The sequence below is a fragment of the Rosa rugosa genome, chromosome 3 (genome assembly GCF_958449725.1).
Source record: "Rosa rugosa chromosome 3, drRosRugo1.1, whole genome shotgun sequence".
Classification (NCBI taxonomy): domain Eukaryota; kingdom Viridiplantae; phylum Streptophyta; class Magnoliopsida; order Rosales; family Rosaceae; genus Rosa; species Rosa rugosa.
The window spans coordinates 30,041,705-30,183,934 of NC_084822.1; the positions used below are offsets into that span (position 1 = coordinate 30,041,705).

At 38.6% G+C, this 142,230-nt stretch overlaps 10 protein-coding genes, 3 long non-coding RNA genes and 2 pseudogenes across 30 annotated transcripts; 5 read left to right on the plus strand and 10 right to left on the minus strand.

Moving 5' to 3' along the window:
* Positions 1-13,928: 13,928 nt before the first annotated feature.
* Positions 13,929-15,272, minus strand: LOC133736029 (uncharacterized). Its single transcript, XM_062163467.1, has 3 exons — positions 14,819-15,272; positions 14,260-14,550; positions 13,929-14,115 (listed from the first exon to the last, which is right to left on the minus strand). The coding sequence occupies exons 2-3, from the start codon at positions 14,538-14,540 to the stop codon at positions 13,929-13,931; spliced, it is 468 nt and encodes a 155-aa protein (XP_062019451.1). The 5' UTR covers positions 14,541-14,550; positions 14,819-15,272.
* Positions 15,273-16,359: 1,087 nt separating this feature from the next.
* LOC133739335 (uncharacterized) lies at positions 16,360-21,755 on the plus strand. The gene is made up of 10 exons (XM_062167089.1): positions 16,360-16,400; positions 16,653-17,733; positions 17,839-17,901; positions 18,551-18,640; positions 18,876-18,942; positions 19,404-19,568; positions 19,975-20,221; positions 20,513-20,631; positions 20,722-20,784; positions 20,987-21,755. The coding sequence occupies exons 2-8, from the start codon at positions 16,679-16,681 to the stop codon at positions 20,611-20,613; spliced, it is 1,788 nt and encodes a 595-aa protein (XP_062023073.1). The 5' UTR covers positions 16,360-16,400; positions 16,653-16,678; the 3' UTR covers positions 20,614-20,631; positions 20,722-20,784; positions 20,987-21,755.
* A 377-nt stretch (positions 21,756-22,132) lies between these two features.
* Positions 22,133-24,749, minus strand: LOC133739397 (probable copper-transporting ATPase HMA5). 3 transcript variants are annotated; one of them, XM_062167177.1, is made up of 6 exons: positions 24,102-24,115; positions 23,817-23,932; positions 23,573-23,581; positions 23,228-23,350; positions 22,620-23,102; positions 22,133-22,506 (listed from the first exon to the last, which is right to left on the minus strand). In XM_062167177.1, the coding sequence occupies exons 4-6, from the start codon at positions 23,276-23,278 to the stop codon at positions 22,441-22,443; spliced, it is 600 nt and encodes a 199-aa protein (XP_062023161.1). In that variant the 5' UTR covers positions 23,279-23,350; positions 23,573-23,581; positions 23,817-23,932; positions 24,102-24,115; the 3' UTR covers positions 22,133-22,440. The 3 variants fall into 3 exon arrangements, 1 of the variants encoding a protein (XP_062023161.1); XR_009860600.1 differs by lacking the exons at positions 22,133-22,506; positions 23,228-23,350 and adding exons at positions 24,289-24,409; positions 24,689-24,749 and having other exon boundaries at positions 22,651-22,789; positions 23,573-23,629; positions 24,102-24,200; XR_009860599.1 differs by lacking the exons at positions 22,133-22,506; positions 23,228-23,350 and adding exons at positions 24,289-24,409; positions 24,689-24,740 and having other exon boundaries at positions 22,651-22,789; positions 23,573-23,932; positions 24,102-24,200.
* A 1,012-nt stretch (positions 24,750-25,761) lies between these two features.
* Positions 25,762-28,788, minus strand: LOC133739356 (uncharacterized). Of its 3 annotated transcripts, none has more exons than XM_062167121.1 (5): positions 28,130-28,636; positions 27,806-28,024; positions 26,661-26,780; positions 26,366-26,485; positions 25,762-26,281 (listed from the first exon to the last, which is right to left on the minus strand). In XM_062167121.1, exons 1-5 carry the CDS (start codon positions 28,262-28,264, stop codon positions 26,216-26,218), a joined length of 660 nt encoding a protein of 219 aa, XP_062023105.1. In that variant the 5' UTR covers positions 28,265-28,636; the 3' UTR covers positions 25,762-26,215. The 3 variants fall into 3 exon arrangements, with proteins under 3 accessions (XP_062023105.1, XP_062023106.1, XP_062023107.1); XM_062167122.1 differs by having other exon boundaries at positions 27,977-28,024; positions 28,130-28,633; XM_062167123.1 differs by lacking the exons at positions 25,762-26,281; positions 26,366-26,485; positions 26,661-26,780 and adding an exon at positions 27,382-27,602 and having other exon boundaries at positions 28,130-28,788.
* A 6,225-nt stretch (positions 28,789-35,013) lies between these two features.
* LOC133741236 (uncharacterized) lies at positions 35,014-37,687 on the plus strand. Its single transcript, XR_009861738.1, has 4 exons — positions 35,014-35,277; positions 35,365-35,416; positions 35,883-35,943; positions 37,044-37,687. It is a non-coding gene; the product is annotated as an uncharacterized LOC133741236 (long non-coding RNA).
* Positions 37,688-37,918: 231 nt separating this feature from the next.
* On the minus strand, positions 37,919-39,868 carry LOC133735466 (uncharacterized). 2 transcript variants are annotated; one of them, XR_009859043.1, is made up of 4 exons: positions 39,665-39,868; positions 38,994-39,080; positions 38,723-38,822; positions 37,919-38,215 (listed from the first exon to the last, which is right to left on the minus strand). It is a non-coding gene; the product is annotated as an uncharacterized LOC133735466 (long non-coding RNA). The 2 variants fall into 2 exon arrangements; XR_009859044.1 differs by having other exon boundaries at positions 38,907-39,080.
* A 3,827-nt stretch (positions 39,869-43,695) lies between these two features.
* LOC133736990 (uncharacterized) lies at positions 43,696-53,034 on the plus strand. The gene is made up of 7 exons (XM_062164621.1): positions 43,696-44,362; positions 46,406-46,484; positions 49,434-49,582; positions 50,133-50,253; positions 50,391-50,576; positions 51,556-51,627; positions 51,752-53,034. The coding sequence occupies exons 1-7, from the start codon at positions 43,944-43,946 to the stop codon at positions 52,568-52,570; spliced, it is 1,845 nt and encodes a 614-aa protein (XP_062020605.1). The 5' UTR covers positions 43,696-43,943; the 3' UTR covers positions 52,571-53,034.
* A 1,484-nt stretch (positions 53,035-54,518) lies between these two features.
* Positions 54,519-62,700, plus strand: LOC133740676 (protein WHAT'S THIS FACTOR 1 homolog, chloroplastic). 13 transcript variants are annotated; one of them, XM_062168620.1, is made up of 3 exons: positions 54,519-54,634; positions 54,844-56,101; positions 56,745-57,236. In XM_062168620.1, the coding sequence occupies exon 2, from the start codon at positions 54,848-54,850 to the stop codon at positions 56,075-56,077; it is 1,230 nt and encodes a 409-aa protein (XP_062024604.1). In that variant the 5' UTR covers positions 54,519-54,634; positions 54,844-54,847; the 3' UTR covers positions 56,078-56,101; positions 56,745-57,236. The 13 variants fall into 13 exon arrangements, 12 of the variants coding, with proteins under 12 accessions (XP_062024604.1, XP_062024605.1, XP_062024609.1 ...); XR_009861368.1 differs by lacking the exons at positions 54,519-54,634; positions 54,844-56,101 and adding exons at positions 61,744-62,171; positions 62,316-62,700 and having other exon boundaries at positions 56,745-61,141; XM_062168621.1 differs by lacking the exon at positions 56,745-57,236 and adding an exon at positions 61,739-61,881 and having other exon boundaries at positions 54,525-56,101.
* Positions 62,701-62,828: 128 nt separating this feature from the next.
* Positions 62,829-67,853, minus strand: LOC133740677 (ATP-dependent Clp protease proteolytic subunit 6, chloroplastic). The gene is made up of 9 exons (XM_062168626.1): positions 67,692-67,853; positions 67,536-67,594; positions 67,366-67,426; positions 66,958-67,159; positions 66,759-66,824; positions 66,044-66,184; positions 64,514-64,567; positions 63,267-63,359; positions 62,829-63,117 (listed from the first exon to the last, which is right to left on the minus strand). Exons 1-9 carry the CDS (start codon positions 67,757-67,759, stop codon positions 63,070-63,072), a joined length of 792 nt encoding a protein of 263 aa, XP_062024610.1. The 5' UTR covers positions 67,760-67,853; the 3' UTR covers positions 62,829-63,069.
* A 6,239-nt stretch (positions 67,854-74,092) lies between these two features.
* On the minus strand, positions 74,093-76,910 carry LOC133737538 (uncharacterized; annotated as a pseudogene).
* Positions 76,911-88,183: 11,273 nt separating this feature from the next.
* LOC133737540 (uncharacterized) lies at positions 88,184-88,786 on the minus strand. Its single transcript, XM_062165072.1, has one exon. It carries the CDS (start codon positions 88,784-88,786, stop codon positions 88,184-88,186), a length of 603 nt encoding a protein of 200 aa, XP_062021056.1.
* A 1,002-nt stretch (positions 88,787-89,788) lies between these two features.
* LOC133738701 (eukaryotic translation initiation factor 5B) lies at positions 89,789-97,218 on the plus strand. Its single transcript, XM_062166285.1, has 12 exons — positions 89,789-89,949; positions 90,135-92,927; positions 93,005-93,112; positions 93,221-93,321; positions 93,409-93,499; positions 93,588-93,698; positions 93,868-93,933; positions 94,918-94,977; positions 95,088-95,645; positions 96,284-96,403; positions 96,585-96,704; positions 96,783-97,218. The coding sequence occupies exons 2-12, from the start codon at positions 90,180-90,182 to the stop codon at positions 96,846-96,848; spliced, it is 4,149 nt and encodes a 1,382-aa protein (XP_062022269.1). The 5' UTR covers positions 89,789-89,949; positions 90,135-90,179; the 3' UTR covers positions 96,849-97,218.
* On the minus strand, positions 96,846-97,869 carry LOC133738702 (uncharacterized). Its single transcript, XR_009860242.1, has 2 exons — positions 97,612-97,869; positions 96,846-97,375 (listed from the first exon to the last, which is right to left on the minus strand). It is a non-coding gene; the product is annotated as an uncharacterized LOC133738702 (long non-coding RNA).
* Positions 97,870-103,496: 5,627 nt separating this feature from the next.
* Positions 103,497-105,044, minus strand: LOC133737541 (2-alkenal reductase (NADP(+)-dependent)-like; annotated as a pseudogene).
* An 8,442-nt stretch (positions 105,045-113,486) lies between these two features.
* On the minus strand, positions 113,487-114,989 carry LOC133739287 (F-box/kelch-repeat protein At3g23880-like). The gene has a single exon (XM_062167031.1). It carries the CDS (start codon positions 114,953-114,955, stop codon positions 113,684-113,686), a length of 1,272 nt encoding a protein of 423 aa, XP_062023015.1. The 5' UTR covers positions 114,956-114,989; the 3' UTR covers positions 113,487-113,683.
* Positions 114,990-142,230: the final 27,241 nt, after the last annotated feature.

Consider the following 142,230-nt stretch of genomic DNA (forward strand, 5'->3'; position numbering starts at 1 on the left):
CGACCTCTTTGGGGACCTCCGGCAAGGTTTTCAGAGAAGTTCGGTGGGCGGCCGCCGGTGACCGGAATCTGTCTGGCGGTGACCAGAGTCCTGTGACCGGTGATGGGACTCCGGCGAAGTCTCCTATGGCCTCTCTCTCTCTCTCTCTCTCTCTCTCTGTAACAAAGGGGTGAGGCTAAAATAGTCTCAAAAATAAACAAAAAACAAAAAAACTTAATTGGGTATTAGGGAAGACCTTATTGGAGTCTTTATGGGTAAGGGAGAATTAAAAAAACTTAATGGGGTAAGTGAGATAAATGACCCTAGAATTAGGGTAAATGGAAAAAAACCTACAAAATATATAAATGGTTCGCTATAGTCCAAAATTGCAGTGATTTAATTTTAGATTATCGATTGGTTGATTCTAGAAGACGGATGCCCACTGAATTGCAAGTACAAGGACAAGGGCGAAATTTGTCTTTAGTCCATTGCATTTTAAAAAGCGGCAAAGAATTAGATAAATTATTAACAACATATGTTGCATACTCCATTGTCATTGTTCATGCATACGCGTATTTGCTATTGACAAATAAGTCGTTTTGAGTAGCGTGAAGTGTGTGTGTGTGTGTATAGGTGGTGGATTTTTTTGTTATAGTAATAAGTTCAGACTAGTGATCCCGAGAAGGATATACTTGCTTATTGATTGTGCTATTTACTATATGAAATTATTATCTTGGGGATATAAATTAGGACTAAATTCAGTTAGCCCCCTCAAACTTTGGGGCAAACATCAGTTTGGTCCCTGACCTTTTTTTTTTAATCATGATGGTCCCTGCACTTTCAATTTCCATCAGCGAAATCCAAATTTCAAATTTGACGCCAAAGATGACGTCACAAGCTGATTTGGCACCGACATGGGGGCCCACTTTTTAGACATTGACCCTCAATTTGGATGAAATGTCCAAACTACCCTTGTTACCCCAAAAACCAGAAAACAATGGCTGACTCCCTCTCTCTCTCTCTCTTCCTCCTCCTCCTCCTCTACCATGAAAGACAGAGAAACCTAACAACCCTCTCACCCTCGACCTCCTTCTCTCTTCTCCATCAGAACCCAGAAGAACAAAAGGTCCGACAAAAAAAATTATCGAGCACCATTCCCAAATCTCTCAGCAAACCAAACAAGCTCCGAATCAAATCCAGACGAACACCACCAAAAATCTAACCCCAACATTCAAAACCCCATAATACATGGAAAAGAATTGAATCGCAAAACAAAGGGAACATAATCAAAATTGCAAAGCAAATCGAGCCATCACTTCGATTTCGGTGGTGTCGAAATCGGAAATTGAAATTTGCAATCTGGGAATAGAAATCGATCCAGCTCCGACTTCTGCCCTATCGATCCAACTCCAGCCACCAAATCTCAGCAACCATTCAACCGGATTGCCGCCATGACCAGATTCCCAAATCTTCTGCTACCGAACCAAACCCCATAATCATCCACAGGATTGTCACAATCCAAAGCCAAAACACCGACTCGGGCAATCCCAGCAACTGAAAGGACAGGAGCCTTAGCTTGACCTCAACCTCCATTATGGCTTTGGAGATGTCAGACATTGAAGACCGATGACGTTATCGATCCAACTTCGCGCGTTGTTGTGGGTGACTAAGATTTTGTGAGCTAAATTCAATGGCTTCTTCGTGTCTCTCATCCAAACTGTTTCTAGGTTCTGTTTCAGGTTCCAATTTCAATTCTTTCCAAAAACCCAACTCGAATTCACACAAAAAGCAAACGAAATAATCAAAGAAGCTGAGAGTGTTACCTGATCATGATGAAAACCGAGGACGAAAACCACAAGAAGATGATGATAAAGTTGTCATAAAATTTAGGGAAAAAAGAAAAAGTTGTGGGTTTTCTCTGTAAATTTTCGTCGGATTGTGGAAATTAGAGACAGAAGAAGAAGATGAAGAAGGCAAGCTTCAGAAGCAAAGCAATTAAGCTTGAAAGCCGTCTTCATTTTTGAGAAGATCGAACGGCTTTTTGGGTTGAGGGAATCGAGGTCTATTTGATTTGAGCTTGGTGGAGCGGCAATCGACGGCGTTGGAGTTCGGATGAGGTGGAGGAGGCGGTGGCCGGAATCTCGGGCTTGACGGAGGACGGAGGAGGACTGAGAAGCTGTTGGATTGATTTGGCTTTTAGGCTTTGGAGATATGAGAGACAGGTAAAGTGAAGCAGAAGAGAGAAAAAAGAAAGAAAATTAAAAATTAGATTAAATTCTAATAAAAGAAAAAGGAAATTAGATTAAATAGAAGATGTCCATTTTGCCCTTCTTAGGGGATCAAAATCTGAAAAGTGGGCCACCATGTCGGTGCCAAATCAGCTTGTGACGTCATCTTTGGCGTCAAATTTGAAATTTGGACTTCACTGATGGAAATTGAAAGTGCAGGGACCATCATGATTAAAAAAAAAGGTCAAAGACCAAACTGATGTTTGCCCCAAAGTTGGAGGGGGCAAATTGAATTTAGTCCTATAAATTATGAGAGCCATTTTTAGATTTTCGATTGTTGGCAAAAATCTTCATATTTTGGCTTTATATATAGATATAGATGATATTAAAATCCTCTCAGCCCAATCCCCCTCTGTTTTCAGGATGTGGTATTCAAGTCCATTGTCAAAAAGTTTAATGTGATGTTCTCTCCTCCCAATCCACTACTTCTCTGATGAAGAAGGGTCATACTCATCCCAAAAATCATACTTGCTGTCATCAACATTGATGATTTTAATCCGGTCACTGGACCAAACATAAATGCAGACTTAATGGAGTGAGGAAAGAGATCCCCTATAATACATACCCCGGAAATTCGTTATTAATTTCTGATGATTTTTTCGAAATTATTAAGTTGGTTGTTTGTACGATTTCGTGGTTCGAGGGTAGAGCGAAAGTGTTTCGGACGAATAATTACTCGAAATGTTTTATTTTTGAGGGGTCAAAAGTGTTGACTTTTCATTCGTTAAGTTTCTCTGAAAACTTCCCTCACGAAATTCGTAAAGCGCGTCGATACTAGTTCGTAAACAAGCGGTACGCGTAAATCGGAGAGCGTATGAAGAGGTTATGGTCAGCGGAAGAAGTTTCCAATTTTTGAAATTTTGTATAAATAGAAAAAAAATCAGAAATTTCAGAAAAAAAAACTTATGTTTCTATTTTTGGAAACCTCGACCATTTTCTCTCTCTGCACCGCCGACTCGAGTCCGATTTCTTTTTTCGGCCATAATTTCGGCGTCCGACGGCGGATTTGGGTGCCACCGATGTCGTCAGAAAGCTCCCCCCTCGTCAAGTCTGTGGTGGTTTGGTGGCTCGATTTGAGCCATAGAAGGTGCAGCAAGGCGGATAAGGCAATGGCGGCGCAATTTCAGACCCGTCGTGATTTCTCAAGTTTCTGGCCATCTCCAGGGCCGATTCTTGGGGGCTTTTGAGGCTTGTGAGACATACATGAATCCCTCCAAGTGACTTGAGGCAATTTGAAGTGTGGAGGCTGAATCAAAGCGATGAAATTCTAGGATTTCAATCAGCCCTTTTTCTTTCGAGGTAAATTCCAATTTCTATAGTTAAAATTGGACTTTGTGATAGTTGAAGAAGTTGTTGGGCTTGTTGTTGTAAAGATTTTGGCATAAGTTTCATGACCCAATTCGAGGGTTGCCGGCGGCGCGTCCGTATAGTTTTTGGGTTTATGTTTTCGTTGTTGTCTTTTACTCGTCTATACGAGCATGTTGATATATTATGGGGTCATGTTGTGATCATTTGAAGCATGCTAGGTTTAACGTAATTTTTTTTTTCTCAGTTTGCAATCCGTGAGGATCCGACCCTTGGATCATCGTATAATTTTGAGAAATTGATCCTAGAAGTGTTCTGGAGAACTCAGGAGGCCTCGGAGGAAGTTTTGTCTCGATTGACGAAATCATCAGTTTTGGTTCAAGTGCTCGGTTCGAGCCGTAACCGCTTTTGTATTTGGTAGTACTAAGTTGAGGCTTGAATTTACTTAGGTGATTGACGGAGAGTGTTCTATATGTTATCTCGGCATTAAGAGAAGACGCAGCGGGATTTTAAAGTGAGTAAATCTCACGATGTTTCGGTTGTTAAATTAGTAATGTTTTAATTTAGTATATTTAATTGTAAGCATGTGAAATCGTATTTATCATTATAAATATTTGCTTTGAAATATATGAACTTGGTCATCAACGTTTCATGTGTAGGTTAAAACAATGTTTTGTTGTAAAACGACTTTCCAATAGTGTAATTTATAAAACTATAGTTGGTATTAGTGGCATCCTTAAGTGGATGACTACGTGTGTGTGTGTGTGTGTGTGTGTGTGTGTGTGTGTATCTTTGTGGAATTGGGTGTTTGGTTCACTTTTGTTGTGCTATGTGATTTTGAGGAAAATAAATGAATTTGGAAAGAAATGACGGTTTTGTCGGCTTTGAGCTTTGATTGAAGTTTGTACGATTTTGATGATGGTTTTGAGATGTGAACATATTATTTTGAAAATGATTTCACTATTGGTTTGAGGTTGTTGGAGATGAGTGACAACCAGTGTGGTGATCTGTATGATGATTTTGTATAAAAGATGGGGATTATTTTGGTGTAAGGATGTGGGTTATTGTTGAGTTATTGATGTTGAGATTGACGTTATGGTGATTAGTGTTATCAATAGATGAATGTGTATTGATTTCTAGTTTATTTCTAGTATTGAATTGCTTGCTTTTATTTGTAATCTCTTTAACTAAGTATCTGCAGGGAAACCACCACAGGTGGTCGAGTTGGTAAGAGCCTCCAGGTGTGGAACCCCCACACCCGGGTTCGAATCCCGCCGACGCTTATTGGAGTTAAATCCCAATATATTCTTGGTGGCCAGGGGGGAGGAAGCGTTCTGACAAGATCCCCCGAGCACGGATTAGTCTCTGGGCCTAGGAAGCTTTTGAGGACACCGTGTGATTGACAAATCAAAAAAAGTATCTGCAGGGATTGCTATTTCTTTATATTGTTTTATCTTCATGTGATTACCTAAACTAAGTCATTTGCAAGGATTACTATTTCTTTGTATTGTTTGATCTTCATGTAATTACCTGAACGAAATCATATGCAGGGGTTACCATATTATTTTGAATTGTTTGACTTTATTATTCCGGCCTACTATTGTGGTTGGAGTTTACTGGTACGAGCTGTCAAAAGCTTACCGGGTTTTGTTGCAACTTGGTGCACTATTCAATAGTGTAGGGGTTGATCCTGCAGGTTAGGGTAATCGTGGCTGACGTGGGAGTTTTGCTGTCGCAACTGTAGGTGTTCCGAAGCTAATTTTGTTGCTTTGACCTTTTTCAGACTTCCGTTTGTAGTAAGCTCTGAGGGAGCGTTTACTTATTATTTTGTTAATGCAACTTATTTTGTAAACTTGTGTAATGTAATATATGACTCTAAAGAACGAGTCTGTATTGACATTATGAGTTCGGAACTTTGTAGTACACTTGTTTTAGAAAGAAAATTTTCTTGGTATTTAGGGTTGATGTTTGAATCATCACGCCCGGTGTATTTGTGTTTGTTTATTTGGTTTATTAATTGTGCTTGTAAATCAGGGCATGACATCCCCCTCCATTGCATGTGCTCTAAGGCCGTAGCAAGATACGGACCTCCCACTGCATGATTTCTTGAGCCAAGTCAGGCCCCCAAAAATGTATCTTAGTAGATAATTTGCTTTTGGATACTCTCGTCGAAGGTGAAGAACCACACCCGCATGACTACAAAATGATATTAGCATTGCAAAGCAGTATAAAAAAGGCTTATAACAACACGAATAAAACTAGCCGCTTATCAATTGGCTATTTTTGTGTATGTATTTTTTGTTAGTAAATTTCTATTTGAAGTTCTCATTACACCAATATTGTAGTATATAAAAAGTGGCAAAGAATTAGATAAATTATTGACAACATATGTTGCATACTTCGTTGTCATCGTTCATGCATACGCTTCTTTGCTATTGACAAATGAGTGGCTTTGGGTAGCATTAAGTACATATATAATGGCGGTGAACTTTTTGCTCTAGTAGAAGTGATCCCGAGAAGGATATACTTGCTTATTAATTGTGCTATTCACTATATGAAATTATTATTTTTGAGATATAAGTTATAAGGGGCATTCTTAGGTTTCCGAATGTTGGCATAAATCCTCATTACTTTTGGCTTTACATATAGATATAGATGATATTTCATAATTGCATATCTGTACTCGAATTGAGTCTAAAGCAATTGAGTTAAATTTTCCAGATCGTCATGCGCTTCGAAATTCTAACAAGGTACTAGCAAAATCATTGTTCTTTTGTTCGGTTTAGATCATCCCCCACAAAGCATTGAAGCGTGATGTTGAGTTCATGACTTCTAAGTTTAAAGAAAATCCAGATGATGCGTGGAAGATGATCAAGGATGGGAAGAAGAATGATTTTGTCTCACTCTTGATCGTCGATTTTGATTGTGGTTTGGCCCCCAACACTGGAGAGAACCATGAATATACCTAGATTTCTTGTGAAGAAAACCTAAATTCAAATCATAAACTAAGAAGATGCCTATTTAGCAGCTAAGTTAGGTGTATATGCATAGTTATAGATGAATCACTCACTCTCGTAGTTATCCACTTTCTCTTGACACGTAAGCATCGATTGGTTGTTTTTCTTCCCTTTCTTTTATTCAGAAAAATGAAATTTGACTAATTAGTGATAGAATTTTACATCCAAAAAAATTACGGTATTGTTCAAGTATATCTGGATTATCTGTCTGGCCCAAACTTTAATTACTTGTCTGAGTTGTAATAGAGTTAGTCTTACAGATATTCTCGGATATATCTTATTCATTGTATGATTCAGTTTCCTTGTAAGACTCATATTCTCTAGTTGTAATCCTCTATATAAAGAGGCCCCCTATTATCAATGAAAGCACAACTCAATTTCTCCCAATTTCAATTTTCCTAAAACACGTTATCATCATGAAGCCTTAACCCTGAAACCCTAAAATCGTAACCCTCAAACCCTAGCTACCTCGGCCGCACATCTTGAAGCCCTCGATCCCAAGAGTCCAAAATAGGAGACGGAACCACCAAAACCGGCCAGAAAACTGCTGAACCTGCCTGGTTAGCCTCACTTCAGCTTTTTGCCGGCACTGTGCACACCCATGCGCCTGCGTTAGCCTCGCCTCACCTCCGCCCAGTGTTGGCCTCGCTCCACATCTGCGTTGATAGCCTCTCCTCGCCTGACAATTAGCCTCGCTAGAGCCATGATTAGCCTCTCCTACTTGCTGCCTTGCTCCCCCGGTTAGCCTCTCTAGCCTCAGTATCTGTCAGCCTCGCCCAACACTCTCGGCGCCCCTGCACAGCAGCCTCGCACATGCCTACGCACGCACAGCACCTACACAGCACTCTATCAGCCACTGCACAGCAAGTTCCAGCATAGTTCTGGCCAGCGGCCAGCCACCGCCCGCCACCAGTGATCTTCGATGACTTTTTTAGGCCAGATTCCCTAGATTCATACCAATTTTCCGGAGACCCTTTTTTCGAGGTGAATTTTTATAAAAGTTGCCGCTTTCAAGTAATTTACTTTTTTTTTTTTTTCTCAGGGACCTCTCTTCTTCTACCCCCACTTCTTTTTTTGTGGGGAGACCTAAGCCTAACTGTGGGGGTTCATGCTATCTCCAAGCTTAGAGCTTGTTGAGACCTCCAAACTTAGAGTTTGTTGAGAAGATACGATTGACCACAAACACATCATTGTTTCTATCTAATCCAATACCTCTTGGAATCGAATTTCTTGGGAGTGATTACGCTAAGAAATTCTTAATTACTACCCTAAAAAACTCTTATTGTTTTCGTGGTAGCCTTTTTCGCTCCGAAACAAACCCTATTTTCTTGTTGTTTTTCAGGATGAATAACCTGAACAAACTGGACTTTGCTCCATTGGGAACAACTGGCTCTGGATATCACAAGTGGGTTCATGATGTCCGCCAGCATCTCAAGGCCCAAGGAATCCTGGATAAATTTTCTTGACCCAAGCCAGGATGTGCTAACTGTTGAGCAAGCTCAACCTTTGAAAGCAAATAGAGCAGCCTTGGAGGCAAATAAGGTGAAAGCTGTCATCCTAATGACTCGTCATATGGATGATTCACTCTAGTAGGAGTATCTGAATGAAGAAAAACCCAGAATGTTATGGGTCTCACTCGAAGAACGCTCTGGAAACGTCTGTGACTCCCTGCTTCCTGACTTAGAAGTGAGATGGCATAATCACCACTTCTGTGATTTCAAGACAGTTCTTGATTACAACTCAGAAGCACTTTGCATTAAATCCTTAATGGAATTCTATGAAAAAGATATCACAGATGCGATGTTGATTGAGAGGACTCTCTCTACCTTCCCTGTCTCTGCTTTGATGGTTGCTAAGAACTATCAAATCAATGTTACTGCAGGACGGATCACAAGGAGCTCATTGGAGACATGAATGTCGCTGAAAAGCATGATGACATCCTTGTAAAGAACTATAATTCGAGACCCGTGGGTACAGAGCCTATTCCAAAGTCTAATTATAGTCGCGTCCCTAAAGGAGGGCGCCAAGAGCGAAACCCTTAATCTAGGGACAATTCTAGACGTTCTGGTCCATATTCTCGCTCTAATGAGGAAGGTAACCGCCAAATTAGGTGGACATGGAACCGAAGAGGTCAACGTTGAAAGAGAAAGGGAGGCAACGCCTCTGGCCATATTGGTGGTGCCATTAACACTAAGAGCCATCCTAATGACGCTTTCAAATCGCCTCAATCAAGGGAGCATGAGCACAGAGATGTATGTTCTCAATGTGGAGCATCCGATCATTGGGCACACATTTGTAGAGCTCGTGAAAATATTATCACCGCCTACAAAGCGTATTGTGAAGCAAGAGAAGCTCACTATCATGTGGAACAAGAAGATCAAGGAGATGATCTCGAACTAAGGGTTGAAGACTTCAAATCAGGCCAAGATCAAGAGACTGGCGATTTTGAATAAGTCTTTATTTTTCCAAGAGATGTAATAGGCAATTGCCATATGCTTTTGTAGTAAATGTCATTGGTTTAGTTTCTCGTCAACTAGGCTCATCCAAAGTGAGTATAATGTCTAGGGAGATTTTGAGATAAGTGGTACTTAAGCGAGCTTTGCGCATTTATTTTGGAGTTACCGAAAGAAGTTAAATGACTGCCTTTGTTTTGCATTAGCTAGTTTTGGATTAGATTTCTTTTGGTCAAAGAAACAATGATGTACACTGTTGGCTTATGAATAAAATTTCGAGTTCTTTTCATTATGATTCCATTTGAAATTCTGAGCATATTACTTTGTGACTACGATGGCTGGGCTATCAGGATTGGTTCAAGGACATGGAATGACCCAAATTCCTCTTGCCAAATGGCACCTTGATTATTGTCACAAAAACTCTCAACGCTCCTAGGGCAAATCAAACCCTATTTAGTTATTCGATCCAACAGATTCCATGCGAAAACGCATATGGAGAACGAAAAAGAGTTCCTTTGTACTACCTCTAATGTTTGCGAATAAATGCGCATCTTAGTGAAACTTATGTGTCTCTCTAGTGGACTTTATGTCACCACTATTTAAGCTATTAAAACCAATAAATTTATGAGAGAAGATCTCTTGGATTTAGACACATTGGCTTTGTCACGATAGGATAGGTCATCATAGTCATGATATGATGTTCCGTCTACTAAAGACTTCACATGTACATCCATTCTTTTGAGTGAAACGAAGCACGAATCAAAGGTTGATTCCTTGACTAATTGTGACTGCCGCCGCTGCTGTCCCCCACCAGCCTAGGGCCGGCATAGTCCATATCCATGATGCCATGGATGGCGTCCATCATGGTGATGGCACCCCAAGTGATGCTGCAAGCACCAACTTTGTTTCTAATAGCATTTCAGACGCTCAGACCCAACCAAAATCCTCATTGGTTGTATCTAAGGCCCATTGCTCGTTCTGTAAAGCATGTTCCTTATGGAAATTAGGACCGAGACCATCCTACATAAAGGATATGAAAGTACTTATTCTATTCTTACATAGAATTTAAGGGGATTATGTGGACCGATTCAACCAACTTGCGGACGTTTAGATATTTCATGATGTTAGTTGACACACAAACACGCTGGTCACGTGTTGTGTCATTCTCTACTTGTAATGCTGCTTATACTACACTCCTAGCACATATCACATGGCGACGGGCTCACTCCCTGGATCATCTCATTCAGTCAATTGGACTTGACAATGCTAGAGAGTTTACATCGAAGACTTTCGATAATTATTGCATATCACTGGGACTGATGTTGGACATCATATCCCCATGTACACATCCAAATGGTCTCGCGGAAATGACTACGATGGTAGCCCAGACATTGGTAATGAGCACCAATCTCCCTATATCCGCTTAGGGTGATGCAATATCGAATGCATTCATACTAATTCGTCTACGACCTACCCCCACTCAATCTCTCTCTGCGTTACAGCTAGTGACTGGGTACAAGTATCTCATACTTCTGCATATTTGAGTGCGCCATTTATGTGCCAATTGTGCCGCCACATCGCACTAGATGGGTCCTCACAAACGAATAGACAAATACATTGGATTTGTGACTCCAACTATCGTCCGCCACTTAATACCCTTGCTAGGCGATCTCTTTACTGCTAGATTTGCAGAATTGTTACTTTGATGAGACAGTCTTTTTGTCATTAGAGGGAGATAAGAACATGGATGTTCAACAGGAACGACAGGAATTGTTGTGGTCTGTCCCCACTATGTCTCATCTCGATCCCCGTTAAATTTACCATATCACACATATCTGCTGCAAACGTGACTGCAAGAATGGACGTCCTTACGAGAGGACATAGCGCCACCCTACACAGATGTAGGCATGGCACCAACACCATAGAGAGTGGCACTCTGGCGTCATAGGTCAAGGCTGTAACGTCCCGAACCCAAATTCACCCGTTTACTAGTCATTTGGACGGTAAACGACCTTTACTTTCACTTTTACTTTCGGTTTAGTACTTTTAGTGGCCCTAAAAGTCGACTTTTTGTTCGGGTCAAAACTTGAGAAAAGTTTCTTCATGAAAGTTGTAGAGGACGTTAAACCGAGCGCGTGCATATGTGGTTCGTAAAAATCGGAGCTCGTATGCGATAGTTATAAGCGAAATAGTAAAGTTACTGTTTATGGTTACTGTTCATGGTAAGTTTCTATAAATAGCCAAGTTACTGTGGTAAGTTTCCATTTTTGGAAACTTACCCGGCCTTTTCTCTCTCTTCTCCCCCGACATTTTCTTCCTCTTCGGCCCGATTTCTTCTCCCTCCGGTTTCTTCCTTCTCCGGCCGACCCACGACGGAATCCGGGCACCGGCAGGTTCGCCTCCTCCTCCTTGTCACGCCTGGGGTGGTGTTTGGCGGTGGCTCGACCGGTGGAGCTCGGAATTGAGCTGTGAAGGTTACTGTAGCCGATCGGAACTTTCATCGATTTCCGGCGATTCCGGCCGTTTCCGGCCACGAAATTGGCATCGAAGGTTCGGTTTTCATCACTGATCATTTCCCCTATGGCCTTGTGTCACGATTTGTTGTGTAGAAGTCGAATTGATGAATTGAAATTTTAGGGTTCTTGAGAAATTTCTGGGCTTGTGTTCATCGGCCGAATTGGAGCTCTTTCAGGTAAAATTGGAACTTGTTGTAGTTGAATGAATGGTTGGGTGTGTTGAGTAGATGCTACTGTCCAAATTTGGTGGCCATCGGAGGTGGTGGCTGCCGGCGCGTGGGGCCCACGCGCCGCCACTGTTGGTGGCGCGTGGAGGCGTGTAGGGCAGTGTTTTAATTCCAGTTTTTAGCCCATTAAATTCTATAAATGTTGTAGAGCTTGTATGTGAAGTTTGGTGATTTTTGGAGAAGCTTGGAATTAATTATGAATTTTTGAAGTTTAGGGTTTCGATTATCGAATTACGAGAATCCGACCGTCGGATATCTCTCGGTTCTGCTTTGAAACCTTTAAATTAACGAATTGGTATTAGTGGTATAATTTGGGCTGAATCCGAGGAGAATGGGAGATGTAATTTATGAGGAATTGAGTTTAGGAATTATATTGAATTGTTGAATAATTATTCACGGAATATAATCGTGTACAGGATGTCGTACCGAGCCCTGGCTCGATGAAGGAACTCGTATACGTGATCGTCGGAATAGTACTGTGAGTGGACTTTTGTTTTAAATAATGATGCATGCGTTTATTTCTTGAATTAATTCTTTATTTAATTATCATATTACTTTTCAAGCATATTATTTGTTTCCGGAATTTGATTATTGGTTTATCTCATGGATTGGCTTTCAATAATGATTTTCTGAGATGGATTATGATTTACCTCGGTCATGAATTTCGGATATTAATTCGTTATGCTCGGATTCGAGTTTGTGATTTATGTTGATTTCCGGAGTTTCATATTTAATTTCATTCATCGATTTGAGATTTCTGAAAGATTTTCGAAATGGGATTTCGATGGAATTATTTCTTGTTTATCTATTCGATCTTTGGTTTTGGCATTGGGAATGCCTTAGTAATGATTTCGGTTTGAGAATTGTGATTTTGTTTGATCTCGCCTTTCTGCCATTGATTTGAGATACTTTTGGCGTGTGGGACACGTCGTTGGAAATTCTTTTACGAGAGATGGGGGAAGCCTTATTTATTTTGGATTTACTGGATTTTCGGTTATGTTTCCCTGTGCCATACTGAGGGGTGATTTTATCATGCTAGCATTGATTTTCCGCCTTTGTGGCGCGGTGATGGGATCACCGTAGCCCTTCCGCCTTTGTGGCGCAGGTTACTGTCTCTGTGACAGTAATTCTGTAGCCCAGTATCCTATCGCTACACTTAGTGGCGTAAGGGTATATTACGGGAGTTATGGGAGTTCTTTAGCCTGGGAGGCTATCACCCAACCAAGCCTGAGTGGCTTATTCGTATGGCTATCATCTTCCCCTACTTATACTATTTTTGACTAGCGGGGACTAGTCTGAGTTTCCTTAACCAGCGGGGCTGGACTTATATTTTCGAGTATTGAAATTTCAATCTTTTACTTTGTTGTTTTGACTAGCGGGGCTAGTCGGTTTTCTGGAGTTCAACGTTTTTCGGATTATTTTCTTAAGTGTTCTATAAATGTTGCATGCATCCGGATTTTATATATCGAAAAATGTGGGAAAGTATGAAGTTTTATTTTGTTTTATTCATATTAAATTATTTATTTTTGTCCACTCACGCTAACGTTTTTATGTACTTTCCCCTGGGCCCTTCGGTTTCAAATGCCCAGTGTGCAGGAGAAATTAGTTGAGGTCGGGCGTACATGGAGTCGAGGCATAGTCAACAGTATGGCTTCCGCGAGTGCCTTGAATTAGGTTTTCCTCATTTACCTTTCTATTAGAATTGCTCTGATTACCTATGGGATTTATGCTATTGAGTTGAGATGTGTGTTTTGTGAATTGGAGACTGATGTTGATTTGGGGAGCAGGTTGGCTCCAGGAGCATAAGGATGGGTGATTTAGAAGTGTGAATTCTCTTTCTACAGGTTTTGGGTTGTCCATTTTAGGGGAAGTTCTGCCAAATTTTTGGTAGAATTTCTTCTAAGGTGGGCCCCGCAGGGCCACTTCGGATTTCAGGGTGAAATCCGGGGTGGGTCCTGTCAAAGGCCCTAGCTAGGATGCGTGGGAGGCTAGTGGGTTCGAAGGATACTTTAGCACAACCTAATCCTTTGATCATCAACACTCAAAATCCGTCTCATGAGAATGTTTCGGATTATGGTTATCGTTAGGGGACGCCTCAACGTCATAACCTAAATGAAAGATGTGATCCAGGGGGCTTGGCATTTTAGTAACTGAATTTACTACAATAATCCAGTTTGTGCGCACCACTCCTCCTCTGAATATCGACTCTAAGCCCACCACCATCTTGAGAAATATAGGCATGGTGTGCATCTGCAAGCAGTTGCATTGTCTTCTTCATGTGTTCCATCAAAAAGGGGTGAGTGTACACCATCTTTAAGTACCTATCAAGGCTGAAAACATTTCGAGAGTGAACAAAAATTCATAGGTATCATTATTAATTAAGCAAACAACACTTATGATTAAATTTTCAGAAAGCAAATTTAAGAGGCCAGTTTCACTTGAAATATAAAAATTTATTATTTAATTGAATTTACCTGACACTCAGAGCAAAGCACCTCAGAAAAGAATCCCTTTCGGGCCAAACCAAATCTGATCTCAGGAGGTATTCGAGTCCAATGCCAAACTGGTTGATATGGTGTAGCTTACGCCATTGCCATTGCTTCTCAGATTCAGATGGGTGAAGCTCATCCCAAAAGTCGAACTTTGAGTCATCAATATTAATCATTTTCATTTTGCCATTTGACCACACATAGCTCAAGGGTGAATTAAGGGCAGAATGAGACACATCATTATGGTGCAGGTGTTCTAGGCCCATCGCTAACTCCCTAGATAATGCAGAACTCAAATTAAGTAAACCCAACAAACACAAAATGACAAAAACCAGCAGTAAAGCAAGAAACTGGAAGCTTCAGCATAAGAAGAGAAAATTGAAGGTATCTACTGAATAAAACTTTTTCACAGTGTCCCATAATGCTTGGTATCTACTGAAAGGAAAAGTTTAAGGCATTACTCACCGAATTTCTCGCTTTAGTTTTCACAGTGTCCCATAATGCTTGGTATCTACTAAAAGGAAAAGTTTAAGGCATTACTCACCGAATTTCTCGCTTTAGTGTTGGATTTGGCAGTCCAAGAATATCACTTGACAGAAGTGGTTGACTGAGCCAACTGGGTGAAATTTCGGGTAAAAATTTGGTAAATCGATGATCATACCCGAGATTGCCGTGTCGTGGGTGAAAAACCACGGGCGCATAACTCGATCATGACTCGCCTTCCTGCTCCTTTGGAAAATTTGAGCTACTTGACCAGGAGGGGTTGAGTTTCGAAAGCGATATAGGAAACATCCACCACCACGTCCTCAGGGCCAGTACCAGCATTGAAGAACAACCTGCCGTGATAATACTCCTAATTGAGGATTGCCTAGAATCAGAATCGTAGAGGAACTCGTGGTGACTCTCAATTTCATAGGTAATGTTAGGATCCACATATCGGGTTTTGGAGTGTGTCCTTAAGAAGCCGCCCTCTCTGGGGAGTCTATACCTTTGGGCTGGGGATGTGAAGACGGGAAGAGAATGGCTTTAGAGCATCAGCAGTGGAGACTCATTTTTCAGACTCAAATTTGGGTCCAAATAAGCTGGAATAATAATTTGAGTCCATCTGAATAGTGTACAAAAGGACTTACTTTTATTGGGTGCTGCAGTGGTGCAGGACTTATTTTAGGACCCATATTTTGGACTCATTTTTTTAGACTCAAATTTGGGTCCAAACACACAAATCTTGCCACTGTGGAACAGATTCATATTTGAGTCTTCTACTTTATGTTTGTTTTAATATATATATATATATACACACACACACACACAAGAATTCTCCATATTGAAAATTTTTTTTTTGAAGAACAATAGAGTGAGAGTAAGGAATGAAGGAGGCAAATGAAAACTAAATTGAAGAAGTGAAAGTGGGATGAGAAAAATGGTGAAGTAAAATGAGTTTATATAGAAAAAGTAGTTAATTTTTTTTTTCTAAACATAACCGTTGCAACATTAACAAAAAAAAAATTCATCAGAAAGCCGTTGAAAAACGGCTATTTTATCACTAAAATTCAAAATTTTACGTTTCTAAAAAAAAAAAACTGTAAAACAAATTTTTATATAATTGATTGAATCAATTTTTTGCCATTAGATTGAATTAAACATTCAATCATGACCCTCAGTTTCAAACAAAAAGAGCCGTTTGGTTAAGAAAAATTGTGGGGCCCAGGTTTTTCTGATCTCATAGCCCACTTGCATGCATCAGCAATGCAACGTGGTGGGTCCCACCAGATTTGGGTCACCCATTTGGGTCCTCTCTTGACTCAAATTTGATCTTTTTTTTTGGTCTCCGGCTGATATAGGTTCCTTTTATTCCGACCCATTGCAACTGAAATCCATTACTTTTGGACTCAAATTTAGGTTTTGGACCCAAATTTGAGTCTCCATTGCTGATGCTCTTAGGGATGAAAAGAGGAAAATTCACAAACACCCATCAATGTTGGTACAAAATATTTGGTCAAGTAAGGGCATTATTGGAAATTACATTTTATATTTTTTCCTTTATTAATCTCTCTCTCTCTCTCTCTCCCTCTCCAGACACCAAAACAAAAACTCCCCAAAAAGGGCATCGGCTCGACTCGACTCAGGTAAGAAAAAAGTTTGTTTTGTGGCTTTTTCGGATGGATAGTTAATAGAAGAATCGCAGGAATTAATTGTTCTGGTTTTCAGTTCATTCATGCTTGGGTCATAATTCCTCTAAATAGTTATTAGTTTGTTGATCATCCATGATTCCCATAGTTTTAGTCTAAATGGTAATAGGAATTCCTTTGCTCATGATCATTGATTTGAACTTTGAAATAATATGCATGGATAACATATGTGCATGTCTTCGTGTTCAGCTTGTTCGTCCATTGATTGATCTGATATGATGAAGAAGAGATCTCTTTTTATAGTGGTGTATTATTTTGGAGGTCCAGCCTTTGGTAGGGTATTTGAAATTAAATTGGATGAGTTGGATCATCGACAAGGAGGAGGAAAGGATGAGACTCCAACATTTAAATATGCAGCACAGTTATATGAAGGAGGAAAAGAGTTGGGGCAACCTATTCTATGGAAATTTTGTTCCTTGGCTACTGCCACTTCTTGCACTTCTACCAACTTGTGTGTATTGCCAGATAGTGGTCCTGAAGACTTTATGATGGATGACCCTTTGAACGGATATATCCTCAACATCAGTACTAGAAAGGTGCACAAAATGAAGCCCCCCAATGCTCCCAAGCTCTTTGGACATGTTCTATCTTTAAGTGGCAATATTTATTTTATTGCCGATCCATACTGGATAAGGGACGCACCAGACCCCTCTTTTGAGCGATACGATCCTATCAAAGGCTCTTGGGAAAGTTTGACACCTTTTCCCTTTATTAAGGAAATGAGTTGTGATGCTGAGATGGTGGGTTATGCTGTTTTTGATGATTTCATTTTGTTCAGCATTAGTGGCCCTACCTATTCTCGTCAGCTATGGGCTTATGATGTAAGTAGAAACAAATGGTACTTAGTCAACGTCGACAACTTTGATTGCTGTGGTTTTCGAGGACTGGCTGTGGTTCTGGAAAAGAGTGTTTATGCCTTATCAAGCACGTTGAGTCGCTCAGTTTTGGCCTTATCTATTACAAGAGAGCAAATTGATGGACGAGATCCTGTATTTACCTGTTCTCTACAGTCGGTGTTTACATTGCCGTACACGGAGGTACTTCAATTGCATGGAGACCGGGGAAGAGACCATTTGGTTCATTTGGGTAACCATGAGTTTTGTCTTGTCCAGAGTGGTGTCTGCTATGGTTATGTTGCTTATCAACCTATAAGACTCAGCATTTTTCAGCTTCTGGGAAAAAACTCTGTGAATATAACATATACAATTGACTATGAGGTGCCTCTTCAGGATTTTGAGCCATTTCATGTCAGACTCTGCTTCTCCCCTCCGTAAGCTCCTTCACTTTTGGTTTTTGCCTCTTTGATTTGAAATAAATTGGGATTTGTTTGTTTTTAATGTCACCTTTGTATGTTTCTCATTGTTTTATGACTCAGTGGTTGTGAGGATATTGTGTCAGAACGAGAAGACAATTCTGATATTAACTTCATCTTCGACCCGTAAGTTCCTTCATTACCTTTTCTGATTGTATATATTCTCTCTAATTCCCATAAATTTCAAGTCTATTTCATCTTGCATGTCATCTTCATATGATGATTTTACTCTCACCTTTTCTGATTGTATATATTCTCTCTAATTCTCATATATATATATAGGATTTTTCTCAGGTAAGGATGTCTTTACCTAAGGTTTAGGTACGGATTTGGTGTTTTCACCCATTTTTCGATCATATTTTCACATCTTAACCGTTCAGTTTTTAGGTCCTAATGTATAGATCTCCTTTGCAAAATTTCAGCCAAATTGGTGATCGTTAAGGCGTCCAAAACTGCAATTTACACAAACGGACCGAATCTGTCCAACCGGAACCGTTCGTATTTATAATGGTAAATTGCAGTTTTTGATGCCTTAACGATCACCAAATTGGCTGAAAATTTGCAGAGGTGATCTATACATTAGGACCTAAAAACTGAACGGTTAAGATGTGAAAATATGATCGGAAAGTGGGTGAAAACCGGAAATCCGTTCCTAAGGCTAGGCAAGGACATCCTTAGTGTAGCCGGACTGATATAGGACTGTATATATATATATATATATATATATATATATATATATATGTCATCTTCATATGATGATTTTACTTTGACTCAGGGCATCTGAAGTTGTCAAACCAGCCCCAGAAGAAGAGTTTGCGACGCTGTCTAAAGAAGAAAAAATAGTTGATACCAGTTCCTTCAAGCAGTAAGTTTCATCAATCACATTTTCTGGCTGGTTACGCTTTCAAATCTTAAGCCTCTTTTGTGCTTGTGATCTCATCAGTTATATAAAAAGCTCCAGCATCTTTGCTCTTTCCTTCCTATCTTCTTCTATATATATATATATATATATATATATATATATATATATATATATATATATATATTGAGAATGCTTCTTCTTTATACTTACTCACATACTTCTGTTCTTCTCTCTTCAGCTCAGCTTTGCTTAATATCATGCCCAAATACCCCCCTCCCCGCAACATTGAGTTCAATTGCAAGCCGGTACTATTGATTCTTGTCTTGAATCCACCCTTTACGTACTGGTTAATTTAATAATTAATTTTACTTGCTGACATAGTATTTAGATGATCTGTAAATATCACTAGTCAATTTCTTTACTTGTATTGGATTCTAGTGTTGATATGTTCCGGCCCTTTTGGGGGTTTTTGTATTTTTGTGTAGTAGGGTCTTAATCCATTCACAATCTGCAATCAGATACTGATTTCTTTATCATTATTATGCTAACTCAGCTGCAGTTTCAGCTGACCCTTCTTTTGTTTAGATTGTATACATTGTGTCTGCTCAATCTAGGTATTTCTAGGGTTATTGTTACCATAACATGATTTCAATAGGTTTGGGTGTGCCAAATGCTTGTAATTGTTTGCATGGTAGCGTGATTTGACATCAAAGTGTTTTCAGTAATGTGTTTCTCTACTAATTCATAAGGTTTGAACGTTCTGTAGATAGCCGTGCAAGAAGGAGAGTTAGATATTTCTACCCCTGCCCTATTTGTCGCCGAGGACTTTGTGGAGTATTATTACGATGATCCAGACGCAGAATTAAGTTACAAGTTTTATCGAGATTCTCGTGCTTCCTGCTGTATCAATGGCAATATGACAACAGTGGATGTGAGTGTACTTTGATATTTCGTTATGATCCTGATTTAATTTCACTTCAATTTTGTGGTCGGCAATTTGTTTCTGTGTTTTTCCTGATTCATTTTCGACTTTCCTTACTCCTTAGGTCAGGGTCATATATTTGAAGTCATTGTTATTTTCTAAAATGACTTTTAACTTTTCATCATTGAACGAATGAGGCCAATTAAATACACAAAACATTTATTTGATATTGTGCAGGCTCTAATGTTAGACCAATTATAGTCAATCTGTAATGGGGTGTGTGTAATCTTATTGTTGGATTTGATTCTATTGTCAAGTTGCCTCTTGGAATGAATTTACTATTGGAAGAATGATGATCTATTGCCGAGTGTTGATGATAAATGTTGTATTGAACGTAGAAATTTTTTTGGAACAGGCAATTGAATCCTTAAAGGATGAATGCCATAGATGGGTAATAGAGAGTGTAGATGCTCAGGAATCTTCTCAGAAAGGGTTGACTGTATTAGTAACCGGATACGTGGTTGGAAACGACAACGTTCGAAGGAAATTTGCCCAAACATTCTTCCTAGCTTCAAAGGAAAATGGGTACTTCATCTTACATGATATGTTTAGGTTTATTAAGGACAATGAATCATTACAAACAAACATCACTGATGAACAAGGTGAGCATAATTTATCTTTATTGGTGTTTATTTTTATTTTTATCTTTAGCATATAATTTACAATTTCTTCAATGTTTGTCTCCTGAGCCAACTCATGCTCCTGATCATCTTTTATGATCCTTCAGATTTTGTACAAAGATCAGTTATTCAATCGAGTTGATATAGCAATTCAACCAACTCCCGGTGATTGAATTGCTAAATCAACTCTGTCTCATGTACTCCTTTATCATGAAAAGAAACCTATTTCACATTCTAGCGTCAAAATATGTAATTTATCCTTTACTGCTGCAGGTCACTCCATACATGTAAGCAATTTGCCGTATGATGCCACTGTTGAACAACTTGAGAAGGAATTCAAGAAATTTGGGTCTATTAAGCGGGACGGGATCTAAGTCAGAAGAAATGATAAGGTGAGGTTTATCTGTTACAGTGCACTTCACACTCGAAATGAGAATTCTTTGATGTAGCCTTACATTCCCTATATAATTGGTTTCTTGCAGCATGGATACAGTTTTGGCTTTGTTGAATTTGAAAGTGTGACTTCCGTGCAACATGCAATTGAGGTATTGTCTTTTACCTTGGTTTTCCACTCTTGAGGTTTGCCTTTAAGCCCTATGATCCACTCCCCAAGAATAAAGACCCAAAAGACCATCTTAGCCTCCAGCTAAAGGCCATGGTCCTGACCTGACTTAAACCTAAGGCTTCTTCATAGTCTTTGCCCTGTCCGATCTTGCCTTGATGATTGTTTGTTGAAATTCATGTCAGGCTTCAACTATCACAATCGGGGATTGTAAAGCAGTGATTGAGAAAAAGAGAACCCCCACCTGAGGTAACCCGATGAGCTTTTTCTGTTTATGGGCAAGCAGATTAGCTTGCAAGCTAGTGGAGGAGAATTCTCTAGCTCCAGTTATTTTTGAATCAGACTGCCTGCAGTTGGTTCAAGCTATCCAAACGGATGGAGATGATACCTCGCAGTTGGGTAGAATTGTTGATGACATTTCTTTGTCTATTTCTTATTTAGCTGGTTCTTTTTTCTCTCATGTTTATAGAGAATCAAATATGCTAGCTCACAAGCTAGCTAAGTATGCTTTGGCTTCAGGATTGCAGATTTCTTGGAGTGGGCATGTCCCTCCTGGACTTAGCAATTTATTTTGTAACAATTAGTACTTCTCAATGAAATATGACGTCCTCTCTTTCAAAAAAAAAAAAAAAAAGTAAAAAGTTATCTGCAGTCTCTTCTCAATAAAGCTAACAAAGCTGATGGTTGTTTTAGTTGGCAATAGGCCGGGAGAAGAGGGTGGTAGCTGTAGCTTTGGTAAGATTAAATTCAGGAACCATGGTGAGCTTTCTCGATCCAAGTCTTCCGGTGGACACAATGGAGAGGCTTATATATCAGCGCCCAAGGGGCACCAAATAACCGCACTTATGTTCCTACTTGAATATCTTGACAAATATTGGCGGAGGATTTCTTTAACACAACCGGAGGGGGTTGCTTCTTCACTTGCCTTTTGTTGTTGTATAAAAAGCAGTGGTATATATTGAGCTATTAAGAATTTTAGTTTTTTTGTTATTATAATTGAAGGAGCTCACTACTAGCAAAACGGGCAACTCACACAGATTTAAATCTGTGTGAAATACTAGCATTTCACACGGATGTCAGTGTGTAAAAGGCTTTACCTACAGTGCAGCTACGGATTGTTTTTCGGTTGCCTTCGGAGGGGGCGCTAATGCTCTACTCACACGGTTTTGGGAGTCCGTGTGAAATTTTTTGTGGGTCCCACTTGTTTTCCTGATATTTTGATATCCTAATCAGTGTGAAATATATGCCTAACTCACACAGATTTCAGTGTGAAATATATTCCTAACTCACAGATATCAGTGTGTAAGAGTGGTGCTATTCAAAAAAAAAATTGGTGCTAAATTATTACAGAATAATTTTTTTTTAATATACAATTCCATTAATCAGAATCCAAACAGTAACATAATTCACAACCCAATCAATATTGTACCCACAACTAACTAAATGTCATTTCCATCAGAAATTAATACTGGAAACAAAAAATCTCAACCATATATTGATCAATTTACTCCAATTATCTGAGACAAGTTCCCTCTATAAACTTGTCTTTCTTACAGAAAATAAAGAGGAAACCTACTCTTCATTAGCACAATGTCTGCTGCCTCAATTGCAATGTTAGTGCCAGCACCAATTGCCATTCCTACATCTGCCGCCACAAGTGCTGGTGAGTCATTGATGCCATCTCCCACCATCGCCACAGTGTAGCCTGAGGCCTATGAATAAGATATTTGAAGTTTATAACCTGTTAGCATAAGTGCATAACTAACATAAACATGAATGAACTTAAGGACTTCCTCATGTAATAGTCATTGTATGTACCTGCAATTCCTTCACTTTCTCTGCTTTCTGGTGATCAGGTTTCGCTTCGGCTATAACAGTATCAATACCAACTTCATTGGCAATAGAATTTGCAATTCCCCAATTGTCACCTGTCACCATTATGCTTCTAACATTCATTGACTTGAGTATGGTAATTACTTCTTGAGCACCTGGTTTCAGTGGATCAGATATTGCTAGAACTCCAGCCACTTCTCCATCTATGGCTACTAGAATCCCAGTTTGAGCCAGCCCTTCAGCTTCTGCTAGGTAGTCTTCTGCATCGAGTGGAACTGCAATGTTCTGGTCCACCATCAAGCTCTTGTTCCCCACAATTATTTCCCTGCCCTGAACAATAGCCTTCACCCCGTGACCAGTAATGGAGGCAAAGTCATGCGCTTCTGGCCCGGCTGGATTCTCTTCATCTTCTCTGAATTTTTTGGCATACTCAACAATGGCCTTGGCCAAGGGGTGTTCACTGTTAACCTGAAATGTATGCGTCATAAAGAACTGTTAACATACATGCTCAGATGTTGATTTGATTCTGAAAAACATTTCAGTCCATCTAATAAAGCAGATATAGCAATTGCTTACACAGGTTAAAAGCCTACCTCAGCTGCAGCAACAAGTTCATAGAATTCTCGAAGCACTATATTTTTCATGAGTCGTGTGTTAACAACCAGTGGCTTCCCAATTGTAAGAGTCCCTGTCTTGTCGAACACAATGCAGTCCACCTACAACATCAATAATCACATTCATAGGAAGCAAACCCAAATTTTCTGGGAGGGCATGGTCATCAAGGTCCACAACTTGGTGAACCAAATAAAAATATACAGCAGCAGTTATAACTTGAAATGAATATATACAACTCTTCAGACCTTTTAAAAAAAAAAAAAATTCTTTGTCGATGCAACTTCATAATGGGTGAAAATGCAAAAAAGATGAAGCTCTCTAACCTTATGTGCCTGCAGATATCAAATTACATGAAGTAACAATTATTAGCCATTGATTTCCTAGCAAAAGAAAAGGACAAGCTTCCTTCAAATACTCCGCAAATGAGCCAAATAAAGAACATGGCAGCATATTCAATATCCTCCAGAGCCATACAATTCCCAAGTACAAAAACCAATGTTGTCTAACACAAAAAGCTGTCAATTTCTTTACTCAAAAGTGAACTTCCAAATTCAATGCAGAAAGCACCTGTTGATGATATTGAAATTGCAGGCCTGAGGCCAGATAAGTAGACAACTGGCCAACTGCAAATCTTGATGAGGTTGCCGAAGACCCAGTGTCTTGACTTTCAGCAATGCAAGAACCTGCAACACCAACTACACATCACTACTTAACAAATAAGATCATTCAAAACTCAATTGCAACTATCTATCCCCAGAAACATGTCATTATTACCACAAGATACCCAAAATCTCAAAAAGATGACCCGAGATGACCTGCTTCTGAAACGAATTATGTGAGCAATGTCATTACCTTTATTTTTTTTCAAGCTTTCTCAAACGAATTGTGGCCCTCTGCTTCTGAGGTCTGAGGCCTTCTCCTCATGAATCATGAATCATACAAAGTTACAAACTGCAATTGAAGAAGAAATCAACATTATACGGAAACCAAGTTATCAAACCCATTTCTAACTACCCAATCACTCAATCAGTATCATTACCTTTATTAAAATCAAGTAATCAACATCAACTCATCAACATCAATACACCATGTCACCATCAGTTAATCAGTATCCATACTCCATACTCCATAGGCCAAGCAATTATATCATTTCTGCAAATCTGCAATTTAGCAATTATACCATCAACATCAGTAGGACAGTAGCACCAACCGAAATCGAAACAATTAGCCATTACCCATTTCAATTTTCAAGTTTTCAACTATAAAACTTAAAAACCAACAAGAACTCAGAACTGATATAGACATATAGTGATATAGATTAAATGGAAGACAAGAATCACAACTTCACAAGATCAATCATCAAATGGAAATCGATTATTTACTAATTAAAACTCAGAACTTCAGAAATCAGAACTAGGGAGAGAGAGATGGTGAGATACCACAGAGACAGCCAGACGGCCCAGACGGGTTGTTGGTGGCGGTGGGGAGCTCGGAGACCGGAGATGGGTTGCTGGTTCCAGGCTTCCAGCCTTGCACTTTTGCAGATCGCCGGGTCGCTGAGTCGGACTGCTCTGCGCCTCTGTGCTCCAAGAGTCCAAGTCTCCAGACTCCAAGTCGCGGCGGTAGGAAATTCATACCAACAAGCTCATCCATGGCGGTGTGAGGTGTTGAAGATCGTGGGCAAGCGTCAGAAACAACAGAGACGGAGAGTTGGTGTGGGAGCCTGTGACCACGGGTTTGAAAGGAAAAAGAGGCTGAAAGGGTATTAGGGTTAGTATATTTGTCAAGGGCAGAGTGTGTTTTTTTTTTTTTTTTTCAGAACAATATAATTTTTTTTTGTTGCCACTGAAATCCGTGTGAGATACATTCAAAACTCTCACTGATATCCGTGTGAGATACACATTTAAAGATTTACACAGAATTCTGTATGCATATCTTTTTCTCACACAGATGTCTGTATCTTCATTTATCACAGATATCTGTGTGAGAAAAAAATTCACACAGATGTCTGTATCAAAATATTTTAGCTACGGACAACCGTCCCTGTACAATTCATATAGCGCAAAAAAAAAAAGATTTTTTAATAAACTAATATTTAATATATACAGAAATATGTGTGAATTAAACTTCACACGAACAACCGTGTGAGTTGATAATAAAATATTTTAATTTTCACACGGAAGTCTGTATCTGATGTTATTTCACACAGACTTCGGTGGCTATTGTTATTCCATAAACTCTTGTGGGCCCAATTTTACTTATTTCACACGGTTTTCTGTATATATTGCCAATACACACTGATGTCTGTGGCTTTATAAAATCTGTGTGAGTTAATTCTGTGTGAGATGCCTGTTTTGCTAGTAGTGGCTTGTATGATTAATTTGTTTCGTCTTGGCTTATTTTATAGAGCTAAGGGGCATGAGATTTTTATAATTAAAATCAGCCACAGCTTCAGAGCAACAACGGTTACCTTCTATATTACACTGAAGAAATTCCAAGATTTGAGCTTTTATTGCCAATTTACTAACTCTGAATTTCAACCAGTTATAAGATTAGGTTAACTCAATATACACTTGTACCAACAACCAAATAACCCATCGTTTTCAATGAATCATATCATAGTACCTTTAAACTGATTTCTTTTTCCCCCTCAAGTAGGAACTGACTTTTCCATTGCAGAGTGCAAGGATTTTATGTGAACTATTAAGAGAATAAAAGTTTTAGAGGATACAAAATGGGGGAGGGAGGGTTTAAGCTACATGGACAAAAAATGCAATATAGGCCTAACATGATCAAAAACTAGAACAGTCCCAATCTGTGACTCAGAAAAAAGACTTCCTCACTGTGCAGCTTAAGGCTCGTAATCGTTCCACAAGGTAGCCTCTTGCCATTCTTTCTGATTCCCAGATGTCAGTGAAGCCCCCCGAGTGTATAAAACAAACTGCTCAAATATGGTTCTGCCTCTTTCATGGTATCTCAAAAAGTTTCTTCAATTTCACAACCAGCTTCCACTCGTCAATTGACAGTTCATCCTGAAATATAACATATCATATCCCCTTAGATAAAGAGCAAACGCTAATGGTTGACATTATCCAAAAAGCAAAAAATTAGCTTACCCGGTAGCTTGTTTTAAGTACATCAATTGACCTCCTGGAGATATGGCTGACAAGCTCATCTTCCATTTCAAAATGCCTACCATACATCTTTTGCTGCTCATCAGAATTTGTGCCGACTATCTGCAATAACAGAACAAAACGGTGCCATAAGCATCAACCAGTTAAGCATCATCGGTATGTAGCAATACTTTACCGCATAAAAGAGAGCACTGATCATACAGAAAAATATAGTTCTACTTCATAAAGAGTGATAAAGGTTGTAAGGATATGTACACACACGTGACAATAAGCATACCTTGATAGCCACCTTCAGCCCCTTTCTCGCTAAATCTACAGGTTTGTGGTTATTCTCAATGGATGCAATGCGTCCAATATCAATAAAATCTCTCTGAGGAATGCAAATTGGAGTCCCTACCTGTACAAACAAAAAACAAAGGTGGTTGGATATAAGTAGCGCTTTCAATGCAATAACCAAGCATCATCTAGATCCAAGAACACAGTGCACATGCTTTTTTGTCGAAGATAAAATCTAAGACAAAACAAATCAAACCAAAAGAATGAGAACTCTGATTATACAAAATTCGTGAATTGAGAGATCAATGGTGTGTTTGGGCTTTGTTCACAACAAAATTGTACCACTAACTGTGTCTGTGATCACGACCCAGTTAATAACAAAATTGTACTACTCACTACGGTAAACATTCAACACTCTACTAACTCACTAGGTAGAGAATGGTGTTGAATCCTTCTTGTTGAAAACACAGTTGGGTAAAATCTTGAGCGCACACGGAAAAACAGCTTCATCAGCTGCTTCCTTCTTCTTTTCCTCTCTGAGATTGTCGATATAGGCCTTAAATTGGTCAAATAAGTGATAGATTATATCAGCAATAAAGATCTTCACACCCAATTCATCTGCAAGGTCCCGGGCCTCCGGTGTCGCTTTAACATCAAATGCCAAGATAGGGGCGTACTCTTTTTCCTTTTCAAGCATTACACTGGCCTTCATGACATCCTTCTTGTGTACAGGGCCGATGCTAATACCACTAACAGGAATATTAACTTCTGGCGTCTTCAAAACTCTTGAGGTTTTCCTTTTAGACCTATGATCCACTCCTCGAGAATAAAGACCCAAAAGACCTTCTCAGCCTCCAGCTAAAGGCCATGGTCCTGACCTAACTTAAACCCAACGCTTCTTCATAGTCTTTGCCCTGTCCGATCTTGCCTTGATGATTGTTTGCTGAAATTCATGTCAGGCTTCAACTATCACAATCGGGGATTATAAAGCAGTGATTGAGAAAAAGAGAACCCCCACCCGAGGTAACCCGATGAACTTTTTCTATTTATGGTCTATAGAAGTAAAATGTTTTCCACAGTCTCTTGTCAATAAAACTAACAAACCTGATGGTCGTTTCAGTTAGCAATGGGAGCAGAGAGACGTACCACCTTCTGTAGGTTTGATAAGAATAAATTCAGGAACCATGGTGAGCTTTCTCGATCCAAGTCTTCCCGGTGGACACAATGGAGAGGGTTATCAGCGCTAAGGGGCTCTTTTGTCCCTACTTGAATATTTGTCAAGGAAATTGGCAGAGAAAATGGTTCAGACCCATTTACCTGAACATTGGTCTCTCCAGCAAGGCCAAAAAGTTTAGCTAGACCAGCCTGCCAAAGTCACAATAAATTCTACATCAAAACCAAGAATTTCCCAATCAAATCGGGAAAACCCTCAAGTCAATGACCCAAATCAAACAAACCCAGTTCAGTTACCTTATTGACAGCAGAGCACACAAACTTGCAGCCAAGAACAATATGACTGAGCAGGATCAGTGAAGTCTCCTCGTGACTTAGGGTACTTAGACTGCTTATGCAGCACGAACGGTAGGCATCAGCTTGATGATCCATTTTTCCTCTCTCTCAACCAAAACCAAAACACGCTTTCGTATCACTTGACAAACAGAAGAAGCAAAGAAGCAAAAAACGAAAGCCACCCAATGTAGAAAAAAAAAAAAAAAAAAAAACAGGGGAGCTGCTGCTCTGTTTTTGGATTAGATAATGGTGGTGGTGCTCAAGTCGAGGCGTAATCTGGTCCTAATGGAAGTTTCTGATAACTCGTGGAGGGCTTGGAATGGGTGAGGAAGCTCGTGGTTGTCACTCAGGTAACCCCTCTCGTCGTTTTCTTTCTGATTCGGCTTTACCAGGTTTTTGTCATTTCTCTCTTTCTCGATCACTGCGAGCTGACGAGGTTGAAGTTGCTGACTTCGAGGGACAGAAAATGAATTTCAATTTGTAGAGGAATTTTTGCAAAGAGGTCATTTTCTTTTGTGCTATTTGTGGTTTGGCCACCCAACACACCAGCCAACGATGATTTACCTAGCTTTCTTGTGAAGAAAACCTAAAGTCAAATCATAAACTAACTAAATTCCTATTATCTATGCATAGTCATAGGCGAATCACTCACTCTCATAGTTACCCACTTTCCGCTTAATATGCAAGCATCAATTAGATTATTTTTCTTCTATTAAGAAAAATGGAATTTCGTTTATAAATTGATAGTATTTTACATCTAAAAGATTACAGTATAAATTACCCTCACAAGCGGTTGAAATCTTCGAGAGAACCAAGAAAGTGAGTCACCCAAGAGTCATGGGACTGTGGTTGTGCACGTTCTACAACACTATCGGCAAGAAAACTGTCTGTTACGATCGTTTTACATGATTTTTACCTAATTCTTCACCAACTTGGCTCTAGCAACCATTCTAGATATTGAGTTCTTAAGAACGGTTCATTGAATGGCCACATTTCGTTGAATGGATATATAAACGGTTCGGAGATGTTGTTGCTTAGACAAACCTTGTCCTAAGACTGGAGATTTGTTTATACTCAATGAAACTAGAGGGGGTTAGCTCAATTATGTGGATCATTTTTACTTGATTTTTATGAAGATTTCTTTATGATAGAAGAAACAAATGTTGTTTAACCTGCATTGAATGGATACATGAACCGTTCTAAGATGTTGTTGCTTAGACAAACCTTGTCCTAAGACCGGAGATTTGTTTATACTCAATGAAACTAGAGGTTAGCTTAATTATGTGGATCATTTTTGCTTGATTTTTATGAAATCTGCTTTATGATAGAAGAAACAAATGTTGTTTAACCTGCAAGTAAACAAGCATGATCATTGGATGAAATATTTCACAACCAGTTAGAGTCACAAACACTGATAATCTGATAAATTAAAGGACACCCCAATTCTCTGTGTTAGCAGTAGCAGGAAACCAGTACAAGTATGGTTTTGAGAGGATGTAACTAACATCCAGAATCAATACCACTGTAGTCAATCCATTAGATATATTAATCATCTATCACTAACATAGTTCAACAAAATCAAAAAGAACTATCACAGTGCCTGTAGCCTAAACATCATACTCTTTCGTGAATCCTATCAACAAAATGTACCTAATGATGACATATTTTGCTGATAATAATGCTCAAACACATTTATGAGGAATCTGAGAAGGTCAGACATCACATTAGTCTTATATTGGTCAGGTGGGGTGGTGGTAGTTGGTGCAATAGCAGAAGTGCTTGCAGATGGTTGAGAAGTGCCTGCATATGAGTGATGACCAATACTACCTATGGCTGATTGAGGATGGCGACTGCCTGACTGAGGATGAGGAGGAGGAGGAGGAAGAGCGCGACTGCGTAAATGAGGATGAGGAGAACCACTGGTGCCTCTGGTTGACTTAGGAGGAGGAGAAAGAGGAGCGCGACTACGTAAATGGTGCCTCTGGTTGACTTAGGAGGAGGAGAAAGAGGAGCGCAACTGCGTAAATGAGGATGAGGAGTACCACCAACAGTGCTTGCAGATATGGGAGAACCACTTGATTGGGGAGGAGGAGGAGTGGTGTGCACAAACTAGATTATTTTAGTAAATTCAGTGCCCATCTGCCTGCGCCAACCAACTACAGGTCTCAGGTACTCATGATCCAGAACTTTTTGTTGAAATGCCAAGTTTAAAATATCGACTCTAAGCCCACCACCATCTTGAGAAATATAGGCATGGTGTGCATCTGCAAGCAGTTGCAATATCTTCTTCATGTGTTCCATCAAAAATGGGTGAGTGTATATCTTTAAGTACCTATCAAGGCTGTAACATGTTGTAAACGGATATGTATACAAGAATATTATAATCACCCTATAAATTTTTTGTGTAGTTGACAACGATCATTAGCTATGTTATGCATTCAAGTCTCAGTTGAGCTTGCTTAGTAAGGCCTCAATCAAATTTTTGCATCACACCCTTGAAATCTTATGACAAAACATGATACTAAGTACATTTTTGAAATACTGATAGCAAATACTTCACTTTATCAATTTTTGCATCACAACTCTAAAATCTTATGACAAACTTGATACAAAGTAAATTTTTGAAATCTCCTTTCAAATAAAAAGTAAATTTTTGAAATACCAGTAGCAAACACTTCACTTCATCTAGAACAATTCAGTCCATAGAACAGTCCCTTCCATGTTATCATGCAACCTGATACATGTTTATTTGTTGAAAATATATATTATAATATCAAGTTAAATATAAATGAAAGAGTTGGAAAGAGAACTAGGGTTGCAGAGCGTTGGATTTCCCGAAGAGTGCATCCGAAGAATGGAGGCTCCACGAGATGATGGACGAGAGGTTCCAGTCGTTCCACAATAATTGCCAGCAGTCGTTCCACAACAATTGCCCGCCGTTAACTCTGTCCTAAGCTACGTGTATCGAACTCTGCAGCGGCCTCCTACCACTGAACGTAGCGAGGTTCTGAGGTGGGATGCTGTCGGCGCTGACGATTTCTGCAATTATTTGCAGCCGAACACACTGGAAGTGCCAAGCTCCAGACAACAAAGACCTTGAAACGACACTTTCAGGGGCTGGACTTCACTGCTAGAGGACCAAAACATGTGGCTGGAAAGCAGCTGATTGGGTTTACACACAATAAGGGGCATTTCAAGAAAAATGAACCTGAAAGGCATGCCGAGATCGTGAAATTTCCCACAACACAACAAAGGCAAATTATTGAGAAGCTTGAAGATGTGACGGAGGAAGTTAAGGATCTCAAGCGTGTTTTGGATGTGAAAGTTGACCGAATGGCTTTGGAGATCAAGCAGGCTATTGCTGAACTGAGCCAATTGGTCTCTAAGAAGGGCAAAAAGCGCAAGCGGGCAGAGCAAGGAGGCAATGCTGAGGGAGATGGTGGTGCTGCTACTGGTGAAAATGATAGTGATGTTCATCATGGTATTGCGGATACGCTAATCTCCATGGCACAAGGAGTGCAGCAAGCAGTGATGGATCCACGAGAAGTTGAGCATTAGGACTAATATTGATGATGTCTGGGAACAAGGAAAAGATTACATGCTTAGAGAGCGATGGATTTAGAAGCATAGACAAAACATTGCAGAGTTAACAAGCACCAATTTTTGATGTATGCAGCACTTTATTCAACCACTAGTTCCTAAAAGTGGTTTTTGATTTGCAAAACCACATGCTGGAAAAGTTTTGATTAGACTATAATTCTATGAATTGATTAGATAGTGCATAAAAAAAATATAAATGAAAATATAATTAATCATGACATTTCAAATTGAAAATGTACATGCCATATTTTTAATAAGTGTTTTTAGAAATAATTATGTCTTTTAAGAAGAAAAGTGAAAAGGCATATTGGTTCACTTGGAATACTATATAAACGCATGGTCATATCTCCTCTTATAGAAATCATTGAGTTCCTGATTTCTTCTAAGAGTTTTTATTTTTTTTAGTTTTTAATTTTTATTTTATCTAAAGAATACAAAATATATATCTAAAGCATACAAAATATATAAATGGTTCGTCATAGTCCAAAATTGCAGTGCTATAATTTAGGTGAAAAACTATGGGCGCGTAACTCGATCGAGATTCACCTTCTTGCTTCTTTTGAAAATTTGAACTACTTTTGATAAAGGAAACGTCCACGGGGGCAGCACTGTTGAAGACCAATTTACCGTGGTAATAAATAATTGATTTCTGAGCGTCGTAAAAAAATTGGTGGTCACTCTCAATTTTATATGTCATCCATCATAAAATTTGTGCCCTAGGTTCGATTTCCTATGTGCTTGCGGCATAGGCTTCATCATTCTTGGCTTGGTCATTCTGATATTGTCATCCATCATAAAAAAAAAAAAATAATAAATAAATAAAGGTCGATGTGCATACTGATCTACCTGGGTTTTTCTTTGAGAGTGAGGCTTCAAATCGTCCTTAGAAATAGGGCACAAAGTAAACATTGAAAACCCCACAAACGCTTATAAAATGTACGACTAAAATTTAGTCAAGTAAGAGCATTTTAAGAAATAACATTTTATCTCTATATATAAAGATAAGTTCACCTTTCAATATTGTTTACCTGGTCAGTTATTGATCAAGAATATTTTGCTCAACCACTCTCGGATTTAAATTCAACGGTTCAAATAATTATTTTTAAGTTAGAGTTGTTTTATTTTTCACCGTTAAATCTACATCCAACGGGTGATTGAACATAATTTTCATGGTCAGTTACTGACTAGCACTACTACAGAAAATGCTTTTAATGACATTGGAAAAACGTCTTTGAAAACTTTAGATGACACTTAAAAAAAAGTCATCTATCAAGGAGTTATTGTAAGTGTCTTTTAAAGACGTTCAAAAAACGTCCTAAAATGTTTACTAGGATACGTGAAAAGTGTCCTTAATTGTATCTCTCGAAAAACGTCATCTAATGTCTTCCAGGACGTTGGAAAAACGTTCTTGTGACTCGGACAAATGTCTTCTAATATCTATTAGGATGTTCAAAGGATGTCCTCTAATGTTTACTATGACACTAGTAAGTGTACTTAAATCCAAAAAAGATGTCATTGTAAGTATTATAGGACACCTAACAAGTGTCGACATACAAGAAAAAAAACGTGCTTAAAACTTTCATATGAAACAAAAAAAAATCTACAAATCCAATTATTTACGACTGATATATAGTACTAACTGAAATTATATATTATTGACTAAAGTACTGGTTGAATGAAACCAAATATACAAAATTGCGTGTGGAAATTCACAAACTACAAAGTTCCTATCTACATCAATTTCCTCATGGCTGCATTGCATGCAAGTCATTTTTGAACTGCAAAAATGATAAAAGAGTAGTAGTACAAGATGTTAGAAATAATGCTAAAAAGAAGGCAACATGCATAGGCACTGTCCAAAAGAGTATATCTTGAACATTTTCTAACTAGTGATAATGAATACTCGGAACAAGAATGGTAAGAGCTAACCTCACAAAATCTTCGAGCAGCATATAATGATAAATAATATAAATCATCAGTAATTCTCAAGAGACCAATTAACTTGTAACAAGAAAACTATAGCTTAGTAATAATCAACATTCTTCTCATAGCTAAATGGCAGTTCGATATTTAGGAGAAAGGCTCGAATAGAGAGAGAGAGAGGAGAGAGCGCCGTTTTCGTCTTTGCATCTGTCCGGCTGCGCCTCGGCGCTGGCATGGGCCGCTGGCCTTGCAGGTGCACGCTACGTGCGGCCGGACGGGTTGTGTCACTGGTTGGCCGGTCTGATGTCCAGAGATCGGGGTGGGAATGGGTTTTCTTTTGTCGTGCTCTTGGGAAGGTTGTGGCTGCATCTGTCTTTGGTCTGCGATCTGGATGGTGGCAGGGTTGGTTTCGATGGCAGATGGGGTTGGATCGAAGGGTGGTTGGGATGGATCGAAGGGTGGTTGGGATGGATCGATGGTGTGTGGGTTGGCCGACGGTGCTGCTTAGGTTTTCGTCTCAGATCTCGATGCACAGCAGCCGGTATGCAGTGGGGATGGTGATGGAGGCTGTCGTCCGTTGGTGGTTGGTTGGGGACGGTGACCTGATGGTGGCTCGACGCAGGTGGTGGGGCGGCAGATCTGGAGGCGGGATCGGAGGACTGGTGCAGACGCCGACTTGGGCCGGGAGCAAGAGAACCAACCGGGACCTGATCTTCTGGGCTTGGATATGGCGTGTGGGCCCGTTCTGGGCTGGAGGGTGGGATTGGGCTCAATTCTTGAGCCCAGACCATGCTGTTTTTTTATTTCGTGTTATTATTTATTTATGTTTTTTATTTCTGCTGTGCTTTTTGCGAGTAATAAGTCCCTACATTAGTTGTGTAGGGTTAGTCAGGCTTTGTGCCTGTGTGTACACTCAAAGTGCCTTGTCTACCCTAGGTAGGCGGCGAGTTCCTTGCTTTGTCAAATGGTCGCTACCTCCTAGTGGCAGGGTGAAACTTGGTGTCACTGGATGTAACATCCCGTATCTTAATTTACCGGTTTACTAATCATTAGGACGGTAAACGACATTTACTATCACTTTTACTGTCGTTTCAGTACTTTTAGGGGGCCATAAAATATGACTTTTTGTTCGGGTCAAAATTTGAGAAAATGTTCTTCATGGAAGTTGTAGAGGACGTTAAACCGAGCGCGTGCATATGTGGTATGTAAAAATCGGAGTTCGTATACGAAAGTTATGGCCAAAATACTAAAGTTACTGTTCATAGTAAGTTTCTATAAATAGCCGAGTTACTGTGTTAAGTTTCCATTTTCGGAAACTTACCGAGCCTCTCCCCGATTCTCTCTTCCTCTCCGACCTCTTCACCTTCTTCCGGCCATAACTCCTCCATCCGGCGACGGATTTTGACGTGTAAGATGTCGTTGGAAAGCTCTCTTCCTTCTCTTCATTTCTGGGTTCGTTTCGTAGCTTAATATGAACTGTGGAAGGTGCAGCAACGAGAAGAAGAGGACGGTCACTGTAGCCGTTTTGAGTCAACGCCGATATTTTCCGATTCCGGCAGTCTCCGGCCACCAAATTGGCGTCGAAGGTTCGGTTTTTGACATAGATCATTTCCCCTAACGTCTTTCATTTCAATTTGTAGTGTAGAGGTCGAATTAACAATTTCAATTTCTAGGGTTCTTGGAATTTCTGGAAAATTTTCACCGGCCAAATTGGAGCTCTTCCAGGTAAAATTGGAACTTGTTGTAGTTGAGAAAGAGGTTGGGTTTGTTGAGTAGATGGTGCTACCAAATTTTGGTGGCCATCGGAGGTGGTTGCCGCCGGCGCGTGGGGCCCACGCGCTTCCACTGTTGGTGGCGCGTGGAGGCGTGTAGGGCAGTGTTTTAATTTCAGTTTTTAGCCCATTAAATTGTAGAATTGTTGTAGAGCTTGTATGTGAAGTTTGGTGAATTTTGGAGGGATTTGGAATTATTTGTGAATTTCCGAAGTTTGAAGTTTTGTGATTGAATTGTAGGAAATCCGGCCGTCGGATTTCCTTCGTTTTCGTTGTGGGATATATAAATTGAGGAATTGGTGTTGTGGAAGAGATTTGGGTTGAATTTGAGAAGTAATGGAGATAGGGATTTTCGGGTTTCGTTTAGGTTCGTAATTATTTTATCGGATTGTCGTTTACGGAAATATAATTGTGTACAGGGCAATGCCGCGAGCTACGGTTAAATGAAGGAATTCGTTTGCGTGGTCGCCCAATAGTACTGTGAGTGGACTTTTGTTTTTAAGTAAATGATGCATGCATTTATTTTGAAATTATTGGTTTATTTAATTATCGTTTTATTTATCGAACATGATATTTTGTCTTGGATTATAATTTGACATTGATATTTCATGAGTTTCGGATATGAACTTATTATGCTCGGATTTGGATTTATGAGTTGTTTTTGAGAATATGAATTGATTTTCAGAAATTGATTATAATTATTATTTGAAATTCTGATATTGTGATTTTCAATGAATTCTTTTCCGAGGTGATTTCCGGAATTTCATATTTATTTTTCATTCACCGATTTGAGATCTCCGAAAGATTTTCGAAATGAGATTTCGATGGAATTATTTCTTGTTTGTTTATCGACTTTCGGTTTTGGCATTGGGAATGCCTCGATGATGATTTTGGAATTGGTTTTGTTTCGAATCATGATGATACTCTTGGCGTGTGGGACACGTCGTTGGAAATGCATTTGCGAGAGATGGGGAAGCCTTATGTATTTTTGGATTTACTGGATTTTCGGTTATGTTTCCCTGTGCCATACTGAGGGGTGATTTTATCATGCTAGCATTGATTTTCCGCCTTTGTGGCGCGGTGATGGGATCACCGTAGCCCTTCCGCCTTTGTGGCGCAGGTTACTGTCTCTGTGACAGTAATTCTGTAGCCCAGTATCCTATCGCTACACTTAGTGGCGTAAGGGTATATTACGGGAGTTATGGGAGTTCTTTAGCCTGGGAGGCTATCACCCAAGCCTGAGTGGCTTATTCGTATGGCTATCATCTTCCCCTACTCATTATATTATTGCTGGGCTAGCGGGGTCTAGTCCGATTCCCTTAACCAGCGGGGCTGGTCTTATTTTCTTGAGTATCAGAGTTCTTTCCTATTTGCTTGGTTGTGGCTAGCGGGGCTAGTCGGTTTTCTTGAGCTGAACTAAAGTTGTGTTTCTTTAAATTGTTGCATGCATCGGGATTTTTAAAGAAATAAAAGTGGGAAAGTATGAAATACATTTGGTTTTAATTTGTTTATTTTTGTCCACTCACGCTAACGTGTTTTTCAATACTTTTCCCCTGGGCCCTTCGGTTTCAAATGCCCAGTTTGCAGGCGAAATTAGTTGAGGTCGGGCGTACATGGAGTCGAGGCATAGCCAACAGCATTGCTTCCGCGTACTCATTCTATTTCTGTTTTCTTTGTTACCTAGTGGATTAGTATTGCTCTGATAACCTATGGGATTAATATTGTTTTTGGGTTGAGACTGATATTTGTGAAATTGGAGTTGTGATTTGGGGAGCAGATGGCTCCAGAAGATTAAGGATGGATGATTTAGAAGTGTAAATGTTTTCCTACAGGTTTTGGGTAGCCTACTTTTAGGGGAAGTTCTGCCAAATTTTTGGTAGAATCTCTTCTAAAGTGGGCCCCGCAGGGCCACTTCGGATTTCAGGGTGAACTCTGGGGCGGGTCCTGTCACTGGATGTATTTTCCAATGGCAACATGGTGGGAAAGCTATGAAAATGGATATTATGCTATGCTGTCTTCGAGTTGTAGACCGAGTTATCTTTCCGTTGTGTCACCGCTGGGAAGCAAATAGAACCGTCTGGAGCGCGTTCTTTGCTAGTTGGTACGTATTTGAATACAATTGTTTAGTAGAGACTCATGATATTATTTCAGGATGTACTCTAGGTGCCTATTGTAATCAGGGGTTTAGGTTCAATGTCCCCCCCCTTGTATTCGACGGTTTCATTAATCAAGGCTTGAGGGCAGCCGCACCAGCCCTTTATTCAAGAAAACTATAGATTAGTTACCCAACAAAAAGGGAAATACCTTATTTCATTACAATTTCCATTTTTCCCACACTTATTTAATTTCAAGCGGGTGAAACATGAGAAGTTAGTGATAATGAATGATCGTATTATCAAGCTACGCACATGACAACTTAGAAATAAGCACACAACATACATATACAAATAGCATATTTAAAGAATAACCAACAATGTAATACTTGGTTGATCATTACATAATGTAAAGAAAAAACTAGTAGTACTTTTTTGGACAGATAATATGACCTCGATCATGGCACTTCATTTAATAGAACTAAGAGAGTGTAAGAAGAATATATATGTGCAAATGCAATCGCACATATATACTTTCTCAACAAACATATAGACACACAAGATTGACATACATGATTTCTTAGTAAGTCAATGCTTAGCAGCAAAGTGTTTTTTTGTTACAATGACAAAACAATTTCAGAAGCTTGTTTGCAGTGGACCTACAGATAAATAAAGGGAGCATATGTCAGCAAACTTAGTTCTAAATTCCAAAGCATATGTTTAAGCATTTAAAGAAAAAACAAGAATAGCTAGTTAAGTAATTAGAATGATGCATTACAGAAACAAAACATAGCCCACCTATCCACCATGTCACCAAAGTTATTAATAAAATGCATTGCATATCCAAATTTTCTGTGAGAATTTCTTATTTACAGATGCTTTTTGAAACCATGCAGTTATTAATACCCATCCATCCATAATTGCAACTGCAAGATATTAAAATCTTGTTATATTATTTACCTTTGACTAAACAAAATCGACAAATTAGAGAACTCTAACACAATGTACCCCAATCCACATGTCTCTGAACATGAAGACCACTTAATGGTGCAGAGGAACAAGCATATATTGTCATGGATATGTGCAAAACAGCAAGTTTGATAGAAGAAAAAAAATGAGAAAAATGGGGCCTATAAAAGAGTACATTAAATATAAGTGCCAAGTACCTTGACATTGTAGAGGCTATATATTCTAGAATAAGCTCAATAGATGGGGAGACACAATGGACTTGTCTGTTTTTGATGTGCTTCTTCAAAGCATATATTTCTGTAACTCAAAGTTTTAAAGTCAATAATTGAATTTGTTCATCTGAACAAATGAACAAATTGAAAATCAACAAATCAAACATACATATATGGATCCACATGAAACACTACTGATGATAAATTCCATGTACATATATATGAACTTCATCATAAACAAGTAGGGATCAAGGACCTGCAATATCACTAAACTCCATATATATATATCCAACTTTGTGGTAGAAGTATGATCATTTGGCATATACATAAGCTTGTTCTCCAACTGCGCAGGCCAACAAATTTTCAATTAGAGTAAAATTTCAGAAGCTTAACAGTCACATATATAATAAATAAGAAAAATAATTAAGAAATGGAAGGAACATAGTTCGAGTGAATTGTTATTTGGGAATTTGTAAGAGGAAATAAAATCACAAGCTTCTGGCTCCTGAACAAGACACTCTGCTTTCCTTTTAATTCCCAATAATGATCTCCTTACTTAAATCAGTTATCTAAATTCCTAGAACACAAGTAAAAGCACAACTACTAGAAAACCCATAAAAGATGAACATCAAAAGTTGAAAGAACATGTGAATTTCCTATCAACCAAACCAAAATCTTGAATAATGTCAACAAATCACCCCATTTTGCAATATGAATCATAATACATCATGGTCAAATGTAATTTCTATCCAAGGGAAAATGACCTATGTTTCATAAAACCCTAGAAATTTAGAGAAATTCTTATATTCATACACCAACCCATATTTTATGAAAAAATTTCTGTGTTTTCTTTTTCTTTTCTAGAAGAGTATGATTGATTGATAAATCTAACAGTTAAAAAGGACAACTGAGATATATGGCATTCACCTAAAGAGCCCCACATGATAGGTAGAGAAGGATAATAGATCTACCATGGTGCTTCGGCGATGGGAGAGACAACGTCAATATATAGTTTGTATTGTCAAATGGCTTTCAGATTTCTCTCTCATCCAGTCGGAGAGGATGGTAAATCGAGGAAACTTGAAAATCATCCGAGAACATGGAGAAGGTCGAGAAGATAAAGACTGCTAGATCTAGATCCATAATTTTTGTATTATAGGGAAGCAAAAGTCAAAGCTTTAAGCAATTTTTTTTATTTAACTCCAACAGATTCTCTATTTTACACCAATCTCTAAAATCTCCAAATTCTTCCTTAAAATTTTAGAGATTGCTGTCAATTTAGGGAATTTTGTTTTCTCTCTCCCCACTTTTCCTAACATGGAGATAGTTATAGAGAATCTGTTGAAGTAAAAGAGGCTCGTTTTTCCCTAAAATAGAGAAAAACTCAAATATAGGGAAGCTGTTGGAGTTGCTCTAATAAAAAAAACCGGGTGGTTGCTCTAATAAAAAAAAACGGGTGTCCACGTATCTGTTTTTTGTAGTAGTGCAGGTAAACACCATTGTGTCCCTTTATAGTTCAATGTCCAATCTCTAGACACAACAACACAGAATTTGAACGGTTTTAGTATGAGTAAGACATTAGATTTTCATTTCATAACATTTTACAGAAGTATGATGAGATTAATTTGGAATGTGATTAACATATCACACATGAATTTAAATTCCAAATTTTAGTTAAATGATTAAAAAATTTGTATTATTCTAAATTTATTCTTATTAGAATGAGCGTCAAAAGTTTTTAACGAGTGATATTGCAACCTGAAGTTCTTTTATTTCAAGCATTGCATTCTCTTTTAATGATCATCTTGTAGGATTAAAAAATGCATCAGACATCAGATGACACAATCAATTCATGTCAATAAACAGTTACACATAGGAAATGTACCAACTGAGATAAAATACAGCTTGTTTTTTTTTTTTTGATCGAAAATGAATTCATTCATTTATCAAAGAAATACTACATCAATGAGTATATAGTGGCCTCATTAAACCCACCACAACGATTGAGAAGAGTACCACACTCCATTTTAACTTCCTTACAAGGACTCATCAACTAGAATTGGAATAAGCCAATTTGGCGCCATCCTCCACCAATAAGTAGGGAAAGGTAGAGATAACACGACTTTTGCCACACAATGAGCAGCATTATTAGTTTATTACACTCCTTTGGGATGTACCCCCAACTACAAAACTGAAAAGAACTTAAAAGTACCTTGGCTTCATCAACTAGTGCACCATCTGAACTGAGGTCTTCCTGATCTGAGTTTAAAGCCTTGAAAATGTTCTGAGCATCACACCTTCTATTTCCAATCTAGTAAACCCCGCTTGTAGACAGAAATGCAATCCATTTACCAGAGCTAGGAATTCACATGTTTGTAGACTCACAAAACCCACCATTGGGACAGCCAGAACCCCAATACAAGTACCATTCTCATCCCTGCAAACTGCTCCCGTACCAAAAACCCCTTTGTTTACCTCCAGCGCCCCGTCGATGTTAAGTTTGATGACTCCCCCACTTGGTTTCACCCACCTACTTTGTCGCAGCCCAAACAACCCCATGTCATGCATCCCATCTTCACCCAACACGTCACCCCTACCCATCTCACCATTACAATCCATATTGCCATAATTACCATAGAAATCCCACCAAGCAGCAGCTTTCACAATTACCTCCTCACTACCCAACACTTGCTGGCCATGAGATCTCTTATTGCGCTCATGCCAAATTTGCCATGCCACCACCCCAAACCACTCAAGGTCATTCTCCCTAGTCACTGTAGCTACATGCAAAAAAAAGATCAAAGAAGTTGCTTTCTTTCCACACTTTAATAACATCAACCAAGAAGGTGTGCCTCCATGCCTTACGTGCAAATGAACACTCCCATAATGCGTGAAGTACAGTCTCCTCGCTACAACCACAACCTTCACACCACCCATCTCTACACACTCTCCGCTTCTTCAAATTAGCTGCACAAGGGAGGAAATTATTACAAGCCCTCCATAAAAAGACCTTAATCTTATTAGGGAGCTTTAAACCCCACAGCAACTTCCACCCTTTAGTAGTGCATGCGACCAGAATCACTTCCTGACATGTCCAATCCCTCTCTCTTTAACCTGTCTTGAGCAGCAACCCAATACCCGACTTCACTTACTAAATACAGCTTGTTAGTAGCGAAGTTGTGAACGACACTAATAAAGATGAGAAAAGAGCATCTTCAACAGCTTCCCTAATATTCATTTTTTCTCTAGTTTAGGAAAAAAATTAACATCTTTTTGCTCCAACAACTTTCCTAAATCTATCAAAGAGAGAGAAAATAAAAATCAATAAAATTATAGTAATCCCTATTTTGCCTAATTTATAGTTAAGATTATACTCGAAATCTAATTCATTAGAGCATCTCCAACAGCTTCTTTATGCCTTGTATTTTCTCTAATTGAAAAAAAAATGCATTTTTTTTGCTCCAACAATTTTCCTATACCTATCTCTATTTTAGAGAAAGTGAGGAGAAAGAAACCAAAAATCCATATATTTACAGAAAACTCTAATGTTATAGGGAATCGTCTTTTAGGAAGTTTTCAAACCTTTCTATCTTCTGTCTCCAAATAATATATATTCCCATCATTAATTATTTGATTACATTTTCCAAACCTAAAAACTATTCCATATTAACTTGTGAAGAATAATTTATAAAGAATGTGATAGAGAAACTGTTAGAATTATAGAAGAAAAATTATAGAGATTTTAACTTTTTAATCCGTATAATCGAGAATGTGTCGGGTTACTTAGTTACTTGAATTATACCGCTATCCAAGATGTCTTTACTTAGGGCTTCTAGGTTTCTAGGGTCTCTAGGCAGCAACTCAATTCTGACGGGCCTAATATGGGTGGGTTACTATATATATGTGTGTGTGTGTGTGTGTGTGATAAGTTCACAATTATTTTAAAAACATCATACCACTGAGAGGGGGGATGTTAGAAACATCATACCACTGGAAATGGGGATGTAAAGACATAACCTCATGAAAGAAAAGAAACATAATAGTATTCTTGATACACTTTTTAAGCCAAGACATCTCTCTTTAAGCCAAATGAAAATGTGTAGTTTTCGGAGAATATAATGAGTTAGTGTATATTATTTCAGCTTAAACAAAATCTTTGGGTGATGTAATTGAGCCAAAAGAAATTTAATCTCCTCTACTATGGTACTCGGGCTCACCCATGTTAATAAGTTTCATCTCTTCCAAGCAATCAAACTCCCTAATAAAAAGCAAAAATAATCATCTAAAGCAATGAGATAAGTAATGAATGTTTGGAAATCTTAGGACAGTCATGGTACGACTAGATGAACTAAAAATAATCTAATTTGGAGATCTTCTCATAATTTAAGCACAAGTTTTAAGAGAATATCTAAAATTACACTTAAAGAAAGTTAAGAAAAAAAAACGGTGCGACTTTTTAAAAATTATAAATAACGTTGCATTTTAAGCATGCGAAGAATTCAAAATGTCATTTCCTTAAGTCCTTGAGTTAGCGGCCCTTGCATCTCCCGCGTCTAGGTGGGGACGTGGTGAGGGAGGGCAGGAAATTAAGTTAGAATTGGGAATTCGGTCTCCTCTAATAAATAAATAAAATGTCATTTCCTCACCATCTTACAAATGCTGCATAAAATTCTCGAGAATGCTATGAAATAATCAATAATTCAAAACATAGCAAATGCCCCATACCCATAAACACTTTATCCCCTTATCTCAAATTTCATAAAAATGATTCCACAACTCCTATTCGTAGAAAAAGACTCGTCTGACCGGAACAATCTTTGCTCTCATGAAAGGCAAGGTATCTCACCGACCACCTTACAGGCTTACACCATCCAACAATTCCGGATTTACCACACTACCCTCGTCATTTCTCCAAATTCACACTACATCCTCCTTGGTAAAACCACAGACGTAAGAGCATGATGGTCATTTCATCTGGGAATAATCCTTAAAGGGCAAGGCACGCTGGGAATTTATGGGCTCTCATAATTACGATTTCCGTTATTTTCCGGTTTTAACTTTTTAACCTCCCCAATCGAGCTCCAGGGTTTTAAATTCCCTTTTCTTCTTCTTCTTCTTCTTCTTCTTCTTCTTCTTGGAAATTGAGGGTTTCAGAATCTCGAATTTGGGGGAAATTGAGGGCTGAATTGAAACTGTTTCGATCTGAATGGCGGATCAGGAGGAGGACCTGCAAATGGCACTGAGGATGAGTATGCAGAATTCGCCGCCGGAGCCCAAGCGGAACAAGCCCAGGGACGCCGATTCGCCGGCGGAGGAGTCGTCGGAAGTCAAGACCCGGCGACTTCAGCGAGAGCTCATGGCTACTGCAGCCGAGAGGAGAATGCTCGACGCCAGGGCCAACGCTCCTCCTACTCCTCCTCCGGCTGCCTCACCGGTCTCCGTTTCCAGGTCTGCGGCGGGCTCGGGTTCGGGTTCGGGTTCGGGTTCCGCGCCCAATGTGGTTATGAAGGAGAGGGAATTGGGCGCGGAGTTGAGCGTGGCGGATGCCAAGCAGTTGTTTTCGATGGTGTTTGGGGCTGAGGTTTCCAAGGGCATTCTTGCGCAGTGGAGTAATCAGGGTATAAGGTGAGTGTTTTATCACTCAATTTTGTAATTTTCGGGGTTCAAGTTCGAAAAAGGTTTGTGTTTTTTTGGTAGTAAATTGAGTGTTTATATGCTGCTGCTAGCCAAGTTTTTATTTGGTCAGTGTTAGAAAAATAAATGCCACTGCAATTTGTTCATATCTTGTTCATAAATTCAAGACTTGGGTCAGTTTATATGCGGCTTGATTGAGTTCCTTTACAAATGCTAGTGCTATATTACTTGTTATTGAATTCGGTATTTAGCCTTCATTTCTTTGTTTGGATTGGATCAATCCTATAATGTGGAATCATTCCAAGAATAGCCCAATTCAAATTAGCTTCTCTATAACACCCTCAGGATAAAACTGTTAAGGGTTAGGCATGTGGTGTACTGCCCTACCATGAATAGCTACAATTTGGTACCTTGGGAATCGGCCTGCTAAATCATAGAAGAGGATTTAAATGTGGACTTGATAGGCACCAAAACCCTTGGTTGAGAGATAAGGAAGAGATGATAAAAAAAAAAGAGCTAAACACTGAAAATGCAAATTCATTCATAATTCTCAAGGTGAACAGATACAGAGTATAGAGATGTTTTGCCAGTGCACAAGGACACTTGTAAATTACATGCGGTGCCAAGCCTAACGTTCGCTCATAGTTATCTGCCAATTAAGAACCTGTTGTCCAAAACCCACCTCCTAATGCCAAAAATGACATTGTGCATACTAACACCTCCTAAGAAACATTAAATCTAACTTTTAATGAAAATCATCCAGAAATGGAATTTGGTTCCTATAAGGACTCAAATGGACTGCAATATAACTCTGTAAAGTAAGACTTACACAAAAAATCCCCCGTAGATTGTACTCTCCAGCTCCTGTATTTGACCTAGAAGAGGATAATGAAATAGTCTCCAAAGACAGAAAAATAGTTATCTCCCTAGTTTGAGATATATTTCAGTTTTATGATTTTATCTTGATTGCTTTTTTCAAACATTCTATTGAGGGTAGTTGATACTTTCGTTAGTTGTTCTTGTTGGAGTCCATGGGAAATTAAGAAGCACACATAATTGGAAATATACAGGTTGAGACAGAGTTCAATCGTATCTGTGATGTTTATTACCTATTAGTAAGAACTTGGTCTTCTCACAGGGCTTTTACCTTCCCACTAGACACCCACCAAATGATCCATAGATTGGGAAAACAATGGGAAGCTCACATGGTAGGATTAGAGCTTCAAAAGATGATAAATGTGACATATGGATCATTTGAAGTCACGTACAAGGTTCAAAATATGTCACTGGCTGGATGCATATTAAAATGGAGTAAGAAAAGCTAGCCACTTTCTCCAGGGTAACTTTATGATTGCCACCAAGGACTTATGTTTGGCCGTTGCATTTGCAGTGCAATGTATTAGAGGACTGTATCAAAATATGTACTATTGGACTCACTTGAGACTGAGGATACTGATGCACCTTCATGACTCGCTCTATTCTCGACGTAGCAAACCCAATCATGTGTTGTAATCACCTACCGGTTCTTCTTTTCTATTTTTTTGAACTGGCCAGATGAGGAAACAAAACATAATTACCTTTTTTTTCCTTTCGTATCTACATGCTTAATTTGTTACATATGATCTGCTATTGGCTTATGATATGGATTTTTTGTTCTGAAAAGGATTTAATTTAAAGTTATATTTAATTGCTCGCAGGCTCTGTAGCTTACTAGTAGATTTACATTAGAGACTCACTTAAATCTTTCTGTTTCTCATTTTTTTATAGCAGCGGATTTTGTTTTGTTATGGAATCTGCTGCTGTAAATCACTAGTTAAGCAAATATTGAAATTATTTTTTAAATTGCTCTGCTTTATTACAAGTATTGCTTCTATCTTTGACAAGTTTCTTGAAACCACTTCTTACTTTAGATTTCATTATAGCCTTCAGATCGTTTATTTTTCACTGCTCTTTTAATAGTTGAAAAGGAATTTTATAGTTGTTTCATGTACTTTCCCTTTTGTGGCTGATGTAATATATATACTTTTTCTATAGGTTTAGCCCTGATCCAGAAACATCGATGGGTCTAGTGCAGCATGAAGGTGGGCCCTGTGGCGTTTTAGCAGCCATTCAAGTAATTTCCTAATTTCTCAACGTTACGTGTTCTGAGTTTCTGTAACTTGGTGCTTCACCCAAAAGTTTTGTTCAGAGTTCTATAATTTGGAGTGCCTAATGCTGTCAATGTATATGTTGCATTGCATATGGCAACATCAAGCTCAAATTTAAGAGGCTAACTTTCTGGTCGAATTCTTACTAGGCTTTATTATATATGCCACGTTATATTTGATTACTGATTTGAGAATTAAATTCTGGTCAGACAAATTAAAGTTTGTTGCTCTGTACTCATCCTAGTACTACTGTGCATTTATTAGCAACAAATTGAAGTTAATGTTCTTCTATTACATTGGTTTGTTTTATTCCAAGGACTATGGATGTATATTGTTTATTATCACCTTCGCGGTGACTCTGTTCACTCATATCAGTGTAGTGTTACCAAAAAAAAATTTTCATTTTATACTGTTAGTCAATAAAAACAGACAATTTTTTTTTTCTTTGCCTGGTAGGTACTATTCATAGGGGAAAGATAACAGAAGCATGGGTTAAAGTGAGGGAATATGGGAGTAAAATTTCTGATGCAGCCCAGTGAATCAGGTCGTAGCATTAGATAAGAGAACTTATTTGTTAACAAATAGTTATATCGTAGTCCACCTCCTAGAGAAAGTTGCAAGTGGCACATTAGCATTTAATTTTTATTGATAGACTTCATAGATTTTATTTTGTTGGAAACTTTTGGATGATTAGGAGGTTTTTCTGTTTGTGTGTAAGGTCAACTAGCAAGATGATGCATATTGACCAACACTCCTTTAGGGTGCTTAAAGTGTTTGGTCTCAACCCAGACCCCAATACCCAGACCCCAATAAGTTTGTCTTTGGCATGTCAATGGCCTTGGACTATAAAAGTTAAATGTATTTCTTTAGGAAACATTCGATTTAGCTTATTCTTGATTGGGGTTTCCTTAGTTTTCAATAGGCTGCTTCCATTCTAGTTGTCTTTACATAATTTTCTTTTTTCTTATTATTGAAATCTGTTTATTATCAAGTTATTTTGTAAGCCTGATGAGAAGAGTTTCAATCAAAGTGATTGCTGTTTCGAATATCTTTCAATGTGACCACAAGGATAGATAGATTTATGGAAGACTCACGGGAAGGGTTTACCTGTTCTGAGAAAAGAATTTTAATTAGTGTAATTGCTGTTTTAAATCTCTTGCAATGTGACTACAAGGATTGATGGGAGACGTCATAGGAATGGGTGAAGAAGGAAAGAAGGATAAATTAATCATATGTAAGTTGTGTCTGGAGAGAAAGAGATGTGGATTGAGGGATTTGGTGAAAAAAAAATGAGTCATTGTTTGGGAAGTGGCTGTGGAGATTTCAGGAGGAAAGAGATTCTTTATGGTTTGCTGGCATTTGAAGTAGATACAGGCTGCAAGTGAATGGCTGGGATTCTGATATCGTGATTCAGGACTGTGAGTACATGGAAAGACGTTGCAAAACATCGATTCATTTTTTTTGCTTGCTGAAATCATGGGGAAAGTGTGAGGTTGTGGGCAGATGGATGGGTTTGTATATCAGCTTAATTTCATGTTTACATAGTTTATCACATTTCCATCCCTTTTCCATTGCTAGGGTGCATACTAATTCATCTATTCTTCCATTGATTTGGGACTCTGGGTTTAGAATGAACTTGAGAGATCTGGAAGTTGGGAAGATTAATCTTTATTATCTCTGTTAAAGGGTGTCGTGCTGTTTTGATCCAGACGAGACAAGAGAAAGTGGATGTTGGAGTCATCAGGGGAGTTCTTTTGTAAATCATTCTTGAAGACTTGATGGACAACCCTTTCCTTACTCAAGCCAATCCCTCAGAAGATATGCAAAGCTAAAGTTCCTCATAAGGCAAGGTGTTAGTTGGATTATTGCTCATGGAGACAAGGTTCAGACTTCAAACGAGAAGGCCTGTTTTTTCCTCAATGATCTCATGTGTAAAATGGATCTATGCGTATGAACCATTTGTTCTTACAATGTCTGGTTGCATCAGCTTTGTTGAAAAGGCTTTTTCTTGAGTCTGATATGAGTTGGGACAATCTAGTGGATTGCTTGTGTGAGATAGATACATTATTTTGGAGAAAAGAAGAAAGTGACTGCTGCTGGGCCATAATAGCTGTATTGTGGGTTATTTTGATGGAGAGAACTAAGAGAAGTTGTGAGAGTGTGAAATAGGGGAACTGGTCTGTTTGCGGGTCAAGGGTTTGATTTAGGGCATATGGGCATTGGTTGTTTCAAAATCCAGAAACAGAGTGTTCCATTCTATTCTTAAGAATGGAATGCTGCAGTCATATGGTGCCTTTTTATTATTATTTTATTTTATTATTATTATTTTTTGTGTGAAGTTTACTGCTTTATTGTTTGCTGCTATTATGAGATGTGGACTGGAGCATATAGCTCCCAAATTCCGTGGGCACTAGTTATGTTTAACAAATATATGTTCCTCAATAATATAAATAGTTCAAAAGTGTATCATTCAATCCTGCAAAGTGTATCACTTTGTCTTGGTTGGTGCAGTTTGAGAAGTAGTCCAAACTCGAAGGACTACTTCAGCAAAATTGGCAAATGATGCTTATTCATGTTTTTCCAATATCCAAAGACACTAACTTAGCAATATTAGACGGTAATGATCTTTTCTGTTTTATCACAAAGTTGGCAGAATCTTATGTGGCTTTTTAGTGTTTTAATTTTCTATATAGTTTTCATGCTGTTCACATCTGCAAAGTGTTTTTACCTTTCTCAAGAAATATGTTGCATATGAATGCTGAGGTTTATTTTTATCTGTAATGCATTTCATGTATTAACAGTTTCTGTCATTCTGTATATTTCTGGGTGCTAATTTAAAGCATGATATTGACATGTGCAACCATATCATGATTGTGCATTTTCCATTCATCACAGTTGTTTGTGTGGTTGCGCAGGCACTTGTTCTCAAATACCTCCTTTTCTACCCAGACGGACTAGGTAAAGGTGCACCAAACATGCATCACAATTTGGGTTCAAGGACACTTTCTAGTCATTGTGTTGCATCGACTAACTTTTCCTCACTTTCTGAAGATGCAAAAGCAAGGTGATTAATCTTTGCATAATGGAACTTCATGTTCCTGTACATCAATTTGGATCGTACTAATTTTTGAAGGACATCAGTTAGTTTTTCAAACCCTGTTTTGGTAAATGCAGTAGGGAGGGATTTCTCTGTCAAATAAAATTTTAACCATTGCATCGTTCATCATCCAATTGTTGAAAATGTGTGGCCCATGAACCTGACCCTCCTTGCATGTTGTTTCCAACAATCAGATTGAATGTTGATTGCCACAGAGTTATCAATCTTTCGCAAAATGTCATTTGACAGTGACCAAAGGGTGTCTTGGAGTAGTTAGAGAACTTACCATGAATCCATGACATATATTGAACTCTTTTTGTCCTAAACCAGAGTAGCATGATAGTGAAATCTGCTAGGTTCGTGTAAGAAAAAAAATTCAGCTAGGTAATTGTTAAATCTCTGATGATACTCTGGTAGCATGGTAGTCTGTAACCAATATTGATTCACGTTGGTAATTTGATAATTGTTTTTAATGATTGATGAAGGTCTTCTAACTTGATACTAAACTTTTTGACAGAGCATTGCTTAGAAGTATGGGTGAGATATTGTTCTCATGTGGAAGTAATAAAAGGGCGGTGGTTGCAACTTTGAGTGTTATTGGAGATGACGTTGAGAGGTTTGAAGGCAGCAAGGATGAAGTAAGTGGCGAGTTAATGACGGACCTGGTTCTATATTATGTACTTGTAAAGCATCCATATTATATATATTTGGACTTTAAAGTATTTCCCAAGAGATGCTTGCAAATATTACTGACAATATAAATTTCATTCCGCAGGTAATAGCAAAATCACTTGAGGGCCTTTCTATTGAATCAGCTGCTGACTTGCATAAAGTGCTAAGAGTTAACACATACACGACGCAAGAAAGTGCATTACGGGGGCTAGAAGCAGTGATTCCTGTTTTCCGAAGTCGTATGGGGGCATTGCTGTTCCTTATTTCTGCTTTGCTTTCACGAGGACTGGTATGCATGTTAGCTTGAAAGCTCTATAGTAGTTGTATACCTTCTTCACTAAAACACTCATGTTTTACTTTTTTGATTTCTAAATTTGTAATTTGCAACTGCAGTTTATTATTGTACGGCTATTTAGTTTATCTGACCTGTGGATTAATTTACTGGATCATGAGCCATAATTATGTTTTCTGATTACCGTAGCTTATGATGAAGCCGCCCTTATTAATTTTTGCTACTTTTTTTGGGGTCAAACATAGTCTTACAAAAGGAAAGATAAGAATGGAGTCAATGGACCACAAAACTACAGAGTGTAGTCAAACTACCATCAGGACCGTTAGGATTCCATATTTCTATATTTGAGTCAGTAGTTGGTGCATATCTTAGAGAAAAGTCAGTCTCAGAATGTACGGCTACTGCTCGGTGATAGAAGTCATAGGACCATTCTACAATGTCTGTGAGCCCTAGGTTACTTGTATCTTTGAAAATTGAATTTTTTCCCAAAGATTGTCACACAAATGGATGTTTCGTATGCAGCGTCTCTTGGGACATAGTTCTCAATCTCTAATTAGTGTATCTTATACATTCAAAGATACTATAACTCAAGTAGTAAGAACTGTAATCCCTCTGAGGTCTGCAAGTGTCCTGAATTTTTGTCGTGCATATCAATAGGAAGGTTTGAAGTAGGTTGAAATCATTGACATGCTTCTGAAAGCCTTCCTAATTATTTCCAATTTTTTCCTTCTAAGCTGTCAGCCTTTCTGAAAGTTTCAGTAGTTGTTACATGAGAATGATAGGTTGGTTTGCTTACAGTCATTTGTACATATGGGTTTTGATTGTTTATTATTATTTTTTTTTCCAATTTGTCTAGGTCCATAAATCTAGTGAGATGAGTTGCCCCATTCTCCCCGCTCCAGATGCATTTTTTTTCCTTGAATTTCTCCTCCTTTGATGCTCCTATTATTAATGTGTTAAAGTTTCTCTTTTATAGGACTTAATCCAGGCTGATAGGGATGATCCCAGCCTACCTCTTGTCACTGCTCCATTTGGGCATGCCTCACAGGTATAATTACATATGCATAAGTTTCCACTTTTGACCCAGTGATTCGGTACTTGATCCATTTGCAGCTCATCCTAATGTACTTTGCAATTTGATTTTAACGTGTACCTTGTATGTGATGGAGCAGGAAATTGTGAACTTACTGCTCTGCGGGCAGGCTGTCCCAAATGTTTTCGACGGAAAGATGGATTTAGGTGGTGGTATGTCTTTAAAGGGCATATCCAGAACCGTGGAAGTTGGATTCCTCACACTGTTGGAGTCCCTTAATTTCTGCAAAGTTGGCCAGTATTTGAAATGCCCCAAATGGCCAATTTGGGTAGTTGGAAGTGAGTCTCATTATACAGTTCTCTTTGCTCCTGATACGAATGTCCAGGATGAGAATGAACTGGAAGGAAGGGAATCACAGATTCGGAAAGCTTTTGATGCACAAGATCAGAGTGGGGGTGGTGGTTTCATTAGTGTTGAAGGCTTTCATCAAGTCCTTAGGGAAACTAATGTAAAAGTTCCAAGTGAGAAGGTTGATCTTCTTTGCAGCACAGGATTTATTGTATGGAGTGAGTTCTGGCAGGTCATTTTGGATCTGGACAAGAGCATGGGAGGCCTCAAGGATTCAACTGGATTAATGGGCAAGAAGGTCTTTGATCTTTACCATTTTAATGGAATTGCAAAATCAGATCTGAATGGAAGCCAGGTAAGCTCTGGAGGCGAGACTCCAGTGCAAAGACCTAGGCTCACAAAATTGAGGGTGTCAGTTCCTCCAAGATGGACTCCTGAAGAATATATGACAGATGTAGCAGTGTCCTCTAGTGGGAATGAATCCAAAGGTCAAGTCACAGAAGTTTCTAAGCCAGAGCCTCCTCAGCATGCACCTTTGGTGGACTGCATAAGAACACGCTGGCCCCGTGCTGTTTGCAATTGGGTTGGGGATGCGCCTAGTATTGTCTGAATTCTTTGTTATCTGCGGATCCTTTGTTGTACTTTATTGTTGGAAGCACAGAGAGCTCATTATGTAAGAAGCACAGACTGAAGTGCTAAAAGGATGAGTTTGTTTGGGTTAAAGTGCTGCTGTTAAAGCTGTGGAGAGGATTCATTGGTCTCGAGAACATGCAGTGCCAAAGGTGTTCTCTAACGTGCGAGGTGCAGCTTCAACAACCAATTCGATTTTGATTTGTCAACATACTGAAGAAGGGAATATATTCTTGTGAAATTTATTCTGTCCAAACTGTAAAATCCATTCATAATTTTATCCTTGTTATTGAGCAGAGGAGTTTTCAGTTCTTGGGAAGGTCTTGAATAAACATACATCAAGCTGTCTCATGGCCGGAATTGTTGTAATGGTTTTATGTTACATATGTATTACAAACTCTTCTCTAAACTCCAGACCCAAAAAAAAAAAAATATTTCTCTAAAGTCGATTTCATTACAGAGCTACATGCCATTTCTTTCTTTCTTCTTATTCCTTTTTTTTTTTACCAGAAAATGAAGTTATTAGGTTACTCCTACAAGATGGTGTCCATTGTCGATCCTCCCTATCATCATGTCAATAAGTAATGGATATGATGTGATCCAGGGGTATTCGAGGTCTCTGGTTTAATGGAGTGAAGCATATATCAGATGTCTTGATAGGTTGCACTCAGTAGTACAATTCTTTGAAATTGAATTGTCATACCTTACATCTTCTCAAACATTTCTACTACACTAGGCTGATTCGTTGGGGAAGGTTATACACCTGAGACCAATGCCGAGCAAATGAAGTGCCCGCTCTTTTGTGCTTTAGTGACCTCCTTGTTAAAGAATTTGTTGTGTGTCCATCCTCTTTAGTGGCGAATTCTGGATTTTACCTGTACAGGGGCTTAATGTGATACTGAACCAGACTGTACCAAAATCAAAGCATTTGGGTGTATATCGGTGTGGATCAAAACCAAACTAATTTTCCCAAACAAAACTCATTATATATATATATATATATAGGGCCCTTCTAGTGAGGGATCCCTTTTTTTGGTCTTTTCTAGGGATAAGGCATTAGACTAACTTTTCGATCATATTTTCACATCTCAACCGTTCAGTTTTTAGGTCCTAATGTATAGATCACTTCTGCAAATTTTCAGCCAATTTGATGATCGTTAAGGCATCCAAAACTGCAATTTACCATTATAAATACAGACGGTTCCGGTTCGACAGATTCGGTCCGTTCGTGTAAATTGCAGTTTTAGATGCCTTAACGATCACCGATTTGGCTGTAGAATACATTCTTAACTTTGAGAAACTTACATCAAGGAGTACCAATCAAGAAGGGCACTACAACCAAGAAGGGAATAGTACCTTACTCCGCTACAATCTTTAAATTCAAATACTTTGATCATCAACTATAATCTGATTGAGTCAGACCGGCATCATCATTCACCAGTAAGTAGGAAAAAGTAAAGAAAGTGTCGATTTTGCAACACAATGGGCTGCTTTATTACTAATTATATTTGTTATCAAACTTTTGACTAATTTTTTAAGACAGGTTGGAATATGAATGGTTGTTTTGGCAAGTCTACACTAGAAGTGTAGACTTGAGCACAAACAATAAATCTATGTGCCTTTGAAATATCAACCACGACTCGAAGTCAGCCCCAATTATCAATTTGGTAATTTTCATCTTTGCCTTGAGGTGTTGAAAGAGAAGAAACCAAACCCTAAAAAATCCACCACAATCTAATAAATGATTTGCTCACGGGCTTTACTAGCCGAATATATTAGAGTTCAAGTTCGGCTCGAGTTTAATATTGAGTTTCACTCGTATCTTTCACAAATACGAGTCAAACAAGCTAAAGACGAGTCGAAAACGAACCGAACTCAAACTATATCGAACCGATGTATTTCTTCCTATAATACAGGTGGCAAATGGCAAATCTAGTGAAACTAGAAGTAGAAAAAGCGAAGGGAAACAAAAAGAATTGGTTCCGACTGGTGGTGAAGCCATTCATTTCATCAGAAGCTGAAATGGGCAGCCTAAACCCCCGAGGTTCATCTCTCTTCTCCTTCCACTGTTTAGTTTCTTTCAAATGAAATGAGCAAAGGTTTAGATAGAATTGAATTGAATTCAAAAGTTCTCGTCTTCTTTGTCACTTACACCAATAGAATTCAAAAGTTCATGTCTTCCTGATGTTCAGTAATCATATTAGTTTGGCAAAATTCCAATTTCTTTGTTGTGGGTTTGTCCTGTGTTAGTAGATATATGCACACAAAACACCAAATGGCATCATTGTTCACAGTGCACTGTAGAAACCCAAGACTTGTTGCCCGCAACTTTTCGCTGTGGTCAATGAAGAAGGACCCATCTCTTGAATCGGCATTGTCTAGGAACCGCCGGTGGGTGGTGAACAATCAACTTAAGAACATCATCCTTAGGTGCCCTCATCAGGTAGCAAAAGTGAGCTTCATTCAGACCAAGTTCAAGACTCTTGATCTCCAAGGAAAGGCTCTCAATTGGCTCAAGAAATACCCCTGCTGCTTTCAAGTCCATCTGCAGGGCGACGAGTACTACTGCCGGCTCACGAAACCGATGATGGCTTTGGTCGAAGAGGAAGAATGTGTCAAAGATATGCAGGAGCCTGTGTTTGTGGAGAGGTTGGCAAAGTTACTGATGATGAGCCGCAGTCAAAGACTGAATGTTGTCAAGCTTAATGAACTCAAGCGGAATTTTGGTTTTCCGGATGACTATCTGCTTAGACTTGTGCCAAAGTATCCTGACATGTTTCGAATTGTTAATTATAGCGGCCGAAGGAGTTCAATGGAGATTGAGCTGGTGGCTTGGAATCCGGATTTAGCGGTTTCTGCCATTGAAGATTCAGCTCAGAAGCAGGGAAGTGAGCCATGTTTCAGTTGCTCATTGCCTTCAACTTGGGTCAAGTCATGGGAAAGATTTCATGAGTTCAATGCGACTCCCTATATTTCTCCATACTTGGACACCAAAGGTTTATTGGAGGGATCAAAGGAGATGGAGAAGAGGACAGTCAGCTTGGTGCATGAGTTGTTGTCATTGACTCTATGGAAGAAAGCATCAATTGTAAAGCTCGGACATTTTCGGAGGGAATTTGTTTTGCCAGAGAGATTGAATGCTTTGCTGCTGAAGCACCCTGGTATATTTTATGTATCAAATAAGTATCAGATATATACTGTCCTTCTTAGAGAAGGCTATAATGGGCAAGAACTGGTTCATAAGGATCCACTTGTTGTCATAAAGGAGAAGTTTGGGGAACTTATGCAGGATGGGCTTCATGAATATAATCGCAGGCGCCATTTAGTAAATCTAGAAAAAAGGAGAAACAAAGGCATGGTTTTGGGTAGATCAGATGAAGGCAAGGATTTGTCTGACCTTGATGAGCAGGGAGACAGGGGAGGTTTGTTTGACCCAGAAGAAAGAAAAAGATTTTATAAAGTTCTCTTTGACGATGGTGCCCCATGAGATTTGATTTCGATTTTCTCCAAGGTTTGTTCCCTTAATGTTTGCAGTTCACTATTCAGGTGTGGAGTTTAATGTTTTTGCATGTTAGGTCCTATGACCAAAATTTTATTATTGTATTGTTCTTAGTCTTTAGGAACTTTATCTGAAGTATGATTTTATAAAATTTGGACTATTTCGCTTTCCTACCTAAATTGATTGTTTTCATTCAGAACGTGTAAGTCTGACCCTTTAAGAATAGATACACTTGGTATTTGATTCCATTGTTCTTCATGATTTATTTGTCATAACATTTCAAATTTTCTTTTCAATGCTAAAAATAGTTTATTTGTCCTAATGAGTTACAACTTCGCCTAAATTTAACAGCTAGCTTGTGGGGCTACTAGTATTTTGGTTTGGAATAGCTCCTGAGTTTGTTTCCCTCCTTCCCCTTGATTAAAAGAACAAAAATAATAAATCTATGTTTCTACGTCAATATCCCTTATTTGATGAATGTAGTCGATTTTAAACTTCTTTTTTGTAAACTATAAAATGGAGGTACCTATAAATACTTATATTTTACAATGAGTAACTATATGTCTAAATTTTATTTCTATCTCCCACTTGTAGAATGTTGGTTGATAAAAAGATATGTGCTAACCACATTGCTTTCGGTTACTCCAATCTTCAGTTCAAAATTCGACAACTACTTTGGGCTTTTCTTCTGGGTTTGCTGCTTCTACTTCTCAGTCAGAGCTGCCCGTTTCTACGGCGTCAACTTCTGAATCTCATCCCCCTGATGAAAACGGCATAGGTGACTGGCCGGAGGCAGTCACGGGCCCTCTATGAAGCTACTATCCTGGTACTGTCAAAGATTTGGGCCTTCTTTGACATGTCTACTCCGTCATCTGTATCATAATCATCAGCCTACTGTGCTTTTCTTTTTGCCATCTGAAGTTCAGGAAAGCACTTGCTCTGTTTGGAAGTCTGATCACAAGCTTAATGACCTTTTTGTTGTAAATCACTTGCTCATTGGTTTAGTTCTAGCTTGGAATACTTCTTTTGTTCAGCTCTCGATGTTGGATAGTGTTGTTACCTATGTACATACTAGTGAGTTTTTTGTGCTTCTTTGTTTGCAATGTATTATCACTTGGGTTTTTGGTTATCCCCATGTTTGTGATAACACTTTGTTCTCGATGCCTGATGCTCTTCACTTCCTTGGTTATGTCTAGCTGTTTTTCATAAAGTGAATTGGCTAGTTGTGATTCGGGGAGGTCATCCTCCAGCTGTGTGGAGAAGTTGTCTCTTTATTAGTTTGATCACAAATGCTCTTTTGCTGGATATCACCCAACAGGGTCCTGCATTTTCTCCATTCTCCTACCATAATGGTCAGTTAATCATGGAAAGGAACATGGTTGCTCTATTTGGTGTCTCTGTGATGCATTTGGTTGTTTGGGGTGCTATGGATAGTGAAAAGGGCTGTGGTGGCGGGCCTATTACCGCCACAAGGCCGCTATGAGGATCATCTCTTGGAATTGTCAAGGTTTGGGTCCAAACCTTGACTGAAAGTACTCTAAGACATCTTAAGAGTACACTGGATCCTAGTTTGGTTTTTCTTATGGAAACAAAAAATAAAGCATTCACAGTTGATAATGTCAGGCAGAAATTGGGTTTTTCTAATGGCTTCAGGGTGGATCCAGAAGGGCTTCTTGGCTTATCTGGAGGGTTAGCTGTTTGGTGGACTGATAAATTGGTAGTGGATGTTCTTGATAGTGCTAAGAATTTTATCGATACAAGAATTACTGATACAGAGGCTAACCTTGTTAGTCGTGTTACCTTTATCTACGGTCCTCCGCAAGATGGGAAGAAAGCTTTCTGGAATAAGTTATGCTCTATTGCTCGTTTAATATTTGAGCCTTTGTATTGGGGATTTTAATGAGCTTTTAAGCAATGATGAGGTTCTAGGGGGGGCTCCTAGAAGTGAGGCAAGAATGAAGATGTTCAGGGACTTTATTTTCAAGGCAAGGCTTCTTGATCTGGGATTTCAAGGGTCTGCTTTCACATGGTTCAGGAAAAAGATAGATGGCTCCTTATTGCAAGAACGATTGGATAGAGCTTTGGTTAATGGTACATGGTGTGATACTTGGCCTCAGACTGAAATTTTCAATTATCCCAATGTGGGTTCTGATCACTCGCCAGTTCTTGTGTCTTGCTCTCCTATGGATTCTAAAGCTCCTAAACTTTTCAAATTTGAGGAACGTTGGAAACGTGATCCTAAGTGTTTTGAAGTGGTGAATCAAAATTGGAAGCAAACTGTTAGTGGCAGCTCTCAATTTCAATGGAAAAAGAAACTTAGTTACTGTAAGGTGGGTTTGAAGAGCTGGAGCAGCAAGTGTTTTGGGAATTCTAAGAAAAAAATTGATTCTCTAATGGGGGAGCTGAATCATCTTTCTAGTCATGGTTCTTATGAAGTGCATAAAGAGAGGATGGAGGCAATAGTTCTGAATCTTGATGAGCTTTGGACACGGGAAGAATCGTTTTGGCATCAAAAATCCAGAGTGAATTGGCTTCGAACTGGTGATAAAATACTCGTTTTTTCCATCTGAGTACAGTCCAAAGGAGGCATAGGAATAAAATATGACTGGTTAAAGCAACGAATGGTAGCTGGTTGGAAGGTGACAAAGCTGTGAATGACGGTTTCACCAAGTACTTGAAGGAGTTATTTTCATCGGAGGGTGAACGAAACTGGGATGAAGCACTAAATTCCATTAGTCCAGTTGTGTCATCTGAAATGAATGACAATCTTTTGAGGCAAGTTACGATTGACGAGGTCAGGGATGCAGTTTTTCAAATTGGTCCTCTGAAGGCACCTGGCCCGGATGGGTTGCTTTCTCTCCTTCACGGGGCTTGAGGCTGGGGGATCCTTTGTCCCCGTACTTATTCATTTTGGTCAGCGAAGTTTTAACTGCAATGATTAATAGGGCATGCTTGAATCACTCCCTAATTGGTGTTCAAATGGGTGCAGAGGGTCCCTGGATTTCACATCTTTTGTTTGCTGATGATTCCCTATTCTTTTTGAAGGCTTCTATAGAAAACTGTCAATCAATGATGAGCATTCTGACTAACTACTGTACAGCATCAGGCCAGCGAGTCAATATCAGCAAATCAACCTTGTTTTTTAGTCTCAATTCACCTCTACAGCTCCAATTGAATATCAGTGATATTTTGGGTGTTCGTGGATCCGATGACCCTGGCAAGTATCTTGGACTCCCTACTTTATGGGGAAGATCCAAAAAGCAAGCTTTGGCTTTTGTGAAAGATAGAATCTCAAAAAAAATTCAAGGTTGGAAACAGTTGAATCTCACCCAGGCTGGGAAAGAAATTCTTGTGAAATCTGTCATTTCTGCTATCCCTGCTCTATGGCAGTATTTCTATTCACTGATGGGCTGTGTAAGGAGATTGCGAACTTTTGGTGGGGACAGACTGATATGGGGGGTAAGGTGCATTGGTTGAGTTGGGAAAAGCTTGGATTGCCCAAGGAGGAGGGAGGTTTGGGTTTCAGGTGTCTGAGAGATTTCAATCTAGCCCTCCTTGCCAAAGTAGGGTGGAGAATTATTCAACAACCTGAGGCTTTATGGGTTCAAGTGCTCAAGGGATTATATTTTCCTCATTGTGATTTCTTGTCAGCTTCTAAAGGGTCTAGAGCTTCGTGGGCTTGGAGTAGCATTCTGGAGGGAAGAAATTTATTAAGTGATCATGCTTTGTGGCAGGTACTCAATGGGGAGTCCATTAGTACTTGGAAAGATAAATGGATTCCAGGGATTTTAGGTGGGAGACTGAGTGCTTCTCATCTGTACGCTTCTGAGTTTGATCCTTTTCAGAGGGTTGCAGACTTGGTTGATTGGTCTTCGACCTCTTGGAATCTGGATCCCATTGCTCAGCATTTGACAGCTGCTGAGGTTGTTGCTATTGAGTCCATCCCATTGTCCTCTACTTGGGAACCTGATAAGTTAGTCTGGCCTTATGAGAAATGTGGTTCTTATTCAGTCAGGTCCGGGTATCATGTGCAGCATGGAGGGAGAAGTAAGGCATCTTTGCAATCAGCTCACTCTTCACATATTGTTAATCCTACTGTTTGGAAACAATTGTGGAACGTCTCTTCTATCCCTAAAGTCAAGCATTTTCTTTGGAGGGCTTGTACTAATGCACTTCCAACTATGGCTAATCTTTTTGTTAAAAAAGTGACCCCCTCTCCTCTTTGTCCATTTTGTTCGGATCATATGGAGACTATTGAGCATTTGTTACTTCAATGTCCATGGACCATAGGAGTGTGGTTTGGTTTGCCTGTTAATTACATAGTGGATTTGGCAGCTATTACTACTTTTGATGCTTGGTTTTCTGGTGTTTGTGAGATGATGAAGGTTGTTCATAAAAGCAAAATGGTTCTCTCTTGTTGGATTTCCTTTGCTCTTTGGATCATCTGGAAGGAAAGGTGTGCAGCTGTTTATGATCATAGAGAGCCTAGTCCTTGGGGGGTAATTGCTCAAATCAAAGCTGCTGTTTCAGAATATAGTGGTCTGATTGTTTCTGGTTCATCAATCCGTAGTTCTTCTGTCGAGAGTGTGAAGTGGTTTGCTCCTTTGTTTCCTACTGTAAAGCTGAATTGTGATGGGGCTTGGAGTTCAGTAACCAAAAGAGCTGGGATTGGATGTATTATCAGAGATTTTACTGGTACAATTATTAATGGGAGAGTTAAAACCTGCTTGGCAAACTCTGCTTTGCATGCTGAAGCTATTGCTGTCTTAGAGGGATTGATTTCAGCTAGAAATCTGGATTTCCCCTCGGTAAGTGTTGAAATGGATTCTGATCAATTGTTTTCTGCAATTGTTTCGAAGCCTTACACAAATTTATGGCACATCTATCCTCTTTTGAGAGACATTAGGAAGATTAAGCTTGAGAAGCCTCTGTGGATTTGGAGTTTGGTCAAGCGAAAGTGTAACGCTGTGGCGGATTGGCTTGCAACGCGAGCTAAAATTGGGGGTGGATTTGGGGGATTGGATCAATCAACCTCCACTTTCATTGATGCAGGTTCTCAAAACTGATGGCTTACCTGCTCCTCCTTTGTTGGTTTAGTTTCTAGCTATAGTTAGTTGTTTGTTGTTTTTTTCTTTCCTGCTGTTTCTTATGCTTTTGTATCTTTGGTTTCCTTTGCTGCTGCGTTTGCAGCTTTAATGAAGTATTCATTGACCAAAAAAAAAACCACATTGCTTTCGAGCCTGAAAATAGAGGGAATTAAAAACCTGCTTTGATATCTCTCCTCAAAAAGAAGGGGTTGGCCCTTGGGAGAGTGCTATGGTGATGGTGTTTTGGGTTCTGGATGGAGAGAAACAAAAGAGTTTATGGAAATGTGAGCCTGGATGAGTTTTACATCTTTGGGATATAGTCCACTTGGCATCTTTATGGACTTCTGTTTCTTCAGTTTTAAGGAATAACTCCTGTTTTTCTATTCACTTGAGACTAATTCAGCAGTTTGGTAGTTCTGTTGTTATTATGCTTGGTGAATCTTCTGTGTTTGGTGTTTTGATGATGTTTCTAGGAGTTGGCAGTGGATGTCTTGTCCACTTAATTGTAAGTTTTCTGTTTAATAGATGATATTCCATTTCTTACTAAATACACTAATGTCAGGTCAGTATGCAGAATTCACCTACAGAAACCAAGCATAGAAAGACCAGTGACACCATTGTCAGATCTCAGACCGGGTTGTCGGATGAGTAGTGGGAAGTCAAGACCCAGAACTTTAGCGAGACCTCATGGCTACTGAAAAGAATGCTAGACCCCACAAAGGCAATTCACCTGACTTGGTCTTGGGGGAGCAGTCCCATGTTCGAGTTTGGCGTCAAAGAAAGATAAGGAATTGAGCATGAAGTGAATTTGTGACCGTGTTTGAGCGAAGAGGATGCAAAGCAGTTCTTTTCTATGGTGTTTGGGGCTCAATTTCAAAGGGCATTCTTGCACAGTGGAGGGGATAAGGTGTATATGATAGATGTGGCCTGGTTCTGCTTTTAATGTAACACTCAATTTTTGACAAAGATTTGAAGTGAATTGACTTCATATACTAGTAAGTTCTGGAATTTTCATATACATTTGCCAAGATTCTGGAAGGTGTTGTGTGAAAGGTCAATGCCACTTCGCCTTCATATTTTGTAGGTTGAGAACATTTAATTTGTATTGTATATAAACCAAGCAGCCTGCTATTTTGCAGTGGAACCATTGTCAGTTGGAGGAGGGGTAACTTGCACCATGGCACCTCCCAGTGCTTCAACTAATCCCAGTGACCTAGGAAGAATAAATGAGTTGAACCAAATGACACAGGTGCCTGTTGTCCACATGACATACGGCCAGTATCGATATTGCCCTTATGCGTGAGGACCTTTCATAGCAAGTCCGATTCCATAGGGCCAATATCAATGGTCACCACCATCAACCAAAGACGCAGCGAAGCTTGGCATGACATCATCAATAGAGAGGAAAAGAGTAGGGATAGCACGTCGCTCTTGCTTGGGGTTTGCTAGGGGTTCACTTATGATTTCAGCAACAGAATGGCTATGTCAGGGTTAATTTGCTAGAAATATTTCAATCCATTTGTATTACCGTTCTTATCGTCCTCATCATTCAGTTCCTAATTCTATCACACAAACACCTAACAAGATTAAATCCATTCTTAAGGCAATCTAATCTAGTTCCATTAATGCTCCCAATCGGATTACACAAACACTTGAACAAGATTAAATCCAATTACAGTCTAATCTAGTAGTCCATTCATGTTATCTGCTTCAGTCATGTACAGCCATCAGGTGCTCTACTTGGAATGATCGTGTCAGGCTGTACATGCTCTGTTACTTCACAGAATGCATTCAAAATTATGTGATAATGAATTGCACTGTATTATTGATTTGCAAATACGACAACAACAAAAATCGATTTCTTTTTCAGGACAAATGCTAAAATCTTTTGATTCAGTATTCTGTTTCCAGCACACCATCAATTAGTCCAAACTCCAAAGCCTGCAATAGAAAGCAGCAATGTTAGTAGTTTAAAGCGCCCAGAATACACTCAAAGTAATATGGTCAGGAGCAAATGGATTTTACATTATCTCATTGTGTACTTAAATCAACAAGCCTCAAGACTAACGAGATGAGTTCAGTAATATTACCTCAGAAACAGATAAAAAACGATCCCTCTCGGTGTATTGCTGCACCGTCTCTAGAGATTGGCCGGTGAAAGCGACATACATTTTGTCAACTTTCTGCATGAAATTAATCAGGACAGAAAACCAAAGAAAAGGTTAATATGGAGCAGCAAATAAGCTGCTATGAAAATTGAAATATATGTAGAGCAGGAAACGGATATCAAGTTAAATATCAATTTCCTGGGAACTTGAACGGCAAGAACAATTTGATCCATCCAGAGTTGAGAAAGGAATATTGTTCCAAAATTTAAAGAATAATCATCAGCTTTCAAGCCCATCTCTTTTTCAGTGAGTTCTTGGACCCAAAAGTATCAAGAACAATAGCTCAAATAAGAGAATAGCTGAATAGGCACCCATCTATGACAGGTGGACAATTATTTATGCCTTTTTCCTTTGGGGGTTGCAGGGTATTGGGCAATAAGATTACACTACGCTTCTTAAAAATAGTGATCATGGCATCATCATGTACCAGTCAAACTAGACACAAAAAGAGATGCCCAGTCCCCTGGATAACATAATCTGTTCGACATTTTTTTTTTTTTTATAACACACATGATTTCTTAAAAAGAAAACATGAGACTAATCGAGACAAAACCTAGTTATTTCTGTCATCAAATGAAGCCATAACCCATGGCACAGAGAGATTATTCCTACAACCCAGATGCAGACAGTTGAAGCTAAATTTCAGTTTTCTGAATAACCCAGTGAGGCAGCATCTCATCATATGCAAAAGTGCAAAACTCATATATCATTTCATTTTCTACTCAATTAGCTTTAGTACAGATAGAATTGATTCATCCCACGTCAATTTGATTCAAGTCAATTAGGCTGCAATGTGTATAATTTACCTCCGAAATTGCATTATGCATCCAAAATAGCCTAAGAAAGTAAGAAGGCATGACCCTATGGGAGTTATTATTAACACAACCCACATGTCAATCTACACACCGCCAATTTGTCTTTATTCTTATGAATTGTTCATAACATTCTTTTTTCTTTTTCATTTTTTTTTTTTTGAAGAATGCATTGAATTAATGGTATTATGGACAATTTGAATAATAAAGACAAATTGAGGGTGCCGATTCAAATTTGGGGTGCTAATGACAACACCCTGTATATATGCTATATAAATATTTATATAATAGGTATGTACGCATGTATAGTATCTATGTGGCTTGTCCAAAAATTAAAAGGTTGAAGAAGAGACTGACATGGCGAGTTTGAACTGCTTCATTAACTTGGCGCCTCACATCTTCTACGTGACCCTACATTCAGATAATGCATAAATCAGATAATAAACGAAAAGATTATAACTATGTTGGCAGGTATTTAAAATCTTACAGCAACTAATGCACAAAGAATCTATGAATTTGAAGAGAGAAGATTCTGAGACAACACCTTCAATCTAGTACAACTAGACATGCCAATCTGACGTACAAGATTCAAAGATGACCGGAAATGCGCTTCTTTAAGGAAGCACATGCCCAGTGCTTCTCAGAAACCACCAAAAGGTGCTTCTATAATTCGGAAAGCACTTTTAACTCTTTTTATCAAACAGTGCTAAAAGCACTTTTGGTAATCTGAAAGAGCTTTTGCCAATTTTAGAAGCAATCTCAAATGAGTCAATTGTTGACTAATAAATAATCAGAAAATTGGTTTAACTTAGGAAGAAAGAGCAAGTGCAGTAACAGGATAACATATAAAAATAAAATAAAAACAGCTCTTGCTTATGTTAACAAGCATGATTTCATGCCTGCATGTGTCTCATGTGTGAGAATGATAGCTGTTTAATGCTTGTACAACTTTTACTAGTGCAAAAAAATAGAGGGAAAATCTTGGTTCAAGCACAAACTGCAATCAAACTTGCAATGCAAAAAAATTAAAAAATAATAATAATAATAAAAAGCTCTAGGTACAAAGCCCATCAGGAGCATTGTAGCAAGCAAATAGACATGGATGCAGCAATCCCATTATCTAAACACGTAGCCCAAATTATTGGGTTATAACATCAACAACATGCTTGCTTACAATTTTCTAGCGTGTACCCCATATCACACTGCAAAACCCCACCCCACCACAACACCCGGGGTGACCCAAACATAACAATTTCATGCAATCCAATTCTGTTATGGTTCCATTAGTTGCTGGCATGAAATGTCATTTAACCCAGGTAACTTCCCACGCAGCTCACTGTTCCCAAGTGGGCTTGGGAGAGTAACCCTTAATTCCCTTGGTACCTTACCAGAATTATGGTCCGAAGAATACACATCAGTAAGTAAGAACATTGCTGCGGGTCTGCCGAACTCCAGCCTTGGTTTGCATGAAATTGGTGGGGGGAGAGAGTTTGTTGAAATTGAAAATGTAAGAGATTACAATCTGAGGTTGTAAATGGTAGCTAACCCATAAAGATAAGTGATCCCATCTACAGAATGAACTAACATACTATACTGAAGGCAGTTACGTCTCCAAAACCAAAACTGATAATGGTATATGGGAGACAGGTTTACGTGTCACTCAGGAACACAGAGTCTTACACTACAATACCAGTCATATATCCAATTAAACCAACTAATTTGAGCAAGCATCATTTAAATAACATGAAGGATTCAGATTGGAAGTTTTGCTTATGGAGAAATATTTGTAACATCCATCCAAATTAATGAAATGAAAGGAGGATAATAATCAGTTCACATCTTCCTACTTATATAAGCATCTTGTTATACCAAAAAGTCAAGTCATACCCCACATCCACTTTGAGGTTGGTGTATCATAATTCGTGCATTTGGCATTGCGTAGCGCATTCCCTTTTCTCCTCCAGCAAGAAGAAGTGCTCCTTGGCTTGCAGCTACTCCAAAACATACGACACCAACCTTAGGTTTGATCTGGAAAAGAAGAACGAAAAATCAATTAATGCTATAAGAACATAAACTATAAATACAAGTTTATTTCTTCTGTGCAAGGCAAAAATCTGTGGATATATATAATTTTGTAATATGGTGCACTCAGATTGTTGTTATAATTTTCTCCATGCTTTAGAACACTTAGCAGATTCAGACCTTTTAATCCATAAATCACATGACAGAACTAGCATCATATTCTATGTTGACTTCTTAATCTAATCCGAATGAACACAATTATTCACCTAAGATACCACCCTGAAATATTTTCAGTTGCTCTCCATTAATACAATACTATCTGAACATTTCAAAATTTGGAGGAGACTGCTTTAAAGTTCAACTTCACATTTTTCAAATTGATTCTCAAATACATCGATCAACTACATATTATGTTGTTCTGGAAATCATAATCCCAGAAAAAGAATACAAGAACTTAATCACAAATTTGACAGAGTAAGCAAATCCCAAGAGGAAAATGTAAAATATCAATGAAGGGCAAAAGCACCGAAATGTAAGCAGAATTAGAAAAATAAATAAATAAAAACTGTATGATGTTTACCCAAGACATGCAGTCATAAATTGCCAGCACAGAGTATGTACTCCCACCAGGGCAGTTCAAATAAACCTGAAATGGTACAAGACAAAGTCACAATCTCTGAAATATATAATTTTAAAGACTGATATCTTGAAACATTAGCCCTGCTGAATATATTCCAGGATCGGGGGAGCAGAAGAACGACATAAAAGTGTGAGCATACCAGAATATCCGCTTCCTCATCAATAGTAGCCAGAGTGACAAGCTGGGATATGACTCGTTGAGCCACCAAGGAGTTGACAGGCTGCCCAATGAAGATTATACGATTTCTGAATAGCACAGAAGAGAGGTCTAAAGGTCCTCCTGGGGTCATAACTGCTGGCAGAATTGGCGGATTCCCCTTTTTGGCTTCTATTGCACCGTAACTAAACACGTCTCAAACCATTTCAAAAATTTATAATCCCTTCAAACAGTCAAACTGAACTGTAAACAGTGTAATCGAGCCTTGATCTAAGTAATTTTAAAGAGTGTAACAATCATGTATCCGGTTTTATATCCAATTCTCATCGAAAATCTACACCTCAAGTGTGAAAATACTATCATATCTCTAAATCAACGAGAGCGCACACACCTTGTACTAGTATCACCAACATACTTGCGGTCAAGCTTTAGAGATGAACCACTAGATAAACCTGGACACAGCAGATTTGCAAAAGCTTAAACCATCTAAAACCTAAGGGTTTTACACACGAATCTGTAAATTACTCAATACGAAGTTGAATAAATTAGTAAAGGGATTACCGGCAGCATCGCCGTACGGAGTCCGCAAGGTCGCAAAGACGGTGGACCTCGTCGGTTTTCTGCATTCGTAGCACAAAATTCATCAAATACAATCCTTTGTTGCTATAGAAATCTACCAAAATTAGAGACATTTTTTTGCTGCGTTTGGTTGCGTACCTGACGGAAACGGAAGGGAGCGAAGCGAATGAGAAGCTCAGAGGCGCCGAGAAAGCTGATGCTACCATTTCTGAGCTCAGAGAGAGAGAGAGAGAGAGGTGATAGAGTGGGAGAGAGGTCAGCTCCGAGTATAGGTATCAGCGTCCGCCGTCCGGACCCGGCCCATTCAATATAAGTACCGCACTTACTGCCCCGCATCTACAAGTTTTTTTTTTTTTTTTTAATAAAATTTTGTAAAAAGTAACGCTAGTGCTAGTTTTACCATATTTTTGTGTCTACACGACTACACGTACAAACAGTTTTTACATTCTATTGTTCTATGGATCTAGCGTGCTCTGCTAGGGTTTGGTAGATGGCTCGACCTTTTTACTATATCGGGTCGTCGTCTGATGGCTGCTTTGAAGTCAGTCCGACTATCTTTGCTTCTTGCCATCTCCTTCTTGGTAGGGAGTGTGTTCCTTGTCGTTGGGGAGGCTCTGGGGGTGGAGTCTTTTCGATCTGAAGATGTGATTGGTGGCTCAGGTTTCGCTGTGCGGGTTGGAGATATGGTGGGGAGGTCGACGGCGCCAGGATTTGTTGCTTCGAAGGATTAACTCAATGGGATCAGACTGGGCAAACCCGATCCTTGGACGATCTAACCTTCGATGGCGATGGTTAGTGAAGATGGAATGGGTTTTGATTTTGACGATGGTGGTGGAGCAAATGTTCTGCTTTTCTCTAGAGTGGCTAGTCATGGATGCTTGATCGCCCGTTGTACCTGGTGCGGCGGCATCAATGGAAATTGGGGTGGCTGCAGTGGCTTTGGTGGCGACACCATGAACTGGTTGGTCTCTTCAGCGGCGACTTGTGGTAACGGGGGCGGCTTGTTTTGCTATGGTGGTTACTATGGGGTGCTATTAGCAATTTTGTCCATTTGGGCCAACTGGGCCTGGTACGGGTTGGAGGGCCTGCTGCAAGGCTGGATATGGGTGGGTTGGGGCCTAAGTTTTTTTAGGGCCTGGTCTGCCTTTAGAATGGGGGTTGGCGGTGATATTACACCTTCTACTCTCCTTATGGATTGGGTCTCTATGGCCCATGGTATTGCTTAAATTTTGTTTAGGTCGCAAAAACCAAGAGCTTTAGTTGAAACCATTTTATGTCTGCTTCGAAGCTTCTAGGTTTTTGTTTGGAATAATGGTGTGTGGATTTCCTAAAAGGTGATGTACTAGGGGTATGCTGGTTTCTTATTTGTGTTTAGAATAGGATTTTTAGGGTGCTCTAAGAAACGATTCTTTCTGTCCACCCCATAGGGGTGTTTCGTTTTTGTACTGCTTGCTGAATTTAATGAATGGGTTGACCTCTTTTGATAAAAAAAAAAAAAAAAAATTGTGTCTACACTTCTCTATCCACTATTATAGAGGGAATCTAAAGTTTAGTGTCAAAAGTTTCTATAAATTTTGGTGTCATATATGTCATTTAAATAAAATAAATTTAATACATATAAAATGTATCTAAAATGACACTATCGGTATAATAATTTTTTCTGAAAGAAAATATTTCATTAAGATTTTAACAAGTAAACTCGTTTAGAATGACATCCCTTATAAATTCGGGAGTAATTACAAACCAAACTTGGCTATCACTATTCACTAGTACACAAAGCTTGACTTGCTAACTTATGCGCTATTTTATTAGCTTCACGTGGAGCATACATGATCTTATAGTGATAATTAGCCCGCATCAATTCTCCTACATCTTCAAGCTAAAAACCCATAATAGAGCAATCTATGGTGTCTTGGTTCAAAGCTTGAACCAACATCATGCAATCTGTCTCGAATTCAACTTTTGCATAGTTCATACCCTAGGCCAATTTCATCCCCTCATGTAGCGCTAATAACTCAGCGTGAAATGGAGAAGTTACCTGATCAAATTGTCGCATCGCTGCCACTTTGAAAGCTCCTGCAGCATCACGAAATACAACTCCTGAACCACCTCTAGTACATGAAGCAAGAAAAGATCCATCACTATTGCATTTAAGCCAACCATCTGCTGGGGTAGACCACTCTTTTCTTTGAGCACGTTGTGTTGTGCCTTTGTCATTTGCCTTTGAAAATTCATTAAACCAACACATGGCTAAAAAAATAGCTTCAATAGGATGATGTTTCTTACCTTCCCATAATTAAGAATTACAGTTTTTCCACACTGACCATGTTAGCATAAGAGCTTGTGCAAATTGCTCTTTATTGAGCACTCTAGATAACTCCAGTAGCTCATCCTTCAAATCTGAAATTGCCAACGTTGGCAATGATACTTTGGCAGCCTCCCACACTTCCCTTGTATAAGAACATTGAGTGAACAAATGGACACCATTCTCCACATCATTATCACACATTAAACAAGTCATATCACCAATATACCCTTAGAACTAAGACAAGTTCTAGTAAGTTAACACAAGATCTCCAAGCATGCAAAGCAACTTTACCCGGCACCTTAGCATTCTAGATTGCAGGCCATAATTTTTTATACGGGTCTACTGGTGTTGGGGGAGCCAAGACCAATCCCAATGCAATATCCCATGCAACAAAGTAAGCACTATTTGTAATGAAAAAACCTTTCTTGTGAAAATGCCAAACTAACCTGTCATTTGGAGCTCTATGACTCAGAGGTACACTCAAAATCAAGTCTCTATCAGTCGGGGTGAACCACTGATTAAGCTTCTCAACATCCTACTTTCTTGTGCAAGGATCAATTAACTTCACAATTTTTTTTGAAGCATCTCTTGGAGGAGGGGAAGAAGGACATCTAGGGAAAGAATCTAGAAGCCAACAATTATACCAAATATTAACGGACTCCCCATTACCAATCTGCCATCTTAATCCCCATAATAATACAGCTCTAGATTTCCAAACACTGCGCCACAGAAAAGAAGGACGATCACCCAATTTTGCGGTACTAAAATCACCATTTGGAAAGTACACCGCCTTGTACAATCTAGCAATAAGTGAGTTAGGATTTTTCAAAATCCTCCATCCTTGCTTAGCAAGCATTGTAAGGTTAAACCAATGGAGGTTCTTAAATCCCATATCACCCTCCATCTTAGGGACACATAACCTATCCCATGGCCTCCAATGAATCTTTTGCTTCTCTTCAGAATCTCCCCACCCCAGAATCCTACACACAACTGTTGTAGATCTTCACATAAACTCAAAGGTAACAAATAACAATTCATTAAATAATTTGGGACTGTTTGTGCAAATGCTTTTATTAGAATTTCTTTTCATGCACCACTTAACAGCTTTTCACGCCAACTTACCACCTTCTTGGTTAGCTTCTCTTTTAAGTAGCTAAAAGCTGTAGTTGTTGTGAAATTTTAATTAAAACTCGCAAGCGCATGAATCGTCGTTAGTATAGTGTGCAAGTACGAGGTCGTTCCAACTGAGGATTGATAATCAATTTAAATCCTAACCTAATTAATCCAAACACAAAAACAGATAAACAATCAAACTAAAGAAGATATGGTTTTAAGGTTTTCGCCTAAACAAATAATGTGAAAATTAAAGAAAGAAAGAAAGAAACAAATAATGATAAAACCTAGGGTTTCGAAATCAACCACTAACAATCCTATTTATGTTTCGATGCAATTAACAGATTCTTTTGTTTCTCTAGATGACAATTCCCGTATCTAAGTTCTTCTCAGGCACTCTAGACCATAGTTTTCCTTAAGGCCATGTTTGGTTGGTGGAAAGGAAATGAATCATTTTCCTTTCCATTTAGGAAAGTGAATCCTGAGGGGGGGGGGGGGGGAACCAATTTCCTCCACTTTTTCCTTTCCTTTGGGAACCAATTTCCCTTCCTTGGTTGTCCCAAATGCAGGAAAGGAAACACTTTCCTTTCCCAATGCCCAGATTCTGGGAAACAAACATGGCCTAAGTGTATGATGCTCTCCCTCTCGGGTAGAGATCTTATACCCTAGCTATGCAGCATATCCTTCTCAGGTATAAATTTAACATGCAAGGATTCATTACACTTTAGAAAACAAGGGAATCAAGCAAACCATTAGTCTTTCTCAAGTAATAATGTAATTTACCACACTTAATCACAAGAAGCTAATCAAATTATATTGCATTTGCTTCAAATTTGTCTTCCAATTACTATATGCAAAGCCCTAAGGTGATCAATCAAAGAACTTAAACATAAAGGGGGGGGGAGGAACCAATTTCCTCCACTTTTTCCTTTTCTTTGGGAACTAATTTCCCTTCCTTGGCTGTCCCAAACGCAGGAAAGGAAACACTTTCCTTTCCCAATGCCCAGATTCTGGGAAACAAACATGGCCTAAGTGTATGATGCTCTCCCTCTCGGGTAGAGATCTTATACCCTAGCTATGCAGCATATCCTTCTCAGGTATAAATTTAACATGCAAGGATTCATTACACTTTAGAAAACAAGGGAATCAAGCAAACCATTAGTCTTTCTCAAGTAATAATGTAATTTACCATACTTAATCACAAGAAGCTAATCAAATTATATTGCATCTGCTTCAAATTTGTCTTCCAATTACTATATGCAAAGCCCTAAGGTGATCAATCAAAGAACTTAAACATAAAGCATCAATTCAATTAGTGATTAAGCATTCATCATAAAGAAACTATAAATCCATCAATAAAACATCAAAGTACATAAACAATCATGATAGGGCATCATCCTAACCCTAGAAAAGGTTTAACAAAAGATAACTAAGTAAAACATAGGAAAAAACATAAAAAGAATGGAAGGGAAAAGAAAGGGAAGATGGATGAGCCGTCTCCACTCCTTAGGCGTCCACATTGTGCTCCCAAGACTCTCCTTCTCATGTAAATTCGTGCTCCCTTATATAGGGAAGATTTTTGCTCATTTTTGGCTTCATGTTTCCTTGTAAAACTTGGGTTTAGATTCCTTTCTTAATTTGGAATGGGAAAACCTTGAAATATCTCTTGTAAAAGTAGGAATAAGTTTATCATTGAATCTTCATCTGAATTAACTTCCTTGAAACATTAGGATTGATGATCTTGTGCCGCGAAACTTGAGTTCTCCACGAATAGTTGTAAATTCCTGAGCAGATTTCTTGTCTGACCTATCTTCACTCAAATAATCATAACTTTCTCCAGAAGTATCGAAATCGAGATCCGTAAAATTCTACATAAAGTAGATATCCGTAGCTTTCCATTCATATAAGGCTCATTGTCTGATTCGATCCGAGTATTTTCCAGTAATTCGGTGAAGTTGGATGTTCTGCACAGGCAGATTCCCAGTCTCAGATTGCACATTGCCTTTCAATCCTAGTTAGCTCATTTTAGCTTCTTTTCTTCTTTCTATGAAATAAACCTACAAAACACTAAAAGATGTAAATGAATCATAAATAAAGAGAACTAAATAAAAATATCAAGATTAAGAGGCATAGAAATATAGGAAAATATGAGCACATCAGTAGTCTTGGATCTACCCACGTATGTAGGCAACCCGAAATATTTTTTATGTTTATCAACACGCTCTACCCCAAGTAAGTTTGCTAAATATAGTTGTCTGTACTCACTTCTTACTAAAAGCCACACTACTCTTCTGTAATTTCACCCGCCAACAAGAGGCCGCCTCATAAGCAAACAAAATATTTCGATACTGTTGACACTCATCCTCTGTAGCTACTTCAAACTATCATCAGCAAATAATAAGTGAGTATTTTTAAAGCATATGGTACAATCACAACCCCCTGAATCCACTGCTGCTGAACAAAATGCTCAATTAGTGAGAACATCCTCCGCACATAGAATAAACAAATTAAATAGGGGGATAAAGGATCTGTTTGTCTGATCCCTCTGGAAGGTCTAACATAACCACGTACTTCCCCATTTATCAGAAAAGAATAACTGACTGTACTAATGCTAGCCATAATCAGCTCCACCCACTCATTAGCAAAACCCAACTTTAAAAGCATAGCATGTAAAAATTCTCATTCCAATATGTCGTATGCTTTGCTGATGTCAAGCTTCAAAGAAAATTGGCCATCTCCTCCTCCTCGATTATTGTGTAAGAAGTAAGTTATTTCAATTGCTACAAGAGTGTTGTCGGATATTAACCTTCCAGGCACAAAGGCATTCTACAATGGTGAAATAACATCTCCCAAAATTTTCTTCAATCTGTTAGCAAGCACTTTTGAACAAATTCTATATAACACATTACATAAAGCAATTGGACATAGATCAGTCATATGTTTAGGGTCTTTTACTTTGGGAATAAAATTAGTAACTACAGTTAACTTCTTTAATCAGAGATCCCGATGATAAGAAATGTCTTACTGTCGTACACACATCAGGGGCAACTGTGCTCTAGTATTTTTGGAAAAAGAATGGGGACATACCATCTGGGCCTGGAGACTTTGTTAGATGCATCTAGAACAGCATAGTCTTCACTTCGTCATTGGAATAGGGAGCTAACAATTCTTGGTTCATGGCTTCAGATACCTTAGGTTGCACGGTATTAAGAATCATGTCCCTAGCAATATTGTTAGACCCCTCTGTAAGAAAAAGTTTTTGATAATAATAATTAGGACTAAATACTGGTTACTATCCTATAGTTTAGGTCTAAAATCAATTTAGTCCCTAAACTTTCAATTTCATCAAAAACACCCCTGCGGTATCAAATCTCGTCTAATAGGTCATTTCGTCAATTACAGCCATTAACTCGCCGATGTGGCATGCCACATCAGATCATGTGGGCCCCACCTATCAAGCAAAATTTCAAAATTGCCCCTGCCTCTATTTTAACCCAGAAACCTATTACATCCCTATTTCAATTTTTTAAAATTTTCCCGCCAAAAACTTGCACACTTGAAAAAAAATCAAACTCCATATTTGAAACATGATAATTGCATGACTCCAAATCACTCTCAGAGTAAGAGAGATGCAATGAGTTAATTATGTTTGCAGCCTCAGAGTTCCCCATACCATTTGAATTTCTTTGCTAAGATGAATTATTAGAACTACATGTTACTAATGCATGCCATCTATTGGTAAGTGATGCTAAGGCCTGGGCTCTATGAGGAATTTTGGTCGCTGCATGCAAGGAAATAATAATCCCAACTACTTGAACAATTGTGGAGACCTGGAAATTTGGGGCAAACAAAAGCAAGGAAATTAATGCCTAAAAGTTTAACAAATGAGCAATGATAACTGAAGAGTTTTAAGAGTCTGTTGTCTGGAAGCCATAGTAGTTTTGAATCTACTGCAAAGAGATACACAACAAGCATGTGAAGTAACAAAATATCTGAACTTACTACAAAATCGCCGCCCATTAATGACCATGATTTTTCCACTGTATCCAGTGACCTCAAATAGAGTCACAAACTGACTTACTGTGACAACCAAGAACTGCAGAGGTAGGAAAATATGGAACCTATGGCTTATTTTAGAGGGGTGATACCGTAGCCGAATGTACTCCTCCATAAATACCAAAACATCAGATTCCCTTTCCAAGAGCCTCCCATAATCGTCGAAGTGGATTACTTGCAAATTGCAAACTAAATGAAACAAAATGCTGGCTGTGAGGGTGATTGTACTCGCATATGTCCATGATAGAACAAAAGCTAATAAAATAGAAACTGACAGCCACCATGAATCATGATGGACATATAACATGCAGACGACTTCAGGTATAGTCTTCAACAACAATTTTGGATTGTAGTGCGGACGACTTCATGTAATGGGAGGTGTAATTGGGATGACTTCACGTATAGTCTTCAATAGCAATGCGGACGACTTCGTGATAATGAGAGGTGTAATTGGGTTTCTAGGTTAGAATAGAAGCAGGGCAATTTTGGAATTTTGCTTATGGGTGGGTCCCACATGATCTGACATGGCATGCCTCGTCAGCGAGTTAACGGCTCCAATTGTCGGATGATTGATGGAATGACCTATTAGACGAGATTTGATAATGTATGGGTGTTTTTGATGAAATTGAAAGTTTAAGGACTAAATTGATTTCGGACATAAACTACAGGATAGTAACCAGTATTTAGCCCTAAGAATTAACTACCCCCTCAATTTCTTGAGCCTTGTTCACCCATTTTCCTGACTCATCAAACAAGCCCACAATCATATTTCTCTACCTCCTATTTGAAGCATGACGGTGGAAAGAAGCCGTATTATGGTCTCCTGCCTTCAACCATAGTTTCTTCTTGCGTAAGCAATTCCTGGAACTTGGCCTGGAGAGTCTGCTTCTCTGCAAGATCATTAGCACTAAAAGGGGCTTTCAACAATTCATCTAGATGAGATCTCACATGTCTCATCTCAACCTGCCGAAACCTAAAAGTATTTAGCTGCCAGCTAAACAGTTCTCTTCCAGTTTTCTTAATTCTCTGGCAAACACGGCTCATTGGGTCTCTGTTAGACCATAATTTACATGGATATGCATTCCCTTAAATATTGAATTTAACTTGTTTTTTAGTCTATTTTAGCTTTCACTAAATCATTTTCTTATTTATCTAAGAATATTGCAAGAGTGAAGGAAACATCAATTTTGGGCTTTGAAGTTGAGAATTGGAGCGAGGAAGAATGACAGTCAAATGTGGAGCAAAATGTTAAATTATAAATTCCGGCGAACTACCACAAATGTCGGCCATGTATTTTCCGGCTATATTCATTGAGGAGCAAGGAGAATGAGTAACATTGTACATATTCCATTACATTCATTCATCATCTTCTATCACAACCAAATCTCAAACCTTTTAGTTCAAAATCAACTCCATCCATTTTCCCTTTTTTCCACACCATCTCAACTCTCCATATTATCTAAAAGTCCACCATCATCATCACCCAAAAATCTTCCATGTTTTTGGGTGTAATCACCATTTTTTCTCCATCGATCATTACCTACCCTAACCTACACCATCACTCCCATACTATTTTCCCTTGATTTTGGGATCTATTACCACTCTCATGCTCTACCTCCATGCTTCTAACAAGGCTACGACTGTTTTCTTTGCCTTCTAATCACCATTTCACACCTCTCTCTCTCCATCTATTTAAGCACCTCTTCTCACAAGGAAGAGAAGCATCATCCATACAATCTATTACATCTCTTTTCTTTCTCGATCTCCACCACAAATCCTCCATCTCCATCTCCCAAAATCCAAAACCATACTCCCTTGACTACTCCATCTCCTCCATCACCACCACCATAATTACCATCTTCTACCACCATAAACTCCATCACCACCACTACTACTCCATCACTACCACTCAAAGTTAGCCAAAGAAGCATCATATCTTTATCACCATTCCATTCATCCACCACCATCAAGAAGTTGATCATTCATCCATTCCACCATCAAGGAGGATTCAAGGAGCATTGAAGGAGGAAAATGAAAGAGAAGCTACCCATTAATTTGTCAAGTTTCAACTAGTTCATTCTTTCCGTAACTCTTTAAATTTACCTTGATGTATTTTATAAATTTGATGCTAACTTTATCATAATGAGTTAGTAGTTACTTTGTTGGAGCTAGGGTTGAATGCCCTAGCCAAAATTATATGAATTGATGTTTTAATTTATATTTGATGTTATTTGTGATTTTCATCTTCATATGCTAATTCAAGAAGTTAATGCATTTATTCAAACTTAACTACTTTGAATGTGTTGTGTTTGTCATCTCATGAAAAAATGTTTAGGGAGTAGTTAACCTTGAACATTAATAGCATGATAGCTTCTATGTGCAAGTGAAGGTTGTGAGTTAAAATCACCTAGATCTAGGATTGGTTTGCTTGCATGTTTATCTAAACTCAAAGCTTTATGCATCTAGGAACAATGAATTGAGACTTAACCGGCCGGTAATAGGATTTGTTCTTAGGTAATTAATTCTAGACTTATCCAGTTGGAATTGATAACATTAAAGGAGCTTAAGCCTTTGTAGTCTTATCCGGTTGCAAAGAGGGTAATTGGGAAATTAGAATAGCATCACTTGTATTTGAACTTCAATACTTGCAAGGGAGGTTAGTGGTAGACAATCCAACCCTAACTTCATCCATTACATTACTAGTTTAGTTTACATTTGAGCATTTATTTTAATTTGGTTCACCACTCTATCTAACAAACAATTTCACTACCACCACAATGCACAAAGTCACCATGAGCCTAGATTTCCTTGTGAATTTAGGTTTGTGATTGTACATTTGCATATTCTAGCTCTCCTTAGGTTAACACCCTAGCTAGTGAAAGAAATCCAATCATCGTGGGTTCGACAATCATTCTTAAATCCCTATACTATTATTTGTACCCCTTATACTTGAGGGTGGCTATTTGGCTAACAAGTTTTTGGCGCCGTTACCTATACTATTACAAGTACTCTTTATACTTGAGGGTGGCTATTTGGCTAACAGTCTCCATTAGTTATAATCAACCATCCTCTCTTTATTACCTCGTCACACTCTTGGTGAGTAGCCCAAAATTGCTCAAACTGAAACCTTGTTTTCCTCCACCTCATCTATCGAGTCGGAGTATCACAAACCTCTACTAATACAGGACAATGATATGAAGAACTTGGGTGTAGATGAGTGGTGTGTGAGCATGGAAACAGGTTGCGCAGCTCCACCATCTATAAACTACGATCTAATCTCTCCTTAGTCTGATGGTCAGACCATTTATACGGACTACCATAGTACCCCATATCAAGTAAGGCACAATCAACCATTGCCTGCCTGACAGCTTGCATTCGCGCCAACCGCCTCACCGTTCCTCCTGTCTTCTCAGAACTCACAGCAATTTCATTGAAATCTCCAACTAAAAGCCAAGGCAAAGGCGATTTCTGTTACGTCTTGTATCTCAATTTACCGGTTTACTAGTCATTTAGACAATAAACGACAATTTCTTTCACTTTTTACTTTGTTTCGGTACTTTTAGTGGACCAAAAAGTTGACTTTTTATTTCGTTCGTCATTTGAGAAAACTTTTTTCACAGAAATTGTAGAGAATGTCAAACCGAGTTCGTAGACATGTGACACACTTAAATCAGAGTTGTAACGAAGAAGTTATAAGGGTATAAATACAGTGGCAATTTTGTAAATTTGGGAAATCATTTTAGGTTATTTGGGTGTTTCCTGAGGGGGAAACTTGCTATTTTGGGGGGATTTCTTTTTTGGGAAGTCAGAGAGAGAGAGAGAGAGAGAGAGAGAGAGAGAGAGAGAGAGAGAGAGAGAGAGAGAGAGAGAGAGAGAGAGAGAGAGAGAGAGAGAGATCAACCATCAAAATTTCCAGCCTCGCCGGCGCCGATTTCGGCCACCTCCGGTCGTGAAACAGGTTACATTTTTGTCACTAAGGATTTGGACTGATGGAATACAAACTCCTAATGGAGTTAGGCAGAGATGAGACATGTCAACTGTGAACCTCAGCGCGCAGTAATCAAGTTCTGAGAAGGACTCCTCCCAAGTACACCCTTATACGAGAATCTATTACGCGATCCACCGAGAGATATGAGTTGTTACAAAGTTTGAGGGTGATATCTAGATCGAGGGGGTAAAACCCAGGTAATGTAAGACTAACGTTCTTTCCTTTAATTTTTCTGATTTATTACTTCCTTTAGTATTCAAAATGTATTTGTGGTTGGTGTCACCGAAACGTATGTGTGAGGCTGATGGCCAAAGTAGATACCCAAGGCCGGTGGCCAAAGGAATAGAACTTTGTCTATTAGACTAAAAGGGAAATGGGGGCAACTCTACGTCTCATGCGGAAAGTGACCCTTCACCTTGAGTCTTAAAAGGGCGGTCATGACTCGAGGAAAGATTTGGGGCGGCCAGGGCTCGAGGCAAGATTCGGGGCTAGAGGAAAGAATCGAGAAGGCTAGGGCTAGAGGAAAGATTCGAGGTGATGACCATGTCGAGGCTCGAGGTGACCACCAAATCGAGGCTAGAGAGAGAAAGAGACCGCACGACATTAGAAGAGAAGGAACCTCCGAGTTGGGCTCAAGACAGAGCTGGGCTTTGGAAATTTCCTCTTAGGACGAGTGTCCAAAGAGAAAATGTGGGGCATTGTGGGAGTGGTAAAATATTTTAGGCGTACAATTATGACAAATATAAATGCGGTAATGATTGTGGCTATAAGTACGACAATCATTATAGTTATAAATGCAAAAACGGTTACAGTAATAAGTGTGCAACGGTTACGGTCATAAATGCGATAATGATAACAGCCACAAGTGTGGTAATGATGACAGCCATAAGTGCGGTAATGATTACGACTTGCCGCCTAAGCAAGTGTTCACCTATAAATAGGGGACTCGACAATCGTGTTATACATCTCATCTCTAACTAGTTTACTACACTCGACTAAGGAAAATACTGACTTAGGCACCGGAAGATTTTTCGCAAGTACCTCTCATTCTCTTCGAGTCGGCAGTCAAATTTCCAAGTCAAAGATTAAAAAAAGATTCTTGATTGTTCTTGGTTAGGTCCCACTCTAGTCCGTATCTATTGGTGAGTTAAGTCCTATCAGAAAATTTCATTTCCAATAAGAGGAAAAACCGTCACCATAGGGGCACAAAAAAAAAAGGTAGACACAGCAGCAGGGGAAAATCCCAGATCCCAAATCGCACATCGCTAAACGCCAATAGAAATGAACAGTGAAATCGACTACATGTTTTATATTATAGTATAATTGGTTTCAGGGCAACTTAATCTATTTTTTTCTGTACTAGTCGTGTTAGAGAATAGGTAAAATATTTTTAGAGTTGTTTGCCTCAAAATCGTCTCGGCCCAAATTAGTAGCCAAGGGATTTGAAGTCCAATTGTCCTTCTTGATACGTAGGCGTGCCAACTAGCGGCCAATTGGCCAAGCGAGGTTTTGATAAGATTTGCGCTTGATCTGACTTCTTTCAAGTGATTGTGGGCCGAGGAAGGAACCGTCTCGGCCGCTGGGTTCTCTTACCTTTTTTGCAAGGACTTTCGACATCTTCACCGATGTTGCTTCTCTTTTTGATTTTTTGATATAGGTTGCAGAAAGTAAAGTGCGAAAAGTGAAAGAGCAAGAATCTAAATGCTAATTAATTAAATTGTATGAAATTTAAAGAGACTGAATAGTAAATTGCAGGAAAGATAAAGTGCGGAAGGTAAAGAAAACGATAAAAATTAAAGTAGGCTAGAGAAAGAATGAAAAGATTGATATTGTAGAGAATTTGATGTATTGATTTTGAGTTGTGTTGGTCAGGGACCTTTTACAATGAGCTAGATGCCTCATATTTCTATTACAAACATGACATTTAGAAAAGAAAATACAATTGAAATTAGGCGTAATAAATTCCTTAATCACACCATAATTGCATTCTTCTTTCGGCGCCATTATAATTGATTCGCTCTTAAATATGCAATATTCTCTCTAATGCCTTCAAATTTAATTAAATTTCGGCGTTCATTATTCCAAAAAATAATTATCGTCGTTATTTCCTACCCTTCTCATTTCTTCTTCAAAAGTTAATATCTAATAAAATCTCATAAATATGAAATTTTATTGAGTATCAACAATAAAACCAACATATTTTCCTCATCTATCAGTCAAAGATTTAAGGGCCGATTTACCAAAATCAGGTACAAACAAGAGTATTTTTATTAGCTTAGTTTTATTCAATAATTCCCTGACTTTTTATGGAGCTGTGCACTTTTATGTATCTTATGAGTCTATTAGTTCTAGGCTTACTTGTTGGGTGAGCGTAAATGTGCGTTGATTGGCAAATGAGTGACGTTATTCTATGTACCATATTTTCTTATATGACTATAAATAGCAGTAAAAAATATATATAATGTGTCATTCTGATTTGAGATGAATGAAAGTGAATGGAGATGATTTTTATTAAAAAACAAAAAAAATCATCTCGATTCTGACTCGCAGCTTTTGAGTTTTGTAGAGCAGCTTAGAGCAAGTCCACCGGTGTGAACTTGACTGGTCATAGTCAAGAGGAAGCTGATGTGGTGACCGGCTGTGGGAGAAAAGCATTTGCAGCGGTGGAAGCTTGACCGGGCAAAACCCACCCCTTCTTGACTACAGCCAAGAAAATAGTCAAGTCCATGACTATTTCCATGACCGACCAAGCCCATATGCCAGCTCGGCCCAGCCCTGATCGTCGCTGACGTGATCACTATCTCAGCAAACGACGACACGCCGAGGGAGGGAAGTGGAGCACAGCTTGACGACGCGTGGCGCCGCAAAGAGACTAGGCGTGTAGCCAGTCGCTTGTCGCATAGCGACAAAGAGAGGGGGCCGGCCTGCCACGTGGAAGATAGCCGTTGGTCCTATTTGAAATCTGGGCCTAACGGTCAATTAATCTCAGCCCTTCATTTCAATTAAATATATGGCCAATCCTACGGCTTACAATTAACATGTATATATATATATGTTTGTAACGTTAATAAACGGTAACAAAATTTTTTTAAAAAAATTCTAAACATTTCTCTATAAATACCTACCATTTATTTTACATCTGACACCCAAAAAATTATCTTTCATAGTAACCAAATTTTGTGCTTCCTCCTCTTCATATAGCTCTCATCTTCCAAATTTATTTCTATCCAATATGGCTGAACAAAGGGGAAACACACGTCTAGTGGCCGGACAAGAGGGAGATCAAAGTGAAGATGATAATATCCAAGACAAAAGGAGATGGACGGATGAGGAAGATGTTCAATTGTGCAAGTCTTGGAAAATTGTAAGCCAAGATCCGGCTGTGGGCACAAATCAGAAAAAAAAAAAACGACCTATGGAGGCGCGTGAAGCGACACTTTGACGCAAATTGGCCCCAGAGCCGATCAACTTCCTCTTTGCAGGGAAGGTGGAAAATTTTGAAGGTTGAACTCTTTGAGTGGCATTGTGCATTAAGGCAAGCGAAAAATTGGTACAAGAGCGGTTCGAATGCAGTTGATGAGGTATGTATTTGTTGATAAATCATTTAATTTGTTGATACATTATAGTAAAATATGTCTTGATAAATAATGTAGTAATTATAATATTGTTACAAACATATTAAAATAATATAGTAATTATAATATCGTTTTAATTGTAGTAATTGTTTTTCGTTATAATTAAAATAATTAGTTGATAAATAATGATGTATTACAACGATGTTTATATTTGTACTTATTGATTTTTATTGTAAAACTGTGAGATAGTTTCTTATTAAAATTAGGGAAAATCGTCCAAATAGTGTCTGAACTTTTCCAGACTATTAATTTTCATACCTATGTTTTAAAAAACATCAAAATGGTACCTGACGATTTAAACTCGACCTAATTTCCATACCTAGCAACAGTAAAATCGTTAATCCCGTTAACTTTTTAAGGGTATTTTCGTCCCTTCACTTGATTCCCAATGAATCCGGATTCTCTCCTTGGCAAAAATCTCCTTGTTTCTCCTTGACTTTAATTCTAGACCATTGATCTAACATCAAAGGGCTATCATATTAACACATCAGCGAAAAAAAAACTACGCCGTTGCCCAATTCTCTCCCCCCTCTCTCTCAATTCTCTTCTTCGACCAAAAAAATCTGCACTTCTTCGGCAGCCCAACCCATATCCTCTTCATCTTTGAGCTCTATAGTTATTTGTTATGAATAGGATTGTGAGTATATATTCATCAACTAAATTCACTGCAGCAAGGTGGAAATCGATTTGGTTGGAGGAAGGATGTTCTTCGACATCGATTGCAGCATTGAAATTCTGGATTACTGCTCTTAATTAATAGCGTCAAGCTTTTGGGCATAAACAAGGAAGTTGATACCAGAAGCATGAAAAAAATTCCATCCGGCCTGTGAACCCAGATCAAATTCTAATTAATCATGTAATCATCAATTTGGGAGGAAGCCTATTAAGACTAAAAAATAAATTAAAGAAGGGACCCTTAAAGAACAAAAAAACTGAACAGATGGGGGATAGCCATCATCAATGGCAGAAAATGTAGAACTTTTAGAGATCAAAAATGAGAGAGAGAGAGAGAGAGAGATGGTGAGAAATGATGAAGAGATGAAAAAGAGAGAGAAAATCATGATCATGATTGATATTACTTGCTAAAAGAAGATTAACCCAGATAAAATTGAAAGAGAGAGAAAACCCAGTTATTAAATTGGATAGAAATTGCAGATGAACCCAGATCCAATTGAGGGAGAGAGAGAGAGAGAGTTGTGAACAACTCTTCTTCTTACAACCAACAATTACAACCACCATTCAGTTGAAAAATTTTCATCAGCACCAATTGTCAGAGCAAAAACTCCAAAACCAGTCCACCCAATTACAACATTATTAGCCACCATGCCCACCCATCGGTAGCCCAGATTCCAGCAATTAATATCCCCTACCAATCCAAATTCGATTAATTATCATCCTCATCTGCAGAAACCAAACTTGCATTCCCACCCACCGCTCAACCTCCGACCGCCAAAAGATAAACCCCGCAGCAGCAATTACCACCATCTGAGAAGAAAAGAAAACCAGTTAGTGCATCACCATCACTATGGCCCGTCCGACGAGGCGAGAAGCAACCGTCGTAGCGGAGGCGCTGCAGGACAACCTCGTACGTCCAGCTTCTCGGCATCTCCCACACCATTGCTCCTCACCATCTTCGACGAAATTAAGGGGTTAACGTTAGGATTCAAGTGAAGGGACGAAAATACCCTTGAAAAGTTAACGGGGTTAACGATTTTACTGTTGTTAGGTATGGAAATTAGGTCGAGTTTAAATCGTCAGGTACCATTTTGATGTTTTTTAAAACATGGGTATGAAAATTAATAGTCTGGAAAAGTTCAGACACTGTTTGGACGATTTTCCCTTAAAATTATGACATTTATATTTGTTGATAAATCATTTAATTTGTTGATACATTATAGTAAAATATGTCTTGATAAATAATGTAGTAATTATAATATCGTTTAAATTGTAGTAATTTTTTTTCGTTATAATTAAAATAATTAGTTGATAAATAATGATGTAATTACAACGATGTTTATATTTGCACTTATTGATTTTTATTGTAAAACGGTGAGATATTTTCTTATTAAAATTATGACCTTTATATTTGTTGATAAATCATTTAATTTTTTTTGAAATAATGGAATTCCATTGATAATATCGCATGCCAAGAAGGCCATTACATACCCATCCGATGACACATAACAATGGTCAAGACAAGGATTCGTGGAGAAGCCACAGTGGTACATAGGATAGACCAACTATATTCGAACTTATCGCTCACTTAAAAAAGTGAGCCTATAACTATGAGCGCACGTCATAGCAAATAGGCACATTACAGAGTACAGACACCAAAATGCATAGCTTCCTAAACAAAGGAATTATTAGAAAGTAAAAAACTAACTATTAGAAAAGCCCAACAAAAACAGACCCTTGGAAAGTCACCATCCCAGCCTAATAAGCATGGTCAGACCCAAACCTAGAAACCAAACTCTTCTGCACAACAATTGTACGCACAGCTGCCTCATCACTTCCGATCGATCAAGGCCCCACGACCATACCGGCACGACCACGCCGCCACTCCTGCGCCGCTTGATATGCATCGTCATGCTCATCGTCCTCACGACCTGCCAGATCCAGATCCCATCGCCGACGAGTCTTGGATACAAGCGTCGAAGCTCCACCACCGTACACCACAGCCATCGCGCATCAAAGGTTAGGTGCCAAGAACTTTGCCTCAACCACCATGCCGAGAGATAGAGCAGCAACCCCCCACGGAAAACCTGCCGAGCCATAGCCTCAAGAGAAGCCCCGTCCGGCTGCATTCACCATACCTCGACAAGGCCAGAGGCTTGCCTCGGACAGGAGCCGCCGGACGAGACGCAGAGATGGAAAAAACGGAAAAACCCTAGGTCTCCTCTTCTTCTTCGAGAGAGAGGCACTATCTCTACTCCTTTGCCGATAAATCATTTAATTTGTTGATACATTATAGTAAAATATGTCTTGATAAATAATGTAGTAATTATAATATCGTTTAAATTGTAGTAATTTTTTTTCGTTATAATTAAAATAATTAGTTGATAAATAATGATGTAATTACAACGATGTTTATATTTGTACTTATTGATTTTTATTGTAAAACGGTGAGATACTTTCTTATTAAAATTATGACCTTTATAATAGATGACCTTTCACAATAGCGTTTATATTTGCACTAATTGCATTTTTTTTTAATTACGTAGCAAGAGGAAGCACATAAATTGTGGCATGCCAGGATGAAGAGAAAGGGGAAGAAAAGAAGACACAATTTTTAGAGTTTTGATAGTTACGCTGTTGTGGAGTGCTTTGCACAATTTAAAGACATCCCTAGCCATACATTCGGAGGAACATCAAATGTAGGAAGTCAACATATGCACACACAACCAATTGCTGAATATTCCCCCATCAACTTGGACATGGATGTAGATGAGGTAATTGCAGGTGAAACTGCAGATCCTAATGTGAGGTCTCAAGGAAGGAAGGCTGCGAAAGAAACAATTCGGATAGGAAAGAAGGCAGCGAAAGATCAAAGTCCTTTGTCAAGCACACTCGAGAGTATAGCGAACAACCAAATAGAGGCAACCGCGGGCAAGAAAAAACTCGATGAGGAATTCGCTCGAAGTCTCCAAGAGGAAAATCAACGAGCATGTATCCTCTTGCAAATCGAAATTCGAAAAGAGCAACTCCTATTACAAGAGAGGGAAAAGCGGATTAAAGAGAGGGAAGACCGAAATAAAGAGAGGGAAGAGCGTATTATGGAGATTGATACAAGTCAAATGACGCCAAATAAAAAGCGTTATTGGTCAAGAAAGCAAAAGAAGATAGCGGAGAAAGAAGAACTCGGCGAGCAGACGCCACCTTCTATGGGTGGATACTATCCGCATTGTAGTAATTTTGGTGGTGCATTCCCACAACCAAATTTTGGTGGTGCATTCCCACAACCTCCTTACCCCGGTGCATACCCACAACCACCTTACCCCGGTGCATACCCACAACCACCTTGCCCCGATGGATTCCCACAACCTCCCTTCACAGGTGGATTTCCACAACCCCTTTACCCCGGTGGATACTATCCGCAACCACCTTACCCCGGGGGATATCCTACACAACCACAATTTTCACCTTTCTCTAGGGTGATTCCACCAACCCTAACCCTAATGAACACCCTTCAAACACAAATTGGATTCCTAGAGAGGATGAGGATCATGATTTGAATAATTAGGTGATTATGCATGTTGTGTAATTGTATTGTACTTATTCCTAGTTTTTCATTTTTTTTTTGAAAAGCCTAGTTTTTCATTTATGTAAGCATATATTTTATGAAATAAAAGTTGTATTTGAAAATTCCCCTTATTAAAGCACACACCTTATATTCAAAATCATAGCACATAATAAACATAGTACAAGCCAAATTAAAATCACATTGACATAAAAAACATAGACATTAGCCAAATTAAAATCACATTGACATAAAAAAACATAGACATAGTACAAGCCAAATTAAAATCACATTGACATAAAAAACATAGACATAATAAAGCACACACCTTATATTCAAAATCATAGCACATAATAAACATAGTACAAGCCAAATTAAAATCACATTGACATAAAAAACATAGACATTAGCCAAATTAAAATCACATTGACATAAAAAAACATAGACATTAGCCAAATTAAAAGCACACCAACTTCCCAAAACATAATACAAGCCAAATTCAAAGCACACAAACATAACAAAACATAGATATTAGTCAATTATTCCGAAAAACCTATATTATGATCTAGATCTCCATGTTGCCTTGAACGTTCCAGAAATGCTCTATCAGATCTTCTTGAAGGTTTGAGTGACTGTTTGCACTTCTAATGGCATCTTATCGATCCATGAATCCGTTGAACTAATAACCATCTCTACCAAGAGGATCGTAGTCATCACCGGTCGGTCCTTCCCAAACCTGGGCCTCATATTGTTATCCTCTTCTTCATCGGACTCTAAATCCTCATCGCTGTCATCTGGTCTTTCATCCTCGATTATCATGTTGTGTAATATAATACAAGTCAGCATGATGTATCGAAGGTCTTCTTTATCCCAGCCACGAGCCGCTCCTCGAACAATACTAAAGCGCGACTGTAAAATGCCGAAACATCTTTCCTCATCCTTCCAGTACCCCTCTTGAGCCTCGGAAAACTTCAGATCCTTGGGTCGTGTAGGCCTTGGAATTGATTTCACGAAAGTCGCCCATTGCGGATAGATACCATCAGCTAGATAGTAGCCTAAATTGTGAATCCTGTTATTCACTTGAAATTGGATTTGAGGGGCTCGACCAGCAGTGAGCTCGTCAAACAACCGGCACTTAGCAAGCACGTTGAGGTCGTTGCATGATCCAGGCATTCCAAAGAAGGCATGCCATATCCATGTGTCATAAGAAGCGACTGCTTCGAGGATGATAGTGGGCACACGTTTTCGACCGCTGTATTCTCCAGCCCAACCTGTTGGGCAATTCTTCCATTGTCAGTGCATGCAGTCGATGCTTCCAATTATCCCAGGAAAGCCTCTTCTCTCAGCTTTGGCGAGAAGTCTTCTGAGGTCGGCCGGAGTAGGAGCCCGGAGGTATTCTGCCGAGTACAGATTAACGATTCCTCTTGTAAATCGTTTCAGAGCTTCAATGGCAGTTGATTTCGCCATCCGACAATACTCAGCGCATTGATCTGCCCCGACACCATAAGCAAGCATTCTTAAGGAACATGTCAGCTTCTGCTGGGGAAGTAGTCCGACTTTCTTTGCAGCATCTGATTTCTGGACAAAGTACTGGTCATAGCGACAAAGGTCACTGGAGATACGGTTGAAAACATTGTGACTCATCCTGTACCGTGTCCGGAATACCTCTTCACTGAAAACTGGACGCTCCACAAAGTAATCTTCCATCATGTCCTTCCCTCTTGATTCCCTAAATCGCTCCTCATTCGGTGTACGCCCCGGTTGAGAACCCCGTCGTCGTGATCCGGAGAAAGCTTCGGCTTCAGCGACTGCTGCTACCACAAGAGCATTAGTCGTACACAGCTCTTCATGATCTTCATCTCGAGATTGTCGATACTTAGCCCACAATCTCTTCATTGAAATGAGGGAAGGAGAGGAAATGTGTTGGATATGGAGATATGAAAAAGAAGGAGATTTGTGAATATCAGCTTGTGAGGAATGGTGTGCTGCCTCTTGCTCTATTTATTTACAATTTTTCACATAAAACGTGATCATACTTCGAGGACACGTGTCCACTCCTGGTTCGACATAATCTGATCTGAAATCTTATATAAGATTACATCAACAATAACCGTTAGATTGAATAGTATGCAAATGATCTGGTCCGTTCAAAGATGTCAGTGGTTATTTAAAGCGTTTCAAAAAAATTGTCGGTGGTGCCTTCACTCATTTCAAGAAAAATTGTCGGTGGTGCCTTCACTCATTTCAAGAAAAATTGTCGGTGGTGCCTTCACTCATTTCATGAATAGTATGCAAATGATCTGGTCCGTTTAAAGATGTCGGTGGTTATTTAAAGCGTTTCAAAAAAATTGTCGGTGGTGCCTTCACTCATTTCAAGATAAATTGTCGGTGGCTCATAATTTGTCCACCGAAAATATTTTTGAAAAAATAAAATTGCATAATTATGACATTAATTATCCATAAATCTCCATTATTATCATCAAATATATTTTATTTTTTGTTAAAAAAAAATTCAATGAACAGTAAAATAAACAGATAAAAGCTCAATGAACAGTAAATACCGATGAACAGTGTCACAATGAACAGTCTTGACCGGTCAAGGAAAAAAACGGGTGGAAACCCATGTCCAGTGACAGTGAACAGTAACTTGACTGGTCGAATTATTGACATAAATTGACTACGGGTGAACTTGCTCTTAGGTGATCAGGAGTTCAGGACTTAGTAGCAGCAATAACTCTCCTTGTCCTGCTCTATGGTGTAATGTTTTTGAATTTTGATCAATATAAAAACTTGGATTAAAGAAAGGAAAGAAAATACGTGGCATTTACATAAAATAAAGGCAAAGGAACTAAGGAAGCTTGGAAAAAAATTATATAAAGGGCGGTTGTGGGCTTTCTTCGAAATCCAGCCTTGGCAACCCTAATAGCTCAAAACACTTACGTCCTTCTCTCTCTTTCTCTCTATCAGTCTCCCTCCTCTAATCACAACTCTGTTCGTTCCTTCGTTCTCTTCAGCATCGCGTTGATTCTATTTCTTCTGCTTTCTCCTCACCGCCCCAAGTAAGCTCTCTCTCTCTCTCTCTCTATGTAATATATGTGGTTCTTATAGGATCAGATTATTTTCCCCATTCCTGCAATGATTCTATCTATGAATTTAGATCTAATTCTTTAGCTTTTGAGATATACAATTCTTGATTAGGTTTTTCGTATCTCTGTTTGATTGTTGTGATTGAATTTGCGATTAGGATTTTCAAAGGGGCTGCAAGAGATTTTAATCTGTCGAAACCTCGATGGGTCGGAAGAAGCCGACTGCTCGTGACGAAGAGAATCCGCCGCCAGCGGGTGGTGGTGGAGGAAAATCTAAGAAGAAGAACCTGGTGATCGAAGACGACGAGTATTCCGTCGCAACTGAGCTATCCGAGGAGAGTCAAGTCCTGGAAGAGAAGGTTCCTCCGCCTAGTAAAGGGAAGAAGGGCAAAAAGGGGAGTTCTAAAGCTTCAAAGGGAGTGGATGAGGACTTGGACGATGCTGAGGAAGATGCAGATGAGGTTCCCCAAGTGGTTTTCACTGGGAAGAAGAAGGGCAAGTCGAAGAAGAGCGGCGGGAGTAGCGCGTTCAGCTCGTCCAGTTTCGGGTTGCTTGAGGATGAGGATGATAAGGATGCTGAGGATGATGAACAGTCTGGTTTAACAGGTGATGATGAGGAGGAGGATGCTCCTGCGTTGAGATTTTCGGGGAAGAAGAAGCCTTCAAAGTCGTCCAAGAAAACCGGGGCTAGTTCGTTTACAGGGTCGGCTTTTGATGCCATTGGTGACGAAGGGGATAGTGATGGCGCGGTTGATGATGAGAGTAATGCAGCTGAAGATCATGAGAATGACGATGAGCCTGCAATTGCTTTTACAGGGAAGAAGAAGGCTTCCAAGGCTGGAAAGAAGGGTGGGAGTGTGTTTGCAGCAGCCAGCTTTAGTGCCCTTGATGATGCGGAGGAGGATAAGGATGAAAAAAACGATGAGGATGACGACATTCCTCAGATTACTTTCTCTGGTAAGAAAAAGAAGTCATCAAAGGCTTCAAAGAAGAGTGGCGGTAATTCTTTTAGCGCAGCATTGCTTGATGAGGAAGATGATGAAGATACTTCCGTTTCCAAACCAACTAGTGCCGGTGATGATACAGTTGAGGATGAAGATGCATCTATGATAACATTCACAGGTAAGAAGAAGTCTTCAAAGAAGAAAGGTAATAGTGTGTTTACTGCACTGGGTGAAGATGCTGGGGTTGGGAGTGAAATTACAGATGTAGTTGAGCCCAAACAACCAACTACGGGAACTAGTAAAATTGAAGCTGATAATTCTAACGTTAGTAAGAATAAAGATCCAGAACCTTCAAAAAGTAAGAAAAAGAAGAAGAAGAGTGGAAGGACTGCTCAAGAAGAGGATGATTTGGATAAGATTCTTGCAGAGCTAGGTGAGCTTTCATCGAAACCTGCTGCTGCTCAGAAAGAGGAGACGGTGGAGGTTCAGCCTGCTGATTCTCTGAAAGAGGAGAAAGTTGAGGTTCAACCTGATGTGGTTGATGGTTCTGCTGCAAAGGAAGCTGAAGAAGAGACTGTGGAGTCTGCTGCAGCAAAGAAGAAGAAAAAGAAGAAGGAAAAGGAAAAGGAGAAAAAGGCGGCAGCGGCAGCAGCAGCAGCATCTGTAGATGTCAAGGAGGAAAAACAAGAACAAGCAAAAATTGAGCCAGCAATTGAACCAAAGAAGAAGGAAGTGAAAGGCAAAGCAGCTGAAAAGAAGGTGCCGAAACATGTTAGGGAGATGCAAGAGGCCCTTGCTAGGCGACAGGAAGAAGAAGAGAAGAAGAAAAGGGAAGAAGAGGAGAAACTGAAGAAAGAAGAAGAGGAGAGGCATAAGCAGGAAGAACTTGAGAAGCAAAAGGAGGAGGCAAAGCGGAAGAAAAAGGAGAGGGAAAAGGAGAAGATCCAAGAGTTGAAGAAGGCAGGTTTATATAAAACTCCCAAGCAAAAAGAAGAGGAGAAGCGGCGGGAGCAAAAGAGACTCCAGTTACTTGCGAATTTACCTAATGCAGTGGAGGGTGTGCCTCCTCCTACCACAGACAATGAAAAACCGGCTAAAAGACCCTTGTATCAGAAAAAGAAGTCAAAACCAGCACCCAATCAGGCAAATGGTGCAGCAGCTACTACGAAGCCTGTGGAAAGCACGGAAGGAATAAAAGAAGAAAACCAGCAGGTTACTGTTCCTGAGCTGGATTCTGTGGGACTTGAGAACGATGAAGAGCAGGAATCAGTTGAAGTAGCAGAAAAGCTATCCGAAGTTTCTGAATCTGTTAAAGAGAATGGATTGGAACAAGAAGAGGATGATGGTGATGATGATGAATGGGATGCAAAGAGCTGGGATGATGATGCTGTTGTTAATCTTTCATTTAAACGTGGGTTTTCTGATGAAGAGGTTGAACCTGTTGTGAATAAAGGGATGAAGTCTGCAGTGCAGAAAACCGTTCCTTCTCAACCAATAAAACCTCATGATGTTGAGAATCAGAAAAAACAAGCTGAGGTGGAAGTTGACAAAGGTAGGAAGAAAGATGCTGGTGCAAAGAAAGAAGCACCAAATTCAGATTCTGCCTCTAAACAGAGTGAAGATAATCTTCGCTCTCCCATTTGCTGCATTATGGGCCATGTTGATACTGGTAAAACTAAGCTTCTGGATTGTATCCGAGGCACAAATGTTCAGGAGGGTGAGGCTGGAGGTATTACTCAACAGATTGGTGCTACGTATTTTCCTGCGGATAATATCCGTGAGAGGACTAAGGAACTGAAAGCTGATGCAAAGCTGAAGGTCCCAGGTCTATTGGTCATTGATACCCCTGGCCACGAGTCATTTACTAATTTAAGGTCACGGGGTTCAGGTTTATGTGATATTGCAATTTTGGTTGTTGACATTATGCATGGCTTAGAGCCTCAAACAATAGAGTCACTCAATCTCTTGAAAATGAGGAATACCGAATTCATTGTTGCATTGAATAAGGTAAGGCTTATGTTCAAATGAACCTTCCCTACTAGTGCCTTCTCATCAGCATTTAATTTCTGGATATCCATTTTTAGGTGGACAGGCTCTATGGGTGGAAAACCTGCCGCAACCAGCCAATAGGGAAGGCAATGAAGCAACAATCCAAGGATGTAGTAAATGAGTTCAATATGAGGGTTTCTCAGGTCTTGTGCATTCCAATCTCTTGCTCTTCTTTAACCTTTATTTTTTGTTTTGTTTTTTGTTTAAAGTTGACTTAGGTTATTAAATTACCTTTTTTTGTCTCCTGCCAGATTGTCACTCAATTCATGGAGCAGGGCTTAAATACTGAATTGTATTATAAGAATAAAGAAATGGGAGAAACATACAGTATTGTACCTACAAGTGCCATTAGGTTGGCCTGTGAACTCTTGGCCGTATCTTGATTTTTGTGTCTGGTGTAAATGGCACGTCCTGATAGTTTGTCTTTTGAATATTGCAGTGGTGAAGGGATTCCAGATTTGTTATTACTATTGATTCAGTGGGCCCAGAAAACTATGGTTGAGAAACTTACTTACAGCAATGAAATTCAGGTTGGATTTCTCTTCACTTTGTTTTCAGTGATGTTAGTAACCCTTGAAATGTGACTAATCTGATGGGAGGGTTGATACTGTGCATCAGTGTACGGTATTGGAGGTCAAGGTTATTGAAGGTCTTGGGACAACAATCGATGTTGTGTTGGTTAATGGCGTGCTTCATGAAGGGGATCAAATAGTCGTTTGCGGCATGCAGGCAAGCATCTAAAACCTTTTACTGATACAATTTATCACCTGCTACTTTTGTAGTACTTGCAGACTTTTGGCATCAGTTCTTTTAGAATTGTTTACCAATGACAATTGTCGGTATGCCAGAAGTTTCAAGATGATTATCATGCTTGATATTGCTTTCGTATTTCTTTTAGGGACCTATTGTTACTTCAATTCGAGCTTTGTTGACACCACATCCCATGAAAGAACTTCGTGTCAAGGTATGGTTTTCATTTTCAGTTTTAATTTGTCTTGAGCTGTGTATTGGTTTGTAATTCTGCTACAGCTCGAGTGCATGTTCTCTAAAAAATTGCTAGTTCAGAATTGAATCAAATATTGCTCCTTGCTATATGATATGCTGGTGAAGGTTATTATTATTATAAATTTTTTTTTTTGCACAAAATTTGGGGAATAAACCGGAAATTGTATAAAATTAGGAGGTTAAAACACAACACAGATGAACAAGCAAAGTACCAAATACGTTTAAATCTATGTAAGAGAACAAAAATCTCAAGAAACAGCTCTATTTAGTCATAAAAGATGAGAAAACTTGTTCGGAATTGGAACTAAAGCTCAAAGTTGAATCCCAGCCAAAAATGAATCTAAATCGGTGCGTCTTTGCTAATTGGTTATACTGCAGTCCAACCAAACAACCCACAGAATAGCCATGCCATCAAAGCAGTTGACTTTTGCCCTCTATAGGACAGTACCATTGCTTAGTTTTGGGTTCAGGATAAGTTTCTGGTCTAGTGACGGCATCGTTGTATTGTATTGACTGTCTTCATGGTTACAATCATTTCATTACCGGTTACAACTCTCTGTGGTTACAAGCATTCATTATTCTTCAATTTGCATATAACATGCATTGCCCTTGATAGATTCTCGTAGACGTGCTGATTGGGACTTATTTGTTCCTATGTTGCTTGTTTCTCAAGAAGTAAAAATAGGATTACAAATAATTCTATAGTACTCCAATCTTGTTTTCTTTTTTGTGATGTTTGACCAGTTTACATGGATATTGACTGAAGATCTTTCGCAAATTCTTTTCAAATCATCTAATTTGCTCCCAAAAAATTGAACTGCTTCGTCTGGGTTTAGACAAAATTCTATTTGCTTCCTCATGTCTGCTATGAACCCTTAGTGTCTTGAGACAATGCTAGTTCCCCCATTATGTCAGATGTTGACAGTAGTCTTCTTGGTTTCAGGGAACTTATCAGCACCATAGTCAAATCAAAGCTGCACAAGGTATCAAGATCACAGCACAGGTAATTCTAGGTTGAAGTTGAGGCTAATCCTCTTGCAACTATCATAAGATATTTAGCCATTGAATTTCTGTTGGGAGAGTTCCTTTATTTTCGGTGTTTAATATATGCAGGGACTTGAACATGCTATTGCTGGCACTGCTCTATATGTTGTTGGGCCTAGCGATGACTTGGATGATATCAAGGAAACAGCTATGGAAGATATGAAATCAGTCATGAATAGGATTGACAAGAGTGGTGAGGGAGTTTGTGTACAAGCATCTACTCTAGGATCCTTGGAAGCATTGCTAGAGTTTTTGAAGACGCCAGAAGTTAATATTCCTGTTAGTGGTATTAGCATCGGCCCTGTACACAAGAAGGATGTCATGAAGGCCAGTGTAATGCTTGAAAAGAAAAAAGAGTACGCCACTATCTTGGCATTTGATGTTAAAGTGACACCTGAGGCCCGGGACCTTGCAGATGAATTGGGTGTGAAGATTTTTATTGCTGATATAATCTATCACTTGTTTGACCAATTTAAGGCCTATATCGACAATCTCAAAGAGGAAAAGAAGAAGGAAGCCGCTGATGAAGCTGTTTTTCCGTGTGTGCTCAAGATTTTACCCAACTGTGTTTTCAACAAGAAGGATCCAATTGTCTTGGGTGTTGATGTTCTTGAAGGCATTGCAAAGGTATGCACTGCAGTTGCTTTACTTTGTCCTCTTCAGTGGGGGATGATGAGGTTTCAGGATTATCATGACATGTCATATATAGGTTTGAAAAAATCCAATTTAATAAATTCCCAGATAGTTTCTATCAGGAGTTTCTAACAAATTACTTTGACTCCAGTCACTTTCTCCAAGTCTCAGAAAGATCCTTGATTGGTAGTTAAATTTTTCCCACCTTATTTTCTTTCACTTATTGATTTCTTCAAGTCTCAGAAAGATCTTTGATTGGTAGTTAAATTTTGTTAGTAGAGAGGTGTTGAATGTTTACCGTAGTGAGTAGTACAATTTTGTTATTAACTGGGTCGTAATGACAGTTAGGCAGTGGTACAATTTTGTTGTGAACAAAGCCCAAACACACCATTCATCTCTCAATTCACGAATTTTGTATAATTAGAGTTCTCATTCTTTTGATTTGATTTGTTATGTCTTAGATTTTATCTTTCAATTCACAAATTTTGTATAATTAGAGTTCTCATTCTTTTGATTTGATTTGTTATGTCTTAGATTTTATCTTTGACAAAAAAGCATGTGCACTGTGTTCTTGGATCTAGATGATGCTTGGTTGTTGCATTTAAAGTGCTACTTATGTGCTCTTTGTACAGGTAGGGACTCCAATTTGCATTCCTCAGAGAGATTTTATTGATATTGGACGCATTGCATCCATTGAGAATAACCACAAACCTGTAGATATAGCGAAAAAGGGGCTGAAGGTGGCTATCAAGGTATGATGCTTATTATGACATGTATACACACACATCTTCACAACCTTTTTCACTCTTTATGAAGTAGAACTATATTTTTTTGTATGATCAGTGCTCTCTTGTATGCGGTAAAGTATTGCTACATACCGATGATGCTTTAACTGGTTGATGCTGATGGCACCGTTTTGTTCTGTTATTGCAGATAGTCGGCACAAATTCTGATGAGCAGCAAAAGATGTATGGTAGGCATTTTGAAATTGAAGATGAGCTTGTCAGCCATATCTCCAGGAGGTCAATTGATGTACTTAAAACAAGCTACCGGGTAAGCTAATTTTTTGCATTTTGGATAATGTCAACCATAGCGTTTGCTCTTTGTTTAAGGGGATATGTTATATTTCAGGATGAACTGTCAATTGACGAGTGGAAGCTGGTTGTGAAATTGAAGAAACTTTTTGAGATATCATGAAAGAGGCAGAACCATATTTGAGCAGTTTGTTTTTATACACCCGGGGGGCTTCACTGACATCTGGGAATCAGAAAGAATGGCAAGAGGCTACCTTGTGGAACAATTGCGAGCCTTAAATCTGCACCACTGCATTTAGGCATTAAAGTTCAAATGAGAGTATATGTCGAGAGGAGCAAAGGTTCCAGTTTGCGAGGAAGTCAATTTTTTCTGAGTCACAGATTGGGACTGTTCTAGTTTTTGATCATGTTAGGCCTATATTGCATTTTTTGTCCATGTAGCTTAAACCCTCCCTCCCCCATTTTGTATCCCCAAAACTTTTATTCTCTTAATAGTTCACATAAAATCCTTGCACTCTGCAATGGAATAGTCAGTTCCTACTTGAGGGGGAAAAAGAAATCGGTTTAAAGGTTTAAGGGGGTGTTTGTTTCACCGGACTATCACCCTTCACCTTAATTTCTACAAGAGTCCTGGACTCTTATAACTTGGCTTATTTCTATAACAGTCCTGATCCATGTTTGGTGCTCCAACTGATAATAAGAAAGAACAACCACAGAAGAAAGAAGAACACCAGAATAAGCATTGATTGGTGGAGTTGAAAACTAACAGAGGAGAACCAACTCAATTAATGATTAATCAAGCCTTGAGGAACTATGCAAAAAACAAAGACAAACAAAACCTTAAAAAAAAACCCGTCTTTAAACCCAGGAAAAAAAAAACCAGAAGAACAAAATAGCACAAACGTGAAATTGATCACAAATCTTACCTGGTCAAGCTACCCAGACACAAAATTGATCAAAATTCTCAGCAGATCAAGCTACCCAGACACCAAATCCTTAAAATAATATCAACCCATAAACAAATCATCTATAATAAAGGAGATAGAGAAAGAAGAAGGTAGAGGATTGAAGGGGAGAGTGAAAGATAATCAGTGCAATGAGAGAGAAGATGAAATTGAACCCGAAGAAGAGGTGTTGAAGGAGGCTGAAGCAAAAGAATGACATGAGAGAGAGAGAGAGAGAGAGAGTGATGAGGTTGAGGCGAAGAGCAGATCCAGCGAGAATGGATTTTGACATCTACAACAGCGGCTTCCACAATCCCATGAGTTTTGGCGTCGCTCTCGTAGACGGTGTGGGCTGGTTTTGGGGACTGCATAGTCTCATTTAACACAGTCCCGGTTATTGCCAAACACGGGCTACCTCGTGTTATGGTACCCAGTCCCGTCCAATCCCGTCCAGTCCCTCATAACAAACACGACCTAAAGGTACTATGATAGACGGGGTGTATTCCAAAAAATCTAGAACGCGCCCCACGCGCGGAGAAAAGAAAAAAAGGGAAACTCAAGCGAGCCCTCTCCCGGCCGAACGCTGTCGGCGCTCCTGCCGCTGCGTTCCGGTCCGGGAGGGGATGGTGGATTTGCCCTGCGGCGTGGTCCCACCGCCCTGGTTTTGGTGTGCGGGTGTTTGAGCTCGGTAGGGGCAGATCGATCGAGATCTGCTCGGGTTTCTGGGTGTTATGGTGGAGGCTTGGATCAGAGATGGAGGATAGCGGCAGCATCTCGGACGGGGAAGAGCGCTCTGGATCTCTTCTTCTCCGATCGTGGGTGAGACCGGACATGGAGCAGCGGCGGAGGCTTCGGGCGTCACGGCCGGTTCTGGGTGCTTGGCGGTGGCTGGGTCTTCGATCTCGTGGCAGAGATGAGCCCATAGTGGGTCTGCATCTTTCTGAGATCTGGGTTCTGACGTCGGCCAGGTTTTGGGACGGTCGGCTTTGTGGGGTGGCGGTGTTGTGGCGTTGGGATGAGTTGCGGCGGCGGTCCAGTGCAAGGCGACGGGACGGTGGAGCTCGCTGGCAGCTTGTTAGGTGGACGGTGGTGCTAGTTGTTTGTGGTGAGCGGTGGTTGGGTCGGACCTTTGTGTCTGGGTCATGCCACTGGTTGGGCCGGGCTTTTGTGTTAGGGCCATGCTACTTGGGCGTTTCTTTGTCTTTATTTGTTGTTGTTGTCTTCAGTGTTTTAGTTACTTGCAGTGTTTCTGTTTTTGCTTTGTCGGAAATAAGCTCCAACCGTGTTCTGGTTGGAGCCAGTGGCCTGTGTGCCAGTCTTTGCACCTTGTGTGCCAGTTTTGCTCTAGGTAGGCGGCGAGTTCCTTGCACTTGCAAATGGTCGCTGCCTCCTAGTAGCAGAGTGAAACTAAGTGTCACTGGATGTTGTTTCCAGTGGCATCATGATAGGAAAGCTGTGCGTATAGTAGTTATGCTTTGCTGTAATCGAGTTGCAGATCAAGTTATCTTTCCGTTGTGTCACCGCTGCGTTAAAGCAGTTAAAGCAAATAGAGTCGCCAATAGAGCGCTCTTTGTTAGTTGATGCTTTGTTGAGTACAAGCGTTTAGTAGAGACTCAGGATAATATTTCAGGATATTCTCTAGCTACTTATTGTAATCAGGGGTTTAGGCTCAATGTCCCCCCTTTGTATTCCACAGTTTCTTTATTTAAGGCTATCAAGGCTTGAGGGCTGCCGCACCGTCCTTTTTCTCAAAAAAAGAAAAAAGAAAAGGGTACTATGATATGATTCATTAAAGGGTAAGGCTATTTCCACCCTACCAAATGCTTTGTTCACCCTACAATTAAATTTTTATCATGAAATTTCCAATTTCACCCTCAAATAATTTAAAAAGAAAAAAAGATATTACCATTGAAAATGTGAAATCGGAAAAGAAAAAAGAAAAAGAAAATTAGCACACCATCAACCCCATGTCTTCTAGTTTCTTTTTACTTTTTTTTTTTTCTCCTCTTCTCTATTTTCTCCCTTCATCAACTACTATGACATAGAATCAAACACGAGTCACATGAAGTAGAACAAAATAACACTAACCAACAATGCTTTTCACTTGTTGCTATAACTTGAAAATTTCGTCTAATTATTTGTTTGGTTGGCTAGAGATGAAGAAGCTAAGATGATAATTTTTTTTTTTTTTGGTATAGAAAGCTATTATGATAATTCATAATTAGGATGTCTGTTGGGTAAAGTTTTAATTAAAATAAAATTGATTTCTCATTTTCATTGTTTTATGTTAATAATTGTTGTTAAGGATAATTTTGGGATTTTAAAGAAAATTTTTGTTATGGGGTGAACAAAAGCTGAAATCTTGGAATTTCTTCAGTGTAATGTAGAAGGCATATGGTTTCCTCCTCTGTACCAAATCAATGAGAGCCCGTTGAGTCTCGTTACAGACTATTCCTCTACAGTTCCAAACGAGGATGTTTTCCTGTGTCATTGTGGCCGGAGACAAGCAGAAAAACCAGACCGGCTTAGAGGCGGCGCCAGCGACGCTAGCAATGCTTAGGGTTTTTAGTAGATGTGATATTTAACTTTTGCTTAATTCAAATACTTATATGTACTAAGCCATTTTTAAATACTCATAAATCAAATTAATTAGTAACTTAAATGAAAAATACCAAAAAAAATTTTGGGGGGGGGGGGGGGGGAGGGGGTTTCAGGACCCCTTTTGGGCCTTAAAAAACATTTCCTCAATAAAAAAAAAAAGTGGTTTTAGTTGGACCTCCAAATTTGAAATTTGAAACCCCATTTTTTTTCCAATTTCAATTATCATAGCTATAATAGCTTGCTTGAGATGAGAATTTTTTTTTTTTTGACACCCTCCTTTCGGATTATCACCAATATTCCAAAGGCTTCCTTGGTCCAGAAATTAATCCGCTATGGGCCCGGACATATATTGTTCCATAAAATCCAAGAAATAGGGTTGTAACACCATTGTGGATCCACATCGTGCAAAGCACCATTGAACCTATCGAATCATGTCCATCAGTCTTCCAAGTTCGAAATATAGCGCGATATCCCACCACACATACATATACCACGAGGAAATTTTATTATTTTTATTTATTTCACTACTCACTTTGACAATCTCGTTTATCACATGATGGCAGTGAAATTTGAACCTGTTATCTCCACTATCTTAATTATGCTAGATAACCAACAGTTCCCAAATCACAGTATACACTAAAATAGTGGACAATTTATACCTTGCAAGAGAATGTCGTTTGAAGCTAGGGAATAGAAGGGCTACTAACTAACATATTACACAAAACAAATAAAGAAAAAATAACGCCAAAGAGGGGATCGAGTTTTAGGTTTTGAAAGCTGAAAGTTAAAAAGAGATATATCGTTGAGATTTGAAAGGTGAAGTATGAATGAAGATAGTTAAGAGCTTGTTTTCCACACACAAGTTACATGCAACTCAATTTAGATTCCCTAAGTCCTTTACTAAGCATGAATGATAACAATCAAAGATAACCATGGAAAGCACAAGTTAATTTTTATTACTTTCCTTAAGTTGTTAAGCCCTAAGTGATAACGAACTGAGTTTAATCTATTCTAATAATGCAATCACAAACAAGAAACGCAATTTGTACGCCATCTATTCTTAGCTAGGTTTGATTAACTTTACTCTTGTCTTATTCTAGTTGTTACTTGTGATTTAAGAACGCAATTCTATTAGGTGAGTCGTTTCTTAAATCTAGCTTTAATTACATGCAAATATCATATTTTGTTCACTATAACACATAAGCATATAAGATATTAATCAACGATTAAAGCAAAACATTCATGAATGAAATAAAGATGAACTAAAGGAAAATACTAAACTGAATTACACATAATCGTGGCTTCAAAACAACCCCTAATTAAAGTAGAGATAGTTCTTCATCATTCTAAAATTTACAAAACAAAACATAATATAGTTCTCAATACAAAACAGAAACCGAAAAGGGGAATGGGTGAAGATGCTAGCGACGGCCTGAACTTGTCTTGAGAAGATGTGTTTCTTCCTTGGTTGCACAATTGGTGACCCCTAAACGTATGAAATCTCCAAGGTGGTGGCGGTGACACATGTCTTAGCTTCTGCTTTTTGTGAAATGGGAAAAGGTTAGAGAACAAAGGTGATATCGATGTGAATATGCAAAACGAGAGAGAGAGAGAGAGAGAGAGATCTGATTTTGGGTTGTTCTTTTATATTACTTTACTCCCACAAGTCCTTCAATTCTAAGTAGGTTTTCCAACTCCAAGTTGAAGAATGATTCTCTTGGAATTTTCTGATTGAAACATATATGTTGAACTTATCACATGCCACATCATCTTGACAATATGGTAGAAAATTGAAATCAATTGGAATGCAATATCTCCTTGTATTTTGTCGATATCTTCTTCCTTTATTCTTGATTTGATCTTTCCTTGTTGCTTTAGGAATCACAAATTTCCTTGATTGAATTTCCTGCTCAAATACTATTTCCTAGTTGAATTAGGGAATGCATCTCCTTGTCAATTCAAAGAACAATCTCCTAGAAAGTTTAGGAAGTCATAATTTCGTTACTTGTTTAGGATTGATTCCCCTAAGGATGTGAGCTGACGAGTACTTCAACGATTCCTCACGCTGAGCTTCACTTCCGCTGAGATCTACAAACAAAGGAAGAGATCATTAAGAGGAAGTCTGGAGTAGGGTCATGTATGCTCAGTAAGTGGGCCTACTAACAAGTTCCCAAAGTCTTTAAGTAAGAGGGTTTTCTTGATTGGGAAGTTTTTGTTGAAGTGAGGTGTTCACACATGCTGAGCGTACACTGTGTGAATGCAGTGCATATTAGCCAGACATGCCCTTCACCTTTTCGGATGGGCCTCTCATAGGCCCATCGAGGAGTCCCCCACTCTCCGATCAAGAAAAGTCCTTGTCAGGAACACATATTGTTTGATGAGGGGGAGGCTACGCGGAAGCAGTGGGCATCATGTAGCAGCGATCCTGAAATAGTGGCCCGATCGTCGGGGGTTGACATACCAGATCATTGGTGGCGTAAAGCCTGTCAACCTGTTCCTTGCATATTTTGAGTGAGCGTTAGAGCTTAGCGGACAACCTGGGTTGTCCGGCGGATGACCGCTGAAAGATTCTTGCTCATTTATGGCAGTTTCTCATATGGCAGAGTGCTATACTTATGACTGACACGTGTTGTTGCCCGATTTTTCGGGTTGGAGGACGTAGAAGTGAAAAGACTCCGTCTTGAAAACTGCTCTAATAACTGTAGTAGTGGGACACGTGGCTTGATCTTAGACACTTCATATTTTGAACGGTTCAGATTTACCCGCACAGTGCATATATAAAAGGGTTTTGGGTCATCAAGACTCATTTTTTGACTTCTCAAACCAGAAAACTCCGTCTTCAAAGCTTAAGTTTGTCTCAATGTAATTAGAGATTTTGCCAACCTTACAAAAGCTTCATGTCACATAATTAAAACAGGTAATCAATCATTTTGTAAATTTTCTCTTCCTTTGCTTCGATCTTTAATTTTCCCATGGTTGTCTGCTTTGGATATTTTGAGTTTTCATGGCTGCTGGGTTTGTTGAATGTAAGCATGGTAGGTTTAATTTTGAATACACTGGCTTTGTGGCGATTTGTTGCTGTTTGTTGAATTCTGTGGTTTGTGTTAGCTGAGTCTAGGGCTATGCCTTGCTTCGATTATGAGATGCGTACGAGAATACAATCTGGGTTGCCTTTTTATTTTTGGGTTTATATATGTTCCTGTTCTTAGTGTAGAATTTGAAGGAGAGGTATTAGATCTAACTCAATGTGTGCTAACTGTGTTTAGGCTGTTAGAGGAATGTCTCTGGAGGTTATTAATTTATCAAGTGATGATAATTTCATAGACACTGTAGAACTTTTAGCAGATCTTGCGAAAACTTATGCTGAAGTTACCTCTCCTGCTGGTGTAGTTATATGTCCTCCACATAGGCGATCTTCCCTTCCTTGATGTAAGGCACCACCAGGTCCAAGAACTTAGGGTAGAGATGGTAGAAATCAAACATGAAGAAGCCTTCCATATGAATGAGCTTGTAAATCAGATGCATCAAGTTGGTGACCCCTTCGTGTTGCTCGTAATTGTATTGCGAAATCATGCCACACATGGCAATAAGGCCGTGAAGTCTCATGTTGAGTAGCACTGCATCCAGCATTTTGCCTCCAACATTCTCGAAGTGTCAACCTAGTTAATTGTAAGTAGGAAACAGATGGAACACAGTTAATTAGTACATTTCATAACTATTAATAATCAAGATCGAACTCGCTAGGTAATGGTAGTCACCTTTTCCTAACTGCCAGCACTTCCAACAACATAACAACTCATGAGTTTGGCAAATTGGCCAACAATCTGACCAACAGCCCCAAATGATGAGGAAATGTACACATACTCTCCTTTCTTTGGATATAATTATTTAGTTAAATACATACATAATATCAACTACCAAGTATTTTCATAAAACTAACTGATTAAATACTTACCGAGAAGTCCAGTGTAGTAGGAAAGGGGTACATCAGTGTGGTTGATTTTGAACAAGCTTTCTGTCTTAGTGATGAGAGTGTACTCCTCCCACTTTGTTATACCCCAAACTGATAAAGTAATCTGGGGTTCACATCCAAAATCAATTGGCAATGGATGAAGTGGCCCAAACTCTTATAAAACCATAGGCAAGGTATCATTTTTTCCATGTGGAATGTATATATTCTCAACATGTCTGATACCATGATAAAGTAATCGGGTTCAAATCCAAAACCAATTGACAATTGATGGAGTGACCCAAACCCTTATAAACTCATAAGCAATGTCTCATTTTTCCCATGTGGGATGTATATATTCTCAACACAAACCAAGTCCCCTGCCTTGAACTCCGGATGCTGAGAATCCACAACTTTTGACACTCCATAGCCCACTATTGGCTGCTCACAATTTCATTCATAGTACTTTAACTAGTATCCAAATTAATTAACTAGTACTAGTTTTGAACCAAGAAAAAAGATAAATTGAGTAGTGAAATGATGGATGAGGTAGCTAGCTTACAGAGTCAGGGGAGAAGAAGACAATGCGGTCTTGTTTGGTAGTGGAGGAATCACTGTGCTTAACGCCTCACATGTAGAGATCGCAGGAGAGGTAGAGGTTCTTCAACATCACCAATCCTTTGAAGTCTTCTCCTGCAGGCACTTTGAGCTTAATGATAGACGTGTTCAAGTACATGTCCGTCTCCTCCGGAATGGCGCTTGTGTAGTCTCTAGCTAGCACTTGCTGGTTCCTCACTTGCTGAACATGATCATCATCGTTACCGCCTGCCTTGTAATTAGTACTCCTATTAGCAGCAGCTGCCATAATTGAGTCTAGGCTTTCTTAACCTTGATATGCTTATGTAGTTGATGATCTAGCTAGCTCGATCTCTCTGCTCGATCATGTATATATTTTCATCTCGATCGGCTGAGAAGAATGAGTGAGCAGAGAAGATTATTCATAGGTACAAAAGTAGTAAGGGGCGGGACTCGATCAAACGCGATGCGAGGTAAGCGATGCTGTCAGCAATATATTAATCAGCACCAGGACAACAAATTAATATTAATAGGGCATTTTGAGCAGATGCATCAAAGCGATGAGAAGGCCCTTTATTCCTATCTAGCAGCTCCAATGATTAATGCTATTATTCAATATTCATGGTCAAATCCATATTATCAAGTTTCTGGATTCTTAATGAAGAAGAACCTACAAGGAAACACCAAGCAAGAAATCAAGTCGGGATCCAACTCTTTTCTTTCACTTTTTTACTGGGTTTTGGCCCACTTATCTTTTCAGCCCATCCAAAATTTTGCAACTCATCTATGTATATGAGAGAGCCCATAATTCTCGCACGTGGATCTGTCAACCATTCCTCTAATATTTGCTAGCTCATGCGCTTACGGTCCACAATGTTTGAAATCTAATGTAGGCCTGGGCTCGGTGCGGGTCGGCCCGGTTTGAGGCCCAAACCGCATCTGCACCGTATTTTCGGTTTGGCTATTTTCGGAACCGCAACCGGTTTTTCAGAGGGCTGGGCCGCATTTTCGGTTTACACCGAAATGCGGTTCGGTGCGGTCCGGTATCCGATTTCTTTAGGCCATTAACAGACCTTTAATCACCATTTGAGGCCCTAAAGACCAGGCCCAATACATTCATGAAAAACATTCATCAATTCTTCAGTTCAACACTGCAATTGAAACTGCAAGTGAAACTGCAGTTCAAAACATTCATCATAAAATCCAAGCTGCAAGTGAACAATCAACAGTTCAACACTTCATGAAAGTATCAAACTGCAAAGTTCAAAGTTCAAACTGATCAAATTAAAACCAACAAGGCAAAGTGCAGTTCAACACAATACACAGTTCAACCAACTTCAGAGTTCATACTTCATACATAAAACCAGCAAGAAATTACAAGCTATAAGTCTAAAACATGCCGGAAAATTGGTTCGGCCTTCATTCTTCAATCTTCATCATCAGAATTCCCTTCAGCTGGATCTATCCAAGTATTCAAGTATTCAACAATCCCAGCATAAAGCAACAAAACAGAAAATCAAATCGAAAGTTAGAATTCGAAACAATGTTTAACAAAATGCAAGAAATCTGAAAGTTGTTCCAGTTTTTCAACTTACCAATTTCAAGTTTTTCCAACACAGCGTACAGGTCCATCTCATCTTTGGTGGGCTCCTTGTATGCACTAAAGCCTCCTCCCTTTAGCCAATCACTCAAGCAGACCAAAGCCTCAACCATCTTAGGTGTGAGTGATGCTCGGAAAGGATCCACAACTCTTTTTCCAAGGCTGAAAGCAGACTCCGAAGCCACAGTTGACGCCGGTACAGCAAAGACATCCTTGGCTATTTTGGATAGAATAGGATATCTAGGAGCATTCTCCTTCCACCAGTCTAAAATATGGAATTTTGAATTGGAAGGGTCTTCTGCAGCCTCCAACAAATACTTGTCCAACTCATTCTTGATCACCACGACATCTTTCTTCTGCCTCAGAAGCTTGAACTGGTGCAGGTTTGCTGCATGACTATCCTCTTGCTCTTGCACAGATGTAGACTCGATTTTTGGCATTGTGACATCCCTTGAAGCTGCTGCTGCCACTGGATCAGATTCTACAAATAAAAAAAATAGTTGAGATTAGTGTATCATTATTAAAACTGCAAGGTTATAAAGCGAAAAAAAGTAAAAAACTCATTTACCTTCATATTCTGTATACAGGTTATGCAATACATCCCTCACTTCATCAATCATGAGACTTTGTAAGGTCTGATCTGCTTGCAGCTTCGGGAAGAAGAACTCAAGATACAACAGTTTGTATCTTGGATCTAAAATCACGGCAATGATCAGAATCTTGTTTAAATCCGTAAGATGCAGCCAATACTTGTTAAATTTCTTTTTCATCGAGCTTGCAATGGTAACTAATAAAGGATCATCACTGCTCAAGCACTTCTCCATCTCACCCACGATTGTGCACATCCAAAGCAAAGGCTCATTTGCAGTTACAAACTTTGTGGCACTAAATTTCAGGGTGGCTTCATAGAAAATCTTTAGGAACTTGACGAGCCTTGATGCCTTATCCCAATCAGCATCTCTAGGGGGCCCTTCTCTCTTATTTCCACCCACTCTCTCTTGGAAATAGTTCTCAAACTGCTGGTCTTCATCCTCAAGCCTCGCAAAGGCCTTCTTATACTTCACAGCGATATCCAACATAAAGTATGTTGAATTCCATCGGGTGCAGACATCTAAAGGAACAATTCCTCCCTGATGCTCAACCTTTTCTTGAGCTACACACTTCCTAAACTTATCTAGCCTTGCCGGTGAAGATCTAATGTACTTCACTGAATTTCTAATGCCATCAATGGATGAGTCTAGCTCCTCCATTCCATCCCTCACAATGAGGTTTAGAATATGGCAGCAACATCTCAAATGCAAAAAAGAACCTCCCAACACCAACTTGTCCCAATTTCCTATCTTCTCCTTCATGTAATCTAAAACAACCTGATTGGGACTTGCATTGTCCACAACTATAGTAAAAACCCTCTCAATCCCCCACTTTATCAAACACGATTCAACTAGCTTTCCTATGGTTTTCCCTTTGTGATTTGGAATCACACAGAAATTCAAAATCCTCTTATGCAGCCTCCATTTTGAATCAATAAAGTGCGCTGTCAACACCATGTAGTTGATGTTTTGAATACTTGTCCAAGTATCCGTAGTCAGCGACACTCTCTGCTCATTAGCAACAAGAAATCCCCTAATCCTCTCCCTCTCTGCCTCATATAACTTCAAAACATCCCTAGCTATTGTTCTCCTAGAAGGTGACTTAAATAGAGGCTGAGTCACCTTCATGAATTCTTTAAAACCTTCATTCTCAACAAAAGAAAATGGCAGTTCATCACGAACCACCATTTTCGCACAAGCTAGCCTAGAAACACGCTTTTCATAACTCATAGCAATTAAATTACCTCCACTTTCTGGGCTGTCAAAGGTCAGCAACTTCTGCTTCTTGTTGGCGACATAAATGGGACACTTTCTGCACTGGTAGAGCAAATGGTTCCTCATTGCTGATGTGCCGTTGCTTCTGGTGTCGCTGGCGTATGTCTGGGGGCAGTACTTGCACTTTGAACGAGCTGGCTTCATGATACTCCCATCTGGGTTCTTGCACTTGTCGAAATGCACCCACACGACTGAAGTGTTCTTCCTCTTCATTTTGCTTGAACTGTCATCAGGGTCTGCAGGAACTGGTGGTATTGGTGGAAGTGGTGGAACTCCCGGAACTGGTGGTATTGCAGCTTGATCAACTGTAGGCTGAGGAGTTGGTGTGGGAGTAGTTCGACTGGTTTCGATACTGGAATCTGCATTTGGAGTTGTTGTCCCTGTAGGAGTCGGAGTTGCGCTAATCCCTTCCATACTCTGCATATACAAAGCAGAAGCCCCAAATTAAAAACTTAAATTATATCACTTTGAAGGCAATTAAAATTAACACCACCATGTATAACAATGTAACAAGAAATGAAAATTCAAAGTTCAAAGCTCTGGCTAATCCACCCAACAGAGATGTTCAGAGTTCAAAGCCACAAAGCATGAAAATTCAAAAGTCAAGACACCCAAACAATCACAGCAAAAGACTCTAAATTGAGTAAATTCCAAAGAATCAAAAGCCAAGAGACTACCTACCAGGTTATCTGAGACCGAAACGACTCTTTCTCTCTGCATTCAGTTTCTGCATCTCACACCAAACCTGGCAAACCACACGAGTCGTCTTGTTAGCATTTGCAATAATCAAAAATCAAACTTGATGCTCACTTGGAAATTTTCATTGAAAAAAAACTTCAAACCAAATTAAATTGTATCAGGAGCTTACCCACTTAACTTTCACTCCTCTTCAACCTCCAGCTAGCACTCTGTAATCTCAAACGGATGATTTGGTTTTCTCCTGCTTTACAAATTCAAGCTCAGTTGCACATCTCTGTAAGAATATCGAAACCCCAAAACCTAAGTAAGAATATCGAAACCCGAGCTTTAGAGAAGCAGATCTTTCAGAGGTCAAGGGAGATTTAGAGAGCTTACCCTCGCAGGCTCTCGGCCGAGAGAGAAGCAGATCTTTCAAGTATTAAAATGGCAAATGAGAGATTGAGAGATTGAGAGAGTTGGGAGAGACGGAGAGGTCGAGAGAGATCGTGAGAGTTGGGAGAGGTCAAGAGAGATCGTGAGAGTTGGGAGAGGCGGAGAGGTCGAGAGAGTTTGGCAAAATGACAAATGAAGTCGTGCGGCCACTGAGAGTATTACCCTATTAGGGTTTCTACAGAGATCGGGTGCATGCAAGCTCACATAGGCTTGGTTTGTGACCAATCATAATTAGACAAGTATTAAAATTAATTCAAAAATAAATAAAATAAAAAATTCGGTTCGGGCGGTTTTATTCGGTCGGTTCAACACCTGGAACCGGTTCTGAACCGTTAACAACCGGTTCGGTTCGGTTTAACTCCAAAACGGCGCCGTTTATGTTCGGTCCGGTTACCAAACCGGAAAATCCGGTTCGGACGGTTCGGTAACCTGATTTTCGGTGTGTTATGCCCACTCCTAATCTAATGTATGGCGGCCTAGATGCGCTATAAAAGTGAATAGGGACTTCGGCAAGCCCCACCTTACTATGTGAGATGCCTCTGAGCTGATATTTTGTATCAATGACTAAAATATCGAATATCGAGAAAATATCAATAGTCCAAAAAATAAAAATTTCGATGGAAATATTGAGGAAATTTCGATCTAAGTAAATTTTTGAAGAAAATGATGGAAATTTAGAAAGTAACATGAAAATCATTAATGAATTTTCATGAAATGTTTACATGATCAGTTACCTATAATATTAAAAAAAAAGTGTTTGATTAACTTAATTATAATGATTATAGTAATTTAGAGTAGGGAAAATTTCAAGAACAGTACACGACAAATGAGTGACTCCGAAGTTCGGTACATTATCTTTCAAACAAATCAAAACGGTACATGAACTTGTAATATTGATACACTTTTAGTACATGACGTCAATAACACCGTTAACCCTATGTAATTATTCATTTTTTCTAAGGGTAATTTAGTATTTTCTTGTCTCTTTCTCTCTCTCTCTGATTCTTCTTTCTCTCTTTTTCTTTTTCCTTCTTCTGGGATTCTTTTCCCCCTTCACTCTCTTTCTTCCCTCTATCTCCTTTGCTCTCGCGTCCTTCTTCCTCCCCCTTCTCCTCTGCACGTTGTCTTCTCCTTATGTTTTTTTCTTTCTATTCTTCTTGTTTTTTTTTATTCCTTCTCCTCTTCTCCTCTTTCTTTCCCATCTCCTCCTCTCTTCATTTATCCAAAAACCCCGTCATCCACCTCCTCAAACAAAACCCACCAAAGACCAAGACTTTGTGGAACCCATTTGAATTTGGCTCCAGGTCCTCGTCTGAATTTGATCAGAGACACCCAAATTGGAAGGTCAAGCTCAATCCCGAACCCTAGACCTGTGTGACCAAGTGAAGTCCCAAAGAGGATGAAACCGAGCATCTGGGGCCAATCGAAGTCGACCCAAGTGGTCGAAATTTCAAGGAAGGAGGATATTACCAAGACCCTGATCTGATTCAAACAAACACCCAGAGTAGCCAAGTTGCAGAAGACGTTTGAGAGGCTCGGAGTGGCAGAGGAGGCGAATGAGAGGCTATGCTCATAGCTCAGTGAGCTTGGCGGAGGCAGTCGATCAGGCGCGTTCAGATAATGCGAGGATTCTATCCCTCATGAACCAGCTCTCTTAGGCACAACGTCTCCTCCAGTCCGCCATCGTGAACTGTCGACAGAATTCGCCGCCAAGCGAATGAGAGAGAGAGAGAGAGAGAGAGAGAGAGAGAGAGAGAGAGAACATGAGTTTGCTGGGTTTGAACGGGGACGAAAGAGAGAGAAAACAATACTCTCTCATTTTTTTAAATTTCTCTCTCTTCATTAATATTATATTAATAAGATATTAATATTAAATTAGGGAGTGACTGATTTGCCCCTCAATGTTTGACCAAAATCACATTGACTAATGTTTTACGTAACGACATGTATATATTTTCGGTCGAGATTACAAGATCATGTACCGAAATGATTGTTGTGAAATTTAATGTACCGAACTTCGGAGTCACCCATTTGTCATGTACTGTTGTTAAAAATTGCCCTTTAGAGTATAATAAGATGCGCTGACACGACAAAGAAATAAAATTCTACATGAGAAATCTCAAAATGACTTAAATAAGAGATTAGGAGAGTTAATTATTAATTATAATAATATTTTACAATTAAATTGATATGTTAAAATAAACATCGATCTTCAAACAAACAGGAAAAGAAGTAGAAGATGATCTATAGAAGCACATAGAAAAGTTTTTGTTTTTTGGTAATAGAACCAAATGTTTACTGGCTAGCAAATTAGCTAATCAGAAGATTTATAAGCATGGAGGGAAAAATTGCCCTCCATGTACTGTTTTTGTCATGTACTGTTGTTAAAAATTGCCCTTTAGAGTATAATAAGATGCGCTGACACGACAAAGAAATAAAATTCTACATGAGAAATCTCAAAATGACTTAAATAGGAGATTAGGAGAGTTAATTATTAATTATAATAATATTTTACAATTAAATTGATATGTTAAAACAAACATCGATCTTCAAACAAACAGGAAAAGAAGTAGAAGATGATCTATAGAAGTACATAGAAAAGTTTTTGTTTTTTGGTAATAGAACCAAATGTTTACTGGCTAGCAAATTAGATAATCAGAAGATTTATAAGCATGGAGGGAAAAGACTCAAAAAGCGATACATGACCCTATAAATTTATACAGTCTAGTCGGATTTGATAAGGACTAGTTTTCACGAGGTATCGGATTCGAACCCCAACCTCGTCAAAATTTGGCTTCAATTTTGGTCAAAATACTTTCTAACCAACTCACATATCGCAAGAGGTGACAATAATCTTGGAATTTCGGGAGAATATCAGGAATTCCGCGAAAATTTCGAATATTTCCTGAAATATCGTAAAAATGTAAAAATTTTGAATATTTCCGGAAATATCGTGAAATATCGAAAATTTCTCACGATATTCTCTTGGTAAGTCGAAGATATATCGAGATCCTAAAAAAACGGAAATATCGATTTTTCAGTCCTTGTTTTGCTTGTTTTGTATCGTTTGATTGCAGTTTGTTACACTTCATAATGTTTCGTAGCTATTCTAATTGCATTTCATACCTTCGTGTTTACTCTCTTCTGACGTTTAGCACTTCGTCTCATTGTTAGCTAGAATTCTTATGAACTCATTAGTCAAACTTAATGGTTCTAGTTGTAGTTATCTTTAATAATGGTGATGAATTTTTATGCAGAAATGAAATATTATTTTATGGTAATTTACAAATCTTGACATAGTTTAATGTCAATCTTCGCTTGGTGATAACTCAAAATAATACTTGAAAAAGACTACAAATTCGTCTTATATTTTTGGACCTTCTAAGAACTAATCTACATTACCATCTAAAACAATAATAAAAGATGCTATTGGCAGGTTGGGTACCTTAAGATGCTATTGGTCTGTCTATAGTGAGAAGGTCTTAGGTAGGGCTGCCACGTGGTGGGGCAGTGAGGCCCTCCAATCACCCCCTAGCAGGGGAGGTGTTTTGGGTATTTTATTTTGCAAATTGAGGACAGTTTTGGAACAAGAAATTTTTTTTTTGAAGTTTTGATTGGTGGGCCGCACTGCCCTACCACGTGGCAGCCCCTACCCAAGACTTTTTCGTCTATAGTCTATACATGTGTTTGCATAAACTACTAATTCCACATTAAATATCTCGATGTTCACATATATATTGCTTGACCCCAAACAGATAATCTTCGAACAGATTAGAAATATTTAAGCCATCGGACTAGCTAGGATAAAATTACAAGGAAGCACGCACCGATAAAATTAGATGAATAAAATTACAAGCGACGTTGACTCGATCGATCATGACTGAGTGATCGAAGTTGAGAGGAGCTAGGAGGCAATAATATCCCCTCAAGTCGAAGTCCAAATTTATGGACTACCATCTCTTTATTAATTGATCCATTGATTAAGCCTTAACTATTTGGCCCCTAGCAAGCTAATTACAAAGTGTCATCTTACTTGACGTGCGACATGCATGTTTAATTGGCCAAGGCCAATTCATGGCGTAATCATTACCGATTATATATTATTCAAAATGTACAGTACTATCCAAGTCCAAACTGGCATGGAAAAGCTCTTCAGAATGAAATTTATGAACTTCAGAAGTTTGCATATACAATCAAGCTCAACTTTTGTAAGGACGGAAATATACATCACACAGCTCGCATATGATATATATAAAAGATTACTAATAAGTTTACATGACCAAACAAAAGGATAGCTTCTTCCTCGATCATACTAATTCTGGGGCTTCACCTCTAGGTAGCTAGGATGCATGGTGATGAGGATGGTGCATATATTTTTGTTGAAACTAGAGTCTCGAGGTATAAGGCCACTTGGGAAGAGCCTATTTCCCCATTGAATATGGTTCGAAATTTCCTTTGTCCGGGATTGTATATCACAACCTTTTTGTGGTTGTGCAACATCATTAGAATTTCGCCGTTCTTCAAAATGCACAAAAGCGACATCAGTCCCATGTACTCCTTAGAATCCTCCATCTTCTGTGGGATGGTTGTGAATACACTCCAAGACGCCTTGACTCCATATTCCTTCATAATCCACACTTGATAATCAGACCCGTGGGGGCTGTGGAGCATACTCAGACACCCTCCTAAAACCCCCAATCCATAGAAAGAGAAATGCTTGTCACCGTCACACGGCAGGGGTACTTCTTTGTAAGTCTCCTCCGTCAGATCAAAGGAGACGATCCCGAAAGGCCTCGGGTCATGGTCATCACCGTCAGAAGGACTGATGTTGATTCCTCGACGGACTGCCCAGTGGAGAGCCCCATTAAGAAGGGTACCCACCACGCTGGACATGAAATAAAAGGGTAGTGTTTTGGTTTTTGTCCGCCAAGAGTTGGTCTTCAAAGTAAAGATGTCAAGTAGGGTGACGAAATTTCCATCCCTACTTGAAGAAGTGGCCCTCACTATTTTACAGTCGTCGTTGCGACAATCATAACCGAAACCGTAAAAGTAATCTCTACCGACTACAGTTTCCTCCGGGTTGGGGACTTCTTGAACGTGCCTGGTGGAGGGGTTGTATATGATCATGTGTTGGGAGTCGAGCACCAAGCATAGCAAGCCGTTGCAGGAACCGACGATCTTGATGTCTTTGACAGCTGGCCGCCTCACCGTCGACGCCACCGGGTACTCCACCATGGACTCGAGTACTACTGCATCAGTTGCAGCAGCAGCAGCTGGCGCTTCTTCTTCTTGTTTGGTACGAGTATTGGGTAGCTGTAGATGGAGGGAGTGAATGAGGGTTGTTGAGGAGAGCATGAGATGTGCGTTTGATATTCGATCACCGTCATCATCATCGTGGTGAGGGTGTTGTTTGGTGGAGTGGTGAAGGTGTGACTTGATGAATTTGTGGTCGGAGATGAGATTAAGCCATGATTTGCTCACGCATTTGAAACGGAGCAGCGACTTGACTGGCAGCTGCAGCAGAATTTCCTCTATGATATCGCAAGGAAGATCTTTGCTAGTAATGGGAAATGAGCTGCTGCTGCTGCTTGTTTCCATTTTCATTATGATCTGTGAGTTTGGGATGGTGGTAGAGGGAGAGTCGTGCATGCTATTTATAGAAGGATAGCGGATACAGTCAGCTATAGTTTAGCTACACGTCGGTCAAGTTAGAACACTTACACAAGTTGGGCAGTTGGGTGTAATTGATTATTAGTTTTCATGTCAACCGGCCAGTCCCAATCTCACATGGGCCAGATAGAGTGAGATAATTACTCTATCAAGCTGCTGCCAGCTAAACAACTACTTAATTTTTGAATAACAAGGCATGTATATAGACATAGTACTGCACCATTCCATGGCCTCTTTATCCTCATCTAAAAATAAAAAAAAGCCAGAGGCATGCAAACTTATTGAGAAAGATAGAAGAGGAGGGTCATCTCTACCACTCCATAAGATTAAAGGGAAAAAGAATATAAAGGAGGGGACCAAAAATCAAAACCTCCCAATGCAAAAAATAAGCATAATGATATTCTAGCTAGTTAACAAAAATAAAATTGAAGAAAACCCAACCGATCATTCTTATAGTGCGAAAACATAAATGAAGGAGGTGATCGAATCCCGGCGCACCATTTCAGAAAAAGATAAATCATAGTTTGCTAAAGCATCTGCAACTCTATTATTTTCATAGAAGATGTGAGAAGACTGAAATGTCATCATATACATCTTTAACTTTGGTGATTTTTTTTTTTGCAATATTCATCAATACGTAATAAACTAGAGAATAAACGGTTTTCATATGTTTACATTTTAAAATATATATATATTTTGCTACTTGCATTCACCTAGATCTCTAAATAAGTTCATTTTAAAATATATATATATTTTGCTACTTGCCTTCACCTAGATCTCTAAATAAGATCTTTTATATATATATATAGGTGAATGCAAGTAGCAAAATACAAGAATATATACTTTTACATATACAGATACCAAGTAATTAATGATAAGACCAAGTTGGATGTGCTAAGTAGCTACGCTAGCTACATATATGACCCGCCAAAGTTATCTTGGTTTTTCCATCATAATAAAGCTCATTTGGCATAACTTGGATCCATTCATTGACTTCACATCCAATGCATGACTTTTGGTGTATATAATTGAAGTGAGTAAGGAGATATCAACCGAAAAAAAAAACTAATAAAAGCGATGAAAATATCTTTACAATTAACGTGAGGGACAAGGATAGTTGACTTGGACAGCCCGGCCGATCAAGATATACAGAGCCAGAGCTGGTATGGGAGTCAACGAATTTGGATTTCAAAGATACATGCGTGGAAATTCAATCAGATGGTAGCTCCCCATACTCTTTTTTTTTTTTATTCAAAGAATCAATATATGCATAAGGGCATCCATATTCTTTGTTCAACGGAATGCATAAATTTCCATCGATCTGGACCATCATATATATAATTCAAACCCAATTGCGTCTTATATTGCTAGTTGAAAACGAAAATGATGAGGATGCTGGCTAATAATAATCCCTAATATATATGATTATACAAGATGCATAGTTAAAAACAAAACACAGGACTATATAAATTGCCATATATACCAAACTTTCGTCTCCTACCTACTTTATTTAAATTATCAAAATGAATCATTTATTTTTAATGCATGCACTACCTGGTTTCCTATTTACCTACTTCTGTGTCGTCATATATATACATTTAAAAACCAACCCGATTGCCCGGTCTCTTTCATTTCATCTAATTACGTTGTCATGCTCTTTTTGGCTTCAAAGTCCAATCAATATATACTAGGTTTTGGTTCAAAGCTCTACTTCAACTTTTGTTTGCACTTTATCACATGCATGCATGTAATGTGTACAGAAGAGCTCAGTTCCTTGCTAGATATACAGCAGCACGCAGTTGCGAGGTGTAATATGTTGTTGCAATTATAAATCCCGATCTGTACGTTCCTTACTTGCAACCCAATCAATTAGATTGATGTATACTTATGGTCCGTACGTATTAAAACAAGAAAGAAAGAAAGAAAAAAAATTGACTTGACCAGAAAGGTACAAAGATATACAGATACGTACTCATGTACGTTATCTTGGGCGGCCGGCCTTGTCAGAATGTCAATCCCAGCTAGCCCTTGATCGATTTGGTGTTATTCCTTGCTTCAGTTCCAGGTATATATGAACTAACCAACCATCCCCTTAATGTTAATTTGTTTACGAAAGTCATCGTCCTCCTAATTAGTCGTTGGTTAATTAGAAATATACAAATTTATGAATTAGCATGCAAGTTGCAAGTAACTAATTAAGTTCAAAAGTCAGCCCTGCTATCCCGATCGATCCCGATCCCGTGATCTCAATCAAATTCAACGTACGGAAACCCAATTTAATTACTTTTATTCAAAGTTGAGCATATCCGAGCAATATATACCGGTTCTTTTTGTTCAAAAGTCTAGTTCAGTTTTTCTGGAGTTAACTAAAAGTCTATATATCATGCATTCGGATGCATGTTTTTACAGAAGATTTCAATATATTCCTAGCTAGATATACAGCAGCACGCACTTGGCAGGCAGCGACCTAGCTAGGTCTACGGACTCGATCAAAAGTTACGTTTATATATATATATATAGATCCTATCCAGAGCGATGCCTCACTTTGAAATTTCAGAGTGAGGTTAGGGTTTAGGGTCACTTTTCGGTCGCATATCCACATCTCGACCGTTCAGTTTTTAGGTACTAATGTATAGATCATCTCTGCAAAATTTCAGCCAAATTGATGATCTTTAAGGTACAGTACGGTACGTATAAAAAAGAAGAAAATATATATCTTGATCAAAAAAGGTACAAACGTAAGTCATTTGCTTAGAAATCAATTTGTTTGATCTTTAAGGTACAGTACGGTACGTATAAAAAAGAAGAAAATATATATCTTGATCAAAAAAGGTACAAACGTAAGTCATTTGCTTAGAAATCAATTTGTTTACGCCAGGCATCGCCCACTTAAGTCATTGCTTAGAAATCAAAACCTGCAACTAACTAATTAAGTTCAAAAGTCAGCCCTCCCATCCCGATCCAGTCAACCTTAACGTACGGAAACCCAAATTTTCATACAATGTTGATCGATCAGCACTCAATTAATTAGTACCGTACTTTTCCAGTATACAATTGTTTATCCTGCACTTGTTCTGCAGTGCAAACGGTACGGCTAAGCTGACTTGTTAATCGAGGCTGATTCTATCCTGTGAACCAGTCGGAATCATTCATATTATCATCTAAGTTTACAATGGAGGTTTAAAATTAAATACTGATTAATATATGTATTAACTTAGTGTCCTCCGCATATATAACATCCCAAAGAAAGCTAGATTAAAAATGGGAAACTTTCTAACAAATTCCCAAGGAACGCTTCCAGCGAAGTGGAGCATTTGCAGCGGTGCTATATGGCAAGCCCAAACCCACTTTTAGCCCAGCAAGAGTCAAACGTAGCCCCTCAAGCCCATTAGTGAGTTATCCCCGGTCATATGTCAGCCCACGAAGAAATGTCATATATATGGCAAACCTTCAGGCTTTTCAAGATTGTATTGTGATATCATTCTCTCATGTTGAGCAGGACTGCATCCAGAAATTTCCCACCAACATTCTCAAAGTATATGTCAATGCCTCCTGGAAAATACCTGATCATCATACAGCTAATTAAGTGCTAGTTTCATTGAGACTTTGACTGCTCAAACCACTTCAACAAAACCATTGATAAAGGGTCGACCTTTGCAACTCTCTATAATTTACAGGACAGGTCAACAAAAACGATGTATCTTTTCAGATGGAAAGTTTTTCATATACCAAAGGTCCAACAAGAAGTCATAAATCCACATTAACTGCATTGCTTAGAAGACTCATTGCCTACAAGACTAATGAAACTCCCAAAATCTTTGTGATTGAAGGAAGTAATGTTCAAACAGATTCTTAGATCGTGATTTCCTTTTTCTTATCAGAGTTCTCAATGTTTTTCTTTTCTAATCTGATGAAAACATAGCTAAACACAGTGCTAACTCACTGCATGGCCTGTTTCATATGCAACTTTTGAGACAGATAGAGTTTTTACACAAACGCCTTGACTCGCCTATCCGAATCCTCTACTTTCCTTGTTCGTTCACCTGCCCGGTCTGGTTCATCTTACCCGCTGGCTTGGACAAGTACGGTTCACTGATTTGAATCACGTACTTAAACTAAAGCTCTGATATCCGTATCTGACTTACTTTTGCAGTAATTTGTGAAGACATATAGATGAAGCTAAGTATGAGTATATACGGGAAATAGACAGGGAGATCAATGAAGCTCAACATATGTTATTTGAGTTCCAGAGCAATTATGGACTGACCTTTTCAGAGCTGCGGTTAAGTCATGCTCTTCCTTATAGTTGAAAGTTTCATCAAAATTTAACTTATTCTTCAAAAGGTCAACCTAGCTAGTATGAAAGTAGTTCAGAAGAACAAGAATCAGTCTTGTAACCAATATATTACACTGTAAACGGCAGCTGACAGGCATGTAAATTGGCGAATCGATGCTAACTTTATACCTTTTCTTTACTTTCCAGCACTTCCAACAACATAACAACCCAACAATTTTGCTAATTGTCCAACCAGCTGACCAACGGCACCTGATGCTGCTGAAATGAAGACATATTCTCCTTTCTTAGGAGAACAAACTTCATTGAAGCCTGCATAGGCGGTCATCCCAGCATACCTATAAAAGGACAATGCATAAATGCACACAAGTTTACAGGGAGAACTGAGGGTAAAAGTAAAAGATGCATGCCGAATACATACCAACAGATTTATGACTCTTTACTACAGATCTACAGAAACATACACCAATTTGGCTTTTAATACCAGTAGAATTGGCTGTACTAGTGCCTGTTCTCAAACCACTATAAAGATGAAGACAAGACCTTGCTTATAAGTTATAACTCATTAGTCCCATCTCCAGTTAAGTAATTCAGGACACTCAACCCAAGCTATTATCAGCATCTCTTTTATATAAGTTCTACTACAAATATGATTGCAATTTCCAATGGCCAAGCCAACTAATTCAATTGATCAAATTTGAGGAAACTCAAATTCACTCCTTGGAGTCCAGGAGTGAAAACATGCATCACAGACTCGCTCCAAAGCAATATAACAATGCACTTCAAATATTTTACAATAGTTTGCAAAAGTTCAAGTTTTACCCTGAAACTTATAGGAATAAAGTGGTAATACAGAATATTGCAAACTCATACTTTCTACAGTCACCAATGAGCTCCCAGCTCCCACCTAAGAATTAAATTTCCCCTAAAATTTCCTAATGAGTATTCTTGTTTGGGACACACATTGAAATGGCCACAGTTGCCATAAGTTAATGAGACAAACAGATGAGTTCAGTAAACCAAGATTGATACAAGCTTATATGAGTTTGTGAGCAAATGACTTACCAAGTATACCGGTATAGTAGGAAAGAGGAACGTCAGCGTGTTGGATCTTATGGAGGGTTTCTGGTTGTGTGATTAAGCTGTAGTGTTCCCAATTGGTTGTTTCCCAGACAAGGTCACCTTCCTTAAAGTCTGGGTGCCCAGAATCTACAACTTCACCCACTCCTAAGTCCTAACCCACTCAAAGGCTGCATTAATTTAAAGAATTAGAATTGTACAGTCATGTAGCTATATAATCTCAACACTGGATATAACATCAACTTGACTAGAATTGAAATCATGTAGCTATATACCACCAGTCAATGCCTAAAAATTAAAGTTCCAAATAACTAGAATATAATCAACACCTTGAGCATAAAAGAAGAAAATTGGAATCGAAGGTTCAGGAGACAAACATTGAAGCAATTGTAAAATATATGCTAAAGATAAAAAAAATACACCAATAAAGAAAAATTATGCCCACCTTGTTCATCACTGATGTTTGTTTGTGATGATTCATTGTCCTTAATATACCTAAACATATCCTTGAAGATGAAGTACCCATTTTCCTGTGGAGCTAGGATGAATGTTTGGGCAAATTTCCTTCCCACGTTGTCTTTTCCAACCAAGTATCCGGTTACTAATACAGTCACCCCTTTCTGAGGAGATTCTTAAGCATCTACACTCTCTATTTCACATGTACGACATTCATCATTTATGGATTTAATTGCCTGTTCCAAAAGAATTTCTACGTTTAGTACAATACTTATCATCAACACTAGGTACTCACTACTTACAACCGTAGATCATCATTCTTCCAATTCATTCCAAGAGGCGACTTCACAATACAATCTAACAACAAGATTACACACACACACGCACCATTACAGACCGAGTATAATAGGTCTAACATTGCAGCCTGCACAATATCAAATAAACGTTTTGTCTATTATTAATTGGCTTCATTCCTTGAAAGGCTAAGCCCAATATTATAGGATGAAGAGTTATAATCCATTTTTAACCATTAGAAAATAACAATGACTTCAAATATATGACCAAAGTAGTAAGGCCTTCAAGTCGAATCTGAATAAGGAAAAACACAGAAATAGGTTGCCGGCCACAGAATTAAAGTGAAATTAAGTCAGGATCATAACTACATGTCAAAGTACACTTACATCCAGCGTTATCATATTGCCATTATATGAAGCATTAGAATCTTGATAAAACTTGTACATATCTTCTGGGGCTTGGCGAAGAAAATGGTAATAAGACTCCACAAAGGCGTTGCCGACAAGTTGGGTACAGCTAGAACTATCTAACTCTTGCAAGGCCATCTACAGAACATTCAAACTGTATGCATTAGTAGAGGAACACATTACTCAAAACACTTTGATGTCAAATCACGCTATTATGCAAAACAATTACAAGCATTTAGCACACCCAAACCTAAGAATTCTAGATTAAGCAGACACAAAATATACAAACTAAAGACAAGAAGGATTAGCTGGAACTGCAGCTGAGTTACCATGATAATGATAAGGAAATTAGTATCTGATTGCACATTGTGAATGGATTAAGACTGTTAATTCTATATGATACATCAACCAACACATCAACCACAAGATCATATCATACAACACACACACAATATGAGTTAAACCAGCTGCACAACATCCATACATAAACTGCAGAATAGCTTTCCTAGTGGAACTAGTACTCCACCTGCATCATTGGCGCTCTGGATCCCTGCAGAAACAACTTGACCAAGGTTAGACATCTTGAGCAACTGGAAACAAGAATGAATAGCAGCAGCAGAACTTGAGAAGAAAGTCTTCTGTATGTCAACACCAAAAGCTTCAGAATGGGGCTGAACAATATGCAATACTCGGTGATGAATACAGGGACTTTGCTCCCTATTTATATTGGCCAAAACAAACGAGTTAGACTCATCCCATAAGGAGTCCAACACTGCTTCATGTTTATCGAGATAGGAGACTTAGAATTTATCACCAACACTTGATGTAATACAGGTTAATTACTAATGAGCTTCCTACTTCTATCAAGAGACATACTCCTCAATAGATAACCAGAATTAGAGTTATAGTTATGTATTTCTTGTTATTTCCATAGGATTAAATCAATTGGTTTTATCTTAATGTAATCAGATGATGTTAAGTCCACATATTCTAACATTCTCCCACTTGGACTAACATTGTCTGCATACAACACAACTGAACCAATAACCTTATAAAGACAACAAACTGAAGTGTGCACTGAAATACATAAAAACTCATAGCTCATTCAGCTTGGTCAATTTACAGAGAATAATGCAGAACCTCAAACCAACTTTGATTAAATAACCAGATTGATTAAAGATCACTAACATCAAACACTGCAATTACATAAGCTCAAAGTGATAATAAGAGCAAAATTTGGATAAGTATATCTACCTGCAAAAACCAATGCTCTCAGTCCAACAGAATGACTTTGACAATTCAAAATCTTGACAGCAAAAACTGAAACACTAGTGAACTGGTATTTGCTTAACTGAAAACTGAAACTGAAGCTGCAAAATTCCTCAATGCAGAAAAGTTCACTTGATAACACACATTGATATTTTAAAGTTCAAGAATTGTAATTTTCAAGACTGCAGAAATTAAAGTAATGCTAAAACAAAAGAACACATATATGAAATACCTCATTTATTCAGAAACTGCAGTATCAAAATTACAAGCAAAAACTAAAATCGATAATGACTGAACCAAGAATCCTATTACAAAATAAATTCTAAAAATTAAAAAATTGGCTCCCACTGAGCTCAAGCCTCCAAACTAGATAGAATTCCCATGTTCTTGGTATGCTTCTGAAAACTTGTAACTGATAATGCTTTAGTGAAAGGATCTGCAAGTTGTGATTCAGTGTCAATATTCAAAACATTTATCTCACCATGCTTCACTCTTTCTCTAACACTATAGAATTTTAAATCTATGTGTTTAGAGTTGTTGGATCTTTTACTGTTTTTACCAAAAAATACTGCAGCCTCATTATCACAAAATATTTTCAATGCATCTGAACCAATTGAACTTAATACTTTAGTATGCAATAGAAAATTTTTGATCCACAAGATGATGCAGGTGGAGTACTAGTTCCACTAGGAAAGCTATTCTGCAGTTTATGTATGGATGTTGTGCAGCTGGTTTAACTCATATTGTGTGTGTGTTGTATGATATGATCTTGTGGTTGATGTGTTGGTTGATGTATCATATAGAATTAACAATTGGTATCAGAGCCAGGTTAATTACTAATGAGCTTCCTACTTCTATCAAGAGACATACTCCTCAATAGATAACCAGAATTAGAGTTATAGTTATGTACTTCTTGTTATTTTCATAGGATTAAATCAATTGGTTTTATCTTAATGTAATCAGATGATGTTAAGTCCACATATTCTAACAAAGACTACTCCACAAAAATACCAAAAAACCCAAAAGGGCTGGAACATATCAACAAGAGAAAACAGTAGTACTTGAGTAGATATAAAGAAGATGGGAAGGAAAGATCAAAGATGCTGGAGCTTTTTTTTATAATTGATGAGATCACAAGAGAAAAGGGGCTCATGAATTGAAAGCGAAACCAACAGGAAAATGTGATTGATGAAACTTACCACTCGAGGGAACTGGTATCGACTCTTGTTTCTTCTTGTTTTGGCAGGGTCGCAATCTCTTCTTCTTGGACTGGTTTGACAACTTCAGATTCTCTGAGTCATAAAGTATAATCACAAATCATACGAAGATGACATGCACAATGAAATAGACATGAAATTTATGGGAAGTAGAGAGAAAACAAAAGGTAATATGATGGAACTTACGGGTTGAAGGTGAAGTCAGCATCACTTTTGTCTTCTTGTTTTGACACAATATCCTCACAAACACTGTGTCATAGAACAATCAGAAACATATATAGATGACATTCAAATTGAAGAGAAAAAAACCAAATGTGAAGGACAAGAACAGTACTACTTCAGTATATATAAAGAAGACATGCAGGAAGGAAAAAGTAAAAACAGTGGAGCTAGCTTTTTATATAACTGATGAGATCACAAGAGAGAAGGGGCTTAAGACTTGAAAGCGGAACCAACAGAAAAATGTGATCGATGACATAGACTTTTGAAATTTATGAGAATTAAAGAGAAAACAACAGAAACGGCCATGAAGGAACTTACGGGTCGAAGGTGAAGAAAATATTACTTTTGTCTTCTTCGTTTAACACAATATCCTCACACTCACTGAGTCATTGAACAATCAGAAACGTATAAAGGTGACATTCAAAAACAAACAGAAATCCCAAATTAGTTCAATCAAAAGTGAAGGAGCTTACGGTGGCGAGAAGCAGAGTCTAACTCTAAATTGCTGAAAATCCAGAAGATACACCTCATAGACTATTTCATCAGTTATATTCATCGAGTTTTTTCCCACAAGCTTTATAATGCTGAGTTTTATAGGTTGACGATCATTATAACCAGAGAGGAGACCACTCTGGACAAGACAAAACTCCTGGAAATAGCTCCATGTACGGCACCTCAATGACCGAGTGTAGAGAACATGTAAATACAAGATCTCCATCAATTTGTTCCCTTGTAATAGATAATGCCAAAACTGAGTCAAACGACACGTCTGTTAAGGCATAGATAGTCTTTTCTAGAACCACAGCCACTCCTCGTATACCATAGCACTCATGGTTCTTAACTATGACTAAATACCATTTGTTTCTACTTACATCATACGCCCACGTTTGACGATCTATGATACGGGCATCTATGTTGAACAAAATGAATTCATCACAAACGGCAATAGCCACCATCTGACCGTTGCAACTCATGCCCTTAATACGGGGAAAATGTGTTAGAGTTTCCCAAGAATCTTTGTCAGGATTATATCGCTCAAAAGACGGGTCTGGTGCACCAGTTAACCAGTATGGATCTGTAATAAAATAAATCTTCCCCTTCAAAGATACAACATGTCCAAAGCATTTGGAGGCCTTGGGCGGCTTCATTTTTCGCACCTTTTTGGTCCTGATGTTGAAAATATATCCGTGCAATGGAACATCGATCTTAAAATCTTGAGGACCACCATCTGGCAGTAGACACAAGTCGGTAGAACTGCAAGAAGTGGCAGTAGACAAAGAAGAAAACATCCACGAAATGGGTCGGCGCCACTTCTTTTGACTCAACTGTCCTACAAATTCAAATGCTTCTTCTTCCGTTCCTTGTTCTCCAAGCATCTCACCCAATTTAATTTCAAATATACTACTAAAGTATGGAGCTTTATAAGGAAAATCCACCACTATAAAAAGAGATCTTGCGTCTCCCTGGTTCATCATCATCCTGAACATAGACAGTACAAGAAAATTAGTGTTTCGAATGCTTCAATGTATCAAAAGCTAAGTACATGCAGAATTGAATCCCTAGAAAAAGGCATCCTGAGTTTTCCTTCGACTACAACCCTAGAATCATCGATCATCAATCTAATAACTAGAGACATTATAAGAAATCATCCCTAATTAGGCAAATAGGTGGATACATACAAGAATTCAATTGCCTACAGACCCAAACATCATAAAACTGAAAACCAACCAAAAAAATACCCAGTAAATGTCCAAAAGAAGCAAGCATGATTACGGCCATAATCCACAAAACAAACACAAAAACTTACTTGAGCCGGTGGCGACCGAAAATCACAAGTCGAGAGAGAGATTGGAGATTGAAAGGGACAACACTGGCTCGAGGGAAAATGTTATTTCCCAAAGTACCCTTACTCGACTTGTAAATTTCACAGGCATATGTCGGTTTCTTGGGGGTGTTGATTGGACTTTGGTGATTGTTTTCCTTTTTGGTACTTATTGTATCTGCCTTGATGTGGGATTGGATGTTTGTCTATGAAGCAAAGGAAGTACACCAGTTGTACTTTCTGAGTTGCACATCTCCGAGTTATGTTAATGTTCTTAAGTCTGCCCTTTTCCAAATACGATTTTTGAAATTCTTTGGTAGATGACCTGCATTACACGAGCCTGAAGTCTTTTCCTTTATGGAACTGCCTCTGAGTGGCTGGTTAACCAAATTGTCATAGATGTTGCTTTTGTTCGTAATCTCTTCATCCAAAAGTCATATTGGGAGAGAAGCGTGTTCATGCTGACTTTATTAAGCTTCAATATTGATGTGAGCTTCATCACTTCCAGCATGGAAAAAAAATAACAAAAGAAGAAGAGGATAAAATGCATTTAGCTCTTTATAATTTTACTTACCTCTTTGTACCGCAATAGTCAGTGCAGTTGACAAACTGCTTTCTGGAAATGTCTTGACGTACAGTATACTGTACTTCTATTTCTAATAGAAAGTAGTTCATTGTGTGAAGTATCTGCTCCTGTCCTAGATTTGGAGAATGGGTGTGATTCTCTAAAAGTGATTGAAGGAAACAGAGATCCGGAAAAATCATCAGGTATATATTAGATTTGCATTTTGATAATCTAACTTTAATTGGTAGCTATGTTGTTTGTGTGTTTGATATTCAGGGATTGAACTTGCTAGCCTCTGTGAAACTGTGAATTTTTAATTGCCTTGCTTTGTGACTACGATGGCTGTGCCATCAAGAATTAGTTCAAGGACATGGAATGACCCAAATTCCTCTTACCAAATGGCACCTTGATTATTGCCACAAAAACTCTGTATGCTCCTAGGGCGAATCGAACCCTATTGAGCTTTTTCGAGCCAATGGATTCCATGCGAAAACGCATGTAGAGAATAGAAAAGAGTTCCTTTGCATTTTCTCTAATGATTGCGAATAAAGGCGCATCTTAGAGAAACTTATGTGTCTCTCTAGTGATTTTTATAGCACCACTATCCGAACTATTAAATCCAATAGAGTTATGAGAGAAGTTTTCTTAGATTTAGACACATATTGGCTTTGTCACGACATGATAGGTCATACTAGTCATGATGGTCCGCCTACTAAAGAATTCACATGGACATCCATTCTTTTGAGCAAAACGAAGCACGAATCAAATGTTGATTCCTGGACTAAGTATGACCGCTGCTGCTACTTATGGCGCCACTGCCGTCCACAGATAGCCTAGGGCTAGCATAGTCCATATCCATGACGCCATGGATGGCGTCCATCATGGTGATGGCGCCCCAGGTGATGCTGCAATCACCAACATTGCTTCCAATAGCGTTTTAGATGCTCTGGCCCAACCAAAATCCTCATTGGTTGCTTCTAAGGCCCCTCGCTCGTTCCATAAAGCTTGTTCCTTATGGAAATTAGGACCGAGACCGTCCTATGCAAAGATATGAAAATACTCATTCTGTTCTTACATAGAATCCGAGGGATTCTGTGGACTGATTCAACCAACTTGCGGACGTTTAAATATTTTATGATGTTGGTTGACGCGCAAACACGCTGGTCACGTGTTGTGTCATTGTCCACTTGTAATGTTGCTTATGCTATACTCCTAACACAGATTATATGGCGACGGGCTCACTCCCCGGATCATCCCATTCAGTCAATTGAACTTGACAATGCTAGAGAGTTTACATCAAAGACTTTCGATGGTTATTGCACTGGGACTGATGTTGGACATCATATTCCCATGTACACACCCAAATGACCTCGCAAAAATGACTACAATGGTAGTTTGGACATTGGTAATGCGCACCAATCTCCCTATATCCGCTTGGTATGATGCAATATCGCATTCAGCTATGCCCCACCGCCACTCGAACAATCTCTGTGTTACAGCTAGTGACTGGGTACGAGTATCTCGTACTTATGCATATTTGAGTGTGCCATTTATGTGCCTATTGCACCGCCACAGCGCACTAAGTTAGGTCCTCACAGACGAATGACAACTACGTTAGATTTGAGACTCCAACAATCGTCTGCCAATTAATACCCTTGCTAGGCGATCTCTTTACCGCATGTTTTGCGATTGTCACTTTGATGAGACAGTCTTCCCGTCTTCAGGGAGAGATAAGAACGAGGATGTTCAACAGGTGTCACGCCCAGAATTTCGAATAAAGAAATTTGAATCCAAAACGCGATAACTTAACAAGCAAAAGAAAACTCTGAAAATTTTTCATTTAAACTAAGCAACAAAACAACTCGAGCTCACAATGTCAATACCGACTCATTCCTTAGAGTCACATATTACATTATAGAGAGTTTGCAAATTAAACTGAAAAAAAATTCAATAAGTAAACACACCCACCACTGAGCTACACAGCGGAAGACTAAAACCAAAGTACACCTCTACGTCCACGCTACGATAGCAACAAGGCCTCAGCTTCGACGAAGGGTACCTGTTTCTCTGACTTGCACAATAACCCTTACACCATGGAATAGTGCACCGGATTGAAACAACAAACCCGGTAAGCTTTTGCAAGCTCGTGTGAGTAAACTCTAATAACCACAAAACACATTTCCGACTCAAAGACAACAAATCAACACAATGATTATCTCCAAAAGCAAAATCCTTTTCTTTTTAAGGAAAACAAAAGTCACCATCGTGACAAACCAAATCATTTGAAAGCTTAACAACAAATCAAAGAAATCACTCCTTTCCTCTCGACAGGAAGCATTTATCACCACCACGACGTGATAAGACATTTCTCAACTCACTACGAGTCTCATCCACAACTGCACTCACAAATTAAACTAAATAGAACCAGTAATCCCTGCTTAGAAAATTAGTTCAGGAGATCACCAAAAAGCATACAATCCAAAATCATAGTAATCCCTGCATATAGTTTAGTTCAGGAGATTATATTAAAATCAATCAATAGAAAACATAGTAATCCCTTTATATAGTTTAGTTCAGGAAATTACATTAAAATCAAACAATAGAAAACATTGTAATCCCTGCATATAGTTTAGTTCACGAGATTACATTAAAATCAATCAATTCAGAAAACAGTAATCCCTGCATATAATTTAGTTTAGGAGATTACGAAAGAAACAAGCAATTCAATAATAGAAATAAACTAGAAAATAATACACCATCAACCATTGATAACACCAATCACTCAACAACCACAACCCACATCATTTACACAAAATCATCACGCAGATCATTTCACAGATCACCACACTGGTTATCACATAAGATTGTTTCCTCAACTCCAACAACCTCAAAACAATAATGAAATCATTTTCCAAATATTGTTTTCTCAACTCAAAACCATCCCCAAAATCATACCTACTTCTTTCAAACCTCAAAGCTAACAAAACCATTTTTTTTTTCCAAATTCATTTATTTTCCTCAACATCACATTGCACAACAATAGTGAACTAAACACACAATTCCACCAAGTTCGACGACTTCAAGTTTTGCCTCCTCGATGCGCCGCCATGGGTGGAACTCAGAGCAAGCCGCCACCACAGGGAGGTAGGCGACGTCGGTCTGAGTTGTTCTTGGTCGGTCCCGTCACTGGAGGTGGCTGGAATTGGCAGGAAAAGTCAAGTCGGGTCGACCGGGTATGGGTTGGGTCAGTTGAAAAACTTGGATAGTGAGGGTTTAGGCCGAGAGAGAAGAGAGAGAGAGAAAATTTCCAATTTTAGAAATTTTTGGAATTATGAAAAAAATTCTGGAAAAATCCTCTTTATAGGAAAATTTCCAAAAAAAGAAATTTTTTTCGTCAGCCATAACTTTCTTGTACGAACTCTAATTTTCGCGTTCCACATGTCCACGAACTCGTATCGACGCGCTCTACAACTTTCGTGAAGGAAGTTTTTGGAGAAACTCAACGAATAAAAGTTAACCCCTTGACCCCTCAAAAATAAAACGTTTCGAGAAATTATTCGTCCGAAACACTTCCGCTCCACCTTCGAAACACTTCCGCTCCACCTTCGAACCACGAAATCGTACTAACGAATACTTTATTAATTCCCAGAAATTTCAAAAAATTAATAACGAATTTTCGGGGTAATACAACAGGAACGACAGGAATTGTCGTAGTTTGTCCCCAATATGTCTCATCTCGATCCTTGCTAAAGTGACGAGATCACACATATCTGCTGCAAACATGCCTGCAAGGATGGACGTCCCTAGGAAAAGACATAGTGTCACCCTACATAGTGGTAGGCATGGCACCAATGCCATAGAGAGTGGCATTATGGCTTTACAGGCCATGGCCCCAGCTAGGATGCATGGGAGGCCCGTGGGTTCGAAGAATACTTTGGCACAACTCAATCCTTTGATTATCGACACTCAAAATCCGTCTCATGAGAATGTTTCGGATTATTGTTATATTTAGGGGACGCCTCAACGTCAGAACCTACTCTTGAGAATATAGAGCTCTCTGAAAATTACACTAGTGTACATGAGACGCGGGATAAAAACTCCATTATGATTGATGATGTATTTGCGCATTTCGTTGCATATGAGTTTATTGAGTCCGATGATATCGAACCATGTTCCGTTGATGAATGATGCCAACATAGAGAAAATTGGCCTACATGGAAAGATGCGATCCAGGTTAAGTTGGATTCTCTAACGAAGAGGAAGGTTTTTAGAGCCAGTGATGCCAACACCTCCTAACATAAAACCTATTGACTAATCAGTCTTCGTGAGAAAGCGTGATGAGAAAAAGAGATGGTAATCTCGCCTTATGGCGTAAGGCTTCTCACAAAATGCCCTGGAATCGATTACGAGGAAACATATTCTCTCGTAATGGATGTCATTGCACTCTACTACCTTGTCAGTTTGGTCGTTTCTGAATAACTGAACATGCAGCTTACGAATGTGCTCACTACGTATCTTTATGGGGATCTAGATACGGAATATACATGAAGGTTTCTGGTGAACTTCATATACCCAAGTCAAGTGGCTCTAGACCACGGAGCATGTTTGCAATGTGGTTGAAACGCTCATTAAAGTGACTACTTGATTGGGAAGGGATATGTCAATGATGAACTATGCCCGCACGTTTCAATGACAAGTACGTTTCGGATTCTATCGCGGTTTATGTTGGTGACATGATCTCCATTGGAAGCCCTTAAAGAGTTAAGGGAAACCGCTGAACATATAAATTTCTTCATGCAAATCTCCATTCAAAAATGCAGTCTTGACATCCGTCTAGTGCAACTCCAGATCAAAGTGTGCTACTAGGGCCATGACAACTCTGAATGCATTTTTGGTTGAGATTGGAGAGAAAGTCTCATTATAATCAATTTCTTCCTTTTGATTGTAGCCCTTAGCCACCAACTTGGCTTTGTATCTCTCTTCCTTGTCATCTGCATCACTTTTTGTCTTAAACACCCATTTACATCCTGTAGGCTTAGCATTGCATGGTTTGTCAACCAAAGTTCACAGACCATTTTGTGCCATGATGTGAAGCTCATCCTCCATTGGCAACCTCCATTTTGCACTATTTACAGATTGCATAGCTTCTGCAACTAATATGGGATCATCTTCATCTCCTAGGTCAGTTTCTTCAATAGTCAAGTATAGCTTGTAATTAATCATCTGATATGGCACATTTTCTGGTTCTTGTAGATTTTCTCAAGGCTACAAGTTGAGACACTTCTACATTTGGTGCTGCATTTATCTCATTTTGTTGATCAACTTGCTGCACTTGCACTTCATCATTTATACTTTGTTCATTTTGAGCAACTGTTGCTGCATCAGCATTCTCAATATCATTCTGCACTATATCTTTAACTTGGTGTGCCGCAATATCAGATTCTTGATTTTCTAGAATAGGATTTAAAAGTATTTTATTTTCTGGAACTGAATTGTTGTTGCAGTCCTGGTCTAGGATTGATGAGGCACTGCAATCCTGGTACAACAAACCATTCTTCAAAGGCTTTGTTGCTATTCTGCATTGCTACCATTTCTTTTTCTACATCTTTTCTTGCATTGTTGTCAAACATTTCATCATAAAATGTGGCTCTATGTGACTCCACAATCCTTGTGCTTCTTTTTGGGCAATAAAATTTGAAGCCTGTTGATTTTTCACAATAGCCAATGAAATAACCACTTACATATTGAGAATCAAGCTTTCCATCTGCCACATTATGAACTCTCACTTCTACATTACAGCCCCACACATGAAAATGGTTTAAACTAGGCTTGTAACCACACCACAATTTAAAAGCAGTTTTCAGTACAGCCTTGCTTGGAGTTCTATTGCAAATATAATTTGCTCTTTTCAAACCTTCTCTCCACAGAAATTTTGGTAATGTAGACCTCGCAATCATGCTTCTCAACACATTGATCAAGGTTCTATTCCTCCTTTTTGATACTCCATTCTATTGTGGGTTATATGGAGTAGTGTATTGAGCCACTATTCCACATTCCTGCAAGTACAATGCAAAAGGACCCTTGTGTAGTCCTTGTTCTATATACCTGCCAAAGTATTCACCTCCCCTATCTGATCTGATACAATTAATTGATTTTCCAGTTTGTTTTTCAACCTTAGCTTAATAGATTTTGAAAAATTCCAAAGCTTGTGACTTTTCTGAAATAAAATAAATGTAACAATACCTTGAAAAATCATCAATGAAAGTGATGATTATAGCTATTTCCACATATTGTACTTACTGGAAAATGACTATGTGTGAACTAAATCAAGCATTTGTTCACTTCTTTTTGAACCTGTTTTCCTAGCATTTGTCGTCTTGCCTTTCAAGCAATCAACATAAGTTTCAAAATTTGTAAGTCTAAGACAGGTAAAATTCCTTGTTTCACAAGTTCTTGCAATCTTTGTTTTGAAATGTGCCCAAGTCCTTTGTGCCACAGAAAAGATGAAGCATCAGAAAACTTTCTTTTTGAACTTGATTTTCTTAAAAGAAAAATTTTCTTGCTGTCATCAGTTTCAGTCAAAACATTTTCACAATTTTCACACCAGTAACCATTTACAAGATTTGCATCACCAAAACACTTAGAATCATAATAGAAATTCATTACTTTATTATTACTTGAGAAACTGAAACCATTGTCTGCTACAAATTGTGAACCAGAGATTAAATTCCTACTGATACTAGGAATACAGTACACATTCGTTAAAACTAATACATAGTTATTCCTAAACTTGAGCTTGACAATTCCTACAGCCTTCACAGCCACTCTTTGGCCACTTCCAGTACACACCCTTGTCTCATTCCTACTTGGGATTGAAATCTCTGACAATCCCTGTAATGAATTGACAATATGAATAGGGGAACCAGTGTCAAACCACCAAGAGTTGTCACAAACAAAAACTTTTGATTCAAAGTTGAAAACAGATTTTGACAGAAAACTACCTTAATTTCTTTTTCAGCCAAGCTTTGAAACATTCACAATCTTTCTTAAAGTGGCCAGGTTTCTTGCAAAAGAAACACTTAATGCCACCTACAGGTTTATTTTTCATTTTATCATGATCATATTTCACAATGGATTTAGAGGTGCTTACAGTGGTACCAGGTTTCTTGTTGTTGCCATATTTCTTCTTGTACTTGATTTTGGATATCAGATTCACAGCCATATCTTCTCCTTCTTGCTTCTGCATTTCATCTTCAACTTCTACACACAGTGAAATCAACTCATTGATGCTCCATTTTTTCCTTCTAAGTCTTGTATAGAGTCTTGAGTTAGGAATACTCATTAGGTAGTGAGTCTCAAAGCATATACACAAGGAATGAATCATCTATTGCCATATTCAGTGCTCTGAGTCTTGCAGCTATGTCTGAACCTCTCATTATGTACTCTCTAACACTAGTCTTCCCATTGTACTTCATTCTTGCAAGAGACCTCACAAGGTCTTGTACTTCAGCTTTGCCAGAAATTTTAAATTTCTCTGCAATAGAATTGAAAAATTCTTGTGCCAGTTCTGAGTCAGGTATACTACCCTTCACATTCTCATGCATGCTTTTCTTGATCATGATCAATGCCATCTTGTTACGCTTGTACCATTTGTCATATTTCTCCCTTGCATCTCTGATAGAATTCTCAGTTAATGTTGCTGGTGGATCTTCCTTCAAAACATGGTCATAATCCAATGTTCCCACATTCAGTTCTATGTCTCCTTTCCATTCTTAAAATTTGAGCCATTCAAAAGCTCAATTTGATTGATACTCATTGGAAAGTGCATAGCTGCATGTGAAATGATCAAGCAGATTAATCTAGTGCTGCTTAATACCAGAATAAACTGAATGTCCCATGAACTTGAATGTAATGTACATATACAGTAATATGAACCCATCAATTTCAAGACACTGACAACCTTTATGGTGTACTGATGTAGGACGAGAATGGACTCAATTTAGCAGGAAAACTATAAAAGCAAAGAAGCAGCGTAGAATCAAGAATAGTGGTTGGAAAATAGGTAACTCACGCGCAATGAGGTTATTAGCCGCTGGAATATTCAAGAAGATTTGGTTTTGGATCTTTCGGGTTTCTCTTGCAAAAAGTCAGGTATTAATTGTGAATCAGATTGGGATCAACTTTTGGCCAGAATGTCCGTTTGAGACGCATGATACCTTTCTGGAATGGGAACGACGAGATCTTCAAGACTCACTTTAGTGAGCCCTAACAGATTTAGGTCAAAATATATTGTTCCAATTATCCAATTCGGGATTTAATATTTTTAAGCTTGTCTTACATTTGTTTTAGGATATATTCTTTTTATTTTAGGTTTTTAGTTTCCTTTTTAATTTGGATTCTTTAGGATTTCTTGATAGATTATGATTTAGGATTTTAGATGCCTATATAAGCACCATTATGCTTTGTACTCAAGGTTCTAAAAAACGCTAGGCGCTAGTCGGGCGGAAGGCCGGGGACTAGCGCCTAGGGGCCTAGGCGGGAGCCTAGGCGGGGACTAGGCGGTTTTTTTATTTTAATTTTAATTTTATTTTTATAACATATAATTATATATAAAAAATATAAAAAGTATTATAATGTTTGAAAATAATAAAAGTACTTAAAATATAAATAAAATGGATGGACAGATGTTAGCTGAGGATGTTTAATTAACACCACACCACGCGTCCCTTTCATTCTCAATGAGATAATGGATAGATGTTAGCTGATGGATAGATGTTGGCAGACATTTACGCAGGAAAAGAAGAAAAGAAAAATCGACAGAGGTAAGATGGGAGTGGTGATAATTGGCGGAACGACGGTGAAGGACTTCGTGAGCGACGAGGTGCAGTTCAAGAAGAGCGTGGACGAGCGTTTTGCTGCTCTGGATCTGAACAACGATGGTGTTCTATCCCGGTCGGAGCTGCGGAAAGCATTCGAGTCGATGAGATTGATCGAGACCCACTTCGGCATAGAAGTGGCGACCCCGCCAGATCAGCTGACGCAGCTTTACGATTCCATATTTGATAAGTTCGAGTGCGACAAGAGAGGGACGGTGGATCTGGACGAGTTCAGGGAGGAGATGAAGAGATTATGCTGGCAAAAAAAAAGATAGAAAGCGCCTAGGCGCCGACCGCCCAGAGACGCCCAGCCCCGCCTAGGCCGCCTAGGCGACCGACTTTATTCCTAGCCCCCAGCTCGCTCGACTAGGGGAGAATCGGAACGGTATTGCTTCGCCTAGGCGCTAGGCGCCGATTTTTAGAACCTTGTTTGTACTAGAATCAGTTTATCATATCAAATTTAATAAAATGAGATATTTTTCTCAAATTCTTTGGTGGACTCTAGATTTATCTTTTTAGGGTTTATTGCTTGTAAACCTAGGTTACTTCCAACTACGTCAGGTGGTATCAGAGCAGGTCTTTCCTGTCTCTTTTATTTACCTTTGTAGCAATGGTTGATGAACATGCTCCAATTACAAGAGCGGATTTGGATGCCCTTACCGTGAACGTTCAAATGGCAGAATTTCGTAGGTTGTTGGAAGGAATGTACAACAACAACAACAGAGGTGGGGAAGGACAACGTGCTAGAGCTCCACGTGGTGGTGGAGGTGATATTAATTATGATTCCGAGGATCTCATAACCAAGGCTGATATTCCTTACTTTTCTGATCACATGAGCGTGGAGGATTTTCTGGATTGGCAGGTTGAAGTGGATAGATTCTTTGAGATCATGGAGGTTCCAGAACACAAGCAGGCTAAGATGGTTTCTCGGAAGCTGAAAAAAGATGCTGCTTATTGGTGGGATCAGTTGCAGAGCTCTCGTCACTTGTAAGGAAAAGAGCGTGTTCGGACATGGCGCAAGATGAAAGGTCTTAGTGAAAATTTCTACCTAGAGATTTTTCGATCAAGAATTACTCTCTTAAGGTTTTTGAGAAGAAGTTAAAGTCCAAAGAGTTTTCTTTGCCCGTTGAGATTAATATTTAATTTGAAGAAAAACCAGAAAATTTTCTAATGGAAGAACCTCCATAAGAAATCATCCATGATGATCAAGAAGATGTTAAAGATGAAATTGCTCATGAAGACATGGTTATTAGTAATGAAGAAGTCTTGAAGCTTGAACTAAATCTTTTAGAACCAGATGTCATTCAAGAATGCAACCTTAAGAGCCAAGAAGAATCTACTACGGTTGCCTATGAAAGACAAAATGCATATGACAGACTCATGTATGGTGTTGGGTTCATGATTGTGCCATCAGAATATGCAGAAGATCCGGCCAATAATTCACATGTTCAATTGTTTAATTTTTTCTCGGGTCTTTTGTCTACCTATTCTTGTCCTTTATTCAAGAGAATGATGTAGGACGAGAATGGGCCCAATTTAGCCGGAAAACCATAAAAGCAAAGAAGCGGCGTAGAATTAAGAATAGTGGTTGGAAAATAGGTAACTCACGCGCAATAAGGTTATTTGCCGCTGGAATATTCAAGAAGATTTGGTTTTGGATCTTTCGGGTTTCTCGTGCAAAAAGTCAGGTATTTTTTTTTTCTTCTTCTTTTTAAAGAGGATCAAAGGATTTCACTCCTACCCCCATGGTGACTCGAACCCATAACCTCGATCTTAGGTAGTGGGTACAAGTTTTTTTTTTTTTTTCTTCTTTTTAAAGAGGATCAAAGGATTTCACTCTTACCCCCATAGTGACTCGAACCCATGACCTCGATCTTAGGTAGTGGGTGCAAGTTTTTTTTTTTTTTTTCTTCTTTTTAATGAGGATCAAAAGATTTCACTCCTACCCCCATGGTGACTCGAACCCATGACCTCGATCTTAGGTAGTGGGTGCTCTAACCACTGAGCTAACACCACTTCGTCATAGTCAAGTATTAATTGTGAATCAGATTGAGATCAACTTTTGGCCAGAATGTCTGTTTGAGACGCATGATCCTTTTCTGGAATGGGAACGATGAGATCTTCAAGACTCACTTAAGTGAGCCCTAACAGATTTAGGTCAAAATATATCGTATTATCGGATTCGGGATTTAATATTTTTAAGCTTGTCTTACATTTGTTTTAGGATTCTTTTTATTTTAGGTTTTTAGTTTCCTTTTTAATTTGGATTCTTTAGGATTTCTTGATAGATTATGATGTAGGGTTTTGGATGCCTATATAAGCACCATAATCCTTTGTACTAAAATAGTTTATCATATCAAATTTAATAAAATGAGAGATTTTTCTCAAATTCTCTGGTGGACTCCAGATTTATCTTTTAGGGTTTATTGCTTGTAAACCTAGGTTACTTCCGACTGCGTCATGTACACATCTCTATTGATATATAAATGTTCATTTACTTGATACATATACCATTTTTAATAACCAAATGTTTGAAACTGCATTTCTTTGGAAATGAACAACAAGTTTATTTTAAGTTTCTTAAATCTGTTATCTTCAGTGATGAAATATCAGCATCTCTTATCTTATTTACATGAAGCCATTTTGACAGCATACATGAATATAAGATATATGTACGTAGGTCTGATGCAAATAATCTCTTCTAGTTTATATTATGGCCACTTTGACAACACACAATATATTTGACATTATACCAGTAACTATATAACCATGCTCATGTGTCAATTTCAATTTAATGATTTGATCACAGATGAATAGTTATATTTATTTGATGTTCATGTAAATTTGATGTTATATGCAGATACCAAGATATCACAGATCTAAATAATTTAGTCATCAACACATAAATTCAAAACATGTCATAATGCGGATTAAAATTAGTAATTTCCCAGAATACATACTTTCAATGCAGTTAATCCATTTAACATGCTAATGATCTATATATATATATATATATATATATATATATATATATATATATATATATATATATATATACAGTCCGGCTACACTAAGGACGTCCTTAGTTTTTCTTAGGTACGGATTTCCGGTTTTCACCCACTTTCTGATCAAATTTTCACATCTTAACCGTTCAGTTTTTAGGTCCTAATGTATAGATCACCTCTGCAAAAGTTCAGCCAAATTGGTGATCATTAAGGCATCCAAAACTGCAAATTACAACAATGTAAACGAACGGTTCCGGTTCGACAGATTCGGTTCGTTCGTGTAAATTGCAGTTTTGGACGCCTTAACGATCACCAAATTGGCTGAAATTTTGCAGAGGTGATCCATACATTAGGATCTAAAAACTGAACAGTTAAGATGTGAAAATGTGATCGGAAAGTGGGTGAAAACAGTAAATCCGTTCCATAAGAAAAACTAAGGACATCCTTACCTGAGAAAAATCCTCTATATATATATATATATATATATATATATATATATATATATATATATATATATATATATATAGGTGCTTTGATACCAATTGTAAGAACCAAAATAAATATTGAATCACAAGCAAAAGATATGAATCTATACTAGATCAAAACATGTATATGAATTACTGCATAATTAACAGAATGCATATCTTAGCTTGGGATTGTAAACATTGTATCAATCCTCAACCTGCAGAATATATGAACACAAGAACATGAATACAAAACTTACTCGATGCACTTCCATTGTCCATGATAGCATTCTCCTGATTTCATCCTTATGTTCTCTTAGTATATAGGACTAAAACAAGCAACCACACGTGCATCAGAAGGGACTAATCTGACATATATATGGCAATCTTGCAAATCAGTTTCATCCATAAAGAAACTAACTGCATAACTGCCTTTTCTAACTGCTCATCAACTGCATTTCTATTTGAATTCAAATTGCATATAAGCTTATCCATAATTAAATTAATTGACAGCTTATACACTTATATATTAAACTCAGATCAAATTCCACATTCATATAAATATATGTATGTATATTTGCATATCAGTATACAAACTAAAGCAATGTCCAGTTCTATAAGCTATACTATTAGAGTATTAGGTTACAGTAATGTCCTTTTTTGTTCTATGCTATACTTAAATTCTCTTTAATTTGAAAAGGAAGGCAATAAAAAGAAGGAAAATTATTTGTGGCCTCAATGAGGCCTAAGATTTATGGCCTCAATCTTAGGTGTCATGTCATGTCACCTACACACGTCACTTATTTGTTAGATCATGTTATGTAATTCTTGAGAAAAAGACCATCTTATCCTTCCAAAATCTAATGACCCTAAATTAGTTTGGTTTTTTTCTAATAAAAAATTAATTTGGTTTTTTTTTTTTTTCATTTTTCCTTTTCATTACACTCATGCTTTGATTTAAACAACAAATTTTTTTCTTCAATCAAGAACAGAAAAAATTTCATGTAATTCAAACAATAGATTTGCACATACATTTGAACAAAAGATTTGCCTAACACATGTATATAAATTCAACCTTTATTGGGTTCCTGCAAATTTTGAAAATATAATGTACGTGAAAAATACATATTCATATGATTATTATATATTCTTTTGTTCATTTTTTTTCTCTTTATGTAGATAGGGTTTAAACATTAAAATTGAGTTTATTAGTTTTTGTTTGTTTTTTCCCTAATATTTAGATTGTAGATGATAATTAATGACTGCTACTAACATGGAATTTTTTCTTACCTCTTAATTTAGACATACATATTTTCCAAATTCAATTTATTAATGCTATTTTTTTGGATGAAATTAATGCTATTTGGAAAGAAAAATTATAGGAAAGAATTTAATTAAATGAAGAAAAATATTGGTCAAATAATTTGTAGACATATCTCTAAATGAGTACATAATTAATAGTTGATATTTTTTTCATCACCTAATTAAATTCATTAATGTAATTGATTCACCCCCTAACATCTAAAAGGAAATATAAAAGGGTAAAGTTGGCGTTGCAATAATATGATGTGGCAAGATATATTATGTGGAATTAAAAAAAAAATTGCATTTGCTTACATGGCATGACACCTAAGATTTGAGGCCACAAATCTTAGGCCTCATTGAGGCCCCATATCATTGCCCAACTAAAAGAATTAGTTTTTATTAGAAAAACTATATTTTTATATTCTAAATTTGCATGAGTCGAACTTTAACAAGTTTGAGTTACTCATGAAATACGAGCTATTCATGAGCCTTGACGAGCCAAACATATCATATTTCAAGCTCATGACTCATTTTCTTATCGGGCTTAATATTGAACTCAAATTCGGTTCATTTATCATACGAACACGAGCTGAATTGAGGTTACCCAAGTGATGAGATGAGGGGTGATGAGGAATTGAGTTATAATTAAGTTTGGTCATATTGTTTATACAGCAAGTTGATCATAGACGATTTTGGCAACCTACTAAACTCGTTCTGTAATTATTATTTTATGAATTCTTAAAGTTAAAGTCAATTAATGTTGGATTATAAATAGCAATTTAGTGGATATAGAAAGTAAGAAAAGTATATATTCACTCGTATTATTTGGACAGAAAGCAGATGTAATTGATGCTTAGATCTTCTTTAATGATCCGCAGACCCCCATCCTTTTTTATCATATATAAGTTAACCTCACGTCCAGTGATAAATTGTTGGACAGGAATTATTATCAATTTATCATTCGAATCAATAGATAAGCATTCGATCTTGTCAAAAAAAAAAAAAAAACCTCTAAATATCTGCAATATTTATCAAATTTATTTATTTATTTATTTATTTTTTTTGAAATGAAGTAACTTATATTTAGATCGACCAAGTTTATCTAGGTAGTCGATTTATCAGTTACTGTTTAAGAATAATAGAATTGAGAGAGATTGATGAGAGAATTGTGTATATCATTATTGAGAATAGGAGCCCTATATATAGGGATTACAAAGTACATGTTCTAATGTTACAAGGAAAACTATTCCGAATAGGACTAGAAATTCTAGAACATTCTCTCTTATTACAATCATGGAACTACTCCTAGTTTGATTAGGCACACAAAGCTTATTTTCCTTCAACACTCCCCCTTGTGCCGCTCAAACTTGGTGGTGACGCTTCATCCATTGCCACGTTAAAAACCTTGCTCGAGTGAAAAACCTTGCTCGAGTGAAAAACCCTGTGGGAAAAAAACAAGCTTGAGGAGGAGAAAAAAAGTACAACACGTCCTTCACTCTTCAAGAACGAAGGTGTAGACATCATAACTCCTCCTGATGTCGATATCTCCCCCTGATTGCTACAATCGTGGGAGTTCGGATAACTTTCTCAATCCGATGCTCTTCACATGTTTCTCGAAGGTGGATTTCGGTAACGACTTAGTGAATAAGTCTGCTACATTATCCTCTGATCGGATTTGATTTACTTCAATCTTTAGAAGCGATTGTTGTTGCTGATTATAAAAGAATTTAGGCGATATATGCTTGGTGTTGTCGCCCTTGATGAAACCTAACTTCATTTGCTCAATACAAGCTGCATTATCCTCATAAATGCATGTAGGTTCATCCGTGGTAGACTTCAAACCACAACTTCCTTGAATATGTCTAACTACAGACCTTAACCATATACATTCACGTACGGCTTCATGTAGAGCAATAATCTCTGCATGATTTGA

What these genes read in the sequence shown, in the direction of transcription:
- LOC133736029 (XM_062163467.1), bottom strand. Translation starts at nt 14,540, where the DNA reads ATGGGCCTAGAACACCTGCACCATAATGATGTGTCTCATTCTGCCCTT. An exon ending in TGCTTTGCTCTGAGTGTCAG is followed by an intron (nt 14,116 to 14,259) that starts GTAAATTCAATT and finishes AAATGTTTTCAG; the next exon opens with CCTTGATAGGTACTTAAAGA.
- LOC133739335 (XM_062167089.1), top strand. Translation starts at nt 16,679, where the DNA reads ATGATGAAGAAGAGATCTCTTTTTATAGTGGTGTATTATTTTGGAGGT. An exon ending in ATTAACTTCATCTTCGACCC is followed by an intron (nt 17,902 to 18,550) that starts GTAAGTTCCTTC and finishes ACTTTGACTCAG; the next exon opens with GGCATCTGAAGTTGTCAAAC. An exon ending in GCAATATGACAACAGTGGAT is followed by an intron (nt 19,569 to 19,974) that starts GTGAGTGTACTT and finishes TTTTTGGAACAG; the next exon opens with GCAATTGAATCCTTAAAGGA.
- LOC133739397 (XM_062167177.1), bottom strand. Translation starts at nt 23,278, where the DNA reads ATGAAAAATATAGTGCTTCGAGAATTCTATGAACTTGTTGCTGCAGCT. An exon ending in AACTTGTTGCTGCAGCTGAG is followed by an intron (nt 23,103 to 23,227) that starts GTAGGCTTTTAA and finishes CATACATTTCAG; the next exon opens with GTTAACAGTGAACACCCCTT. An exon ending in AGAAAGTGAAGGAATTGCAG is followed by an intron (nt 22,507 to 22,619) that starts GTACATACAATG and finishes CATAGGCCTCAG; the next exon opens with GCTACACTGTGGCGATGGTG.
- LOC133739356 (XM_062167121.1), bottom strand. Translation starts at nt 28,264, where the DNA reads ATGGATCATCAAGCTGATGCCTACCGTTCGTGCTGCATAAGCAGTCTA. An exon ending in TATCAAACCTACAGAAGGTG is followed by an intron (nt 26,781 to 27,805) that starts GTACGTCTCTCT and finishes TTGTTTGTACAG; the next exon opens with GTAGGGACTCCAATTTGCAT. An exon ending in TACTTAAAACAAGCTACCGG is followed by an intron (nt 26,282 to 26,365) that starts GTAAGCTAATTT and finishes GTTATATTTCAG; the next exon opens with GATGAACTGTCAATTGACGA.
- LOC133736990 (XM_062164621.1), top strand. Translation starts at nt 43,944, where the DNA reads ATGGCGGATCAGGAGGAGGACCTGCAAATGGCACTGAGGATGAGTATG. An exon ending in TGGAGTAATCAGGGTATAAG is followed by an intron (nt 44,363 to 46,405) that starts GTGAGTGTTTTA and finishes CTTTTTCTATAG; the next exon opens with GTTTAGCCCTGATCCAGAAA. An exon ending in TCTGAAGATGCAAAAGCAAG is followed by an intron (nt 49,583 to 50,132) that starts GTGATTAATCTT and finishes ACTTTTTGACAG; the next exon opens with AGCATTGCTTAGAAGTATGG.
- LOC133740676 (XM_062168613.1), top strand. Translation starts at nt 59,473, where the DNA reads ATGGCAGTATTTCTATTCACTGATGGGCTGTGTAAGGAGATTGCGAAC. An exon ending in CTCCACTTTCATTGATGCAG is followed by an intron (nt 61,142 to 61,743) that starts GTTCTCAAAACT and finishes ATGTCAGGTCAG; the next exon opens with TATGCAGAATTCACCTACAG.
- LOC133740677 (XM_062168626.1), bottom strand. Translation starts at nt 67,759, where the DNA reads ATGGTAGCATCAGCTTTCTCGGCGCCTCTGAGCTTCTCATTCGCTTCG. An exon ending in GTTGGTGATACTAGTACAAG is followed by an intron (nt 67,160 to 67,365) that starts GTGTGTGCGCTC and finishes AGACGTGTTTAG; the next exon opens with TTACGGTGCAATAGAAGCCA. An exon ending in TTTATGACTGCATGTCTTGG is followed by an intron (nt 66,185 to 66,758) that starts GTAAACATCATA and finishes CTTCTTTTCCAG; the next exon opens with ATCAAACCTAAGGTTGGTGT.
- LOC133737540 (XM_062165072.1), bottom strand. Translation starts at nt 88,786, where the DNA reads ATGAAGAGATTGTGGGCTAAGTATCGACAATCTCGAGATGAAGATCAT.
- LOC133738701 (XM_062166285.1), top strand. Translation starts at nt 90,180, where the DNA reads ATGGGTCGGAAGAAGCCGACTGCTCGTGACGAAGAGAATCCGCCGCCA. An exon ending in TAGTCGTTTGCGGCATGCAG is followed by an intron (nt 93,699 to 93,867) that starts GCAAGCATCTAA and finishes TATTTCTTTTAG; the next exon opens with GGACCTATTGTTACTTCAAT. An exon ending in GGCTGAAGGTGGCTATCAAG is followed by an intron (nt 96,404 to 96,584) that starts GTATGATGCTTA and finishes CTGTTATTGCAG; the next exon opens with ATAGTCGGCACAAATTCTGA.
- LOC133739287 (XM_062167031.1), bottom strand. Translation starts at nt 114,955, where the DNA reads ATGAAAATGGAAACAAGCAGCAGCAGCAGCTCATTTCCCATTACTAGC.